Source organism: Salvelinus fontinalis, chromosome 21, assembly GCF_029448725.1.
Source record: "Salvelinus fontinalis isolate EN_2023a chromosome 21, ASM2944872v1, whole genome shotgun sequence".
Lineage (NCBI taxonomy): Eukaryota > Metazoa > Chordata > Actinopteri > Salmoniformes > Salmonidae > Salvelinus > Salvelinus fontinalis.
In genome coordinates, this window is record NC_074685.1 from 30,185,861 (window position 1) to 30,314,723 (window position 128,863).

Sequence of the window (128,863 nt, forward strand, 5' to 3'; positions counted from 1 at the left end):
GCTGCCCCTTGTTCCGGTGCTGCCCCTTGTTCCGGTGCTGCCCCTTGTTCCGGTGCTGCCCCTTGTTCCGGTGCTGCCCCTTATCCCGGTGCTGCCCCTTATCCCGGTGCTGCCCCTTATCCTGGTGCTGCCCCTTGTCCCGGTGCTGCCCCTTGTCCCGGTGCTGCCCCTTGTCCCGGTGCTGCCCCTTCTCCCGGTGCTGGCCATTCAATTAGGGGATGTTAGTTTTAGGGTGGTCATTGGGAGGGGAAGACAGAAGCGGGGAGTGACTATGGTGGTGTGGGGACAGCGTCCAGAGCCGGAGCCACCACCGTGGTCAACTGCCCACCCAGACCCTCCCCTGGACTTTGTGCTGGTGCGCCCGGCGTTCGCACCTTGAGGGGGGGGGGTTCTGTAACGGTCCTGACCTGTTTTATGTTGTTTTGTATGTGTAATTGGTCAGGGCGTTAGTTTTGGGTGGGCAGTCTATGTTATCTGTTTCTATGTTGGTTTTGGGTTGCCTGGTATGGCTCTTAATTAGAGGCAGGTGTTTTGTGTTCTCCTCTAATTAAGAGTCATATTTAGGTAGGGTGTTCTCACTGTTTGTTTGTGGGTGATTGTCTTCCGTGTCTGTATGTTATTTCGTACCACACGGGACTGTTTCGGTTTATGTAGTCTGTTTCCATTTCGTGCGTTCTTCGTGTCAATGTAAGTTCTCATGTTTAGGTCAGTCTACGTCGGTTTCTTGTTTTGTATTTTTGAAAGTGTTTTGTTTTTCGTGTTGCCATTATCGTTATAAATAAAAAGATGGCTTATTTCCCTCAAGCTGCATTTTGGTCCGTCAATCCTCCACACGATCGTTACAGCATGAATCAGGCCTTCATGATGGAATTGCTGCAAAGAATCCACTACTAAAGATCACCAATAAGAAGAAGAGACTTGATTGGGCCAAGAAACACGCGCAATGGACATTAGACAGGTGGAAATCTGTCCTTTGGTCTGATGAGTCCAAATTTGAGATTTTTGGTTCCAACCACCGTGTCTTTATGAGACGCAGAGTAGGTGAACGGATAATCTCTGCATGTGTGTTTCCCACCGTGAAGCATGGAGGAGGAGGTGTGATGGTGTGGGGGTGCTTTGTTGGTGGCACTGTCTGTGATTTATTTAAAATTCAAGGCACACTTAACCAGCATGACTACCACAGCATTCTGCAGCGATACACCATCCCATCTGGTTTGCACTTTGTAGGAATATCATTTGTTTTTCAACAGGACAGTGACCCAACACACCTCCCGGCTGTGTAAGGGCTAATTTACCAAGAAGGAGAGTGATGGAGTGCTGCATCAGATGACCTGGCCTTCACAATCACCCAACCTTAACCCAATTGAGATGGTTTGGGTTGAGTTAGACCGCCGAGTGAAGTAAAAGCAGCCAACAAGTGCTCAGCATATGTGGGAACTCCTTCAAGACTGTTGAAAAAGCATTCCAGGTGAAGCTGGATGAGAGCATGCCAAGAGTGTACAAAGCTGTAATCAAGGCAAAGGGTGGCTACTTTGAAGAATCTAAAATATAAATACATTTTGATTTGTTTAACACTTTTTTGGTTACTGCATGATCCCATATCTGTTATTTCATAGTTTTGATGTCTTCACTATCATTCTACAATCTAGAAAATTGTAAAAATAAAGAAAAACCCTTGATTGAGTAGGTGTGTCCAAACTGTTGACTGGTACTGTATGTAATTATTTATCATGAGAGGGACATAAAAATAGATATTCTGAGGACACAAGCTCAAGGACACAAATACGATAAAAATATGAAATATGTTATATGATGTATTTCCTATTCAATGTATGAATAAGGCTTGAAATGACTTATATGCTTTCTAAATATAATATAATCAAATTATAAAATTACTAAGTATAAGATTTCACCTTCCTTATGACTGGAAAATACTGCACATATTTGTATATTTAGTGTTAGAGAAAATGCGCATATTTTTTAATGGTCTCTCTTGATCAAACGTCTTCCCCCATCGCTGTTAACGTCTCACAGAGCTCTAGCTTGGCTTCTTGAACTCGTTATGAACTCGCCTTTAATCTCATTTTAATCAGTACGTGTCTTGTGTTTAGAATCTACTCATTATTTTAGATGAATGGCTAGAAATCGATCTCTGAATGTGCTACAGTGATGAAACCACTCTCTCCTGCTGCGCTACGATGTAAGGATTGCAGGCATGTGCTTTGTCAATGGCTATGACATAGGATTCAGCCAGGAGTTGATCGACAGTCTGAATATCGAATGAAATGGTAGGAGTGACCTCCCAGCTTCAAGTGATTTCAGATTTCACATCCTACGTCACACAGGCTCAGACAACATACTATTGTATCTGTGGGAACCAGGGCCATCGCTTAATGCAAGCCATTTCGATCTACTGTGTCCACAGATTGATTTATAAGTGCAAATGTTGGTCGGAAACGGTACCAGAAACACGCAATTCCTCAAAACAGGGGACTTTACATCTAAGAGTTTTAACTGTTGTATCCCATCAGAACTCCAAAATGTACACTTGTTTTACTCCAATGTTTCTAAACAATGTAAATGTGAACAAACACTGTATAGCCTCAATAACACTTTGTTATTGTTTCAACTGCTGATTGGCCCATTAAATCTTCTCAATTAAAACCACTTGGAGATTAGGATTATGTTACAACATAAATGGGTAGTTTTGCCAGTCAACAAATTACATCAAACACAGTTGTATTTGGTCATTTATGTTACTTCTATGACAGTGTTGTAAGAGTACTGTGGTCATTAGTGTTACTTCTATGACAGTGTTGTAAGAGTACTGGCAGACCAACTCAAGTACTGCCATAGATAAGCCTTGGAAGTTGAGAGTGTGTTACTTGGATAATGGGCAACGTTTCATTCTGATCACATGCATGCTGTCAGAGAAGTGTATACTCTGGAATTGAGGGTCCTCCAGTCAATTACAGAAGCAATCAAAATTGCCAACAGAATCGGCCATGGTAAGCTGTAGCAATGCAGGTCCCATTGATGAGATTTTGGGGGTCTTCTTTCTGCTCTGTTAGTTTTACAGATTGTATTTTTCATGGAGGGAAAATCTGTTCTAGTTTGTTTATTTTACAGATTATAATTGTTTTATTTTCTGTTTTCAACAACATCTCATCAAAAAAGTATTTTAGAGGAATTTCTTCAACCTCCACCGATGGGCTATTTACCAGAACAACAGAGGCTGATTTCCACATTTGTTTATTTCTCAAATAGATTTAGACCATTGTTATTCACACCAGAGCATTTGTTGGTAACAACTGACATAAATCTTGTCATCGACAATGTGCCACGATCGTCGTAACGTGGAAGAGAGGAGGACCAAGGCACAGCGTGAAATGAATACATATTTAATTAAGGAAGACGAAGAACACTTTACAAACTAAACAAAACAACAAACCGATGAACGTGAAGCTATATAAACAATAAGTGCAGACACAGGCAACTTAGACATAGACAATCACCCACGACATACCCAATGAATATGGCTGCCTAAATATGGTTCACAATCAGAGACAACGATAGACAGCTGTCTCTAATTGAGAACCAATCCAGGCAACCATAGACCTACATAAACACCTAGACTGAACACTGCCCCATAAACATACAAAAAACCCTAGACCTGACCTAACTAAAAATAATAAAGAAAACAAAGATAACTAAGGCCAGGGCGTGACACAATGTGTGTGTGCTGAACAGTAAAATAACACACTTACAACCAATACATTCTACCTAAGAATTCTTATAATTGTTATGTCCGTTGTCGGAATGAGACCAAAGCGCAGCGTGGAAAGTGTACATCTTAATTTATTTTAGAACGAACACCAAAAAACAACAAAAGATCAACGAATGTAAAGTTCTGCAGGGCTATACAGCTACTGTGCAAAAACAACATCCCACAAACTAGGGTGGAAAAACAGGCTGCCTAAGTATGATTCCCAATCAGAGATAACGATAGACAGCTGCCTCTGAATCGGGAACCATAACCGGCCAACAAAGAAATAGAAAACTAGAATGCCCACCCAAATCACACCCTGACCTAACCAAATAGGGAAATAAAAAGGCTCTCTATGTCACGCCCTGGCCTTAGTATTCTTTGTTTTCTTTATTATTTTAGTTAGGTCAGGGTGTGACATGGGGAATGTTTGTGTTTTGTTGGTTTTGGGTGTTTTTATGGTAAAGGGGTTGTTGGGTATAGTATATGGGTTTGTGTGGAGTACATGTGTCTAGTGTTGTCTATGTACGTTTAGTTGTCTAGGAGAGTCTATGGTTACCTGAATGAGTTCCCAATTAGAGACAGCTGATTTCGGTTGTCTCTGATTGGGAGCCTTATTTAGGGTAGCCATAGGCTCTCATTGGTTGTGAGTAATTGTCTATGTCAGAACGTTTGTAGCCTGTGTGTGTGTAAGTGCACAACGTTATTAGCTTCACGATCGTTTGTTGTTTTATTAGTTTGTATTAAGTGTTTCGTGTTTATTTTTCATCATCTTTTTTTTTAAATAAAAGAAGATGGCTTACTTTCCAAATGCTGCGTTTTGGTCCATCAATCCACCACACGATCGTGACAGAATTACTCACCATTATAGGACCAAGCGGCATGGAAAGCGGCAACAGGACCTACCTACACAGGATTCATGGACATGGGAGGAGATACTGGATGGTAAGGGGCCGTGGGCTCAACCGGGAGAATATCGCCTTCCTCGTGAAGAGCTGGAGGCAGCTAAAGCCGAGAGGAGGCGATATGAGGAGGCAGCACGGAGACAAGGCTGGAAACCCGTGAGTACAACCCAAAAATGTCTTGGGGGGGGCCTTAAAGGGAGTGTGGCGAAGTCAGGTAGGAAACCTGCGCCTACTCCCTGTACTTACCGTGGAGAGCAAGAGTACGGGCAGACACCGTGTTACGCAGTAGAGCGCACGATGTCTCCTGTACGCGTGCATAGCCCGGTTCGGTACATTTCAGCTCCACGTATCGGCCGGGCTAGACTGAGCGTTGAGCCGTATGTCATGAAGCCGGCCCAACGCATCTGGTCACCAGTGCGTCTCCTCGGGCCGGCGTACATGGCACCAGCCTTACGCATGGTGTCCCCGGTTCGCCTACATAGGCCGGTGCGGGTTATTCCACCTCCCCGCACTGGTCAGGCGACGGGGAGCATACAACCAGGTAAGGTTGGGCAGGCTCGGCGTTCAAGGGAGCCAGTACGCCTGCACGGTCCGGTATTTCCGGCGCCACCTACCCGCCCCAACCCAGTACCACCAGTGCCTCCTCCACGCACTAGCCATATGGTGCGTGTCTCCAGCCCTTTACCACCAGTGCCTAAACCACGCACCAAGCCTCCTGTGTGTCCCCAGAGTCCTGTGCGTCCTGTTGCTGCTCCCCGCACTAGCCCTGAGATGCGTGTCCCCAGCCCGGTGCCACCAGTCCCGGCACCACGCACCAGGCCTACAGTGCGCCTCAGCCGGCAGGAGTCTGCCGTCTGCACAGCGATGACTGAACTGCCCGTCTCCCAAGCGCCATCTGAGCCATCCGTCTCCCCAGCGCCATCTGAGCCATCCGTCTCCCCAGCGCCATCTGAGCCATCCGTCTCCCCAGCGCCATCTGAGCCATCCGTCTCCCCAGCGCCATCTGAGCCATCCGTCTGCAATGAGCCTGCAAAGCCGCCCGTCTGCCATGAGCCTACTGAGCCGCCCGTCTGCCATGAGCCTACTGAGCCGTCCGCCAGACAGGAGCCGCTAGAGCCGCCAGCCAGACAGGAGCCGCTAGAGCCGCCAGCCAGACAGGATCTGCCAGAGCCGCCAGCCAGACAGGATCTGCCAGAGCCGCCAACCAGACAGGATCTGCCAGAGCCGCCAACCAGACAGGATCTGCCAGAGCCGCCAACCAGACAGGATCTGCCAGAGCCGCCAACCAGACAGGATCTGCCAGAGCCGCCAACCAGACAGGATCTGCCAGATCAGTCAGCCAGCCATGAGCAGCCAGATCAGTCAGCCAGCCATGAGCAGCCAGATCCGTCAGCCAGCCATGAGCAGCCAGATCCGTCAGCCAGCCATGAGCAGCCAGATCCGTCAGCCAGCCATGAGCAGCCAGATCCGTCAGCCAGCCATGAGCAGCCAGATCCGTCAGCCAGCCATGAGCAGCCAGATCCGTCAGCCAGCCATGAGCAGCCAGATCCGTCAGCTAGCCATGAGCAGCCAGATCCGTCAGCCAGCCATGAGCAGCCAGATCCGTCAGCCAGCCATGAGCAGCCAGATCCGTCAGCCAGCCATGAGCAGCCAGATCCGTCAGCCAGCCATGAGCAGCCAGATCCGTCAGCCAGCCATGAGCAGCCAGATCCGTCAGCCAGCCATGAGCAGCCAGATCCGTCAGCCAGCCATGAGCAGCCAGATCCGTCAGCCAGCCATGAGCAGCCAGATCCGTCAGCTAGCCATGAGCAGCCAGATCCGTCAGCCAGCCATGAGCAGCCAGATCCGTCAGCCAGCCATGAGCAGCCAGATCCGTCAGCCAGCCATGAGCAGCCAGATCCGTCAGCCAGCCATGAGCAGCCAGATCTGTCAGCCAGCCATGGGCCGTCCCTCAGTCCGGAGCTGCAGTCCCTCAGTCCGGAGCTGCCATTCCTCAGTCCAGAGCTGCCATTCCTCAGTCCGGAGCTGCCCCTTATCCTGGTGCTGCCCCTTATCCTGGTGCTGCCCCTTACCCTGGTGCTGCCCCTGACCCTGGTACTGCCCCTGACCCTGGTACTGCCCCTGACCCTGGTACTGCCCCTGACCCTGGTACTGCCCCTTAGTCCGGAACTGCCCCTTCATGCAATGGGGTTAATGTGGAGGGGGGTCGTTTGGAGGAAGCCTAGGAGGTGGTTAGGTACTGTGATGACGTGGGGACCACAACCAGAGCCGGAGCCGCCACCGTGGATGGAAGCCCACCCAGACCCTCCCCTAGACTGTGTAATGGTGCGCCCGGAGTTCGCGCCTCAAGGGGGGGGTTATGTCACGCCCTGGCCTTAGTATTCTTTGTTTTCTTTATTATTTTAGTTAGGTCAGGGTGTGACATGGGGAATGTTTGTGTTTTGTTGGTTTTGGGTGTTTTTATGGTAAAGGGGTTGTTGGGTATAGTATATGGGTTTGTGTGGAGTACATGTGTCTAGTGTTGTCTATGTACGTTTAGTTGTCTAGGAGAGTCTATGGTTACCTGAATGAGTTTCCAATTAGAGACAGCTGATTTCGGTTGTCTCTGATTGGGAGCCTTATTTAGGGTAGCCATAGGCTCTCATTGGTTGTGAGTAATTGTCTATGTCAGAACGTTTGTAGCCTGTGTGTGTAAGTGCACAACGTTATTAGCTTCACGATCGTTTGTTGTTTTATTAGTTTGTATTAAGTGTTTCGTGTTTATTTTTCGTCATCTTTTTTTTAAATAAAAGAAGATGGCTTACTTTCCAAATGCTGCGTTTTGGTCCATCAATCCACCACACGATCGTGACACTCTAAGGTCAGGGCGTGACAATAATTTTATTGTGTGCTGTTATGATCTTATGTTATAAATGAGACATCTTAACGCATGTTCACACTTTTTTAGTCGAGAACGAGGAATCTTTTTCCCTGTGTTATCCAGCATTTCCAGGAGGAGCTACAGTGCGTCTGTAACACTGAGTGCAGACATTTGAGAGGTTGATAGCTTTAGGCAAAAGACAAACTACATTTCAAGCCATCAAATCCGATGCCTCGTCTAGTGGATCGACTAAGAACATTTCTACTTATTTTGCCCAGCCGAGGCATAAAGTCTGAAATCCCTTAATGTAGTTTTCCCCCAGTGGAGAATGATTTATATAACATATGTTCTCTCTGAAACAGCCATAAAACAAACAAGTAGCAATAGAGGTTTGTTTTAATGGGATTTTGTCTGTCTTTTTAACGTGACTACAACATTTCACTGTGACCTCCATCACACTATTGAAGAAGTTATGAGACTAATGAAATTGATACTGACAAGTTAGGGGATCTTACTTCATTGGTTTACTGTTACAAAGAGGGACAAATCGTTATTTTTCACCTGTGCAGTACAAGCAAAGAAACAAAGGGAAGAAACGTGTTAATATCGACAGACCCTGTCACCCCTGGGTCTATAAAAATGGTCTGAGACCATTAAATATTTGACAAGAACAAAAGAGGAACCCATGCTGGCTGTTGGCTGAAAGCAGTTTGGACGTCAAACGCTGTATAGGTAGATGTCTGACCTTCTAATACCGCCTGTGGACAAAGAATGTGTACACTGTTGAGGAGCACCTTTTGCCCTAAACCTGCTCTCTCACACGTGCACATTTACACGCACAGAGACAAAGAAACAAACAAACTCATGCAGTGCAGTGCCCACACAGTGAAGAAACAACAGGTTATTTTATATGTTATACTAGCAGGGCTAGTAGGACATTGAAAATCAATACATATTTAAAGGTGACGTACTCATTCACCATATATACAAGGATGCCTTTGAAAACAAGACACGTACTGTGCAGTGTGGGGGAAAACAGAGTCTCACTAACTGTGGAATGGTGATCTCAGCAAAGAAATGCTAGCTACCTGTTGTTCAGTTTATGAACTGCACACATGTTGATGTTAAGGTCAACAGGTGGGTTCCTATAGACATTTCTAGTAGCCTAATGTTTTGTTCTTCTTCTAAAAAGCTGTGCCTGTCTTTCTTGGTTTGAGAGGATGACTCAGGGTCTGAGCCATCATATATCCATTGTACTGTGGAGGGGTTTGGAATGAGAGGGGTCTGTTATTCAGCTTTCATAAAGCCTGCTGCTGTCAGAGCCCATGCAGTGCCCAGACAGAGGCTCCGGGAGAGGCGCAGGTGCAGCAGAGAGAGACAATCCCCCAGCATCCAGAAGGGAATAGACCTGTCAGCCAAACCAGCACGAAAACAGCCAAAGAAACCATAGAGAGCCCTCACCACAGGATTCTCATTCAACTATGTAAAGAATCCTGACACATAGCCAACAAACAAGCAGCGCATAAATATATATACACTCAGGCGCACACACACACACACAAACATATGCACACACGCTGCTGAATAATTTCTACACAGTTCAGAAATTGTGATTCTAGTTTGCTTCATCCACAGACTTGAGTGATGCATGCTTTATTAAATGATGCTTCATTGAAAACATATTAAAGAACTTCAAAAGGAAATGGTAGGGGCATTTGGTTTCTGCGATTTCAGACTGACATGCAGCAGAGGCAGTGCGGTAAGTGTATGAACGTTAGAATGCGCTATCCTTGGTGCTGAAATTGAATTACGGTGCGCGGCTTTGACCTTCCTACCACAGCAGGTGTCCTCCAATAAAAACCAAGCTGAAGTTCACCTCTTGCTACTCGGGATCAGCCCTTGCACATTTGTATTATCAAATGCAAATCTCTAGAAATAAAACTATATTCTTATATAAAACGACATCATGTCTCTATCTCCATGGGTAGGCTATTACACTGTCCATCTATTCATTCAACATTACGTGCCGTAATACAAGATACAATGACCATCATGTTCAAGCATCACTAGTAAAACGAATCAGTCATCAATGTCAACCTTGAGAGACACTTTTGTGTTCAATTAGATAATTGAGTCTACTTAGAAAGGGGAGGTGGAGGAGGTGTCATCACTGGAGGGAGAGAAGAGCTTGGGGAGCTTGGACTGAGAAAAACAAAATGAGACGGCAGTGTGCAGAGCAGACGGCTCGAGGAGGATCAACCTCAAGGAACCATCTGAAGACGCAGTGGGTCGCCCAGGAAATCCCCTGGCAGTTGAATACTTTGACAACTCTAGTTCTTAGTTTGATGTTATTTCGTTTTTTTTCTGGTTTTATTTTCAATGAGAACGTTACAGACGAAAATATCTTCAATAGGCTACCGGTAGAAGCTTTTGGGGGCTATTAGCTAGGCTACTTACAGTTTTATCGACTGGTCTCCAGAAGTGAAGATAAAAGAAACGGAAAAGGAAAGCGTGGGGAGACGGAAGGCAATACATACCTTGTACAAAACAACGACCTGTAGGATAAAAAAATAAATCATCTGTGCATGTTAATCCTATCAAACAGAAAATAGAAGTCTTCAGTCAAACAAATATGAAATGACATGCATTTCAAAGCCAGCGCAGACAAACTGCTCTCGAATTGCTTTTGTAGTTGACACGTTTTTTTATATATATATAGTTGTAGTTTCTATTTTTGTATCATTATTTTATTCCCATATATGCGGAATAAAATATCTTGCAATGAGCCGATTAAAATAGTTGGTTTTGATGTAACAAAGATATTTGCTATGTTTATTTGAGACAATAAAATAGATAGAATTACGACCAAAAATAAAGTTTCAGCAATATATCTAGTAGGCCTACTTATATCCTTCGGTAATTGTAATGCAAAGTTGATGTGACATATAGGCTACACAAGCACTCTTGATGTATAGGCATTACATGCATTGAAGACAAAGCAGAGACACCTGCCACTTTGTCCGGGACTTCGCGAGCTTCGATTCCGCCACTGTTTTCTCAACAGGCTACACCAAAAAACAATAACGGTCAAGTGACAGAACCTGAACAGAGATCTTTTTTCCCGGTTGCAAAATGTTGTTCTCCAAAGTGGACTATAGCAAAGTTTCGGTCAGCAAACTACAGTGAGCTATATGAAGATCGCGACACAGATTTTCCCTCGCAGAAATGCCCGTGCGAATGCCAGTGCGAACCACAAGGTTCATGTACAAGGGAAATTGCACTATTCCAGATATCCTATCATACCGGACACCCATTAACCTGCCCGAGGATGAGGTGGAAGGTGAGTCATGATTATTATATCTATTGGTTCATGTCTTGACTAAATCCATTCTGCATGTGGAGGATCGATACAGCCAGGTCAAGAAAATGACCCTTGCCTTGACGGTGCAATGAGTCACTCGATCTCACCCGTTCAGCACCCTGGAGAGCGCGCCACAGCTACGGGGCTAAATGTTAGCACATCACAATGGTCTCACACAAGAGCAGCAATTACAACTTCAAATGCACGCAGATTGCCCTAGTATGTTCTATCATACTTGTCTTGACTCATTCACTTGTTCAGAAGACAACGTACATGTTCCCAGCTGTTAAAATTGCGGCATAAACATATGCCATTTACCAGACGTTTTTATCCAAAGCGATTTACAGTCATGCGTGAATACATTTTACTTATGGTTGGGAGACATCAGTTAGCACAACGTTTTTGTAATTGTTGTTCATAATCTGTTTTGATGGTAGTTCTACCATCTGCAAAGTCATTAAAACCAAGGAGAATGTATGCACAACGGTCTAAGGCACTGCATCTCAGTGCTAGAGGCGTCACTGCAAACCCTGGTTCGTTTCCAGGCTTTATCACAATTGGCCTTGATTGTGAGTCCTATAGGGCGGAGCACAGTTGGCCCAGCGTCGTCCGGGTTAGGGTTTGGCCGTGGTAGTCAGTCATTGTAAATAAGAATTTGTTCTTAACTGGCTTGCCTAGTTAAATAAAGGTTAAATAAAAACTATAAAACAATTTCTAAAACAAAAGGTTCTACCTAGAACCTAAAAAGATTCTTTGGCTGTCCCCATAGGTCGGAGAAACCGTTTGAAAAACCCTTTTAGGTTCCAGGTAGAACCATTTTGGAGATCCCTACATGGAACTCAAAAGAGTTCTACCTGGAAGAAAAAACGGTTCTCCAATGGGGACAGCCGAAGAATCCTTAAGAATACCCCTTTCTAACATTTTTTTCCTGTAGGCATGCCAATCTGAATTAGTGCTATGAGGAACTATTATTCATTCCAAGGCTTATACGCTTGTAAAAGTATGCCTTGAATATTGCTAGACAATATTTGTTTGAATGTTGCTTCAATGGTCCTTGTATATCTTTGTAATGAGTGAATTTTAAGGCGTTAACACCAATGACATACAACTTTTAATTAGCCTTCTTTGTTTTTATTGATCTATACAATATATGACATACTTTTGTTTACTTTCTAGCATTCAAAATAATAGATATCTCTAAACCCCCCAAACATGTCACAACTGGAAGAAGCCAATTAGCTTAGCCTAAGTACCTTAAACAATGCATAAACATAATGTTTTGTAATATAAAGAACTTATGTTATGTGTTATCATTGACAAACCGTTCCATACAAAAAAAAGAATGTATGATGTGTAGGGTTGCACATTTTGGGGAATATTCAGAGGTGGAAACTTTCCGTGGGAATTAACGGGAATATATGGGAATTAACGGAAATATATGCACATTCATATTAATACCATTTAAATGTAGATGTTTTTTGCATTGGATATATTTACCATATCATACGGAGACAGAAACATAAACCTTTTACCTTATCATAAGTAGACATAATTGCAAATGATTATATCCCTCCGATAGAAATGTAAAAAATCCCAAAGTCCTTGCTTGGAAGTATACTTCACCAGACTGCCAACAACCTTGCCCTCATCCAGGCCAAGGTGGTGAGACACGGTAGTGATGGCACCATAGGCCTTGTTGATCTCTGCACCAGACAGGATGCTCTTGCCAGCATACTTGGTCCAACATGTCTGCTGTGGCGTGTATGGGCTCCAGGCAGAAGTCATCATGCTTTTTGATGTATTTCAGAACTGCAGTTTCCTCTGCTTGGAGCGAAATTGAAATGGGCAGGACAGTAGGGAGTTATTCTCTTACATCTGCAAGGAGAGTCTGAACATCAGACAGGATGGCATTGTCTCCCTAAAACAGTACAATGGCTACTGCTATAGGTTTCAGGAGTTTCAGGCTGCTTACCACTCTCTCCCAAAATACATCATCCAGGAGGATCCTCTTGATGGGGCTGTCCATATCGGCAGACTGTGATATGGCCATTTCTTGGAGAGACTCCTTCCCCTCCAGGAGACTGTCAAACATGATGGCAACACCACCCCAACGGGTGTTGCTGGGCAGCTTCAATGTGGTGCTCTTATTCTTCTCACTTTGCTTGGTGAGGTAGATTGCTGCTATAACTTGACGACCCTTCACATACCTAACCATTTCATTGGCTCTCTTGTAGAGTGTATCCATTGTTTTCAGTGCCATGATGTTCTTGAGGAGCATATTCAATGCATGAGCAGCACAGCCAATGGGTGTGATGTGAGGGTATGACTCCTCCACTTCAGATCAAGCAGCCTTCATGTTCACAGCATTGTCTGTCACCAGCGCAAATACCTTCTGTGGTCCAAGGTCATTGATGACTGCCTTCAGCTCATCTGCAATGTAGAGACCGGTGTGTCTGTTTTCCCTTGTGTCTGTGCTCTTGTAGAATACTAGTTGAGGGGTGGAGATGATGTAGTTAATTATTCCTTGCCCACGAACATTCGACCACCCATCAGAGATGACTGCAATACAGTCTGCTTTCTCTTTGATTTGCTTGACCTTCACTTGAACTCTGTTGAACTCTGCATCCAGCAAATGAGTAGATAAAGCATGTCTGGTTGGAGGGGTGTATGCTGGGAGAAGAACATTCAGAAATCTCTTCCAATACACATTGCCTGTGAGCATCAGAGGTGAACCAGTTGCATACACAGCTCAAGCAAGACTTTCATCAGCATTTCTCTGACTGCGTTCCTCCATTGAGTCAAAAAAACTTCTGATTCCAGGAGGACCATGAGCTGTTGCTATTGATAAGGTGGCTGATTCATCATTTTCACCTCGAATAGAAGTAGAGGGACTTTGTCAGAGGTTGCTTGTTGTGAGTGCTGAGGGAACTTTATGCAGTTTGTCACGTTCCTGACCTGTTTTCTGTCGTTTTGTATGTGTGTGATGGTCAGGGCGTGAGTTTTGGGTGGGCAGTCTATGTTTTCTGTTTCTATGTTGGTTTTGGGTTGCCTGGTATGCCTCTTAATTAGAGGCAGGTGTTTTGCGTTTTCCTCTAATTGAGAGTCATATTAAGGTAGGTTGTTCTCACTGTTTGTTTGTGGGTGATTGTCGCTGTGTCTGTGTTATTTGCACCACACGGTACTGTCTCGTCTCGTCTCGTTCGGTCGTTCCTGTTCATGTGTTCCTCGTTTCATGTAAGTTCGTAGTTTAGGTCTGTCTAGTTCGTTTTGTTATTTTGTAAATTAGTTAAGTGCATTTCGTGTCTGTTCTTCGTCTTGCAATAAACATTATGTATTCAGCACCCGCTGCGCCTTGGTCTACTAACTATCCGAAAGACGACCGTTACAGAATCACCCACCAAACCCAGATCAAGCAGCGGGTTAACGGACAGCAACGACAGCAGCAGTGGGTCAAGGAGGATTGGACATGGGAAGAGATCCTGGACGGTAAAGGACCCTGGGCAGAGCCAGTGGAGTGTCGCCGCCCCAAAGCGGAGCTGGAGGCAGCGAAAGCGGAGAGGCGACGTTATGAGGAGGCAGCACGGAAGCAAGGCTGGAAGCCCGCAAGTACTACCCAAAAATTTCTTGGGGGGGAGCTAAGAGGTAGTGGGCCGAGGGCAGGTAGGAGACCTGCGCCCACTTCCCAGGCTAACCGTGGAGAGCGGGAGTACGGGCAGACACCATGTTATGCTGTAGAGCGCACGGTGTCTCCTGTACGTGTTCATAGCCCGGTGCGGGTTATTCCACCTCCCCGCACTGGTAGGGCTAGGGTGAGCATTGAGCCAAGTGCCATGAAGCCGGCTCAACATATCTGGCCTCCAGTACGTCTCCTCGGGCCGGCTTACATGGCACCAGCCTTACGCATGGTGTCCCCGGTTCGCCAACACAGCCCAGTGCGGGTTATTCCACCTCCCCGCACTGGACGGGCTACGGGGAGCATGCAACCAGGTAAGGTTGGGCAGGCTCAGTGCTCAAGGGAGCCAGTACGCCTACACGGTCCGGTATTTCCGGCGCTACCTTCCCACCTCAGCCCAGTACCATCAGTGCCTACTCCACGCACCAGGCTTCCAGTGCGTTTCCAGAGCCCTGTTCCTCCTCCACGCACTCTCCCTATGGTGCGTGTCTCCAGCCCAGTGTCTCCAGTTCCGGCACCACGCACTAAGCCACCTGTGCGTCTCCAGAGCCCTGTACGCACTGTTTCTTCTCCCCTCACTCGCCCTGAGGTGCGTGCCCTCAGCCCGGTACCACCAGTGCCGGTACCACGCACCAGGCCTATAGTGCGCTTTGAGAGTTCAGTGTGCCCTGTTCCTGCTCCCCGCACTAGCTTGAAGGTGCGTGTCTCCAGTCCGGTACCACCAGTTCCGGCACCACGCACCAGGCCTACTGTGCGCCTCAGCAGGTCAGAGTCGGCCGTCTGCCCAACGCCGCCTGCACTGCTCGTCTGCCCAGCATCCGTCTGCCCAGCGCCATCTGAGCCATCCGTCTGCCCAGCGCCATCTGAGCCATCCGTCTGCCCAGCGCCATCTGAGCCATCTGTCTGCCCAGCGCCATCTGAGCCATCCGTCTGCCCAGCGCCATCTGAGCCATCCGTCTGCCCAGCGCCATCTGAGCCATCCGTCTGCCCAGCGCCGTCTGAGCCATCTGTCTGCCCAGCGCCGTCTGAGCCATCTGTCTGCCCAGCGCCGTCTGAGCCATCTGTCTGCCCAGCGCCTTCTGAGCCATCTGTCTGCCCAGCGCCTTCTGAGCCATCTGTCTGCCCAGCGCCTTCTGAGCCATCTGTCTGCCCAGCGCCTTCTGAGCCATCTGTCGACCCAGCGCCTTCTGAGCCATCCGTCTGCCACGAGCCATTAGAGCCTCCCGTCTGTCCCGAGCCATTAGAGCCGTCCGTCAGTCAGGAGCCGCTAGAGCCGTCCGTCAGTCAGGAGCTGCCAGAGCCGCCAGCCAGTCAGGAGCTGCCAGAGCCGCCAGCCAGTCAGGAGCTGCCAGAGCCGCCAGCCAGTCAGGAGCTGCCAGAGCCGCCAGCCAGTCAGGAGCTGCCAGAGCCGCCAGCCAGTCAGGAGCTGCCAGAGCCGCCAGCCAGTCAGGAGCTGCCCTACAGTCATGAGCTGCCTTACAGTCATGAGCTGCCCTACAGTCATGAGCTGCCCTACAGTCATGAGCTGCCTTACAGTCATGAGCTGCCCTACAGTCATGAGCTGCCCTACAGTCATGAGCTGCCCTACAGTCATGAGCTGCCTTACAGTCATGAGCTGCCCTACAGTCATGAGCTGCCCTACAGTCATGAGCTGCCCTACAGTCATGAGCTGCCCTACAGTCATGAGCTGCCACTCAGTCCGGAGTTGCCATTAGTACAGAGTTGTCCCTCTGTCCTAAGCTGTCCCTCTGTCCGGAGCTACCTCTCTGTCCTGAGCTGTCTCCTCTGTTGGAGGGGCCTTAGTAAAGGTTCCTGGACCATGGTTTGGGGCGAGGGTCGCCATTGAAAGGACGCTAAGGAGGGGGACAAAGACAGTGGTGGAGTGGTGTCCTCGTCCACCGCCGGAGCCGCCACCGCGGACAGATGCCCACCCAGACCCTCCCCTTGAGTTTTAGGGGTGCGCCCGGAGTTCGCACCGTGAGGGGGGGGGGGGGTTCTGTTACGTTCCTGACCTGTTTTCTGTCGTTTTGTATGTGTGTGATGGTCAGGGCGTGAGTTTTGGGTGAGCAGTCTATGTTTTCTGTTTCTATGTTGGTTTTGGGTTGCCTGGTATGGCTCTTAATTAGAGGCAGGTGTTTTGCGTTTTCCTCTAATTGAGAGTCATATTAAGGTAGGTTGTTCTCACTGTTTGTTTGTGGGTGATTGTCGCTGTGTCTGTGTTATTTGCACCACACGGTACTGTCTCGTCTCGTTCGTTCGGTCGTTCCTGTTCATGTGTTCCTCGTTTCATGTAAGTTCGTAGTTTAGGTCTGTCTAGTTCGTTTTGTTTTTTTGTAAATTAGTTAAGTGTATTTCGTGTCTGTTCTTCGTCTTGCAATAAACATTATGTATTCAGCACCCGCTGCACCTTGGTCTACTAACTATCCGAAAGACGACCGTTACACAGTTGGCCAGATGATTCTGCATCTTTGTTGCATTCTTCACATACGATTTGGCACAATATTTGCAAATGTAAACAGGTTTTCCTTCTACATTAGCTGCAGTGAAATGTCCACTGTAGTGAAATGTCCACTGCAGTGAAATGTCTCTCATGTACAGTTGAGAATCAGCTGTACATGTGATGGAAGAATGCACTGTAGATGTGATGGAAGAGTGAACTGTACATTGATGCAGCTGAGAATCAGCTGTACATGTGATGGAAGAATGCACTGTAGATGTGATGGAAGAATGCACTGTACATGTGATGGAAGAATGCACTGTAGATGTGATGGAAGAATGCACTGTGCATGTAGAGTTGCAATTCCATTGAATTAGGAATAGTTTAACCAAAATATGTCACAAGACCTAGAATTGCCTTATGTGTATCCCACAATAAAGGTTCACTGTTATAGGCTAACCTTTTTGATGAATTTAAGCAAAATTACCAAAATTACCGGGCTTAACTTCCCATGGAAAAATTCCCGAAATTTACCGGAAAGTACCCAACCCTTTGCAACCCTAATTGATGTGTGTCACGTTCCTGACCGGTTTTCTGTTATTTTGTATGTGTTTGACGGTCAGGGCGTGAGTTTGGGTGGGTAGTCTATGTTATGTTTTTCTATGTTGGTTAAAGGGTGACCTGATATGGCTCTCAATCAGAGGCAGGTGGTTTTCATTTCCTCTGATTGAGAGCCATATTAACATTTACATTTACATTTAAGTCATTTAGCAGACGCTCTTATCCAGAGCGACTTACAAATTGGTGCATTCACCTTATGACATCCAGTGGAACAGCCACTTTGCAATAGTGCATCAAAATCTTTTAAGGGGGGGGGGGGGGGGGGGTCAGAAGGATTGCTTTATCCTATCCTAGGTATTCCTTAAAGAGGTGGGGTTTCAGGTGTCTCCGGAAGGTGGTGATTGACTCCGCTGTCCTGGCGTCGTGAGGGAGTTTGTTCCACCATTGGGGTGCCAGAGCAGCGAACAGTTTTGACTGGGCTGAGCGGGTACTGTACTTCCTCAGTGGTAGGGAGGCGAGCAGGCCAGAGGTGGATGAACGCAGTGCCCTTGTTTGGGTGTAGGGCCTGATCAGAGCCTGAAGGTACTGGGGTGCCGTTCCCCTCACAGCTCCGTAGGCAAGCACCATGGTCTTGTAGCGGATGCGAGCTTCAACTGGAAGCCAGTGGAGAGAGCGGAGGAGCGGGGTGACGTGAGAGAACTTGGGAAGGTTGAACACCAGACGGGCTGCGGCGTTCTGGATGAGTTGTAGGGGTTTAATGGCAGGTGTTGGCAGGTAGGTGTTTTCACACTGTTTGTTTGTGGGTGGTTGTCTCCTGTGTCTGTGTCTATGTACGTTGCGCCACACGGGACTGTTTTCGGTTTGTTTGTTCGTTTGTTCGGTTTGTGTAGTCTGTTCCTGTTTCATGCGTTCTTCGTGTCATGTAAGTTCTTATGTTCAGGTGCGTCTACGTCGTTTGTTGTTTTGTAGTTTGTTAAAGTGTTTTCGTGTTTTTTCGTCTTTAATTAAATAAATCATGTCATATCAAGAAGCTGCATTTTGGTTCAATCCCTGCTCCTCCTCTTCGGATGAAGAGGAGGAGGAAAGCCGTTACAATGTGTAACTATTTGTCATTTTAAAGTGTTCTTCATGGTTGTAAAGGTAAAGGACCCAAATGCCACCGCAATTCAAGAACACCCACATAATGATACTTATAGTGACTCCATACACTCCTGTTTCACAGAAAACTTGCTGGACCTACATCTTCCAAATCTTTGTTATGCCTAGCAGTAAATGGAATAGCTCTCACTCAATATAGATGATTTATCAATCGTCTGTATCTTGCAAAACAATGTTGATTCAGACTGCCTGTGAGTAAGCATGTGTCTGTTACAGATATTATATATTTCAACAGCAATCACTCAATTAACTCCATTAATCAGATAAATACATTATTTATTGAAGCCCCTGTCTATTTCCCACTCCAAGTTACAGTATTTCCTTTGGAAGCCACCCAGCATCCACAGAGTGTATCTATCTGCCTACTCTAATAACCTTTCTGATGTAATTCAATTAAAGCTATGACTTATAAGTAATGCATTGGTGCTGCAGGGAAGGGACATAGAGAGTAAAAATCAGGAGACAGATGAAATCACCAAGTGTAACTGTGTAGCAGGATAAAAAAAACAAATAATTCTGCCGGTATTTCCTGAGAGAACATAAAGTAGCAAATACGAGCCGACACTCCAGAATATAACCTGGGTACGTCTGTCTTTTCCAGATCTGAATCATAGAGAACAAAGTACTTACAATTCAAATGGAAGAAAAAAATCATTTGCCAATTATTAACTTTTTCACACTTTAAGAAAAGAACAGTCATTAGAGTACAATCCAGTGTGACGTGACCCTGAAGTAGAGGACATTGTGCCTTTCAGTCCATATATGTTGCCTGGTATGGCATTGGAACTCACAATCTGTGATGACTGCTGATGACGAGTGTGACTCACAGCAGCCAATAAGAAGTGAATATATTCATGACATTGGCTGCTTTTCTGAAGGTCATTGATGATTGACAGCAGAATATGACATGGGGCAGGGAGGAGTGAATGCTACCTGGAAGCACCAGATGATAATGAAAAAAGCCACTTTATTCTGAAATAAAGTGGTTCATGGTGGAGATTTGTGAACTACAGTAAATACATAGATATTAAAACAATCAACAGTATAATACAAATCTTTAGTTAGGGATTGATTGACATTGATGCATCATTGTTCTAGTTGACGTTAGTTTGTCGATAGAGGTTGCAAACCATAGAGAACCTATGGGTTTGGGTAATAGGGAACCTAGTCTTCCACAGTAGATTTGGTCCTGGGTTACAAGATTAACCAAATATCACAACTCGAGACTATTATTCATTTACTACTCCAGGAAGAATGGGCTGTGTAGTTCAATTCATAGGGGATGTCTTCATTTAAAAAAGCCTGATTCTAAAGTTCACATCGTAACAAAATCTCCCTGGCTTTTGGTGTCCAGCTGCATCTCAGCAGAGGGATCATTAAAGAGATCCTCTGTCTGGCATTGGGTAAAAACCAAAACCCTGCCTGAGTATAGTAGCATTCTTCCTGTCTGAAAGGGCAGTTTGGTGGTTCCAGCAATGATGAGATACACATGCAACACAACCCAACTTCATTAATCCCCAAGGGGCAATTCCTTCCAGGCTGACAGGGTGCTTCAGACAGGACAAACACACACTGGCAGTGTAAAAAATAAATAGAAACACTTATTAAGGCATCAGTTCAGGGTGCATAGTGCAATTTAAGAAACTTAAAGTTAATGGTATTCACAGTTCTTAATTAATTGTAGGGTAAACTATCTCTAGAATAGTCCATCAGACTTCCTTAATGTTCCTATTAACCAGGCGGATGGCCTTGGGCACAAACGAGGCCCTGCATGAAATAGAATGTGTTTTCATACATTTCGTGAAAGTTGAGAGTGGAGATTTTGTTGTTGTAACACCCTAATCAAAATCTGTTTAAAGGCTAGTGTTTTTGGAGCAAAGTCAACAAGAAGAAAAATAGAGATGACAGTCAGATCAGATATGGCTGTGTCTTTCACACGGATAATGACATTTCTATTTCTGCTGTTAGTTGGTCGCCCTGGCCCCAGATCTGGCCAAGCTGTCTCGCCCTAAAATTCCATCATTGCTTTGAGCAACTTATTTGGCATGGAGAAAAAAACTAGCTGTTGGGGAACTGAGACTCTAATCAAAAGACCAGCCATGATGGGGCCCAACTCATAGAATTAGATCAAAACAAAAATGCCCAAGATGCCATATGTTGCAGGTGGAGTGCCAGCCAAAGGACAGTGCAGCAGGCAGAGCTCTGCAGCAAATCATTGACTTATTGAGGAAGCCATTTGACTGCTGTTTACTCATTGAGGATCATCCAATGTAACAGGCACAGTGAGCTGTCCAAATTCAGACAGGGGGGTGGAAAAAGGACAGGTTGATTATGAGGGGAAAGGCTTGATAAAATTTGCACAGGTGCCAATTGTCTATTTTTCCTGAAATAATTGGCTTGTGTTTTTGGCTGGGTGGCTGGCTGGCTGCTGTGACTGATTACACTATAATATTGCACTGTCCAAGTTCAAATATGAAAACCTGTGTGCTCCTTGAAGATAACACTTCAATGTGTTAATATGATAATTGTGACATTTACATTTTCTCACCAAAATTACAATTATTATAGTTGTTAAGTGACAAAAATCATGCATTTAAAAATTATATTCAAAATATGTTTTTAAATATGTAGTGGGGAGGTGATACTATATTCATCATCAGTGAAAACAAACGGGAATAGGGATTTAAGAGAATGTCACTTTTTATCATTCTTCCCAATCACGAGTTCCTACAAACAAGAGTCAACTCCTCAAAATAATCAGACTGCACAGTTCATTCAAGTGTACCTTGACAACTATTGCATAGTCAGGAAAGTGTTTTTAACTGCCAGTTGTGGCACTTGAATATGTCTGCCGAGCTAGATAAGACTGGTGGTTCGCCCACACAGCACTGACTTCCTTAGAGTGAGGTCCCAGATCTCGGTCTCTCCCCACCCCTCTTCCTGTTTGTCAACGCACAACTGACGGAGCCTGCAAACGTTATTTATAGATCACAGCATGTCACAGAATCCCCCAGACACCAGGCATTGGAGTAGGGCTCAGATCACTTTCCACTTTGTATGCAAAAGCTATCTTCGTGCATGGTTACAAATGGGAAGAGGTTGCAGTAAGCACCTCATATAAAGGAGAGGGAGGCTTCTGTCTCTACTATCTGTAAATCTGCAAATCAATTAATCTACTATTATATTTGATACAATGTTAACATTTGACAGAGACCCACAAACCTCTAGTCCCCCATCAGCTGATTCCCACATAGTACCAAACACACAGTTGAAACACACTGGACTCTAATCGGGATATAATAGAATGCATACATACAGGTGTAGGATCTTAATTTGACCAGTATTGTCACAGCAAAATAATCCTGCAGCAACAGGATTTGAACGTTTAGTCCATAATGTTGCTTGATCGGTGGTTAAACTATTGGCTGGTCAAAATGAGGCTACATGAAAAGTGGAAAACTGTTAATATAACCATGTGTTAGTGAATTTATGTAAATAACGAAGCTCATCTGCAGGAAAACTCTCAGCAACAAAAGAGTGATCAAATTAAGATCTTCCATCTGTAATAGAAAGAATCATCAGCATTATATTTTATTGAGCAAGATTTACAAGGTTTTCTAAGTGCTATAGAACAAAATGGCATGGCATTGTTTGAACAAACTATAACACTAGTATATAGTGCTGTTCTCATCAAACACTGTTACCCTGATCACTTACTGTATGTAGCTGGGTAAATTCCCAGAATGGGGAATCCTATGCCAAATGTTGACATATGGTAAGCAGTGGTGTCCCAATGGACTCACCAGCAGTTTAAATTAGTACCAGTGAGGCTTTTCCTCTCATTTGCAGGGTCCCAGAATACTGTGAACTATGAGGGGGTTTCCTCACCTTACCTCACCACCACTGTGAAGAGCTCAGCTCTGCTATATCTAAGCAGACAGCTTGTACTGCAATTCCCATGGCACATCAGAAGAAGCTTAGTCTCTTGTATTATCTGTAAACCTGAAGAGATAACCCGGGATTAGTCATAACAAAGATGGAATGGAGATTGTGATAATTTGTTGGCGCGCTCTAGGCTTACTGTAAGCTATTTGAAGAGGAGGGCTTCTCTCTCTCTCTCTCTCTCTCTCTCTCTCTCTCTCTCTCTCTCTCTCTCTCTCTCTCTCTCTCTCTCTCTCTCTCTCTCTCTCTCTCTCTCTCTCTCTCTCTCTCTCTCTCTCTCCTCTCTCTCTCTCTCTCTCTCTCTCTCTCTCTCTCTCTCTCTCTCTCTCTCTCTCTCTCTCTCTCTCTCTCTCTCTCTCTCTCTCTCTCTCTCTCTCTCTCTTAGATGCAGCCTCAATGAATGCAGAACCAATGTCACAGTGCGAGTTCAGCTGTATTATCATAAGAAGAAAAGCCTGTTGAAAGATAGAGAAATCTCATGAAATGGATGAGCAGCCCACTGGGCACACCACGCCATTTCAACATTGATAATTGGGTAATATTTGGTTGAGACGTTATTCAATGAGATTACAACCTATATTCACCCACTCAAAATCACAGCCAAAAGTTAGTTGAATTGCCAATGTGTTGTCACTATGTTTTCAACCATCTAAAAGCACAACCACATTCCAAAGGAAAAACAATGTCTGATTTTTAGGTTAGTTGTATCCCAAATGTCAATCACTGCACTTAAAACAAATTAAAAGCACAGTAAAGTTCAAATGGGAAAACAATGTCAGCTATTTTGTTTAATTATACAACAGATTCTGTTATCACTGTTCTTAATCTAATATCAGAACCAAATGACCTGGATTGCAGTTGAGATTACATTAAAAGTTTACATGGTCCAGGTGATCAATGGCGTTCGAGATTCTACACAGATTATTACAGCAATTGTGAAAATCTCCACAGAGCTGTGATGACCAATGCATGCTATCTTAAACATGCACACAGCTGTATTAAGCCCCTTACTCACACACTTTATACGTTTACATAAGACATTTTAAATTACAGTAACCTCAAAATGTGGCCATGGATGTGTTACTCATTTTAAGGTTGAATGTTAAATTAGTTTGCAAGATAGCCTTAACTTTAGGCTATTTACAGTATTACAAAAGTAGGATTGAATTGTGTTTGGTTGACAACTCAACCAAATATTAACATTTAAAGGAGATGTATCTACTGCTTGGATAGTTCCATCTGAGTCACTGGCTTAATCCCGTTCTTTAACTTTTATTTTAATCTGAAATAGATCAGAGCTTGAAACCCTAGGCCTATTGTATTGCCTATTTTTGTGAATTCTGGGTTGAATTTAGCTGTATAGCTGTGGATGACTGCAATTGCTATATAGGCCTAAACAGCATCATTGATGATATACTGTATGAGTGAGAAAGTATGGTCGGTCACATTTCATTTATTATGTTAAACTTACCCTTTGGAATGACGTTGATAGGAACAGGGAATCTATTTAGTTGGAGTGGAGATCTCTCAACAATCGTTCTCACAATAGCACATTAGTAATAGACAGTGACAAATAAGATATGCTGTTCTTGGATAAAACCCTGGATGGGAGACTAAATGGTAGCTGTAGATACAGTGACTTGCGAAAGTATTCACCCCCTTGCAATTTTTCAGATTTTGTTGCCTTACAACCTGGAATTAAAATAGATTTTTTTGGAGGGTTTGTATCATTTGATTTACACAACATGCCTACCACTTTGAAGAAGCCATTTTTTTTGTGAAACAAACATGAAATAAGACAAAAAAACATAAAACTTGAGTGTGCATAACTATTCAGCCCCCAAAGTCAATACTTTGTAGAGCCACCCTTTGCAGCAATTACAGCTGCAAGTCCCTTGGGGTAAGCTTGGCACATCTAGCCACTGGGATTTTTTCCCATTCTGCAAGGCAAAACTGCTCCAGCCCCTTCAAGTTGGATGGGTTCCGCTGATGTACAGCAATCTTTAAGTCACACCACATATTCTCAATTGGATTTAAGTCTGTGTAACGGTAGTCTTCGTTCTCCTCGTCTGAGGAGTAAGAATGGTCGGACCAAGGTGCAGTGTGGTAAGTGTTCATGATATTTAATAATAATCAAAACTGAACACTAAATAACAATACAACAAAGAAACAACCGAAACAGTTCTATCTGGTGCAGACACACAAAGACTGAAAATAACCACCCACAAAACACAATAGAAAACAGGCTACCTAAATATGGTTCCCAACCAGAGACAACGACTAACGCCTGCCTCTGATTGAGAACCATATCAGGCCAAACACAGAAACAGAAAAACTAGACATACAACATAGAATGCCCACTCAGATCACACCCTGGCCAAACAAAACATAAAACATACAAAGCAAACTATGGTCTGGGCTTTGACTAGGTCATTCCAAGACATTTAAATGTTTCCCCTTAAACCACTCGAGTGTTGCTTTAGCAGTATGCTTCGGGTCATTGTCCTGCTGGAAGGTGAACCTCTGTCCCAGTCTCAAATCTCTTGAAGACTGAAACAGGTTTCCCTCAAGAATTTCCCTGTATTTAGTGCCATCCATCATTCCTTCAATTCTGACCAGTTTCCCAGTCCCTGCCGATGAAAAACACCCCCACAGCATGATGCTGCCACCACCATGCTTCACCTTGGGGATGATGTACTCGGGGTGATGAGAGGTGTTGGGTTTGTGCTAGACATAGCGTTTTCCTTGATGGCCAACAAGCTCAATTTTAGTCTCATCTAACCAGAGTACCTTCTTCCATATGTTTGGGGAGACTCCCACATGCTTTTTGGTGAACACCAAACGTGTTTGCTTATTTTTTTCTTTAAGCAATGGCTTTTTCTGGCCACTCTTCTGTAAAGCCCAGCTCTGTGGAGTGTACGGCTTAAAGTGGTCCTATGGACAGATACTCCAATCTCAGCTATGGAGCTTTGCAGCTCCTTCAGTGTTATCTTTGGTCTCTTCGTTGTCTCTCTGACTAATGCACTCCTTGCCTGGTCCGTGAGTTTTGGTGGGCGGCCTCCTCTTGGCAGGTTTGTTGTGGTGCCATATTTTTGAAATTTTTTAATAATGGTGCTCCGGTGGATGCTCAAAGTTCCTGATATTTTTTTATAACCCAACCCTGATCTGTACTTCTCCACAACTTTGTCCATGACCTGTTTGGAGAGCTCCTTGGTCTTCATGGTGCTGCTTGCTTGGTGGTGCCCCTTGCTTAGTGATGTTGCAGACTCTGGGGCCTTTCAGAACAGGTGTATATATACTGAGATCATGTGACAGATCATGTCTATATTTAACTAATTCTATGACTTTTGAAGGTAGTTGGTTGCACCAGATCTTATTTAGGGGCTTCAGAGCAAATTGTGTGAATACATATGCACACACCACTTTTCAATTATTATAATTTTTTTTAAACAAGTAATTTTTTTCATGTCACTTCACCAATTTGGACTATTTTGTGTATGTCCATTACATGAAATCCAAATAAAACTACACCCAGCCAATTTTCAAAAATATTTGTTTTTATAGTGGATTTAAAGTTGAAGATCTGATGTTATTTTAAAGGTACAAATAATTCAACATTATCACGTTTCAGGTAAGCCCCAAATGCAGACTGTGTTGAAGTAACAATGTTTATTACAGCAACAGGGGCAGGCAAACGACAGGTCAAGGCAGGCAAGGGTCGGTAATCCAGAGTAGTGGGGCAAAGGTACAGGACGTCAGGCAGGCTCAGGGTCAGGGCGGGCAGAAAAGGTCAAAACCGGGAAAACCAGGAACAATCCACAGTTAGGAACAGAGGTAAAAAGCCTGGTAGTCTTGACGAAACAAAACAAACTGGCTACAGACAAACAGAGAACACAGGTATAAGTACCCAGGGGATAATGGGGAAAATGGGTGACACCTGAGGGGGTGGAGACAAGCACAAGGACAAGTGAAACAAATCAGGGTGTGACAAACGTATTCTATATAAAGTATGTCTGTGTTGAAATGTGTTTGCCATGATGAAATTTCACCCTCAAAAACAACAATTGATTACTTTTTACAAATCCTATGTATTTTTCACGTAGATTACACGTCACAATACTTGACAAATGATGTTGAAAAATTTTGATTAAACCAGCTTATGCACAGTGGGAGGTCTCTAAAAAAGATATCTGACACCAGCTTCAGCAAATACAGTGAGATGGCTGTGAATAAAGTAATTTAATCTTTGATAGATGTATGCACAACCAAAGAGGCTTTTAAATATTTGACGACCATATAAACCCCATTATCAGTCAGTTGGCTCCGCACAGTCTAGCAATTTTTTTTTCATTTTGGTTTCATTGTCGTTAGTCATCGGTTGGGAAAGCATTAGGGACAGTGCAGAATACAGCTATATCGCCCATACAAGAGCTACAAGCCGAGTGAGACAGACGAGCAGAAAAAACTGTCCTCCTCAGAGAGAGAACCAATGGTCCTGAGGCACTGGGGAAGAGTAGAGCTCAGGCTCACAGACGTTACCTTTTTTTTTCAAGGGGAACGGCGCAGACAGACCCCTGTCGAGATCCCCTTTCTGGGCTTGCTACACCAGAAATGGTTTATTTCTGCTCTATTCAATAAAGAGCAGATTGATCGAGGAGATTTTAATACACATCTAGTTTGGAATCTTTTTTTAAGTGACTTCCAGGTGGAAATGGAGGAATTGACTTAAATGAATGTAAATTAATTCTACAATAATGGAATGTGGTTTGGTGCGTATTCATAGTGCTTTCACTGCTCAAGAATGTCAGCAATTCCAAAGATCAGACTTGTACTGTGAGCATTAATAATGATAGTCGACATGAGACTTCAACTCCAGTCAATGATCTGCAGCTGTGCAATGACTTTGAAGAAAATTGACAGGCGCAGGCAGCAAGCTAGACTTTGTCATTTTACATTCTTGAAGCAACAGACAATGACTTTAACTCAATACCTCTACAGCTTAAGCTAACTTTGGAAAACATTAGGTTTTGACCAACTTTCAAAGTTCAGAGAAAAAAAAATGAAATCAGGATATGCCATGGAACCTAAAAGGCGTTCAAGTGTAACTCTTCTTGGAACAGGACCAATGCGGTGGCCATACCCTTGACATTTAATGAAGAACTAAGACAAATCAAAATTACAAACTCATTTTCCAAGAAGGTGGTTCTAGTCAAGAATCTATGACCCTCAATCTCTCTCACTCATTAAAAACTCATTCATAATCATATGTGACAATGAGCCAAGGTCACTGGCTAGCAAAATCATACCTTTATATTCAGTATTTGTCAATGAACATATCAAGATATGTGTATATCAGTGGAGCTGTGCTGAAATAGTAAAGAAGTACAAACAAAAATAAGTGATTTATTGCTGTCCACATAACAGTCTAGTGACTGGTGACTGTCTCTACAGCCACAACACTCCAAGGGGTGTTGCATTTGTCATTCTGATGGCATCATATCTCAACAGTAAAAGACAACAAGAGTTGGCACTATATGAGCTATGAGACAATTGTTCAATCACACCCATTGGTCAGATGGAAGTAGGACATTGGTTGCTATTATTGTTGTGAGGCATTGAGCAGGGCTGACTGATGTCTGATGGCCAGGGCGATGTGACCCCATCTCTCTGTTAGAGCTCATGGGATGTCAGTCTGACTGATGCAAAGACTTGAAATCACAAATAGGGTTATATGCGAGACTTGTGAGGGAGGAGGAGGAGGATCTCTCTTTCAGTGAGATGATGAAGGAAAGACAAAGGTGATAACCTGACAGCAGATCAAACAGAGCCAACAAACAGAGCCACGCAGGAGGGAGATGAAAAATAAACAAACATCAGCCTAGCTGTCTGCTTCCAAGAGAACACACTAAACAATGATTTTATTGGCAAAGGACTGTCAACGCAAGCTATTGAGCCACTCCTTTTATTGTTTTAACCGCCTATCTCTATCATTATATGTGATATGTGGTATCATTATTATCATAAACTGTTTATTACAATGAGGCCCTGGTATTTGTATCAACCTTCCTTATACAGCCAAGAGTAGAGAAATCCATAATACTACTTGGTACACTTGGCTGTCCCCATAGAATAACCCTTTTTGGTTCCAGGTAGAACCCTTTTTGGTTTCATGTAGAATTATCTGTGGAAAGGGTTTTACATGGAACCCAAAGGAGTTCTACCTGGAACCAAAAAGGGTTCAGGCTCAGGTGGAACTGTTTTTGGTTCCAGGTAGAACCCTTTTTGGTTCCAGGTAGAACTCTTTTGTATTTCATGGAGAATTCTCTGTGGAAAGGGTTTTGCATGGAATCCAAAATAGTTCTACCTGGAACCAAAAACAGTTTCACCAGAGCCTGAATCCTTTTTGGTTCCAGGTAGAACTCTTTTTGGTTTTATGAAGAATTTTCTGGGAAAGGATTTTACATGGAACCCAAAAGACTTCTACCCAGACCCAAAAGGGCTCTACCTGTGTAACAGTTTGCTTCCATCCCTCTCCTCACCACTACCTGGGCTCGAACCAGCAATCCTCTGCATACATCAACAACTGACACCATTAAAGCATTGTTACCTATCACTCCACAAAATCCACAGCCCTTGGAGAGCAAGGGAAACAACTACTTAAGGCCTCAGAGCGAGTGACGTCACCAATTGAAACACTATTAGCGCGCACCCCACTAACTAGCCAGCCATTTCACACAGGTTACACCTAGAACCAAAAAGGGTTCTTCAAAGGGTTCTCCTATGGGGACAGTCAAAGAACCGTTTTAGGTTGTAGATAGTACCTTTCTATCTAAGAGTGTACGGAAAAAGATAACCTTGGCAATGGCGTGTTAATCTCTATCGTACATAGGATGTGAAGACTGAACAATAGCTATCAAAACAACTTACTTATTGATTTGACTGTTATAGAATTCATGAATCATAGTTTTCCTTTGATGTGCTTTCTGGGAAGCATAACAGTTTGCTATAAAAGCACTCACTGTAATTGTAACGTGTGATTTGTCTTGATCCTGCTGTTGTGTCCCAGAGCAGTAAGGTCAGTCTGACCCTGGCCGCAGAATAGTTGGCACTCTGCCTATAGTTAGGGACACTCAGACACATTTATTTTCAGTCCTAAGTACACAAAAGAGGTTCCGATATGCCTTTGATCAATTGCAAACATTTAACAGAAGGTTAACACATGAATGCAAGTGCTCAAAGTATTCATCACAACTAAAGTAATGGGAGTCTCGACTACTTCGTTTGCATGCTATGACTATGACTATTACCATTCTCCTGTCAAAGGGAACTGAGTTGTGGTGTCTAATTACTTCACTATATTGTAATTCAGACCCCATGCATGTTTTATAGTGGATGCTGTAGAGGTATTTGATGCTCGATCCCACAAGCCAAATCCTTCGGACTTTGTCTCAGCTCACTAAATATAAATGGCCTATGGCCACTCAGTTGCTCATTGTTTCACAGTAAACATACAATTGTGTTACTGTCTAAGTAACCTGGATTATGCATTCAACAGGGGAATATAGCAACCAGTTCCTTGAAACACATGCTCCACTTTGCAGTTAGTCGTTTTCAAACCCGTTGAGTCTTGTTAAAATTAAGTAACTGCAATATTTAAAACCTATTTTGCACTAGAAGGCTTATTTGCCAACAAATGTGGATTTAAATTGGCACAAGTTGAGGGAAAACAACCTATGCACATTTGCATGGATTGTGTACAGGTTTAGTATAGCGTTTTGATTTAATTTGTATACCTCATTTGAGCACAGTATTGTTGAAGTTTGGTGTGCTGAAATCTGATATGAACGTATGCTTCTACACCTTCTACACCGTACTTCTACACCTGCATTGCTTGCTGTTTGGGGTTTTAGGCTGGGTTTCTGTACAGCACGTTGAGATATCAGCTGATGTAAGAAGGACTTTATAAATACATTTGATTTGATTTGATGTATGCATAATTGCCTCGCCTGGTTCACCAACTACTTCTCAGATAGAGTTCAGTGTGTCAAATCAGAGGGCATGTTGTCCGGACCTCTGGCAGTCTCTATGGGGGTGCCACAGGGTTCAATTCTCAGGACGACTCTTTTCTCTGTGTATATCGATGATGTCGCTCTTGCTGCTGGAGATTCTCTGATCCACCTCTACGCAGACGACACCATTCTGTATACTTCTGGCCCTTCATTGGACACTGTGCTAACAAACCTCCAAACGAGCTTCAACGCCATACAACACTCCTTCCGTGGCCTCCAACTGCTTTGAAATGCTAGGAAAACTAAATGCATGCTCTTCAACCGAATGCTGCCCGCACCCTCCTGTCTGACTAGCATCACTACTCTGAACGGTTCTGACCTAGAATATGTGGACAACTACAAATACCTAGGTGTCTGGTCAGACTGTAAACTCTCCTTCCAGACTCACATCAAGCATCTCCAATCCAAAATTACATCTAGAATCGGCTTCCTATTTCACAACAAAGCCTCATTCACTCATGCTGCCAAACATACCCTCGTAAAACTGACTATCCTACCCGTCCTTGACTTCATCATTTCGTCATTTACAAAATAACCTCCAACACTCCACTCAGCAAACTGGATGTACAGTCATGGCCAAAAGTTTTGAGAATGGCACAAATATAAATTTTCACAAAGTCTGCTGCCTGTTTGTATGATGGCAATTTGCATATATTCCAGAATGTTATGAAGAGTGATCAGATGAATTGCAATTAATTGCAAAGCCCCTCTTTGCCATGTAAATGAACTGAATACCAAAAAACATTTCCACTGCATTTCAGCCCTGCCACAAAAGGACCAGTTGATATCATGTCAGTGATTCTCTTATTAACACAGGTGTGAGTGTTGACGAGGACAAGGCTGGAGATCACTCTGTCATGCTGATTGAGTTTGAATAACAGACTGGAAGCTTCAAAAGGAGGGTGGTGCTTGGAATCATTGTTCTTCCTCTGTCAACCATGGTTACCTGCAAGGAAACACGTGCCGTCATCATTGCATTGCACAAAAAGGGCTTCACAGGCAAGGATATTGCTGCCAGTAAGATTGCACCTAAGTCAACCATTTATTGGACCATCAAGAACTTCAAGGAGAGTGGTTCAATTGTTGTGAAGAAGGCTTCAGGGCTTCCAAGAAAGTCCAGCAAGCGTCAGGACTGTCTCCTAAAGTTTATTCAGCTGCGGGATCGGGGCACCACCAGTACAGAGCTTGCTCAGGAATGGCAGCAGGCAGGTGTGAGTGCATCTGCATGCACAGTGAGGAAGACTTTTGGAGGATAGCCTGGTGACAAGAAGGGCAGCAAAGAAGCCACTGATATTCTGCAAAAGGTACAGGGATTGGGCTGCTGAGGACTGGGGTAAAGTCATTTTCTCTGATGAATCCCCTTTCCGATTGTTTGGGGAATCCGGAAAAAAGCTTGTCCGGAGAAAACAAGGTGAGCGCTATCATCAGTCCTGTGTCATGCCAACAGTAAAGCATCCTGAGCCCATTCATGTGTGGAGTTGCTTCTCAGCCAAGGAAGTGGGCTCACTCACAATTTTGCCTATGAACACAGCCATGAATAAAGAATGGCACCAACACATCCTCCGAGAGCAACTTCTCCCAACAATCCAGGAACAGTTTGGTGACGAACAATGCCTTTTCCAGCATGATGGAGTACCTTGCCATAAGGCAAAAGTGATAACTAAGTGGATCAGGGAACAAAACATCAACATTTTGGGTCCATGGCCAGGAAACTCCCCAGACCTTAATCCCATTGAGAACTTGTGGTCAATCCTCAAGAGGCGGGTGGACAAACAAAAACCCACAAATTCTGACAAACTCCAAGCATTGATTATGCAAGGATGGGCTGCCATCAGTCAGGATGTGGCCCAGAAGTTAATTGACAGCATGCCAGGGTGGATTGCAGAGGTCTTGAAAAAGAAGGGTCAACACTGCAAATATTGACTCTTTGCATCAACTTGATGTAATATTCAATAAAAGCCTTTGACACTTATGAAATGCTTGTAATTATACTTCAGTATTCCATAGTAACATCTGACAAAAATATCTAAAGACACTGAAGCAGCAGACTTTGTGAAAATTAATATTTGTGTCATTCTCAAAACTTTTGTCCATGACTGTAGTCTATCACAGTGCCATCCGTTTTGTCACCAAAGCCCCATATACTACCCACCACTGCGACCTGTATGCTCTCATTGGCTGGCCCTCGCTACATATACGTCGCCACACCCACTGGCTCCAGGTCATCTATAAGTCTTTGCTAGGTAAAGCTCCGCCTTATCTCAGCTCACTGGTCACCATAGCAACACCCACCCATAGCACGCGTTCCAGCAGGTATATTGCACTGGTCATCCCCAAAGCCAACACTTCCTTTGGCCGCCTTTCCTTCCAGTTCTCTGCTGCCAATGACTGGAACGAATTTCAAAATCACTGAAGCTGGAGTCTTATATCTCCCTCTCTAACTTTAAGCATCAGCTGTCAGAGCAGCTTAGCGATCACTGTACCTGTACACAGCCAATCTGTAAATAGCACACCCAACTACCTCATCCACATATTATTACTTACCCTATTGCTCTTGTGCACCCCAGTATCTCTACTTGCACATCATCATCTGCACATCTATCACTCCAGTGTTAATGCTTATGTCACAACTTCTGCTGAAGTTGGTTCCTCTCCTTGTTCGGGCGGTGTTCGGCGGTCGACGTCACCGGTCTTCTAGCCATCGCCGATCCATTTTTCATTTTCCATTTGTTTTGTCTTGTTTTCCCACACACCTGGGTTTCATTCCCTCATTAAGTGTTGTGTATTTAACCCTCTGTTCCCCCCATGTCTTTGTGTGGTATTGTTTGTTGTAAGTGCTTGTGCACATGTTGACTGGTGCGCGTCGGGTTTTGTATCCATGTTGTTATTTTCTTGATGCCGTTGGTTTTGCTATTAAACTGCCCCGGCTATTACCTAGTTCTGCTCTCCTGCGTCTGACTTCCCTGCCACCAGTTACGCACCCCTTACAGCTAAATTGTAATTGTTTTGCTTCTATGGTCTATTTATTGCCTACCTCCCTACTCTTATACGTTTGCATACACTGTACATAGATTTTTCTATTTTGTTATTGACCGTACGTTTGTTTATGTGTAACTCTGTGTTGTTGTTTTTGTCGTACTGCTTTGCTTTATCTTGGCCAAGTTGCAGTTGTAAATGAGAACTTGTTCTCAACTGGCCTACCTGGGGAAATAAAGGTGAAATAAAGTAAAAATAAAAATGATTTGCTCACTTTGTACTAGCTGATTCTGGAAGGCCCTCAACCTTATTATCTGTTGTGTTTCCCTGTCCTGCCCAGGCTCAGCCTTTATTTGTGGATCTTCTTATGCACACATTTCTCAGTAGTGATGTACTGTATCTAGGTAAACTCCAGGTCAAGGATATTTCACACCTGATCTAAACAAACTTATCAAGCCCTTTACCATTTTGTTGAGGATTTTGTTTATTCCCTCCAAGATCTGGTATGGAAACTATTCCAAACCCCCTAGCTACTGCTAATAGGCTTGTAGCCTCTCATCATGTGCTAAAGTATTCTGTTTGAAGTGAAAAGGTACAGTTGGCATCAAATATGCAAAACTTCACTCTATCTGCTGTTTGATGAAAATACACACTCAGAGATTTAAAGCTCTCCAAATTCAGCTGAGCAATAAAAATATCAGCTAACTAGCTGCAATAAGATGTGAACTTAAAGCCACCTAACTCTAAGTCTGAGCATTATTAACAGTTATCTGTGGGTAGTTTGAAAGGTCAGGACAACTATGTTGTGTGGTGGGGAAATCTGAACGTCCCATTATCAGTGCATTAGTACATCAGACTAGTCTCAATCCTCCTATCTGAGTTTTGTTCCTTCATTTCTCCACAGAGATCCGTGAGGCCTTCAAGGTGTTTGACCGAGATGGAAACGGATACATCTCAAAGCAGGAGTTGGGGGTGGCTATGCGGTCGCTGGGATACATGCCCAATGAGGTGGAGCTGGAGATTATTATCCAAAGGCTGGATATGGATGGTGAATCACAAACACACACAATTTCAAATGCTGTTCACTGAGATCATTCAAGATAAGGCCTTTGCTCCATTACATGTGTAAAACTGTCTGGCTGACCGACATATTGACTAAATATCCACACTCCTATCCCTGCAGGTGATGGCCAGGTTGACTTCGAGGAATTTGTTGCACTGCTTGGACCTAAACTTATTGCTGCTGGGATGCCTGATAAGTTCCATGGGGCGGACTTTGACTCTGTATTTTGGAAGGTAAGGCATCTGCTATCAGCCCACTCATCTATCTCTTTCTCCTCTTCCTTTATCAGAGCTAATTATGGCTTAATATTTCCTCATTGGAGTGAGATGATTTTCCTGAGGGCTTTCAAAGCTTTTGTGATTATAAACCACAGTCAGTCTAATTAAAATTACCATAAAAACATGATAGGAGCTAAATAATCATTAAAGAGAGGGCAATGCCACTGTGGTTATGACATCACGTATTATATTCCTAATTGCCGTTGCAAGCGTTCCCCAGAGATTCAAATTTCTATTCAGTTTATTCATGAGAGAGATTCTATTCCAGAGCCATGTTCAGACAATTAAAACAAACAGTTTATTAGTTGCTTTATCATTTAAATTCTTCATCACTGTGATGAATGGTTCATTACATTGGATGTCGTAATAGTCAGGAGGCTGTTCATGATTTTAAACGTTATAGCAGTACAAAGAATTCACATCTAAAACAGCTCCAGGCTAATCAAAATTGATGTTTTTCTAAATCAAATATGTGAAATTTGATATAACATAATCTATTATTTGAAATGTATTCACCACAACTGTGTCGGTGATGGGATGGGATAGAAACCTTTGCACCACCTCTAATTGTCTTACATAGAAATGCTCCTCTGTGTAACCTTGCTCAAACATTGATATGCAGACAGAGACCTGTGCTCAAGCGTTTGTGTCTGGTACTGTCCCCCAGTGTGACATGTCGAAGCTGACAGTGGATGAGCTGAAGAGGCTACTGTATGACACCTTCTGTGACCACCTCACCATGAAAGACATTGAGAACATCATCATGACCGAAGAGAGCCACCTGGACAGTCAAGAGTGCCAAGTGGACATTGACAGTAAGAGTTTTCAACCACTATCAATAAGTGTGACCGGTGTAGGTTGTCCCGTCGTTGTGTTTTGATCGGCTTACAGTTGACCAAATGATCAGTATTAGTGTTGATCTTTTAGTCTCTGATAATGACAGGACAAACTTCCATAAACAAATGCTGTGCTGCTCTTACATTTGAAGTCAGAAGTTTACATACACCTTAGCCAAATACATTTAAACTCAGTTTTTCATAATTCCTGACATTTAAATTCCCTGTCTATGGTCAGTTAGGATCACCACTTTATTTTAAGAATGTGATATATCAGAATAATAGCAGAGAGAATGATTTATTTCAGCTTTTATTTCTTTCATCACATTCCCAGTGGGTCAGAAGTTTACATACACTCAATTAGTATTTGGTAGCATTGCCTTTACATTGTTTAACTTGGGTCAAACATTTCAGGTAGCCTTCCACACCTTCCCACAATAAGTTGGGTGAATTTTTGCCCATTCCTCCTGACAGAGCTGGTGTAACTGAGTCAGGTTTGTAGGCCTCCTTGCTCGCACATGCTTTTTCAGTTCTGCCCACACATTTTCTATAGGATTGAGGTCAGGGCTTTGTGATGGCCACTCCAATACCTTGACTTTGTTGTCCTTAAGCCATTATGTCACAACTTTGGAAGTATGCTTGGGGTCATTGTCCATTTGGAAGATCCATTTGCGACCAAGCTGTAACTTCCTGTCACGTTCCTGACCATATTTCCTTTGTTTAGTCTTTGTTTAGTTGGTCAGGACGTGAGCTGGGTGGGTATTCTATGTTTTGTGTTTCTATTTTGGGTTTGTTGTTTGGCGTAATATGGTTCTCAATCAGAGGCAGGTGTTTGTCATTGTCTCTGATTGGGAACCATATTAAGGTAGCCTGTTTTCACTGTTTGTTTGTGGGTGATTGTTCCTGTTCGTGTGTTCATGTATTTTGTGTTCCCATGTTCAGGACTGTAGCTTCGTCGGTTTTCGTCTGTTTATTGTTTTTGTTCGTGTTGAAAAAGTGTTCCAATAAATATGGAAACGTACCACGCTGCGCTTTGGTCCTCCTCTCTTTTCACCGACGAGAGTCGTTACACTTCCTGACTGATGTCTTGAGATGTGGCTTCAATATATCCACATAATTTTCCCTCCTCATGATGCCATCTGTTTTGTGAAGTGCACCAGACCCTCCTGCAGCAAAGCACCCCCACAACATGATGCTGCCACGCCCGTGCTTCACGGTTGAGATGGTGTTCTTTGGCTTGCAAGCCTCCCCCGATTTCCTCCAAAAATAACGATGGTCATTATGGCCAAACATTTATATTTTTGTTTCAGCAGACCAGAGGACATTTCTCCAAAAAGTACCATCTTTGTCCCCATGTGCAGTTGAAAACCGTAGTCTGGCTCTTTTATGGCAGTTTTGGAGAAGTGGCTTCTTCAATATAGGACTTGTTTTACTGTGGATATGGATACTTTTGTACCTGTTTCCTCCAGCATCTTCACAAGGTCCTTAGCTTTGTTCTGGGATTGATTTGCACTTTTCACACCAAAGTACGTTAATCTTGAGGAGACAGAATGCGTCTCCTTCCTGAGCAGTATGACGGCTGTGTGGTCCCATGGTGTTTATACATGCGTACTATTGTTTGTACAGATGAAAGTGGTACCTTCAGGCGTTTGGAAATTGCTCCCAAGGATGAACCAGAGTTGTGGAGGTCTACAATTGTTTTTCTGAGGTCTTGGCTTATTCTTTTCATTCTTATTCATTCTTTTGATTTTCCCATAATGTCAAGAAAATAGGCACTGAGTTTGAAGGTAGGCCTTGAAATAAATTCACAGGTACAATTCCAATTGGCTCAAATGATGTTAATTAGCCCATCAGAAGCTTCCAAAGCCATGACATCATTTTCTGGAATTTTCCAAGCTGTTTAAAGGCACAGTCAACTTAGTGTATGTAAACCTCCAACCCACTGGAATTGTGATACAGTGAATTATAAGTGAAATAATCTGTCTTTAAACAATTGTTGGAAAAAATACTTGTGTCATGCACAAGGTAGATGTCCTAACTGACTTGCCAAAACTATAGTTTGTTAACAAGAAATTTGTGGAGTGGTTGAAAAAGGAGTTTTAATGACTCAAACCTAAGTGTATGTAAACTTCTGACTTCAACTGTATGTATATATATACAGTGGGGAGAACAAGTATTTGATACACTGCCGATTTTGCAGGTTTTCCTACTTACAAAGCATGTAGAGGTCTGTAATTTTTTGTTATCATAGGTACACTTCAACTGTGAGAGACGGAATCTAAAACAAAAATCCAGAAATCACATTGTATGATTTTTAAGTAATTAATTAGCATTTTATTATATGACACCTGTCAGGAAGTTAAAGCTTGGTCGCAAATGGGTCTTCCGAAAGGACAATGACCCCAAGCATACTTCCAAAGTTGTGACATAATGGCTTAAGGACAACAAAGTCAAGGTATTGGAGTGGCCATCACAAAGTTCTGACCTCAATCCTATATAAAATGTGTCGGCAGAACTGAAAAAGCGTGTGCGAGAAAGGAGGCCTACAAACCTGACTCAGTTACACCAGCTCTGTCAGGAGGAATGGGCAAAAATTCACCCAATTTATTGTGGGAAGCTTGTGGAAGGCTACCCGAAACATTTGACCCAAGTTAAACAATGTAAAGGCAATGCTACCAAATACTAATTGAGTGTATGTAAACTTCTGATCCACTGAGAATGTGATGAAAGAAATAAAAGCTGAAATGAATCATTCTCTCTACTATTATTCTGAGATTTCACATTCTTTAAATGTATTTGGCTAAGGTGTATGTAAACTTCTGACTTCAACTGTACATATCTGTCTCTGTCGTTTTCTTGCTGTGACGTTCTCTCTATCTATATATACAGTATATTAACTCTCTCTGACTTTCTCTCTATCTTCACAGCCAGCCCAACACAACAGAAGCACACATGTGTGCGGAAGAGCCTAATTTGTGCCTTCGCCTTTGCATTTATCATCAGCGTAATGCTTATTGCAGCTAACCAGATGCTTCGTAGAGGTATGAAGTAGAAAGCCCCGTCCTCCACTACCAGAAGGGTTGTTTCCTTTGTTATCCTTTCACACTCAACCCAGTGACTAAGCATAGACAAATTGAACTGATAGAAAGGAACCAAAATAACATGATTTTTTTTTCAGAGACATATATTTAATGACCATTCTGTTCTGAGATCCATTTAGAGCCAAAACACAGACTGATACCAAAACTGTCAACTGGACAAATGGATATAGGCCAGGAACCTGAGGAACAAAATGTCTTGTTTACCCTTCACCATTAGTTTCAGATGTTCTGAAGGTTACCACCAAACACACTGTATCACACACACAAAGAAAGAACACATACTAAGCAATTATACAATCTCTTTGATTCAACTCACCATAATGTTGCCCTATACCATTTACAAGGTCATTTATTAGCCTTTTATTTCCTATGAGATAAATGAGTAAAGGTGTAGTGTCTGTGCTCTATTGGTAACCATGTTGTCTGAAACATATCGACATTACTAATGTATAACATTTTTTTTTATTTTATTTTTTATTTATTTAACCTTTATTTAACCAGGTAGGCAAATTGAGAACACGTTCTCATTTACAATTGCGACCTGGCCAAGATAAAGCAAAGCAGTTCGACACATACAACAACACATAGTTACACATGGAGTAAAAACAAACATATAGTCAATAATACAGTGAAAAAAATAAGTCTACAGTATATACAACATGTGGCAACACATGTACAACATGTGGCACTACAGCCTGCCCTTGCAAAGCACGTAGCCAACGGCATTTATTCTACATACATTTTTATTCAACAGCACATAAAGAACATGCACAGTACATACACAACATAACTCTACAGTACCAACGGCAGTTTCTAAAGAAAGTACTCTACCTATTGTAGAGAATGCATTTAGAGATGTGGAGATATCATTTGTGGAATTTCGTAGACACCGATAATAATAGTTGTCATCAGCAAACCTGAGATGCATCTGCCAATCTCTATCTCTAGAGTCACTGTTCCGATTGCTGGCTCACCCCAATTCTACTTCTAAACACACAGCACATGTACATGTAAATAATACCAAGTAATATGATTTGTGTACTTCCTCTGTGGTGTTTACCTTCAAAGTCAGATGTATTTATTAAAATGATTATGCAAATGATAGTTATTATTGCAAAAAAGTACATCGTACATGAACGTTTTCTGTAAATATTTCTATTCTGTGAATGTGGAGACAGTTTGAAAGGACATTTAAATGTATGTTTTGTTTGGCTTTTGACATGGTCCACCAAAACAACATTAAGCTATTATTTAGATTTTTACATGGTTCTATTTTCTTAATGTAAGAAGAGATGCTTTTTATCAAAGATCAAGATATCAAGAATGCAAACATATACTCTTTTTTTTAAATCAGGGTTCCAATGTATGATTCCCAGGTTTACAGAAACTGGAATATCATTCTAACACAATTAGTAATCTGTTAATGGCCATGTACTTAACATTTTGCTCTTTTGTCATATTGCTTTTTTAGAAATCTATGTTTTCTCTTTATCATATATGAAGAATTTAACTATCATTTTAATGAAATGCTATATATATTCTCTTGCTCTTTTTATCACAAGCTGAATCAAGTCTGTATCATACCAGAAAATAGTATATCAAATAGTGAAAAAGAACAGGGCTTGCAATAGTCTACCTTGATGAGGGTGACTAAATGTTGCTCGGTTATCTGTTCATATATGAGAAATAACTGTTTGACATTATATGCATTTGCGCAAATGTGAAATAGCCAATGTAATAGACAATACATACAAAAATAGTAAAGCAATGATATTGTATATGACCAATGTTACATTGCATTAATGAGGAGAATATGTTAATGTACAGTTTGTTGAGAGTGATCTGATGTTTTTTCATATCCGTCAATGTGTTGTCATATGAAGCAGTTTTGTTCTTTACATGTGACTGTGATCAAAGTCAAACATAGTGCAGCTCTGATACTTTGTGCCAAACGCGGGGGGAAATGCACATATCAATAATTTCAGAATAACATGTTTTAGGGATGAAATATTCTTGATTGAAACATAACTTGCAAACAAATGTATTTCTTATCAGAAATAAATGTCTTACAAATAAAAACTAACGCAATATACTGTATACTGTATGGACATGGTGTATAGAAATGACCTCTCATGTGAACCTTCAAGTGTCCTCGCACTGTCTGTTGTTGCCTTTGGTTAAACATTCTATGGCATTCTTTCAGCATCAGTAATCTCATCCTATGCACTGTAATTGCACATATGTACCCGTCACCATATCAAATATACATTTATTAACATGATGTCTGGATGCATGTTGTCCAATAAACAAACACAAACGTAATAGCCTTGTCAAATGTTGTTTTTATACCTATCGTACGGATACAGTAACTTTTAAGGGAACAGACATGAGTATTGTAATGTTTTAAGCTCTAGTGTGTACAAGTCTCCCTCGCCGCGCAAGTGTTCACACGCCACATCTATTTCTATGGGCACAAGCACTGTTTATGACACAAACTGTTCACACCCCTCTTGTTGGTGGAGAGAATTTTGCAGGTTCAAAGCTTATTTCCTGAAATTCTACACATTTTGTCATGGGGTGCAAAGAAAACTTTGCAGTTTTAAAGCAGATTTGCTTGCAATTCTATACATTTTGCCATGTCTAATATGTTTTCATGTGTTATTTGAGTGACAAAAAATTACAACTATATGTATGGGCTAAAAAACAAAATAAAAAAACGTTAGCTGACATGGGCTAGTTGATCTGGACATTTCTGACAAGTTATAAATAGCTCTCTAAGGTATGCAATGACTAACATGACAAGAGGAACTGATGATGCACTACCCAATTTTGAAATTGCACCTTATACATTCTGCTATTACAACTTTCAAGAGTACGTTTAAAGCCGGACTGAGTTCCTGAACAATATATATATATATAATAATAATATAATATAATAATATATATATATATATATATATATATATATATATATATATATATATATATATATATATATATATATATATATATGTATATATATATATATGTATATATATATATGTATATATATATATATATATATATATATATATATATATATATATATATATATATATATATATATATATATATATTATTGTAATTTCGACCCCTTGCACCACCCCTAGCGGGCGCGCCCCACAGTTTGGGTGCCATGTGTTATGTTGTGAGCCAATAGGTGATATACACATTCATATAAGATGGTCTCAAAATCTACTCAGGGAAGTTACTAGAATGTGACAGAAATTAGGAAATTATACAGAATTGTGTAGCTGCTTTCTAATGAGGTTTGAATATGAATCTTCCAGCTGCTTTCTTTGACAACACCATTGGTGTTGTGGCTGTATCTATACGGTTTAATCCCAACAGGACAGATGGTGGCCCTCCCTTCAGACAGACGTAAGGAGCTCTGGGTCCCTGGGACTCAAATCCCAGCATGTGTAGACAGGACAACTTCTTATACTGAACAGTGGCAGACATCATTAAGAGATAGCCCTGGGTGATATGGACAAAATCCATATCACAATAAATTGCCTGAATTGATGCAATAACGATAAATAGTACGATACGTTTATAACAATGTGCACCACCATTTAAAAAAAGATCCTTTAAACTACTACTACTAGTTTGATGGTTATATGGGTCCCATTAACAATCACCCATAGTAGCAAACTTATTTAATTTCAAACTTCACATTTCTCTAGTATAGGCTACTTGTTGTAATAAACTACATCAGCAAAATGCCTGCGATAAGTGATCGGTATGGTCGGTGTCGATAGTTTTCAGTTTATCACCCCCCTTCTGTTACGAAACATCCCAATGTTCAGTAAACCATACAGTGATGGAAAAGGAGACAGACTGGGTAGGAGACAGACTGGAAATTGGAACGTCAATGTTCTTGGTCCATTTCACTTTCTTTTCAGCCTACTATATTAAATCACATGGGAAGTCATACCAGAGAGGAAAGTGAATTGAAAGTTCTGTTTTAGGTGACTATAATTATGAATAAATTATTCATATGGCAAAGTTCCAGGAAACCTGTATGAAATTCCCACCCACAGCCTCTAGGGTCTGAACTACAGAATGGAACTTCTTTCTGCCCTGTTTCCTAACATGATGCAAATGATAAAGACAGTGAATACTCAAGTGTGATTGATAAAGTGACATTATCTGAGGCTAAATCAGCAGTAAAACATATGGCTATGCAGTTGTATGAAAATATATTTTCAAGGGATGGATGGGTGGTATATTAACCTGACAGCCAACCTAGCATTAGTATTATATCACCATGAATGTAAAATCAATATTAATAGTGTCAAATCAATACGCCACAGTAAAGGCAAGGTTCTTTTGGAAACAGATGAAGCATAGTTGACAATAATAAGTTACTGTCCCACTGCAAATGAAATCTGTCATTTGATCACGCGGCTTAATTTTCTATGAAACCAAGCAACTAAGCTAAACATATTCAAATTCCTACACAGTATTCTTCACAGATACTTTGTTTATTGTTATTTCACCAGTTACTGCCCAAAGGGTTCCTAAATCTCTGGTTGTTTACGTGTCAGAATCCTACTTGATGATATCGTGTCTTGACAAGCTGATGACCCGAGAGGCTCTAACATGGAGGCTCTCACTGAATTCTGAGTTTAGTTCCAAACAAGGCATGCCTTCTCTTTACCCCTCTGACAGTGACAGGGCTATGACTCACACACAGGGAAGCACTCCCTTTCTCCCTCGAGGTCCTCCATCTCACAACACGAGTCTGGCAGACTGTCTATAACATTCCCCTAAGGGGACTTTGGCAGACACTAGTTGCTGGCTTTAGCTGGCTTAAGATCTCTCAAAGGACTCTAATGGCGCTGAGGGAGAGCTCCAGAAGTGATGAGACAGAAGGGGATGGATGTGACTGGCAGTACAATTCAGACTTTTAGACATACTTTGGATCATATTGATGACTGTATATTTGGTCCCCTGGGAGAAGAACAGAAATGAATTGTTTACTTGATCATAAGAACTTATTTTTTTGAATGCTGGTAAATAGCCAAAGAATACAATAAACTGAAATGATGATGTAATGGATCTAAAAGAGGATATGGTGCCCATACACCACAGTGCTGTTTATAACGGCTTTCTTTCAGCAGTGCAGATATGCAGAAACTAATTAAAATTGAATGATGGTAATCTATGCCTTTATTCCTTTTCCATCTTTTTTCTTTTGCATATCCGGTTTCCTAACTCCTTATCGCCCTTCATAGACTGTAACACATACCATCTTAGCAAAGAGAAGAGTCAAAATAAATTATATTCTAGGGGACTACAAAATCGAATAATATCGACATCCCTTTGAAAACATCTAGACAACTTTCCAGACAATGAAAAAAAGAAATCCCTGAGACACATTTTAAGTTTAGCATATTTTTGTGGATAGAGTAAGACTCAACACTTCTGTTTTAAAGATTCATAGAACATGTTATTCTCCTGAGATTTGCCAAGCCGTTTAAAGTATTTATATTTGTTCGAAGAGAAACAGAGGTCGTGCCGTTTAAGATGAGGGAGGATGATTTGTTTTTTTATGAGCACGGGCTTATTTCTATTACAGCATATTGGATGACTGTCATTCATATTCCATTCACCCAGCTCAATGTAACATCAATAGGTGTAGGCTACTATAAAATACTCAAAAATGTCCTGAGTTTGCTACAACCTAGCCTATTATTTAAAGTTTACAATGTAGGTGCACAGGTAAAGAGAATGTTGAGTAATCACGGTGACAGTGACACATTCAATACCGCCTTGCACACTCTTGCCTGCATCTATCTGATCTAGGGTGTAATCATTAGTCCAACAGTTGCAAATTTGAGTTTCTATTGGACACGTATGTTTATCTCCGTTTCATTCCGTTTGCTTCCGTTTAAGAAACGTTTTCAACAGAATCGACGGAATGAATACACCCCTGATCACACACAAACAGCTCACTTTCATAGCTGCCACATAGAAACAGCATGATCACTTTGCTCATTGTATATATAATTCCTTCTTGCAACTATATATGTGCTTTCCTCCTCTCTCCTTTTTCCTTCGCTTGTGGACTTCAGTGCACAACGTGTCAGCTGTCTGTGACCAGGCGGAAAAACCTTTCCAGGTCAAACCTTCATATTATGACCGGTAACCGCTACACACAGCCTACATCATTGTCACTTCATAGTCAACTAGAACGATTAGAACTTAGTAAACCCGCTACAATCATGCAGTACAGTGTAGAGTCAGAAAACAGTTAAGCAGTTACACCAATATATTAATAAAACCAAAAGCTTACCTTGACTTGGAAGAGTTCCAGTGTTGGATAGCTATAGCCAGCTAGCTAACATAGCATGCCTTTCTGTTTGAGCTGGGTGTTTGAGTAGGCTAAACTAGCTAGCTGCATAAGCAGTTTAGCCGTTACACCGGTGGCAATAAATTAATAAAACCAAAAGCTTGCCTTGACTTGGAAGTTCCAGTATTGAATAGCCTTAGCCAGCTAGCTAACAAATCATCCCTCTCTGTTTGAGGTGGGTGTTTGAGTAGGCTAAACTATTTAGCTGTATTTGCTAGCTAAGTAAATGTGAAAGTAAAAAAACACAACCAAATCTCTCTCTCTCTCTCGCTCTCTCTGTTGCGTTTCCTTAACTTAGGAAGAAATTAATGTTCAAAACTGTTCAACTATTGTCTTTCTCTCTCTTTGAGTCAACTACTCACCACATATTATGCAGTGCAGTGCCAGCTAGCTGTAACTTATGCTTTCAGTACTAGATTAATTATCTAATCCTTTGATTGGGTGGAGAACATGTCAGTTCATGCTGCAAGAGCTCTGATAGGTTAGAGGACATACTCAGGAAGTTGTCATAACTACTGTGTAAGTCTATGGGGGGTGAGAACTATGAGCCTCCTAGGTTTTGTATTGAAGTCAATGTACCCAGAGGAGGACAGAAGCTTGCTGTCCTCCGGCTAAACATGGTGCTACCCTACAGAGTGCTACTGAGGCTACTGTAGTCCTTCATTGCAAAACATTGTGTTTTAATCAATTATTTGGTTAAGTGAATCTGTATTTAGTATAGTTCTATCTAAAAAGGATATATTTTTTTTCTGTTTCACTATTTCAATTTTTATGAAATTCATTGAGGAGGATGGTCCTCCCATTCCTCCTCTGAGGAGCATCCACTGAAGAGAAAGATGAAATGGTTGGACGGTTTTTAAACAGGATCTACGTTTGGAATAGTGCCTGCAGGTACTGAATTACTGAGAGGCAAGAGAGCAACTGGGGGTAAGCCTGGGACTCGTTCCCCAAAAGGCGATGCAGAAGGTTGCTCGTCTCTTAATTAAACGTTTAGACTTTTGGTGCTTGTCTCGGGAAGGGGAGAATGTGCCCAGCCTCAATAATGATTAATTCATGCATCTCGGACTGCCTACCAATGATGGGTCCAATCAAGCAGCCACCTACACTATGAATATATGATAAATTATCCCACTACGTCTTCACCAACTATTATTGCGGCATAATACATTAATCAACCTTTATTTTCCATTAATTTTCAATCAACCTTTGGATTCCAAACTAAGCAGTGAAATGTTTATTAGATACTTATCACCCAAATATTAATTTCCAATAATTTTATGTTGTCGTTTTCTAGAACTGCATAATGATCTACATTCTTACCATGATAATTCCATGTGTTGACCCTAATTCCAAGCTATCTACTAGGGGGATATAAAAGATAAAAAAGATTACATTAATGATTAATGACCAATCTGTGAAATGAGGTTTGACCTGGCTGGCATGTGCTGCTCCTCAAACAACTGAATCAACATCAACATCTGTTCCTGGTGCATATGCTTTCAGCAGACAAGCTGAAGACTTGCTGCTAGGGAGCCCTTTCTCTTACAACTGTGTGTTACAAATCAAAAGTAAAACATGGTAGTGTTGATTTGGTGTTTACTCTGCATTTAACCGTAAGCCCATAACATTCAGATTCCATGCTTGAATGACTGGATTGTGAAAAACAAACCGACTCACAGTCACATCGAATGGACCTCTGCTACTGCCTGGTGCCTAGAGCACAAGTCAATAACGAAACATCTGTTGGGACTTCTGAAGATTAACAAAACAACACAAGCCGCTTTTAGTAACACCTAGGTCAAACGCAATCACTCTCGCAAGAACGTTCAACATCAAGCTGTTATAAAATAGCCTACTGCGATATTTCCAAGACACAGGCAACTTGTTTAATCATGGATTCAAGGAAGACAGCCTCTATGTACAACAGAGCTCCATTGGGACTCGGCTTGTAAGTCTCTCTTGCTGAGTTGAGAGAGAGCTTGTTGATGTGTCACATTTCAGCAGGGAATTGACTCATTATTCAGTACTGTAACTTCTCATTTGTGGAGGTTAAGGTCTTAAAGAACAGTTATGAGGGTAAAGGAGAGCAGTGCAGCTAAAGGGTACAGAGTGTACAGACAATTAAGCAATCAATGCAAGCTGCATATTAATGACATTGAAGTTACTAGTGATAGCTAAAAACTTTTGTACTTGGAATTGTGTTTGGGTACAATGACTGTACATGTTGGTGAATAGTTTGAGTACATGCAAAACTACAAGTGTGGATGCAAGTCATCCACAGTAAAATGTAATAACTTTTTGGTAATTACCAACTTAATTATGTTAAGTTATTGTATGCCTGGGAATCTCAGGGCCAGTGAAACATATCAAAGCTCTCGGTGGCAGTTACGCAGACACTAAGGCTTTGAGACAAGTCTTTAACTGTAGTCCTGTTCCAATATTGGCCTTGAAAGTTTTCATCACAGAGCCCAGAGATGCGAGACAGCCAGCACGGTCATAATATTCATCAGAATATTATTCACACTGCCGGCCAACCAACCAGGGCAGGATCCAACTGTCCTGTCATCTCCCTCAGGGAGCCTATCTGAAACAAATTGAAAATGTTCTTTTAGGGTGTAGCGGTTTCGGTTTCAATCTGTGTCACTGTCACAGGAAAGGCAGATGCTGCCAGCAAAGGGTCCCTGTCACAGGGTGATGGGACATCCTACCAAGATCTGGTCTGGACCGCAGCTGTGTGGCACATACGGACAGGCCTCCATTAACACACTGAAGTAATGTCCTGAATACCACTTGTCTAGTTGTTCTTGCAAGTGAAACAGGGGAAATAACAATACGTTCAGTTAAAACACCATTTTATTACCAGAAGATAGGAAATATAAAACCATTTTGTTACACAAGTGGCCAGCCATCCTTGGTACGTGGACAACATCATTGGCGAGGTAATCCCTCGTGGACAGACTACGTAAACATAAATGGTATCGTAGATCTGTCATGATACGAAAAGGTTTGATAACGAGCAGCATTGGTTCCGATGCTTTGGACGAATCACGATTTTCTCTTCTTTCGAAAAACATAAGGGGAGGGGACATTTGGCCAATAGACTTGCCTGTAACTCAGAGAGAGGGTGGAGCTCTTTGTTCCGGTTCCGATCCTCGTTCTCTTAATACGGACCCAGAACTTAATTGGAGGTAAAACAGTATGCCATCCATTATAAATAAATCATCCCAACATGGACAAACCACTTTCCCATCACATAGAAAATGTGGAGGGAAGCAAATCACAAAATACAAAAGTATTTTTTAAAATAAACTCAGCAAAAAAAGAAACGTCCCTTCTTCAGAACCCTGTCTTTCAAAAACAATTTGTAAAAATGCAAATAACTTCACAGATCTTCATTGTAAAGGGTTTAAACACTGTTACCCATGCTTGTTCAATGAACCATAAACAATTAATGAACATGCACTGGTGGAACGGTCTTTAAGACACAGTTATGAAAACATCGGACACTAAAGAGGCCTTTCTACTGACTCTGAAAAACACCAAAAGAAAGATGCCCAGGGTCTCTGCTCATCTGCGTGAACGTGCCTTAGGCATGCTGCGAGGCATAAGGACTGCAGATGTGGCCAGGGCAATAAATTGCAATGTCCGTACTGTGAGACGCCTAAGACAGAGCTACAGGGAGACAGGACAGACAGCTGATCGTCCTCACAGCGGCAAACCACGTGTAACAACGTCTGCACAGGATCGGTACATCCGAACATCACACCTGCGGGACAGGTACAGGATTGCAACAACTGCCCGAGTTACAACAGGAACGTACAATCCCTCCATCAGTGCTCAGACTGTCCGCAATAGGCTGAGAGAGGCTGGACTGAGGGCTTGTAGGCCTGTTGTAAGGCAGGTTCTCACCAGACATCACCGGCAACGACGTTGCCTATGGGCACAACCTCACCGTCGCTGGACCAGACAGGACTGGCAAAAAGTGCTCTTCACTGACAAGTCGTGGTTTTGTCTCACCAGTGGTGATGGTCGGATTCGCGTTTATCGTCAAAGGAATGAGCGTTACACCGAGGCCTGTACACTGGAGCGGGATCGATTTGGAGGTGGAGGGTCCGTCACGGTCTGGGGCGGTGTGTCACAGCATCATCGGACTGAGCTTGTTGTCATTGCAGGCAATCTCAACGCTGTGCGTTACAGGGAAGACATCCCCCTCCCTCATGTGCTACCCTTCGTGACGGCTCATTCTGACATGACCCTCCAGCATGACAATGCCACCAGCCATACTGCTCGTTCTGTGTGCGATTTCCTGCAAGACAGGAATGTCAGTGTTCTGCCATGGCCAGCTAAGAGCTCAGATATCAATCCCATTGCTCATGTCTGGGACCTGCTGGATTGGAGGGTGAGGGCTAGGGCCATTCCCCTCAGAAATGTCCGGGAACTTGCAGGTGCCTTGGTGGAAGAGTGGGGTAACATATCACGGCAAGAACTGGCAAATCTGGTGCAGTCAATGAGGAGATGCACTGCAGTAGTTAAGGCAGCTGGTGGCCACACCAGATACTGACTGTTACTTTTGATCCCCCCTTTGCTCAGGGACACAATATTCCCTTTCTGTTAGTCACATGTCTGTGGAACTTGTTCTGTTTATGTCTCAGTTGTTGAATCTTATGTTCATACAAATATTTACACGTTAAGTTTGCTGAAAATAAACGCAGTTGACAGTGAGAGGAAGTTTCTTTTTTTTACTGAGTTTATATCACGGTAGCCACTCCACTTCTGCTGCTTTCCTGAGGCAATCATTTAAAAAGCACTAAAACCTGACATTCTGTACATTTCCAACTCAGAATACATTTTCTTGAATACAAGGACCAACTCAACAAAATCTCTACATGCACACAACTCAATTTGAATGTAGTCTGATGGAAAAAAATCAATTAAAATGTGAAGATTACAAATTCACTCACTTCTATCAAGTAAAAGTTTGAGCCCTAATAGCAATTAATGATCCGTTCTTGCATCACCACTTTAAACTTTGAGCAAGAAATGATGAACCAGCTTTAAAGCTCCCATGCAGTCTTAATAATTTTTTATTCACTGTATGTCTAATAAATCACTGTGTGTTTATTTCATGAAAATATTTATTTCCCTGAGGCTCCTTTTGCCATTGAAATGCTCAGTCTGATCGTGTGGGCGTGTTGATACAAATTTAAATATATTAACATACACAACCCTGATTGGTGGATAGGATCGTCTAGACTCTGAGCCTACCTGCTTACCCCTTCAAAGCAGGATACATATACAAATAAAAGATGACTGGTCATTGGTCAGAATAATCAAATCAGTTACCAAAAAAATCCACCCCACCTGAACAGGTTGAAAATCCAGTTCTTTTTTTTCAAACAGCTCTTACACAAAAAGGGCATTATCATAATTTTAACAAATTTCAGTGTGAAACTGCCATTAACTGCACTGCCCCTTCAACCCCATTCAGTTCTGACTTTGACTTTCCATCCTCCAGGGGGAGGGGGCCGAAGGGAGGGAGGAAGGTCAGGAATGGTGAGGAAATGTTGCGGTATGTCATTCTCTGGTTGATTATCTTCATCCTCCTCATCTTCCTCTTTCAGAACACTGTAGAGAGTAAAATACTTTAAGAAAGTATATTTTCACACTAACTGTATCAAATCTGACTCCATGCAAGCGTGAATAACATATTTTAGCACTAACATGCACTGTATGTAAGTACTGACAGCCTTTGACCATTGATTCATACTGTACCTTCCACTGCTGAGGGCGGCTCTCTTCTTCTCTCTCCTGGTGAGCCACTCCTCTATGCTCCGCTCAGGGGACGCTCTGTGCTCCGGGTCCTCTCTGCTCCGTCTTTCATCTAGACATTAGACTACACCTCTTAATATGGATTTCATTAACACAATCACCATGGGAACTTTGAATTCTGAGTGAAATTAGTGAAGATGATTACTATTATAGATTTCATTGAACCACCTAAATTAACAGAGTGGCATTGTGTGTTCATAATTGAAATACCAGAGTAACTTGCCACCATAATGACGGAAAATTGTACTCCTTAAAAATGTTAGCATCATGCAAGGTTGCGACAACAACGACAGCATTGCTCATAAATTACCACTCAATATGAGGACCAAGTCCATGGCAGACAGTGCCATCTTGTGGAAACAACTCACCTTCAATCTGCATTCTTAAGTTCTCCATGTCCCTCTCTGACATGTGAGAGAACCTACAGTTGTTGCCAAACACACACTGGCCTGATGCAAAGGACAAAAAAAGAAGCATTACACACCGATTGTTGTAAGGGTCTTTCATTAAAATGTTCATTATATCTTTGTTATCTTTACCTGTCTGAAGAAATTTCCTGCAGGGTTTCTTCGTTTGTTCATCATACAGGATGGCTGCAGCATCTGTGATGAGAGAAGAGGTGTCATACTGTCTACAGCCTGTTACGACAAGTATCTGTCAGATGTTGCCAGAAGATACCAACCCTAACGGAAAACATACAGTAGCCACAACAGCCACTTTGGAATGGCAGTGTCAGCCAATTATCTCCTTTGTTGTTCAACGTGATGTGCCATTCAGTAATGGCTGCTGTGGCTACTGCTAGCTAGCATGAAGACGATAAGGGCAGTTTTCCAGGAAAACTGGCTGTAAGTATTTCAATCTTCTCGATGGAACAGTGTGGATAAAGGTAAACATTGAGTACAGTGGCATATCCCCAACTATGCATTGAGGTATGTTTTCGGACCACAGTGCAGCTCAGTGTAAACAAGCGTAAGGGTAGGATTGGTATCTTCTGGCAATGGTCATAACAACAATGGACTGCAATTTCATTCAGAAAAGGACTCGAACTGAAATGTATTTGATCACATCATTCTGAATTGAATCACAACCATCTCTTTATGCTGTTATTTTGTTTAATTACGTTCCATGTCTTCTAATTGGTTACTGTGTCAAACCTTTAAGCCCTGATCTGATGTCAAAACATGCTATTTTTAAATATGTCTACTGAAATGCCAAGTAAATAAAGCCTTTTTAAATCAAGAAGTGCCTACATTTGTTCTTTAAGAGTGCAAGAGTGAATTTGTTTTTCTACATTTAACATTTACAAAGTGGTGGCCACCATCCTCTTTCTTTTCTTCTGCTAGTCTATAGAGTGCCCTTTTTCAAAGAGCACCTTATACCAAGACTCCGTTATTTTCATTTTTTTTTAAAGGTCAATCAGCAGTTGCTAAATCCATGTTTAGAGTTACAAATTAATGATATGTACCCACTGATTCTTAAAAAATACAACTTATGCCTCATGAGCTTAGTTTAACTGTCATCAGAATGCAAAATATATGCTAGTTTTACTCCAAAGTTTGTAAACAAAGTAAATGTAAACAAACACTGTATAGCCTAAAAAACATGGTTAAAACAATAATTCTGATATTATCGATGGTCAGTCGATGTCCTTGCATCCAAAGCTCTGTCTACGAATTTGGGAGTGATTACATTTCTCCAGCCCCATCCCTCAGCTTTCTACCAAAACAGTGGCTTTGTTATTGTTTTAACTACTGATTGGCCCTTTAAGAGCACCATGCAGTTTTTTTCTGACACCAAACCATGTTGGACAAATGGTGCATTCAAGACAACTGGGAACTCGCACCCCAGAAAAATGTGTTTTCCCAGCCAGACAGTCATCCAAATGTAAGTCAGAAACTCAAGCATAAAAAAATATATATAATAATAATATTTAACCTTTATTTAACCAGGTAGGCAGTTGAGAACAAGTTCTCATTTACAACTGCGACCTGGCCAAGATAAAGTAAAGCAGTGCGACAAAAACAACAGTTACACAAACAAACGTACAGTCACTAACACAATAGAAAAATCTATGTACAGTGTGTGCAAATATAGAAGAGTAGGGAAGTAGGTAATAAATAGGCCATAGAGGCGAAATAATTACAATTTAGCATTAATACTGGAGTGATAGATGTGCAAGTAGAGATACTGGGGTGCAAAAGAGCAAGAGGGTAAGTAATAATATGTGGATGAGGTAGTTGGGTGTGCTATTTACAGATTGGTTGTGTACAGGTACAGTGATCGGTAAGCTGCTCTGACAGCTGATGCTTAAAGTTAGAGGGGGAGATATAAGACTCCAGCTTTAGAGATTTTTGCAATTCGTTCCAGTCATTGGCAGCAGAGAACTGTAAGGAAAGGCCGCCATCATCCTAGATTTCTGACTTCCCTGACCTGAAAATCACTAACGTAAAGATTTCTCCTAGTCTTTTGTCTGAAAGGCACCATGAAACTCTTGGGAAATGAAATGACTTACCCCTGAAATTGTCAAACCAAGCCTTTTTAGATCTGTGGTGTTGAACACCATACAGGTGTTTTTTCCTGTTGTGCATGTTGTCCTGAAAGGACCGGTCACAGTAGTCACAGTAATACCGCTTCCCCATGGTTGAGATGCTGGCCTTCACTTCAGTCAGCTGTAGGTACCCTCACATCTCTGAAACAAAACACACAATGATTTGCAACAATGACCACCACAATATAGGCCAAATCAAAGTGCTCAGACCTTGAGGTGCTTACCATAAATTCCACTTCAACTTACTGAGCCGGTGGGTAGGACAGTTGGTTCTTTAAACAGAGGGAATGAGTCAAAATATCTAAAGCTACTTATTATTAAACAACTTTCCAAACGTGGGTCTGTTGTAGACCCAAGTCCTCTGCTTATCTCATGTCAAAATACAAGTCCCCCACAAGTCATTCCCTTTTTGTCAACATATGGCGCACCTGCAGGACTTTTATTTTGACATGAGGTAAGTGGAGAAGAAATGGGTCTACAACAGAACCACGTTTGGAAACTCTTTAATAAATGTTATTTCTTCAGATATTTTGACTCAAATTCCCCCGTGTTAATGACCAACCGTCATGACCACCGGCACAGTACATTTGTGTAAGTAACGCTATATTTAACTTCTGAGGCGCATTCATTACGCCGAACCTGTTGCAAAACGTTTCTTAAACGGAAGCAAACGGAACGAAACGGGGAGGGACATACCTTACTTTTTTCAATACAAACTCTCGTGTTGCTCTGTTTGCTTCCGTTTGGTTCTTAAACAATAAACGGCTTCCGAAATGAACACGTCCCAGGCTTCCTACACTACGGACTGTTTTTGTGCAACTCAATGCCAATACAAAAAGGGACCAACGCTGTAGTGTAAACACACCAGCGTTGCTAATAGCAGCTACTACTGGGTATGCAGGCTTTTGCTCCAACCTTACTCTACACACCTGATTATATAGGCTACTAATCCCGCAACCCCCTGCTCATCAGGGATTTGATTAGTTGAAGCAGGGCTGGAGAGAGCCGACTCCAACCTTACTCTACACACCTGATTATATAGGCTACTAATCCCGCAACCCCCTGCTCATCAGGGATTTGATTAGTTGAAGCAGGGCTGGAGAGAGCCGACTGCAGACCCTCTCACTCCAGCTAGGAGGGGAGGGGAGGGGAGGGGAAAGAACAGAAGCTAACGCAACTTTTGTCTTTTAGTGTAAAGAAATAAGCAATACGAACCCTTTTATGTGAGAATTTAAAGACAATCCAAGGGACACTCAGTAAAAGTTTTCAGCCAACGTTACATTTTAGGAAATTGTTTAGCTCTAAACTGTTAAATTGTTATGATTTCGACAAAAGATTATTCGGAGCGAATTAATTTGTCAGCATTTTATGAGCAACACTAAAAATAAGTACATCCGGGTCACGGAATGGCGGACTATTTTCAAAATAAAAGTCCCCCGCGTAATAGTAGAAAAGTGTCATTAACCTGTAGTTATTCATGATGTATGTTTAAACATCAATAAGGATTCATATTTGTTCATATTTAAGTGACATTTGCATTGCATTTGTGTTTTAGAACATGCTCCAAGGTCAAATAAATGCCCCCAATGCGAATGCATGACATATTCGTTTATAGAGAAAAAAATATGATTTGTGCTGACATAAAAGTGAGGTGGGAGTACTCAGTAGGCAGGGTCTACAGAATCTTGATATGGTGTCATTTCATGGGGCTCTGAATAATATGGAGTGTTGCTGGACTAGCCTATTTTTTTGACTGTGCCTTTAAACAGCTTGGAAAATTCCAGAAAATGATGTCATGGCTCAAGGAGCTTCTGATAGGCTAATTGACATAATTTGAGTCAATTGGAGGTGTACCTGTGGATGTATTTCAAGGCCTATCTTCAAACTCAGTGCTTCTTTGCTTGACATGATGGGAAAATCAAAAGAAATCAGCCAAGACCTCAGAAAAACAATTGTAGACCTCCACAAGTCTGGTTCATCCTTGGGAGCAATTTCCAAACGCCTGAAGGTATCACGTTCATCTGTGCAAACAATAGTACGCAAGTATAAACACCATGGGACCACGCAGCCATCATACCGCTCAGGAAGGAGACGCATTCTGTCTCTTAGAGATGAAGGTACTTTGGTGCGAAAAGTGCAACTCAATCCCAGAACAACAGCAAAGGACCTTATGAAGATGCTGGAGGAAACAGGTACAAAAGTATCTATATCCATAGTAAAACGAGTCCTATATCGACATAACCTGAAAGGCCGCTCAGCAAGGAAGAAGCCACTACTCCAAAACCGCCATAAAAAAGCCAGACTACGGTTTGCAGCTGCACATGGGGACAAAGATCATACTTTTTGGAGAAATGTCCTAAGGTTTGATGAAACAAAAATAGAACTGTTTGGCCATAATGACCATTGTTATGTTTGGAGGAAAAAAGGGGAGGCTTGCAAGCCGAAGAACAGCATCCCAACCGTGAAGCACGGGGGTGGCAGCATCATGTTGTGGGGGTGCTTTGCTGCAGGCGGAACTGGTGCACTGCACAAAATAGATGGCATCATGAGGAGGGGAAATTATGTGGATATATTGAAGTAACATCTCAAGACATCAGTCAGGACGATAAAACTTGGTTGCAAATGGTCTTCCAAATGGACAATGACCCCAAGCATACTTCCAAAAAGGTGTAAATTCAGGAGGGGAGGGGGCTGTCTTCTGTTTGCCTACTAACGAATTGACAAACTCCTCGACCACTTATTAATTTCCGGGTCACTTTCCGGGTCCACTATATGGCCTTTTCCCAAACAGGAAAACCTACCTATAGAGAATGATGGAGGCCTCCATCATTCTCTAAAGGCAATATTAGCTTAGGCAGTGCCATTGAGAGCCTCCACCATGCTTCTGCCATTTTAAAATAGTGGGTATTCCTTATGGGTTGTAGCCTCAATGGCGCTGCCCATGCTGTCACAGGCGCTATAGAGTACCACAGCATGAGTCTTAATGGCCATAAAAACTAGCAGTCAAACAGGGAAATGGTTCCAATAATTTTTCAAACATTCATTTTATAATGGATTTTAGAGAAACTTAAAATAAGGGCTGTGTTTTGTGTAGGCTTACCCTGGTGTGACATTTTGATAACTGTGTGAAACTCTCAAAGGTTACTTGTATCAATATATTCACCTGTATTTACCCTCAAAAAATGAAATGCTAATGTGGCTATCATAAAGAACTACAAATACCATGGTGATCTAGACAGACTGCCGAATCGAGTCAAAGGTAAGAATCTCTGAATTAACTCATGTTAGCAACTAATAAATTGGCAACAATTCTTGAAATGTACAATTCTGTGAACTGTCTTGTGCAAGTTTTAAATTGACACAATACCTGTTAGCAAAAGTGTCTGCTTGAGAGATTTTCATGGTTATCAAAACGTCACGCCAGGCAGTTGTGGGAAAAGTACCCAAATCACTCAAGTAAAAGTCACCCAGTAAAATATTATTTGAGTAAAAGTATTTGGTTTTAGATATACTTAAGTATCAAATGTAATTGTTAAAATATACTTAAGTATCAAAAGTAAATGTAATTGTTAAAATATACTTGAGTATCAAAAGTAAAAGTATAGATAATTTCACATTCCTTATATTAAGCAAACCAGACGGCACAATTTTCTTTATTTTTTGGTCTAGAATTCCCTATGGTGGATAAACGTTTGGAACTATTTCCCTGTTTGACCGCTAGGTTTTATGGGTATCGTGGCACCCCCACCTTGGGGCTCTATAAAGGCACAGATATAAAGATTAGTCCTCTTTCTTTGTCTCTTGACCTAGACTAGATGCAGAGATGCCCAACTCAGTGGAAAATTTGCTTCCCTCCAGCAGGCAGAGGTTTTTTTTTTCGCCCACCAAGCAAGTTTTTGTATGGAGGTCAATGAGTGTCGAATTTGGCCAACAACAAATGGATCACTTATTTGCTGCATGAGGTTTATTTGATGTAATCGAAGTTCAGTAATGCTTGAGCGTACTGGTATAAGTAGCCCACGTAACATCCTGGCAACTTGAGAAAAAACACTTCATATCGGAGATGAATCTGCATATTCATAGTATGAGGCTAGGAGCATAGCATCTCTCTCGATTGACGTCACCCTTATTGAATATTTAAAAATAGATTACAATAATGAGATGTATCCACCAATCCAAAGAAATGATAAGCAACCCGCCGTGCTGCTATGTGGACAACGACTCCCATTGTTAGGCCGGAGATATCTTGTATCTTGTCACTATATCCATAATCTTTGCTACAGGTTGGAGTCCTCTCTATAGCATGTTTGATATCTTTCCATCTTGAGGTACACCGCAGTTTGTTGTACTTATATTTGTTAGACAAGTATGTTTTTTAAAGACCATGTATTATATCGTCAGTATTTTTTTTTTTTTTTTTTCCTTTGGTGCACAAGAATATGACCTACATGTTTACAACCTCATTTCCCATCATACACTTCAGTTTCCGTTATTCTGACGTAATTTCCTCTCTCTAATCACCGCCAGCCAACATGTCGCTAGCGAAAGGAGTCTATAATTTGCTCTTCAGGAGAACATCTACTTTTGCCATTACCATCATGTTCGGAGCAGTGTTTGTTGAACGAATATTTGACCAAGGAGGAGATGCCACATTCGAGCAATTGAATCGGGGGGTAAGTCTATTGACAGATTTTCTCGTAACTTCATTTAGCCCGACCTTGCTTAGGACAACTGCCAGTGGTTAGCGTAAAGCCCAACTCAAACGAAAAGTGTATAACGCGCTGTAATGATGCCGCTTTCAAAACAACTGGGAACACAGAACTCGAAAATCACCGAATTTAGTGCTTTAAAATAAACAACTGGGTACTCAAACTGTTTAAATGGTCATCATCCAAGTCGGAGGTTTATAAAGCTGCCCTAGTTCCCGAGCTGGAATTTCAGTCAGAGCTCCCTTTTGTTCGAGTACCCAGTTGTTTTGGACTCACAGATGTCGGAGCTTTCCGAGTTTCCAGTTCCCAGTAGTTTTGAACTGGCACTCAAACTCACTTGTAGTGAAAGAGCGCAGACGGGCCGGGGCGTCAAATTCGAAAGTACGTTTCTCGTGTGTGAAAAGATACATTGGGCGAAAATACGTTTTGTACATAGTTCTGGAATTGTGACATGTATATTTAGTGTTGATAATACTGCCAGTGCCAATATTATTATAGATTCTCATGACTAAAGTTGGTATATGCGAAGCATGTATGTGAATTGAAGCACTCTAGTATCGTGCGCAAATTGACGTCGTTGACGGCATCTCGGAGTGATTTCGGCTTTAGCTGGCTTGTCAGTAGTTATTGCTTAGCTAGCTATGCTTATGTCCTTTAACTTGTTTTTTCAGCAAAATTCTCTCCTTAGTTAGGATACAGCATGAGTCGTTATACGTGTGATCCAACTTTCAATGTTGTGTTTGGTTTGTAGAAACTCTGGAAACACATTAAATACCAAAACGAGGAGGAATAGAGAAGTTGCGGCAGAAAGGAAGCAAACGCCACACTTCAATTTCCATTCCTGAGTCGGTCTACGTGAACCATCACCTGCATTGACCTGTCACTGCGAGGCTGATTGTTAGCTATCAGAAACTCCATGGCATGGGAGTTTAAAAAAGACTGGTCAAAACATGGAAGTGTTTCAACCTGACTTTGCATTCTCCTCTCCCTCACCATTTGTAAATGTACTGATACTTTAAAACTGTTAAATTCAACGTAAACATGTTTTGATTTGTAGAATCAGATAAGTAGCTAGCTAGCCATCAACTGTACCTGACATTTGTCTCTTGTTAGATATTGAACACTGTTACCCCACCACATCTACAATTGTAATATTAGCATTACATTGTAGAAGATAACAAGATGTCTAGTTAATAACCACTTTAGTACAGTGCTGTAGAGTTCTGTCGTGGAGATTGTTTTGCATTTCACATCAACTTGGGACTGGGGCAGTAATATTTGGCCCATTATTTATTAGGATCCCATAACTGGTAATGAGACCTGATTGTGTTGCCATTAAGTATGTGTATGACTATGGACTTATTGGATAGTGTTATTTATGGATGCTGTGAGAAGCACGCAAACTTCATAAACAGCACCTATCCACAAGTCAAAGAAAGCTCAAGTCCAATACAGGTCAAAGGTCAACAGCACTGGGTTTATCTTTCAGTTAGTCATAGAAGAAACACAGGCCTATTCTTAATTAGATTTGCTCAACTCCTGTGTCCTCTCTAGCCTCCTTTTGAACAGGTCAAAGGTAGTCAAGGCGAGGCTGTGAGAAGACAAAGTGGACACATCCGCTTTTATGAAATGACTCCAATTGCGCGTCATTAGGAAAATGACTGTTACAGGGTGGAATCCCAAAATAAATGTATGAAGTGATCAAAACTAATTGCACAACTAATCTAGTTGTGCAATACATTGAATAAAGGGTTAAGTAGCATATTTTTATTAAATGTTTGCATGCTTGTTAATGGGATTTATCTGTTAATTGAATGATTAGAATATTCCACCCTGAAACATATAATTGTATGGAATTGATTAGAATGTATGAAATCATAATCAATAAATGTGTAGTCCTAGTCAGAATTAGGGTAAAACAATATAGCTAATGTTTATGTCTTTGGTATTTTAATCACAGACTGAGCAAAATTCGACGCCGACCTGACTAGAGATTTGGGAGAGAATGGGGAGTACGTCTCAAGGTCTCCCTAATCTCTGTCGGCTGGGTAGTGAGACAGTGTGTGCGTAGGATATCTTCTGTTTGTGTGAATGTGTGTGCGTAGCAGGACATTGTGTGCTAATGTTAGTGTGAATGTGTGTGCGTGAGAAGCCAGTATAAGATGAATTGTTTTGTATTCTTGACTTTAGAATGTTCCCGTGAATAAACCTTATTGACTATTTTAGCTGGGCCTCTGTCTGCTTCATTTCAATCAGTATCTTACAAATCCTGATCTAGCAGACTGAGTAGTTTGATTGAATTGGTTTATGAACATTGAGAACATAATTCTCTTATCAATGCTCTTCTCCTTTGGGAAAATAATAGTTGATTCAAAGGGGGGTAGGATACATTTGTGTGTTCAGGTAGAATATACCTGTGCTTCCTTGCCAGAAGGAGGCTATTGATTAAGGGAGGACCATGGGAGATTCTCGTATGGGGAAAAAGACCATCCTCTTGCCTCAGTCCTCTCCTCTGTGACCCGGAAATCGATTAAGTGGTCGAGGAATGTGTCAATTCGTTAGTAGGCAATCGAAGAGTGTCCTAACTTTTTATTTGTTTGGATCACTTTACACATTTTATTTGTGATTCACCCCTGTAAACATAATTTGCCTTATGTGGAGGTTCTCCTGTAAATGTAATTTGCCTGATCTCCTCTCCCTCACCATTTGTAAATGCTGATACTTTAAAACTGTTAAATTCAACATAAACATGTTTTGATTTGTAGAATCAGATAAGTAGATAGATAATCATCAACTGTACTTGACAGTCTCATTTGGAGGAGCCATTTCATACAAGCTGATGTGTCCACTTTCTGTCTTCTCGCCATCTTGCCTTGATTACCTGTGACCTGTTCAAACGGAGGCTAGAGAGGACACAGGAGTTGAGCAAATCTGTGGAGAAGGACAGTCTCATTTCAAGCAAGTGCATTTCCATCCGCGATCACTCTCCTCAATTTAACTTTGACCTTTTCAAAAGGAGTTGAGAGAGGAGGCAGGAGGTGAGCTAATTTAATAAAAGGCCCATCTGAATTGAAATATTCAGCCACTTCCTGGTGAGAGAGGACCCCAAAGGTTATTTACCAGATTATCAAAAGATGTGAGCGAATGGTTACCGACAACCAAGGCACTGCTGTCCTTTGTTTCCCTCACTGGGAGAATTGATCTATGGTCACAGGTGTGACAACCAGGTCCTGCTCTGTTGGTTAACACACAGCCTCAGTCCCCAAAAACCGGATGTTTAGTTTTTCAGGGGAAATGGAAAGAGCCTGTGAAGCAACTTTTTGGTTAACAAGGTGACACTCAATCTTCTCCACATTTATGGGATTGGTTGAACAGTGCAGAAGAGATCCCCAAACAGTTTTATTTTCTTCTCGTCAAGACCAGTATGTAATGGGATCTATACTGAAAAAAATACAAACTAAATAGTTTCAATGATTTTAATAAGTTACAGTTCATATAAGGAAATCAGTCAATATAAATAAATTCATTTGGGCCTAATCTATGGATTTCACATGATTGGACAGGGGTGCAGCCATGAAAAGCCTGGGAGGGCATAGGCCCACCCACTTGGGAGCCAGGCCCAGCCAATCAGAATGAGTTTTCCCCCACAAAATGGCTTTATTACAGACAGAAATACTCCTCAGTTTCAGCAGCTGTCCGTGTGGCTGGTCTCAGACGATTCCGCAGGTGAAGAAGCCGGATGTGAAGGTCCTTGGCTGTCGTGGTTACACATGGTCTGCGGTTGTGAGGCCGGTTGGACGTACTGCCAAATTCTCTAAAATGACGGAGACGGCTTATGATAGAGAAATTAACATTCAATTCTCTGGCAACAGCACTGGTGAACATTCCTGCCGTCAGCATGCAAATTGCAGCTCCCACAAAACGTGGCACATCTGTGGCATTGTGTTGTATGACACAACTGCGTATTTTAGTGACCTTTTATAGTCCCCAGCACAAGGTGCACCTGTGTAATGATCATGCTGTTTAATCATCTTCTTGATATGTCACACCTGTCATGTGGATGGATTATCGGGGCTATTAGGTAGCCTAGTGGTTAGAGCGTTGGGCCTGTAACCGAAGGTTTGCTGGATCAAATCCCTGAGCTGACATGGCACAATTCTGTCGTTCTGCCCCCGAACAAGGATGTTACCACACTGTTCCCCAGTAAGCTGTCATTGTAAATAAGAATTTGTTCTTAACTGACTTGCCTAGTTAAATTGAAAAATTCCAAAATCTTTGCAATGGATGTAAATATATTTGTGCTCAAAATTTGAGAAGCCTTTGGTGTATGCAAGTTTTTTGTTATATTTTATTTCAGCTCGTGAAACATGGGACCAACATTTTACATGTTGCGTTTTATATTTTTGTTCAGTATAGTTTCAGGCATTTCTTTTACCCAGATATAGTAGGTAACTCAAGGAAAACAGTGTCCAGCAGATGGAGCAATTCTCTCTTTTTGTAGAGTCCGTTCAGCATCCATCTATTTTATCCATGTGCTGTTTATGTAATGCTTTATATCCCACATCTAAGGTCGGTACAACCCAATGATTTATATATGCACTAGTGCCTCCATCTTGGCACTCCCCCTCCATTGTAAAAAATATTTTGGAAGCTATAGAAATGCATTTATTAATTTCTACATAATTTTTTTATTTTTATGATTTAACCAGGCAAGTCAGTTAAGAACAAATTCTTATTTTACAATGACAGCCATGGAACAGTGGGTTAACTGCCTCGTTCAGGGGCAGAACGACAGATTTTTACCTTGTCAGCTCAGGGATTTGATCCAGCAACCTTTTGGTTACTGGATGTGATAACCACTTGGCTACCTGCCGCCCCAGTTACAGACACCTTAGTCCATACTTTTACATTATATTTAGTCAGCTAAACATAAAAATGAAAGTATTATTTATTTTGAGATTACTCATGTTGATGTCCCCACTACAATAAAGAAATACTTGTACATGTCATTTTGTCCTTGAAACATTGCATTGAAATACTGTAGAATTCCATTCATTCCTATGGAGGACTGCTTCTACTGGGGAGTGCCAATATGGCCGACCGGTGACTTCAAAGCCTCTCAATGGCCAATGCATAGCATCAGCAATCCATGGTTTATATAAATCATTGGTACAGCCCAGATGTTTTGACACAATTTTCTATAGTATGAACATGTAGTCAGAGCACCTGCATGGACACTAAAATGAATGCTATACAGCCAGATTGCAGATTCTGGTCAAGTATAATCTACGGGGGTAGAGAGAGATCATGAGCAGTTTTATTGTGGATGTTGTGATTGTGTCCAGAGAATAACAGATGAGTTCAAGAAGACTAGAATGTGGTCCTGACAGACAATGAACTTGAATGTTAGCAGAACAAGTATGTTAGCATGGAAAGATGGAGCCAGTTTTGGTATTGCTTGCAGAGATGAGATAGCGTGTGCTTTGGCCTACTTGTTGACGATGATAGCAGCTTTTTCCAGTTTATTGTGGCACACATTGATTGACACCCTTATTTGAGTAGCTCCAATATGACCATGTGACTGATAAAAAGTTCTTACACAACATACAAAGGAAATTCCCTCTTTAATGAGTCACATCATAACACTGGTCCTGGCTATGATCCTGTCTGTTCATTCTGGGTCGCCTGTGCTGGTTTCCAATTATGATATTTCATGATGTCTGTACTTTCCATTCCTGTTTCGGAGAACAGAGAAAATGAAAAGATCATGGTGTAGCGTTGCCTACACAGAAGGTTCCCACCATCCCGTTCATACCACAGTGACTAAGACACTCGCAATCATGTAGTCATTCCCATAGAAAAGTCCTGCCATTTGCTTGTGGTGTTATATACAGTACTTTTGGAGCCATGTATTTGACTTGAGCCGGTTTTTAGTTGCATAATGAGTCCGTTAGTAATTGGATAATCTGCTTATTAGTAGTAATACTTTGTTGTTGGTTAGGATGTTGGAGCCGGAGAGTGTTATTGCTGGGACAAAGGGAAGTACAGAAATTGTCTATGTCCACATATGTTATTGTTGTATATTCGTATTTCTAAGAAATTAGGTAAAGAGCCACAGCTGACTCTCAGTTCTGGGTAAGGTCAGGTGAGATTCTGTGGAACTAAAGCAGTGAGAGAAGTGGAGTTTAACATTGAGGTGAGGAGAAAGTTGAAGAGAGAAGAAACCTCTGGGGGGGGGGGGGGGCTAGAGGGGCCCATCCCAACAATACTCCAACTGTAGTCTTATCACACACACACATACACATCCCTGCCCATGAAGGTTCTGGAACACCAATAGCAGGAACATACTTAGTTATTGCCCAGCAACACTGATTGTTTATCCTCGACAGACAAGGAGGTGACTCCTAATCGGAAGGCATAAATATATGCTTGTGTAAATTGTGTGCTATGTAGCTGCAGCATTCAGTTTGGATGGAATAAATCTAGCTTCCTTTGGTGTCCGACTGGATTTGTACCAGAACTTAGAATCTAACATATGTATGGCCTATATCCAAAGTAATTTTTTTATACAAAATTTCAGAAAATGCAATTCTCAATGAATGATCCTGTACCATCTTGGCATAACAAAAATATATTGACAACAAATTCAAACCATATTTAGGTAACAACTTGTGTTTTTCTGAGACCAACGTTTCCAATTAGGTCATACTGATGTTTAGGTGTTATCACTCTAGGTTTTCTGCTTTGCTTAGCGCATAATATTCGCTTTTTTTCCTCAAGTCGCAAATGTTTTTCCATCGATGTAATGGCTACAAGATGTTAATGCTTTCATAGGGTGTCTCTATGCTAACCACCGTCTCCCAAGAGGATTCTGGGACAGGATTTACTTGGCAGTTGCTTCTCAAGGCCTGGCATTCAGTTACAGACGAAGCTCCAGGGAGATGTTTAAACAGGCAGTCAAAACGTAATTCTAGTCCCCTTCCCACCACTAGTCCCGATCCCTTTTCCACAGTAAAACTTCTAGAATTAAATAATGATGTATAGACGCCTATGCATGCAGCAATGCACACAGTCATGCCTTGAAAGCATGTTTCTTCACTAAACCATTGGAGCCTCTATAAATGCGTTCATTATGATCTAACGTGCACAACAATGCAGCTGGTCTGTGAGGACATGTTCCAGTATTATTTCAAGTGATCTGCCAATCATACTATGTTACTTACTTACAATGTTACTTATTTACGTTTAATAACTTATTTTCAGGACCTTGCTGCTCCTAAATGTGTATTTGCTTTGTCTGTGCCTCCTGATAGCAAAGGGAGAGATGTTCCTGTCTAAGCAGGTCACATCATGGATTCAGGACGACCGGTGCCAACAGTCTGGATTCAATTAAACACCGTATGAACTTCTGTAGTCTTTACAGCTGCCTCAAAGTCTATCATTCCCCCCCAACAAACTGCACACACACAACTGTAGCACATGTGTCAGACAGCCACAGGGCCCTCTACACAGACCCCAGACTGTTCCACCATCAATACACCACACCTCTTGTTTGTCTGAGGTCCTGTCGTGGCTCCAAAGTTCTGGGCAGTGGGATCGACTTTCCAACTTAAAACATTGATTAGATATGGGAGATGCAAAATCCAGATTTTGGGGTGTTTGGTCTATTTGATATGAACAAATTAGAAAATGAATAAAATAACAAAGGTAAATAATTATTCTGATGTCTTAGCACTTTTACTAATATATTGATTTTACAATAACTAAAGTGAAGGAATATAAAAGGTTAACATATAAAGAATACTGCATTGTATCATAACATTTCTCAAGATCAAAAACATCCACCCAAGGGAAAAGATTCCATCGCTTTTTCGATTTGGTGCTAAAAACAATAAAACATGTGTCCAATAAATTCTTTCAAGCATCACAACATGTGCGTCATTGTTTTTCCAGAATTGAGAAACATCCAGACTGGCTGTGCTAATTTGCAGCCTTTGGTGGCATCACTGCAACCTTTGGAGCAGTAGTCTGTATTTTTGAGTCTACATTACCTTCCTTGCTCTTTTTCCGAGGAGGCTTTTTCATTGGGGTCTTATTTTTGGTCTCTCCCTTATCTGAGCTGCTTTCAGAGTTGTTAGAGTCTTGTTTCTCTTGGTATTTGGCTTCTTTAGATGGAGTATCTGGCAGAGGCTTCTGTGAGCTGTCGGATGTGGGAAGCAAATCCTTTCCAGCTCCAGGCTGGGTGCCCGAGGTCTTTTGGGGCGGGGTTGGCTTCTTTCTCTGGGCCTGGAGGTGAGACAGGCTCTCCTCACAGCTGCCGGCCTCGCTCCTGTTCAGGCTCTTAGTCTTCTCCTTCAGCTGAGCAGTTAAGAGGGAGGCTACCTCAGGGTGTATGTTCGGTTGGTTAACCTCCCTGTTTAGGGATAAGCTGGGCCTCTTCTCTGGGGACTCTTTGGGGATTGCAGCTTTCCGGTCAACACGGAAATTGCCCATTTTCCTCAGGACACTCTGCACTGCCCCATTGATGTGCTCTATCTGCAACAGACCTGGTCTGCTTTTATTAGGCTTCTTCTCACCTAGGGAGCTGGCCCCATCTGTACCTGCAGACTCTGGGGCGTTGGGAGCTCGCTGCTTGCTGGCTTTCTTTCTGGAACAAATGTTATCCTCAGCCACAGTCTCTTCCTGACTTATCTGATTCTGATTTGGCCCAGGAGATGCATGGATCCAGGAGAGCTTGGGCTTGGTGGAGGGGTCTGGTGGCTGTGGTTTAATCCTCTCAGCAGCTATAGGCGTTCCATTATATTTGACATTGTTTGACTTGCCATTGTTCTCTGGCTCCTTGCTGGACTGCTGTGGTGGCTGAGGGAAAGAGGCCCTGAGGCAGAGGGTGCTGGTGGCTGACTCTGTGCCACTGCAGGAGCCCTCACTCTCTGACTTCTGGAGTGGCAGCTCACTGGTGTTAACTGAAGCCTGCTCAGTCATATACCTGTCCTCCGGCAATGTGTCTACCTCAGAGACATCATCAGCTAGTACTGTAGTCTCCGTTGTGTTGATTCTGTCCCCTTTATTTTTGTTCTCTTCTCAGAGGGTGAGAGAAAGGGCGAGAGAGAGAGAGAGGTTCAAACGTCAATTTTTATAAAATAAAATAAAAGATCATTAGAATCCGACTCCCCTTCAGCTCTAAAGATGTTAAGGAAATAAATACAAATGCTTTGGGAATGTTTTAAGTACTGGATTACATACTAGTAACATTTTCCTGTTCATGTTTACTTTAGAAGCAAGGGCTTTAATTAGATAATATGGCAGCAGATTAGGCAGTGTATTTAGGGCAGATGAGTAAAATGAGGATCTATCAAGAACTGTAGTTTACACATCACCCTCTGGATCTTACACCGGATGTGACTATGCAGCAGTTGTTTTGACAAAAATCTAGTCATTGCAGAAAATCAGTGAATCATACGAAAACAAAACATTGTGTGCAGCCAAGGACTCAACATCACCTCATAATGTTCTGTCATTCCAAAATGATCTCTTGTTTTTGGAATGACATTCCCATCATTATCGGAGCTCAATGTGAAAAATGTAACCTTCCTTCACATATTTTGTACAATAATTTGCCTTAACAAATTCCCATCCCCTGCAGAAATGAAGGTTCTAGGATAGACAGGTGTGACTGTCACAGACAGAACAGACAGAGGGTTTTTTAATGCAGCACTCACTATCATGCAGGAGTGACAGGGAAGACTTAGTCTGGAACACTCACCGTCAGGCACAGCATAGACATGTCCATCCTCTGTGGTCTCTACGGAAGAGAAGGACGCTCTGGATGACCCGGAGGCGGTGGGTTGCTCCACTGCAGAGGGGGGCTCAATGAAACTACAGTTGAAGGTATTCTCAGGATCATGGTGGGACACTGTGGAGAACAGAAACAGAGCAAAAACTTAGCCTCTTAACTGTTAGAACCTACATTCACTAAAGCTTTGAACTTATTTGTTAACAACAATAATCCTTCACTACATTTTGTCCCTTCAAAGAAACTGTGTTACACATGGGACCTTATATTTCCCCCTGACTTCCTGTGTCATACATCAGTCCACCCAGCCCAAAAGTTCCCCCTTCTAGCCCCGCTGCCCCTGTTCCAGTAGAGAGAAGTTGCAGGTTAGGATAATTTTTGCCACTTCCTGTTGGTGGTCCAGAGGGGCCCTCGATGGAATGTAGAGAAATGGGGAGGGTGAAGAGGGGGGGAAGCAGGACGCTGTTTAAGTATGGTTTTAAATAGACGCTGAGTTCACTGTCACAGCCATTCAGAGAGCAGGCAATGCAAAAAACCAAGGAGAAGGGATGCTACTTTGATTTTGGAGAGAACTATCTTTGGGTATTGGACAGGTTTACCATCAATCATGAGAACCCAGTGAAAACATACATTAACATTCATAGAGCTTGTGCAGGTAGGACCTACCAACAACTTTGGGTAGCTTCTGCCGTCTCAGTGGGATACGAGGAAGTTTAGAGCTGATTCGTGTCAACCCTCCACATAGTCTTCTTTTGGACCTTTTCTCAGGACTAAATGCAATCCACAGAGAAACCAAAGAAGATGTGAAGTATAAGTTTAACTCCAGCTAATGTGACAATATATTTATGATGAACTGTGCCTCAATACAAACAACAATCATTCTTACTCGTTCTGTCTGCAGACAGAGCAGCAACACAGCAAGGAGAGGAGCAGGAGACAGGTGACCAGCACCCCTGCTGCCATCACACCCATCCTTTGGTTAGGCTCTGTTCAAAGAGCAGAGGTCATACATCTGTCCCACTTGCCACAGAATAGACTCCTTTTAAAAATAAATATCTGCCATGTGTGTTTTTATGGTGGATACATATGTTACCAATAAGCTCTCTGGAAAAATAATACATTACACTTTTTTCCCTCATCACATTAGATAAGTCTGTTTTAGGAAAGGTTCTCACGTAGGTTGCATGCTCCAGTCACTATGTTGCAGTTGTTGTCATGGCAGGAACAGGTCTGGGTACAGTTAAGCCCATACTGACCCGCTGAACAGCTCACATTACAGCTGCATAGGAAAGAGTGTGAAATTTCATTGATTAAATTTTCAAAATTGGTCTTGACACCATCCATATTACTTTCTCTATTTGTTATATTCAATTAGCTTTTTTCAATATTTGCATGTAAAATGCTTTGCACTCACTAGGCACCAGAGAAGCCAGGATCGCAGAGACAATTTCCTGTGGCGAAGTGACACATCCCATTGAAGCAGCTGTTGCAGTCATTGACACAGTTCTCTCCATAGGTTCCATTTCGGCACTTGACCTCACATCTGTGAAGAGAAATGGTTGAAGAGCACAAACTCAGAGGTGATGTAATTCCCTTATCTCCATTTGATTAGAGTATTCCTACCGATCACCCATCCATCCAGGGTTGCAGTGGGGGCATTTGCCATCGATGCGGTTGCAGAAGTGTCCGTCTTTACAGGATGAGCAAACGTCCTTGCAGTTTTCACCAAAGAACCCAGGAGTACACATCTGGTCACACCTGGTGCCATTCCAACCGCTTTCACATGCGATGCAATGTCCCTCTGCCACCATGCAGGGCTGCTGGCCTTTGCAGTGACCACACCTGGAAGAGCAGTAAGACCAAGTCCTGAGTAATATTGTAACAAAACATGAATAGCATGGACTAACTAAATTCTTTACAGTAATATTCATGCTGGAATAGTGTTTCCAAATGGTTGGTTCCCTCTTCCAGAGCCTTTCAGCCGAGGCTGGTTCCCTTGTGGTTAGAAACTGGCTTGTGACTAGAGGTCTTATTGCCAACAGCTTCAGGTGGCCAAACTCTTTAGGTGTTTCACAGCTCAAAACAGTTTGTAAACCACATTAGATTTGCCAGCTTCACCACATGGTTACCACAATGGCCACCATACAGCAGACTGAAAGAGCAAAGACATGCATGTCTTATCCAATTAAATAACCTCTGGCTACCAGAGTGGTTCCAAGTAAGTCAGCTTTGTCAAACACAGCTGTCACACACCTGTTTCTGCAATTTTGTCCGTAGAATCCAGCTGGACACGTCTCCCTGCAGAACTTCCCTCTGAATCCTGGCTTGCAGGTGCACGATCCATCCGCCGGGTTACAGCGTCCATAGAGACACTGGCACTTGTGCTCGCAGTGAGTACCCCACAGACGCTCTCGACACTTGCAGCGGCCGGTGAGCTGGTCACACGGAGAGGTGTTGCAGGCACACTTGGCACCGCAGTTCCTCCCATACCAGCCAGGATTGCAGTGGCACTGGCCAGTTCCCACATCACACATAGAGTTTACTCTGCAGTAACAATTGTTAGAGCACTGAGGGCCCCAATAGCCTGTGTAGCACGTACAAGCACCTGTTTCCTGGATGCATTGGCCCTTCTGGCAGCCGCAGGCTCGCTCACAGTTTGGCCCCCAGCGATTAGGGTTACAGGTGCAGGCCCCAGTGACATCATCGCACCTCCCGTTGGGATGGCAATCACACTTACCCTTGCAGTCAGGCCCCCAGAACTTGAACGGACATTCTACAGAGAGGATGTAAGGCAAATATGTATAGACAAAGAGATCATTTGTACACTAAGTTCTCTGGATGTAGGCTACTTAGTTCTGAGAAGTAGGCTACCTGGACTGGCTGTATGTGAAAATGACTGCAGTGTTAACAGACTTACACTACCTTTCAAAGGAATTTATGCTTGTTACAATCTGCAATTGCTACTTCCATTTTTCCTTATGTATAAATTAATTAGATGTAGCCATTGATTCTTGAAGAATATAACTTACTAATGCCTCAAGAGCTTAGTTTATTAACTGTCGTACCCCATCAGAACCCCAAATATATGCTTGTTTTACTCCAATGTTTGTAAACAAAGTAAATGTTAACAAACATTTTATAGCCTCAAAACATGGTTAAACTATACTTTTGATATCATGGATGGTCAGTACTTGCATCCATAGCTATGTCTATACATTTGAGCTTTTATTGAAACAGAGACAGGGAGAACACTTTGTTATTGTTTCAACTGCTGATTGCTGCTTTAAGGATTGCTGTGAGGACGGAACAGAGAACTAACTTACTCATATCACAAGTGGCTCCAAAATAACCATGACGACAGCGGCATTCGTGGGGTCGCACACAAACTTCATTCTCTTGGCAGGTGAAGTTACCCTCACAAATTGCTGAAGAAAAACCATTGGGCAAATTAGTTCACAATAAATAATTATGCTTTTAGCAATGAAGAGGAAAAATGGTTGGGGAGTCTACTCCCAATGATCTGGTTCAGGTTTGTTGAATGGGATAATACAGGCTTTTGAGTACTCACGTATTAAGCACTCATCTCCTTGCTGTGCCCAGCCACTACAGCATTGGAGCCTGTCAGATCTGGGAGGGAGAAAAATAACATTAGTTAATCTGGAAATCAAATCTGTATTTGATTTATAGAAACTAACGTAATTGAACTCCTTCCATCCAAACTAATGTTATGATCACATTTCAGTCATGACAAATAAACTAAGACATTTAAATACTGAACATTATCCTGATCACGTTGAGATGCAAATCTGTCACAGCATTCATAATGCAGGGAATTACTGGCACAAAGACACAATGTAGCAGTAGACTAAATGAGCAGAGATCTGAGGAAGATTATCTGTGTATAGAAGGGCTTGGGTATTCAGAAAATCCCAAACTTCAACATATCTAAAACAATTTAATGCATGTTTATCTACCTTCACTGACATGAATGAGGCTACTGTAATAGTTTTGTCCATCAATTTCAAGCATAAAACTTATTTAAAACAGGTACACAATGACTTACCCAGTTTTGCATACATTTCTGCCGCTGGGATTTAGTTCTTGGCTGTAAGTCCAACAACAGAAGATACTTAGAAGCGCAATGACTAAGACATATCTTGTTTCCATGTTGTTAGGAACAGCATCCCTCCAAAGACTTTCCCGTGGAAATATGTCTGACTTTTTTCCAAAAAGGAAATCAACTCTTTTCTTGCATTGTCCAAAAAGTTACCCATCCAGAGGGTGGCGGTATACAGTAGTAAATGATGTAGCCTACCGGTAGGCTGTTACCCTAAAGTCGGTACTTGAATGACAATTTGCAAATTCGGTATGAAGAGGTAATGGCAACAAGTTGTAATTCTCCCTGGGACCTCCCCACAGAACCAACGTCACCACAGACTGCATAAAACCTCCCCACCCCCAGTAAAAACAGACTACCCTAAGAAAACATTAGCAGTTACAGAGCAGACTTAGCACTTAGCCAATGGCTCCCTCTGTTGTTGACAATAGGAAGCCTCACATCCTCACAGTACATACACACACTCTCTCTCTCTACAGATGGACTATCCAAATCAAGGGTTACCGAACAATTTGAGAGAGAGAGAGAACTTGACACAAAGGACATGATTCTGTTCTGTTGCATATGCTTTATGTATTTTCTGTGTCTAGCAGCATCCTCAGAGCATGCGCAGACCAGCTGGCTGGTGTGTTTACGGACATATTCAATCAATCCCTATCCCAGTCTGCTGTTCCCACATGCTTCAAGAGGGCCACCATTGTCCCTGTTGCCAAGAAAGCTAAGGTAACTGAGCTAAATGACTATCGCCCCGTAGCACTCACTTCCGTCATCATGAAGTGCTTTGAGAGACTAGTCAATAGGTCCACAGACGTTGCAATAGCAACCACACTGCACACTGCCCTAACCCATCTGGACAAGAGGAATACCTATGTAAGAATGCTGTTCATCGACTACAGCTCAGCATTTAAGACCATAGTGCCCTCCAAACTCATCATTAAGCTCGAGACCCTGAGTCTCGACCCCGCCCTGTGCAACTGGGTCCTGGACGTTCTGACGGGCCGCCCCCAGGTGGTGAGTGTAGGAAACAACATCTCCACCCCGCTGATCCTCAACACTGGGGCCCCACAAGGGTGCGTTCTCAGCCCTCTCCTGTACTCCCTGTTCACCCATGACTGCGTGGCCACGCATGCCTCCAACTCAATCATCAAGTTTGCAGACGACACTATAGTGGTAGGCTTGATTACCAACAACAACGAGACGGCCTACAGGGAGGAGGTGAGGGCCCTCAGAGTGTGGTGTCAGGAAAACAACCTCACACTCAATGTCAACAAAACAAAGGAGATGATCGTGGACTTCAGGAAACATCAGAGGGAGCACCCCCCTATCCATATCGACGGGACAGTAGTGGAGAAGGTGGAAAGTTTTAAGTTCCTCGGCGTACACGTCACGGACAAACTGAAATGGTCCACCCACACAGACAGCGTGGGGAAGAAGGCGCAACAGCGCCTCTTCAACCTCAGGAGGCTGGAGAAATTTGGCTTGTCACCAAAAACACTCTCAAACTTTTACAGATGCACAATCAAGAGCATCCTGTCGGGCTGTATCACCGCCTGGTACGGCAACTGCTCCTCCCACAACCGCAAGGCTCTCTAGAGGGTAGTGAGGTCTGCACAATGCATCACCGGGGGAAAACTACCTGCCCTCCAAGACACCTACACCACCCGATGTCACAGGAAGGCCAAAAATATCATCAAGGACAACAACCACCCGAGCCACTGTCTGTTCACCCCGCTATCATCCAGAAGGCGAGGTCAGTACAGGTGCATCAAAGCTGGGACAGAGAGACTGAAAAACAGCTTCTATCTCAAGGCTATCAGACTGTTAAACAGCCATCACTAACATTGAGTGGCTGCTGCCAACATACTGACTCAAATCTCTAGCCACTTTAATAATAAAAAATTGGATGTAATAAATGTATCACTTGTCACTTTAAACAATACCACTTTATATAATGTTTACATACCCTACATTACTCATCTCATATGTATATACTGTACTCTATATGTATATACTGTATTCTATACCATCTACTGCATCCTGCCTATGCCGTTCGGCCATCGCTCATCCATATATTTATATGTACATATTCTTATTCATTCCTTTACCCTTTTGTGTGTATAGGGTAGTTGTTGTGAAATTGTTCGATAACTTGTTAGATATTACTGCACGGTCGGAACTAGAAGCACAAGCATTTCGCTACACTCGCATTAACGTCTGCTAAACATGTGTATGTAACCAATAACATTTTATTTGATTTGACGTATGACAACTGGTTCGACATTTATTCAGACCATGTATGCGTATGTATTGACTTGGGTGAAGTGTTATCTTCTCAAACAGAAGCTGAACATAAAACCTTTATGACTGCATGGTTATAAAATTCTGGCTCCCAGACAGTAGTAAGGTGTAGGATAAGCTCATTGATTGCTGTATTTCCAGACAGAAGATGCCGTCAGGCAAACACGCCAGCACACCTTACCAATAGGCTTAAATTTTCCGCATTGACTGACCTCCATGTCTTAAAGTAATGATGGACTGTCGTTTCACTTTGCTTATTTGAGCTGTTCTTGCCATAATATGGACTTGGTCTTTCACCAAATAGGACTATCTTCTGTAAACCAACCCTACCTTGTCACAATACAACTGACTGGTTCAAATGCATTAAGAAGGAAAGCAATTCCACAAATTCACTTTTAACAGGCACACCTGTTAATTTAAATGCATTCCAGGTGACTACCTCATGAAGCTGGCTGAGAGAATTTTTTAATTTTTTAATTTTCACCTTTATTTAACCAGGTAAGCAAGTTGAGAGCAAGTTCTCATTTACAATTGCGACCTGGCCAAGATAAAGCAAAGCAGTTCGACACATACAACAACACAGAGTTACACATGGAGTAAAACAAACATACAGTCAATAATACAGTAGAAAAATAAGTCTATATACAATGTGAGCAAATGAGGTGAGATAAGGGAGGTAAAGGCAAAAAAAGGCCATGGTGGCGAGGTAAATACAATATAGCAAGTAAAACACTAGAATGGTAGATTTGCAGTGGAAGAATGTGCAAGGTAGAAATAGAAATAATGGGGTTCAAAGGATCAAAATAAATAAATAAATAAAAACAGTAGGGGAAGAGGTAGTTGTTTTGGGCTAAATTATAGATGGGCTATGTACAGGTGCAGTAATATGTGAGCTGCTCTGACAGCTGGTGCTTAAAGCTATTGAGGGAGATAAGTGTTTCCAGTTTCAGAGATTTTTGTAGTTTGTTCCAGTCATTGGCAGCAGAGAACTGGAAGGAGAGGCGGCCAAAGAAGGAATTGGCTTTGGGGGTGACCAGAGAGATATACCTGCTGGAGCGCGTGCTACAGGTGGGTGCTGCTATGGTGATCAGCGAGCTGAGATAAGGGGGGACTTTACCTAGCAGGGTCTTGTAGATGACCTGGAGCCAGTGGGTTTGGCGATGAGTATGAAGAATGCCAAGAGTGTGCAAAGCTGTCATCAAGGCAAAGGGTGGCTACTTTGAAGAATCTCAAATATAAAACATGTTTTAATATATTTAACACTTTTTTGGTTACTACATGATTCCATATGTGTTATTTCATAGTTTTGATGTCTTCAATATTATTCTACAATGTAGAAAATAGTCTAAATAAAGAAAAAACATTGAATGAGTAGGTGTGTCCAAACTTTTGACTGGTAGTATATATATCCAGACTGGCATATACTATCGCCTCAGTGGCTTAAAACTTCTTCAGGATCAATGGGTCCCCCATGGGACAGTTGAGCTAACGTAGGCTAATGTGATTAGTATGAGGTTGTAAGTAACAAGAACATTTCCCAGGACATAGACATATCTGATTTTGGCAGAAAGCTTCAATTCTTGTTAATCTAACTGCATTGTCCAATTTACAGTAGCTATTACAGTGAAAGAATACCATGCTATTGTTTGAGGAGAGTGCACAGTTATGAACTTCAAAAGTTATTAATAAATCAATTAGGAACATTTGGGCAGTCTTGATACATTTTGAACAGAAATGTAATGGTTCATTGGATCAGTCTAAAACTTTGCACATACACTGCTGCCATCTAGTGGCCAAAATCTAAATTGCGCCTGGGATGGATTAATACATTATGGCCTTTCTCTTGCATTTCAAAGATGATGGTACACATTTTTTTTAAACGTTTTTTTCTTGTTTTTTTTGTTTTTTTCACCAGATCTAATTTGTTATATTATCCTACATTAATTTCACATTTCCACAAACTTCAAAGTGCTTCCTTTCAAATGGTATCAAGAGTATGCATATCCTTGCTTCACTGCCTGAGCTACAGGCAGTTAGATTTGGGTATGTCATTGTAGGCAAAACATTTTTTTAAAGGGTCGGATCCTTAAGAGGATTTTATTAAAGAACGTTTCTTCAAGTGCAGTCACAAAAACCATAAAGCGCTATGATGCAACTGGCTCTCATGAGGACCCCCACAGAAAAGGAAACCCAGAGTTACCTTTGCTGCAGAGGATAAATTCAATAGAGTTAACTGCACGTCAGATTGCAGCCCAAATAAGAACAGACTTGCTTTGGCAAAGAAACACGAGCAATGGAGATTAGACCAGTGGAAATCTGTCCTTTGGTCTGAAGAGTCCAAATTTGAGATTTTTGGTTCCATCCGCCGTGTCTTTGTGACGCAGAGTAGGTGAATGGAAGATCTCGGCATGTGTGGTTCCCACCGTGAAGCATGGAGGAGGAGGTGGGATGGTGTGGGGGTGCTTTGCTGGTGACACTGTGATTTATTTAGAATTGAAGGCACACTTAACCAACATGGCTACCACAGCATTCTGCAGCTATACGCCATCTCAAGATTTATAATTCAACAACCCAAATATCACCTTTGATTTTATTGTATTTCTTATGAAGGACATGCTGTCGCCTTATTATTTGCAGAACAGTGGGAAGGGGGAGTTCCTTATAACACCGAGTTCATGCTAAACGCGTCAGAGTAGGCAGTCCTTGGCTTATAAACAATGCGCATGCGCGCCAACTGTCAGTCGAACCACGAACTAGAACTGCTATAACCACGCGCCCTCTAACGCAAGATTTTAATTTTTTTACGACTTTAAATACAGCTAACTAATGTCGTACACTAAAGTAATACCAGGTCTAGTCAGGGCAAATTCTGACAACATCAAGAGAATATGCTTGTCTCAGGGGAGATTTCGGTCCACGATCGCATCCAAGCAACGTAAGGAGGTTGAAGGAGGGAAAGAAGAGCAGCAACTTGTTGAGTGCACCGTGGTGAAACCTGTTAAAGCAGACCTCATCAGCCAAACCAAAAATAACACCGCTGCTCAAACACGGAAGATCGCAATCGACTTTGATAATACACATGAAGCGTATAAAAGTAAAGATAACATTGAGCTGCTTAGAAGTCTGTTGGTCTTCAAGCTTTGCACATTCGACTTCCTCGTTGACAAGAACAAGGAGGTAGGGACATTCTTTTGATGAGATTGTTTTTGCTACATTGTGGTTAGTAGTAATTGGGTGTGTTTAGTAGAACTATGATAAGTGATAACATTTCTGACTGTCAAATAGCCATTATTCATAAACACGAAACGGCATGTTAACAAGGGTCCAGGGATTCTCACAGTAAAAAAGCTCAAATTCACTACTTTTATTCACTTGCTTGCGCTGACCTCATATTTTAGCCTGCCTTACGCGCGACCCACGTGACTACATAGCGAGCAATACAAGGATGTAGCGAGGCCAAGTACACCTGACTGCAGTGTGCAGTTCTGCGTGGGGCTCAATGTGGGCGGAGGCCCACGTTTGACCCCACCCACCGGTGTTTTGTTTTGCCCATTTGAGGTTTGACAGACACTGAATACAAACACACATGTTTGTGCAAGGCATCGTAAGAAATATTATATAAAGTGGTACCAGCACATGTAACACATTTTGGTTCATGCTATATTTGAGACAAGCTACTGATATTGTTGCATTGAACAACAGACTTGTTATGTATGTCATGTACTGGTAAAATTGTGTTGATAAATGCTAACTTTGTAATTATATTATTTCATTGAGCATATAGTTACTACCTATCCTGATTTATAGTGCCTTTTATTTTCCTCATGAGAATGGAGACCATATAGACATACTGACAAGCTGAATGTGCTCTGTACATGAAGTTATACCAGCTCCAGTGAAGAGATCAGAGACTCGGGTGACTTCTACGTCATCTTTACTAAACCACATAGCACAGTCCCCCTGTTGAAGGGCCTCTGGGTGCTGATGGTATGTCAGGTGCTTCAGAAACTGTGGTCTGTTGATTATTGTTGCCGTGCAATAGCAACAATGAAAGTGTGTCGTATTTCTACAACTGAAGCCACACTTTATGATTGTGAACTCTGAAAGAGAGGAATAACAGTAAAGTAACAAGTTATACTATTAAATTAAATACACTGATGTAACTGAAAAAATAGGGCAAATCAAAAAACGTGAAAGTCAAATATATTCAATAAAGAAAGAAATAGTACCTCTGTGCCTCACTGAAGCAGGACCTTTGATGTGGTTGTTAACCTTATATTGTTCAGCCGTATATGTGCAGAAGGGGCAGTGATGAAGTTGACTGCTGCTGCATTTTTTTTTTTTTGGGACTCTGGCCCTCCAATAACACACTAATGTGCCTCTATACATCAAAGAAAATAAGCATAGACATAAAAGGAATGATAATTAGAAAGGCATAAAATAAGCAATAGGCATTTCTTTACAGTATTGTATATACTATGTGTAGGCTGTGTAGACTCGCTATGTGTAACTTAGGCAATGGCCGTCGGCAACAAACACAACAAGGCATACATTGAAGAAACACAGAAGATCAAATTCGATTACATAACTGTACATGTAAACCTAGGCTTACTGCTCAAGTAGGCAAATTTGTCCAAATAAGATTCCCTCGTAAGCAATTAGCTAGGTCATGTGCCAAAGGGTGCTATTGCTAATTAGATAGCTCATGTGCAAATGGATACTAATTAATGCTATGCTAACATCGGTGCGGTAGTTGGTTATATAAGAATATACCACTGCACTGGTATAACATGAATATTACAAAGTGCATAATGACAGTCTCACTTACTTCCATGGTTTATATTTTTATCCATGTAGGTTAGGTTCGATTTAAGATTCGCTTTCGTTGACGTTGACACCTCTGACGTGAACCTCAACTTGGGTGACCTTGAAGGAGACGGGAAGGGTTCGGGTTAAACGCGTTTGACTCCGCCCACATTGAGCCCGGACCCGAATTTCACACTGCAGTCAGGGGCTTCTCAGAGAGGCTGGTGTTCGCAAGACTCAGGGGCGCAACTTTGGTTTTAGAAGTGGGGAGGACACTTTTAAAAAATATATATTTTTTAAAGACCCCAAACAGCCTACCCGACCACTCTGAGGCGTCAGAATGGTCCTAAAGCACACTGACACCTCGTTTTGTATCACATTCCAATGATAAAACTGGGGGGACTAAAATTATATTTCAGAATAGGGGGGGGGGGCGTCCCCAGTTAAAGTTGCGGCCCTGGAGACTACTCATATTTAGCCTCACACTGAAGTCATTTACCATTTTCTTTAAAGGACAACCAGGGCTACAAGTATAACACAAATAAACATTCACGAGTTGACAAATGTCAATATCTAAATAAGGTCCACCAATCAAAAACCTGATTTAAAAAAATAAAAAAAACATGAATAAGAATGCTGTCAGTACAGAAATGGTTTGGTCAGTGGGAAATGAAGATCCAACTAGTCAGTGACAACTGTGTGGAGTTTGACAGCAACTATGTGAGCTTATTATAGACACTATGTCCTGGGATTTCCTATGGTCTTCTATGTAGAAGAACCCCTTGTCTTATAACAATTATTGTGTGGCTTGTGATGTCATAATAGTTTTCAGCTCAAACCGTTTGGTTTGTTTTGTGAGGAGAACCGTCTTCAGGATTCGCCATTGTCTCAAACACCACTCTAGCTCAGCACCCAAGTCTGTAGCTCAAGAGGCACAATGTTCAAAGGGGTTAAAAGCACTAAATGACGCGTTTCTGGGACCAAGCATTTCCAGGTGTACAAGTAGCTTTGGCTTATTATCATACCATTTGCATTGAATCTTATATTTTTTATTTTACCTTTATTTAACTAGGCAAGTCAGTTAAGAACAAATTCTTATTTACAATGACACCCTAGGAACAGTGGGTTAACTGCCTTGTTCAGAATGACAGATTCTTACCTTGTCAGCTCAGGGATTCGATCTAGCAATCTTTCGGTTACTGGCCCAACGCTCTAACCACTAGGCTACCTGCCGCCCTAAGTGAAAGTTAAATGTGCATTGCACATGAACCTAAGTGCTTTTCTCAGATCAGGTCCTGGGTGGATAAAATTAATAATAATCCCCAGTTTACAATTGGCTCATTCATCCCCCTCCTCTCCCCTGTAACTATTCCCCAGGTCGTTGCTGCAAATGAGAACGTGTTCTCAGTCAACTTACCTGGTAAAATAACGGTAAAATAAAATAAAAATAGGCCGGGACGATACCAGTATCGTGATACTTGTAAGTATCGTGGCAAGGAAACAAATCGCGAAGCAGATTTAACTTCTGGGAAACAGCCCTAATGTTGGAAAAAAACAATTACAGTTGAAGTCAGAAGTTTACATACACATAGGTTGGAGTCATTAAAACTTGTTTTTCAACCACTCCACAAATTTTTTGTTAACAAACTATAGTTTTGGCAAGTCGGTTAGGACATCTACTTTGTGCATGACACAAGTCATTTTTCCAACAATTGTTTACAGGCAGATTATTTCACTTATAATTCACTGTATCACAATTCCAGTGGGTCGGAAGTTTACATACACTAAGTTGACTGCGCCTTTAAACGGCTTGGAAAATTCCAGAAAATGATGTCATGGCTTTAGAAGCTTCTGATAGTCTAATTGACATGTGACGAAAGAAAAAATGCTGAAATAAATCATTCTCTCTATTATTATTATTCTGACATTTCACATTGTTAAAATAAAGTGGTGATCCTAACTGACCTAAGACAGGGTATTTTTACTAGGATTAAATGTTAGTAATTGTGAAAAACTTGTCATCCAGAGTTACATTTATGTATTTTCCAAGCTCTAGCTCACAATATTTTAACATACAGCAGGTTTTTAAAGGACCAAAGACTTTGATCTGCTTTGTGTTTTAATTTTCTACATGGAAAAAATATTGCGATACTGGTATCGTCACAGCCCTACAATTTTTAAGGAACACTACTCGAGCTGGGGAGTTGTGGGTCTAACTCAGTTGATTGTTTCCTCTGTCTCAGTTGATGGACCTCACCAAGAAGGTGTTTGGCAAGCGGCTGTTTGAGACGCTGATGAAGATGACGTTCTACGGGCAGTTTGTGGCTGGGGAGGACCACAACTCCATCAAGCCTCTGATCCATAAGAACCAGGCCTTTGGCGTGGGGTCAGTCCTCGATTACAGTGTGGAGGAGGACCTGACGCAAGAGGAGGCAGAGAAGAAGGAGATGGAGTAAGTAGTCTCTGTTATCCCTAGTCTGTATCTCACAAACCCGGCCTCTATAACTCTAATAAAGGATATAGGGCTCCACACTTCAAACACAAGCGTCAACATTTTCTAGTTTCATAAGTTATTGATTAGGAATCATTGATTTATTTATAGCTATGTGCTATGGAGTGAGATGCCTATATTGCTACTTCAGTGGCAACTATGTAAACATGTTATTCAATTGACCGACGGCAAAATGCCACTGTCAAAATCACCCTGTCTGATCCTATACTACTTGGCAAGGTTACGGCATGCAGTTCCATATGTTGTACTTTTCTCTGATTTTACTGTAGGTTCTCCCTGCTATGTCTGTCTTTCTCCCTTTCAAACCCACAGCCCTACTCATGTTTCATATTCATTAAAACCGGTGTTTACAACTTCCCACCATAAAACATTTTTCTTGCGTCACTTTCAGTATCTGACGTTGCCCAGCAATACTCAGACACAGTTGGTCAGTTCAGACATACCCCTCTCGCCAGATTTGTTGAGTTGAAGGAGCACATTTATTCCAGTCCCTTTGAGAATGCCGTCACATGAGGTGGATTGAGACAAGCCAGCCGTGTTGGGTAACTTGACGCAGCCTTTCAAAGGAAGCCCAGGGAGTGTTATGTAATGTGTTTTGGAAAGCAGCCCTCTCATGTTTGGTCAGGGATTTTCTTACAGACGGGCTATGAACACATTCAAGCTGAACTAACAATCGGAATACTGAAGCGGGGCCACTGAATGGTTCCAATTAAAGTGTACATTTGAGGACGGGGCTTGAGTCCAACAGAAATACGTAAAATGTTAACAAATGGTATATTTTGTGTTACATTGATGCATACCGTTTATGCATACAAAGCGTGCATTTCGTTATTAAAAAGATGTTGCAGTAAACATGTGAATAAAATCCTGCTGTCTCCATCAACTCAACCATAAGGAAATGTCCATATATGACAGTATTGGGGTCTACAAATCATTGCAAGTTATGGAACAGCCTAGAGAAGGCTGTGTACTAGGTGGCTCAGTATTTTGGGTTACCCATCAGCCAGCTGCCTCCCTCTCCATTTCCCCTGGGTTGTTCTGATGTAAAATAATGATTAGGGAAGAGTTGCTGCATAGCACCTTTAGAGCCAAGCTACACGGATGGAATGACGCGAAACATCCTCTCCTCTCGTGTTAATAATTGGATGTACCAGGGTGAAGGATGACTCATATTCGCTGGAATTGTTCAGACAAGTAAGGCTTTAACACCCCCTTAACGTGATGAATGTCCGTCCGTACAGGATCAACCTTTTGTGAATTCATCATTGTGGGAGTGCACCAGAGTTCCGGTCAACCTTTTTTTTTGTTTAATTAACGTTGGCAAAGGGCATGCTTTGAGTTTCAGAAGTCTATGGCTTCCAAACCTCCAGACTCAACTAAAGGATGTTCAAATTTCCATTGAGATTGTAGAGTTCAGCCTGTGCAATTATTTATCCCCAGATAACATTTAGTGATGGTGCAAAAAATAGATAGCTACATATCGCAATATTTTTGGGGGACAATATTATTTACACTGAGTATACAAAACATTTTTCCATGATATAGACTAACCAGGTGAATCCAGGTGAAAGCTATGATCCTTTATTGATGTCACTTGTTAAATCCACTTCAATCAGTGTAGATGAAGTGGAGGAGACAGGTTAAAGAAGGAGTTTTAAGCCTTGAGACAATTGAGACATGGATTGTGTATATGTGCCTTTCAGAGGGAGAATGGGCAAGAGAAAAGATTTAAGTGCCTTTGAACAGGGTTTGGTGGTAGGTGCCCTGACAAATTGAGGCTGTTCTGGGACCAAAGGGTGTGTAACTCAATATTAGGAAGGTGTTCCTAAAGTTTGGTATACTCAGTATAGATATTTGACTCCAAGTATCGATTGTGGAAAAATAAATATTACAAATAACATGTGTTACTGTAGGACCTACAGTAACACATACACCTACAGTGTAGGTAGAGCTTGTCGGATCTACTTGCGCCAAAACGCTGATAGTTTTTTATCCTATAGCTTGTTCTCCCTCTTTTTAAATAGTGAGCCAACATGTTTTTTCAGCACTTTTATTTCCCTTACTGATCAAAACCTGTTTTCTTATGCTCTCTCTTGTTCCTCTGCAGCAGACATATAGTGAGCAATATGCTTGGGACAGCAAATCAAAGTATCGAATGGCAATACATATAGAATCGCAATACATATTGTATCGGCGCCTAAATATTGTATCGCGAGGTCCCTGGCAATTCTCAGCCCTAATAACATTGAGCGATGTAGCCACTGAGACAACAAATAGCTCAAAGAGATCAATTCAGTAATGTGCTGATGAGAGATCAATATCCTTCATTTTATTCAAACTTGGGTTTTAGAGTGGTGGATCTAGACTGGATTAATTTAGGCCATGTGTGATGCACTGAGGTTTTGAAACAGCCCCCCTTGTGACTCACAGTCAGCACTCTGTTATCAGAAGTCCACAACAGCACAAGAGATCAAATAGCAGGACATTTGTACTTCTACCTAACGTTAGGCCCCCTGTGCTGCCATGCGTCCTGTTTATAGCACAGTCAACATATTGGCACACACACTGGATAGGTTGTAAAACGCTGTGCTCAAACTGATATTAACAGCTCCTGCATGGGGAGCCTGTCACAAGACTTGATAATCTTTAACGCATGACCTTGAGTTATGAAATTCTAACTCCATTTTAAGACCTCATCTTACACCCTATCTACGTACTTCAACATGATGTCCAACATCTTATATGGTACTAAACACCTGAACACTTTTACAATTATTATTTGCTGTTATAGTAGCGGTGGCAGACCGGCATTGATATTAGACGTAATAGTGTTATTTCATGTTAATTTGATGTTTCATCGGTTTCAGCTCCTGTGTGTCTGAAGCTGAGAAAGAAAGTCCAGGTGTGTATTTGCTGGTGGAATGTCAAAAGTTTTCATTTACAGTACTTTAGGATTGACTTGTTTTTAATGTGTACTTAATTTGTTGCAGTGCCAGCTGGAGAACACTTTGTAATGCAGGAACATGACTACAGTAAATGTTACTACTTGACAGAATTGTATTTATTTCTGGTGCATCAAGCAATCTGGTTGGTGGATGTGGGGGGTGTGAAAGCAGCGGGGGTCATATTGCCAAATGTCTGTTACTTCAGCTGTGTGTTCTGAATGCTAACCTCCTGGGTCTATGCCAGCGGTCATTTATGGGTTGATATAGGACTCTAATAGCAGGTGACATGAGAGTTTGCATGGTTGAGGCAAGTGGTTTCATCTGGATTTACTCTTGAGGCTAGGAGAGGGGTTAAAGAGGGCAGATATGCATGTTAAGTTAGAGTGAAGCTGAAACCCTGGTTCATGTCATGTGTTGCATGTTTTGGGGCCCTGAACTTAAATGTATGTAACTCTCCCCCCATGTATTTTTTTCTGAGTGGCACTAGATATCTAAACATCTATTTTCTTTGACTTCTTTTGACGAATTGTCCACATTTCCAAAAATGGGATGGTATGCATATGAGTCAGTCTTTATATTAAAGAAGCACAGTCCTGCTCATGCATGTGTTTATGCTGATATATGCTAACACTGATGTCACTGTTGCCACACGTTCTAAAGAAAAAGATGTTCAGGTATCTGTGCCAAATTAGACCCGCTGTAGATGATTTAGACGACGGTGGTGAGGGTCATTCCTATTGACACTAGGCTACTCCTGTCCTTTCCTCCCAGTGGTCGGTGTGGCTACTCTAGTCTAGAGGAAAGTCTGGTCGCCTAGATAGACGTCTCATGTTGTCTTCTGACTGTAGGCGTTGACCACCGTGAGAAGAAGTACAAGGCCCACCGTCAGTTTGGGGACCGTCGTGGGGGCGTGGTCAGTGCCAGGACCTACTTCTATGCTGACGAGGCCAAGTGTGACGCCCAGATGGAGACCTTCCTGAACTGCATCAAAGCGTCAGGCGAGCACACAATACAAATGCAGTGAATGCATCAATTCAGGCCATTTTTCTAAACGTCTTTGAAAGGTCAAACTAACAATCCTTGAAAGGTCAAACTCATTGCAGACTCTTTGCAGATGTTCTTCTATCATGTGTAATATGATTCTTATGATCTGTTATCAATGATGTTGTTGCTGCACTAAATATTATGTTTTATCTTCATTATTCCTCTCAGGGGGGGCATCTGTAGATGGATTTTCTGCCGTTAAGATGACTGCCTTGGGCCGCCCACAGTTTCTGGTGTGTAAGACACTGCCTGTTAGACACCCCTTTTTAGCCCTTGATTTAACATTGGCAGTGATCGTGACAGAGTCCAGATTTATTTGTAAAAAATGATGACCTTTCTGCTTCTCCCCTCTCCAGCTCCAGTTCTCAGAGGTGCTGGTGAAATGGAGGAGGTTCTTCAACCTCCTAGCAGCACAGCAGGGAAAGTCTGGCATGGATGCACTGGAGCAGAAACTGGAACTGGAACAGCTGAAGGTGCGTATCGCCTGGAGCAACACTCAAAGTGGAGATGTGACTGAGTTCAAGCAGTTTCCCAGCTTAAAAAGCAGATTCCCAGCTACTGAAAAGACTCCCTAGCGCTAACAGACTTGATTTCTGTGACAGCCCGTATGGTTTCTTTGAGACAAAAACACCCGTGGGGGAAAAAAATGCTAGTGATTCCTTCTATCCTTAATGTTTCATCAGTAATAGGCTAGTTATTGAAATTATTCAAAAATGTTGTTTCCCGTAGGAGAGTTTGACTAAGCTGGGTGTTGGAAATAAAGACGAGATTGAGAACTGGTTTACTGGAGAGAAACTGGGCTCATCAGGGTAAGAGGTTAAACTCACCTGGAATGCATCATGAGCACAAAGTCTATCTACTATACAATGGAAAGGATGTGTGTACAGGACTGGATTTGACTTTGAATCTGCCATTTTCATCATGTTCCCCAGAACAATAGACCTCCTGGACTGGAATAGCTTGATCAACGACAGAACAAAGATCTCAAACCTGCTCGTCATTCCCAACGTTGAGGTGAGCTAGCCACATATTACACATTTACATACATATCCTTACAATATTTAACATGCGGCCATGCTATCCACCTGAATTTGTTTGTACACAGAGACTCGAAGTACAAGCACAAGTCCATTCATCCATGCAGATTGTACATACATTATATGCATGCATACATGAATGCATTTTGTAGTTCAAGTCAAAGTTTACTCTTAATGAAATGTGCGTTTCCGCTGGTCTTCTAGAATGGTCAGCTGGAGCCTCTGTTGAGGAAGTTCACTGTTGAAGAGGAGAAACAGATGAAGAGGATGCTGCAGAGAGTGGATGTTCTGGCCAAGGTAAGGCGATTCTAAAGTTCAATATAGGGCACTGTTGCCAAACACGGTTTTACAATTCAACAGTTGGTTAACGACAGTATATTGACCCAGCTGTTCACATATGAATTGGGTCATGGGATGCAGTACATCTCACATGTTACGAGAAACCTCAGTGAGCAGGCCGTACGTTAGTTTATTGGAAATAAACCTTTTGGCAATAGTTTTGTTTGTCAGATTTACTAACTTCAAAAAAGAGTAACGCAACTTCAGCAATGTCGTCATTGTTGGGTAAGGTTTCAGCCCACTCTGTTTGAATTATAATTGCCCTCCTCCAATAGGAGCAAGAGTCTACTTCTATGACGTGTTGTATCCAGAGTCTGTTTGCTCTGAAGTGAGTCTCTATAGATACAAGTAATAGCTTGGTCCCTAGATATTACGTTATCATGGCTGTACTAAAGGCAACAGTAGATTGCAGTGGCCAAGTGCCTCCAAATGCTCAGCAACAGAAAAGAAGGCATAGCATGACCACTGAAATGTTTCAAGTGATCCAGACAAATGACCTCACTTTTGTGTTGAAGTAAAGCACCATTTGTATCCCAGGAGATACCTAGGGTTAAAGCTGACTATCAGCGGAGGTTAAGACAAGGCTGCTGTTGCTTCTCATATCCCAGCATGCGGTGGACAACGGGGTGAGGCTGATGGTGGACGCTGAGCAGACATACTTCCAGCCGGCCATCAGCAGACTGACCCTGGAGATGCAGAGACTCTTCAACAGAGAGAAGCCCATCATCTTCAACACCTACCAGTGCTACCTCAAGGTGAGTCCTCGACACCCCCCCCCCATCTCTGGTTGTTGTTCATCTTCATGGAAAAATGTTCCTTGCATTTTTGTCAAGCTCGGGACTGTTGGGACTACATGTACAATCTCATAGATTATGTAGCGTAGGGAGGCCATCTGTCTGTGTATGGACTTGTCATGCCCCTAGGAATAGAGGAAAACAGATTTCATAACCCCTTTCATAGTTAACCCATTAAAGCCTTCCGTATTTAACCTATAAAAGACCAACCTACTATATAAACCTTTTAAACCTGCTATATCCATGTTTATGCTGCATCTTTGTAGTTGTATAAGATGTGTACACATAAACCTGATATGAACATATTAAATGACAATAACATGACTGTGTTACTCATTTACCCTTTATAAGAGATGTAATGGACACTCAGGTGATTTGAATGGCAAGATTAGTGTTGTTAACCACAGCGGTATATAATTGTGTGACCTATTATGACTTATACAGGAAGCGTATGACAATGTGTCTGTGGACGTGGAGCTGTCGCGGCGTGAGGGCTGGTACTTTGGGGCCAAGCTGGTTCGCGGAGCCTACATGTACCAGGAGAGGAGCAGAGCGGAGGAAATCGGTTATGAGGACCCCATCAACCCAGATTACGAGGCCACCAATAGAATGTACCACAAGTAAGGCCCCCTAATGTGCTCCGGTGTGAAGTTGCCCCTAAGTACAGATCTAGGATCAGCTTCCCACCCCCAATCTTAACCATTAGTGTGGAAAATGCCAAACTGACCTAAGTTTAACTTCACCCTACTCCCAGTGGCGTTCTGTGTGACTTTAGTAACTTGGTATGTACTTGTTTGAATAGGGATATGCATTATGTGATGAAGTCATATCAGATCACTGGATTAGCTGAAGTTCATTGTCTCTTCCCTGATCCTCTGAAGGTGTTTAGAGTTTGTGTTGGAGGAGATCGACAACAACAGAAAGGCTAATGTCATGGTGGCGTCACACAACGAGGACACTGTCAAATTCACCCTGGGAAAGTAAGGCCAGCCTCTGGGCTTTATTCAATCAAGAGGCAGTTAGACTCGTTTAGGGTAGGACGTGCATCAGCTAGTTAATTCGTACATACATTTTGTTACACAAAACACCAAACCAATAGTGACACAACTTCATAGAAAGCACATGTATTATATAAATGCTTACGTCAGTGAGGTGATGTTTATTATTGAGTAGTGTTGTGTTTTTTAATATTTGCAACCCATCTGTGTTGTTTTGGCAGGATGAACGAGATGGGTCTGTCCCCCACTGAGAAAAAGGTCTATTTTGGACAGCTGCTCGGCATGTGTGACCAGATAAGCTTCCCTCTAGGTACAATAATATCAACACGGTACTGTAGATTGTTGCTGCATAGTCAATGGGTTTATTGGAGATGAAGATTTATTGATTGGCATTTTGGTTAGGAATCTTCTGAGAGAAATCGTCAGAGAGCTCTTGAAGGCAAGCCTCCTTTAGGCCTCCATACCACAGACTCAACTATAGATGACTGTGAAACTAACAACAACTTCAGGATCTCACTCAGTCACCTGATACCATACCATAGTTCTCCTTACACATTTGGTTGTTATATATATAATATTGCTTTCTATTGTTTTGCAAAATTAGTTTAGAAACTAAAACGTTTAGACAAAAATAACGCGTGTTTTTTGTGCTCGTGTGAAACAGATTGCCTGTTGTTGTAGCTTCTCCAGTCATGTAACATGTTTCACTCTCCGTCTATGAGAATAGGCCAGGCTGGATTCCCAGTGTACAAGTACGTCCCCTACGGCCCAGTCAACGAGGTCATCCCCTACCTGTCTCGCCGTGCCCTGGAGAACAGGGGCTTCATGAAGGGATCCCAGAGGGAGCGCAGCCTGCTGTGGAAGGAGCTCAAACGCAGGCTGCTCAACGGACAGATCCTCTACAGGCCTGTGTACTGACTGAGCTGACTGACTGAGCTGCCTGACTGTCTGGCGCACCAGCACTCTGCCCCTTTAAAACATTCCAGTGTCTTAACTGAACCTGCCCTGGTTACAATGGAGGAACCCTAACTGCCACTTAAATGGAATTTTCACATAGTCATGCACTGATGTCAATGGGAGACTAAAGTGAAAATTTGACTTACAGTAAGTGGAAGTTAGTGTTTACCCCTGTGGCTTTAGAATGTACTGTAGATAGGTGTGTCTAGTACTGAGATATGATCCTAATGCCAAGTGACCCTCTACCTACCTTTTGCTCTATTTATTGCTGTTGAAAGTGTCCTTATTATATACGATGATGCATATCCACTGCTTTTGTCATGGTTCAGTGGCTTGCGAAAGTATTCATCCTATTTTGTTGCCTTATAACCTGGAATTAAAATTGATTTTTTTGGGGGGGGGTTGTATCATTTGATTTACACAACATGCCTACCACTTTGAAGATGCAACATTTATTTTCTTGTGAAACAAACAAAAAAAACAGAACTTGAGTGTGCATAACTATTCACCCCCTCAAAGTCAATACTTTGTAGAGCCACCCTTTGCAGCAATTACAGCTGCAAGTCTCATAGGGTATGTCTATAAGCTTGGCACATCTAGCCACTGGGATTTTTGCCCATTTTTCAAGGCAAAACTGCTCCAGCTTCTTCAAGTTGAATGGGTTCCACTGGTGTACAGCAATCTTTAAGTTATACCACAGATTCTCAATTGGATCGAGGTCTGGGCTTTGACTAGGCCATTCCAAGACATTTAAATGTTCCCTTTAAACCACTCAAGTGTTGCTTTATCAGTATGCTTAGGGTCATTGTCCTGCTGGAAGGTGAACCTCTGTCCCAGTCTCAAATCTCTTGAAGACTGAAACAGATTTCCCTCAAGAATTTCCCTGTATTTAGCGCCATCCATCATTCCTTCAATTCTGACCAGTTTCCCAGTCCCTGCCGATGAAAAACACCCCCACAGCATGATGCTGCCGCCACCATGGTTCACTGTGAGGATGGTGTTCTCGGGGCAATGAGAGGTGTTGGGTTTGATCCAGACATAGCGTTTTCCTTGATGGCCAAAACGCTCAATTTTAGTCTCATCTAACCAGAGTACCTTCTATTTGTTTGGGGAGTCTCCCACATGCCTTTTGGCAAACACCAAAGGTATTTTTTTATTCAAGCAATTTTTCTGGACACTCTTCTGTAAAGCTCAGCTCTGTGGAGTGTACGGCTTAAAATGGTCCTATGGACAGATACTCCAATCTCAGATGTGGAGCTTTGTAGCTCCTTCAGTGTTATCTTTGGTCTCTTTGTTGCCTCTCTGATTAATGCCCTCTTGCCTGGTTTTGGTGGATGGCCCTCTTGGCAGGTTTATAATGGATTTAATGGTGCTCCGTGAGATGTTCAAAGTTTCGGATATCTATTTATAACCCAACCCTGATCTGTACTCCACAACTTTGTCCCTGACCTGTTTGGAGAGCTCCTTGGTGTTCATGGTGCCGCTTGCTTGGTGGTGTTGCAGACTGGAGCCTTTCAAAACAGGTGTATATATACTGAGATCATGTGACACTTAGATTGCACACAGGTGGACTTTATTTAACTAATGTTACTTCTGAAGGTAATTGGTTGCACCAGATCTTATTTAGGGGCTTTATAGCAAAGGGGGTGAATACATATGCACAGACCACTTTTCCGTTGTTTTTTTTTAACAAGTAAAAAAAATATATATATATATTTTGTAAATGTCCATTACATGATATCCAAATAAAAATCAATTTAGAACACAGGTTGTAATGCAACAAAATATAAAAAATGCCAAGTGGGGTGAATACTTTTGCAAGGCGCTGTATTCGGTGGTATTTTTTTATGTAAATAACTTATCGAGTGGTCGTATTAGTTTAACTGTAAATTGATTAAACTATTTGACAGATTTTTTCTGGATTTATGGCTCTTTAATGTGTCCATTGTCTTTGTGTGTTTCATTTCATGTTCAGAAACAGTTTGTTTTGTCAAAATGGAGTTGCCTGTTTAGAGATTCTCCGGTACTTACACTATGCACATGGTCCTATGTGGCTCAGTTGGTAGAGCATGGCGCTTGCATCGCCAGGGTTGTGGGTTTGATTCCCACGGAGGACAAGTATGATAAATGTATCCACTCACAACTGTAAGTTCTGGATAAGAGTGTCTGCAAAATTATGTAAATGTATCATTTTTAGCCAGTAGTTCTGAAAGTAGCGCACACAAGTTAATAGTAGTCCCTGAAAATGGTATACTACGTCAGATGCAGTGCATTCGGAAAGTACTCAGACCCCTTCCCTTTTTCCACATTTTGTTACTTTACAGCCTTTTTCTAATTCCAAAACGTTTTGGGACACTAAAGTCCATGGAGAATAAGAGCACCTCCTCCCAGCTGCCCACTGCACTGAGGCTAAGAAACACCAATGATTAAATCCACGATAATTGAGAATTTCAATAAGCATTTCTCTACGGCTGGCCATGCATTCCACCTGGCTACCCCAACCCCAGCCAACAGTTCTGCACCCCCTGCAGCAACTGGCCCAAATCAGCTGGGCTAGACAATCTGGACCCTCTTCCTAAAATTATCCACCACCATTGTTGCAACCCTATTACTAGTTTGTTCAGCCTCTTTCATATTGTCTGAGATTCCTGATGATTGGAAAGCGGCCGCGGTCATCCCCCTCTTCAAAGGGGGAGACACTCTAGACCCAATCTTTCACAGAACTACACTGCTCAAAAAAATAAAGGGAACACTTAAACAACATAATGTAACTCCAAGTCAATCACACTTCTGTGAAATCAAACTGTCCACTTAGGAAGCAACACTGATTGACAATACATTTCACATGCTGTTGTGCAAATGGAATAGACAAAAGGTGGAAATTATAGGCAATTAGTAAGACACCCCCAAAAAAGGAATGGTTCTGAAGGTGGTAACTACAGACCACTTCTCAGTTCCTATGCTTCCTGGCTGATGTTTTGGTCACTTTTGAATGCTGGCGGTGCTCTCACTCTAGTGGTAGCATGAGACATACAACCCACACAAGTGGCTCAGGTAGTGCAGTTCATCCAGGATGGGACATCAATGCGAGCTGTGGCAAAAAGGTTTGCTGTGTCTGTCAGCGTAGTGTCCAGAGCATGGAGGCGCTACCAGGAGACAGGCCAGTACATCAGGAGACGTGGAGGAGGCCGTAGGAGGGCAACAACCCAGCAGCAGGACCGCTACCTCCGCCTTTGTGCAAGGAGGTGTACTGCCAGCACCCTGCAAAATGACCTCCAGCAGGCCACAAATGTGCATGTGTCTGCTCAAACGGTCAGAAACAGACTCCATGAGGGTGGTATGAGGGCCCAACGTCCACAGGTGGGGGTTGTGCTTACAGCCCAACACCGTGCAGGACGTTTGGCATTTGCCAGAGAACACCAAGATTGGCAAATTCGCCACTGGCGCCCTGTGCTCTTCACAGATGAAAGCAGGTTCACACTGAGCACATGTGACAGACGTGACAGAGTCTGGAGACGCCGTGGAGAACGTTCTGCTGCCTGCAACATCCTCCAGCATGACCGGTTTGGCGGTGGGTCAGTCATGGTGTGGGGTGGCATTTCTTTGTGGGGCCGCACAGCCCTCCATGTGCTCGCCAGAGGTAGCCTGACTGCCATTAGGTACCGAGATGAGATCCTCAGACCCCTTGTGAGACCATATGCTGACACATGCACATTTCTGGCCTGCTGGAGGTCATTTTGCAGGGCTCTGGCAGTGCACCTCCTTGCACAAAGGCGGAGGTAGCGGTCCCGCTGCTGGGTTGTTGCCCTCCTACGGCCTCCTCCACGTCTCCTGATGTACTGGCCTGTCTCCTGGTAGCGCATCCATGCTCTGGACACTACGCTGACAGACAGAGCAAACCTTTTTGCCACAGCTCGCATTGATGTGCCATCCTGGATGAACTGCACTACCTGAGCCACTTGTGTCGGTTGTAGACTCCGTCTCATGCTACCACTAGAGTGAAAGCACCGCCAGCATTCAAAAGTGACCAAAACATCAGCCAGGAAGCATAGGAACTGAGAAGTGGTCTGTGGTCACCACCTGCAGAACCATTCCTTTTTTGGGGGTGTCTTACTAATTGCCTATAATTTCCACCTTTTGTCTATTCCATTTGCACAACAGCATGTGAAATGTATTGTCAATCAGTGTTGCTTCCTAAGTGGACAGTTTGATTTCACAGAAGTGTGATTGACTTGGAGTTACATTGTGTTGTTTAAGTGTTCCCTTTATTTTTTTGAGCAGTGTATATCAATCCTACCCTACTTCTTAAGTCTTCGAAAGCCAAGTGAACAAACAGATAACCGACAATTTCGAATCCCACCGTACCTTTTCCGCTGTGCGATCCAGTTTCCGAGCTGGTCATGGGTGCACCTCAGCCACACTCAAGGTCCTAAACGATATCATAACCGCCATCAATAAAAGACAATACTGTGCCCCCGTCTTCATCGACCTGGCAAGGCTTTCGACTCTGTCAATCACCACATCCTCATCGGCAGACTCAACAGCCTTGGTTTCTCTAATAACTGCCTCGCCTGGTTCACTAACTACTTCTCAGATAGAGTTCAGTGTGTCAAATCGAAGGGCCTATTGTCCGGATCTCTGGCAGTCTCTATGGGGGTGCCACAGGGTTCAATTCTCGGGCTGACTCTTTTCTATGTATATATCAATGATGTCGCTCTTGCTGCGGATGATTCTTTGATCCACCTCTACGCAGACGACACCATTCTGTATACATCTGGCCATTCCTTGGACACTGTGTTAACAAACCTCCAAACGAGCTTCAATGCCATTTAACGCTCCTTTCGTGGCCTCCAACTGCTCTTAAATGCTAGTAAAATGAAATGCATGCTCTTCAACCGATCGCTTCCCGCACCCGCCCGCCCGACTGGCATCACTACTCTGAACGGTTCTGACTTAGAATATGTGGACAACTATAAATACCTCGGTATCTGGCTAGACTGTAAACTCTCCTTCCAGAGTCACATCAAGCATCTCCAATCCAAAATTAAATCTAGAATCGGCTTCCTATTTCGCAAAACAAAGCCTCCTTCACTCATGCTGCCAAACATACCCTCGTAAAACGGACTATCCTACCGATCCTTGACTTCGGCGATGTTATTTACAAAATAGCCTCCAACACTCTACTCAGACTGCAGCCAATTTGCTATCACAGTACCATCCGTTTTGTCACCAAAGCCCCATATACTACCCACCACTGCGACCTGTATGATCTCGTTGGCTGGTCCTCGCTACATATTCGTCGCCAAACCCACTGACTCCAGGTCATCTATAAGTCTTTGCTAGGTAAAGCTCCGCCTTATCTCAGCTCACTGGTCACCATAGCAACACCCACCCGTAGTACACGCTCCAGCAGCTATATTTCACTGGTCATCCCCAAAGCCAACAAATCCTTTGGCCGCCTTTCCTTCCAGTTCTCTGCTGCCAATGACTGGAACAAATTGAAAAAATCACTGAAGTTGGAGACATATCTCTCTCTCTAACTTTAGCATCAGCTGTCAGAGCAGCTTAGCGATCGCTGCAGCTGTACACATCCCATCTGTAAATAGCCTATCCAACCAACTACCTCATCCCATTTTTGTTTTTCTGTTATTTTGCACACCATTATTTCTCCTTGCACATCCTCATCTGCACATCTATCACTCCAGTGTTAATTGCTAAATTTTAATTACTTCGCCACTATGGCTTATTTATTGCTTTACCTCCTTACTTCATTTGCACACACTGTATACAGATTTTTCTATTGTGTTATTGACTGTATGATTGTTTATCCCATGTGTAACTCTGTGTCGTTGTTTTTGTTGCACTGCTTTTCTTTATCTTGGCCAGGTCGCAGTAGTAAATGAGAACCTGTTCTCAACTGGCCTACCTGGTTAAATAAAGTTAAACATTTTTTTATAATAATTCTAAAACTGATTACATGTTTCACATCAATCTACACATGGTACTCCATAATGGCAAAGCAAAAAACAGTTTTTTAGACATTTTTGCCAATTTATACAAAATACACAAATACCTTATTTACATAACTATTCCGACCCTTTGCTATGAGACTCGAAATTGAGCTCAGGTACATCCTGTTTCCATTGATCATCCTTGAGATGTTTCTACAACTTGATTGGATTCCATGTGTGGTAAATTCAATTGATTGGACATGATTTGGAAAGACACACACCTGTCTATATAAGGTCCCACAGTTGACAGTGCAGACACCAAGCCATGAGGTTGAATGGATTGTCCATAAAGCTCAGAGACAGGATTGTGTCGAGGCACAGTGGCCTCCATCATAATTAAAGTGAATAGGTTTGGAACCACCAACCACCAGATGGCTGCCCAGCCAAACTGAACAATCGGGGGAGAAGGGCATTGGTCAGGGAGGTGACCAAGAACTCCATGGTCACTCTGACAGAGCTCCAGAGTTGCTCTGTGGAGATGGGAGAACCTTCCAGAAGGACAACCATCTCTGCAGCACTCCACCAATCCCGCTTTTATGGTAGAGTGGCCAGACGGAAGCCACTCCTCAGTAAAAGGCACATGACAGCCCGATTGGACTTTGCCAAAAGGCACCTAAAGGACTTTCAGACCATGAGAAACAAGATTCTCTGGTCATGTGATTTGTTCACATGTGTTCATATATGTCTGAAAACCATGTGGTTTTTTTCATCCGTCTTTCTTTTGTAGGGGCATTGAAGATAGTGACAGTCTTATTTAGATGTTCTTCAATTTGTTTAAGGAATAAGTAATGCCAATGAGAAAAGTCCTGTGCATGTTATTCTTGAGTTTTGCAATGTTTGTCGCTGATATTAGTTTGAGAGGTCTATCAACATGTTATCTTAATGCAAATAGCCTTTTTAGAAAGGGAAATTGCCACGATCGTCGTATTGTGGAAGAGAGGAGGACCAAGGCGCAGCGTGATAACAATACATCTTCTTTTATTGAAAACGAAACGAAGAACACTTTACAAACTAAACAAAAAACAACAAACCGACGAACGTGAAGCTATATAAACAAATAGTGCTGACACTAAACACTACACATAGACAATCACCCACGAACTACCTAATGAATATGGCTGCCTAAATATGGTTCCCAATCAGAGACAACGATAGACAGCTTTCTCTAATTGAGAACCAATCTAGGCAACCATAGACATACATACACCTAGACTGAACACTGCCCCATAAACATACGAAACCCCCTAGACAATATAAAACACATACATCCCCCATGTCACACCCTGACCTAACTAAAAAAATAAAGAAAACAAAGATAACTAAGGCCAGGGTGTAACAGTACCCCCCCCCCCCCCCAACGGTGCGGACTCCGGCCGCAAAACCTGATACAGAAGGGGAGGGTCCGGGTGGGCCTTCTCACGGCGGCGGCTCGGGTGCAGGACGTGGACCCCACTCCACCATAGTCAATACCCGCTTTGGTGGTGCCTCTGGAGCGGGGACCCTTACCGCGAGTCCCGGACTGAAGACCATCCTAGAGGGCGCCACTGGATGGAGGGGCAGCTCCGGACTGAAGGGCGGCTCCGGCAGCTCCTGACTGGCGGGCGGCTCTGGCAGCTCCTGACTGGCGGGCGGCTCTGGCAGCTCCTGACTGGGGGGCGGCTCTGGCAGCTCCTGACTGGGGGGCGGCTCTGGCAGCTCCTGACTGGGGGGCGGCTCTGGCAACTCCTGACTGGCTGGCGGCTCCTGACTGACGGACGGCTCTGGCGGCTCCTGACTGACAGACGGCTCTAGCGGCTCAGGACAGACGGGCGGCTCTGACGGCTCTGGACAGACGGGCGGCTCAGACGGCGCTGGGCAGACGGGTAGCGCAGGCGGCGCTGGGCAGACGGACAACTCAGATGGCGCTGGGCAGACGGGCAGCGCAGGCGGCGCTGGGCAGACGGGCAGCGCAGGTGGCGCTGGGCAGACAGCATATTCTGGCCTGCTGAGGCGCACAGTAGGCCTGGTGCGTGGTGCCGGAACTGGTGGTAACGGGCTAAGGACACGCACCTCAAGGCTAGTGCGGGGAGCAGCAACAGGACGTGCAGGACTCTGGAGACGCACAGGAGGCTTGGTGCATGGTGCCGGAACTGGTGGTACCGGGCTGGAGACACGCACCACAGGGTGAGTGCGTGGAGGAGGAACAGGGCTCTGGAGACGCACTGGAAGCCTGGTGCGTGGTGTTGGCACTGGTGGTACTGGGCTGGGGCGAGGAGGTGGCACCGGATAGACCGGACCGTGAAGGCGTACTGGATCTGTTGAGCACCGAGCCTGCCCAACCTTACCTGGTTGAATGCTCCCCGTAGCCAGGCCAGTGCGGGGAGGTGGAATAACCCGCACTGGGCTGTGCTGGCGAACCGGGGACACCATGCGTAAGGCTGGTGCCATGTACACCGGCCCGAGGAGACGCACTGGAGACCAGATGCGTTGAGCCGGCTTCATGGCACCTGGCTCGATGCCCACTCTAGCCCGGCCGATATGAGGAGTTGGGATGTACCGCACCGGGCTATGTACACGTACAGGAGACACCGTGCGCTCTTCCGCATAACACGGTGTCTGCCCGTACTCTCGCTCTCCACGGTAAGCACGGGGAGTTGGCGCAGGTTTCCTACCTGACTTTGCCACACTCCCCGAGAGCCCCCACCCCAATACATTTTTGGGGCTGCCTTTCTGGCTTCCAGCCGCGCTTCCGTGCTGCCTCCTCATACCACCGCCTCTCGGCTTTAGCTGCCTCCAGCTCTTCACGAGGGCGGCGATATTCTCCAGGTTGTGCCCAGGGTCCTCCACCGTCCACAATTTCCTCCCAAGTCCATGAGTCCTGCGATCGCTGCTGCTGCCTTTTATCACACTGCTTGGTCCTTTGTTGGTGGGTGATTCTGTCACGATCGTCGTATTGTGGAAGAGAGGAGGACCAAGGCGCAGCTTGATAACAATACATCTTCTTTTATTGAAGACGAAAACGAAACGAAGAACACTTTACAAACTAAACAAAAAACAACAAACCGACGAACGTGAAGCCATATAAACAAATAGTGCTGACACTAAACACTACACATAGACAATCACCCACGAACTACCTAATGAATATGGCTGCCTAAATATGGTTCCCAATCAGAGACAACGATAGACAGCTGTCTCTAATTGAGAACCAATCTAGGCAACCATAGACATACATACACCTAGACTGAACACTGCCCCATAAACATACAAAACCCCTAGACAATAAAAAACACATACATCCCCCATGTCACACCCTGACCTAACTAAAATAATAAAGAAAACAAAGATAACTAAGGCCAGGGTGTGACAGAAATATCTAATCTTTTATGGTATTGATGAGAAGATGGAGCTCATGTATTGTCAAATGATAAGCAGTGCTTAGTTGAGTTATAAGTTCAGTTGTTGTTGCCTCAACTGTCATATCAATTCAATTCAATTCAATTCAATTCGCTTTATTGGCATGACATAACAATGTACATATTGCCAAAGCTTATTTACAATATAAAAATGAGAATCAAAATGGTCAACGGGACAACAGTAACAACAATAACTAAGTGTCAAAATAACCATACATTCAACAATAACAATAAACATACAGTAGAGTACATGTGCAGGTTGATTGGTCTGTCAGACACTGTCCCTCAACTTATGGCAGGCAGCAATGTAGTGCGCTGCCAACCCACAGCTCTCTGCGTCCTCCCCCAACAGGACGGGTAGCCTATCCTCATCAGAGAGGTCTTTGAAACCTTGAATAAGAGTTTCAAATTTGGGGAAATGACACTCTCTAATTGTTTTATATTTTTTACATTTTGTCAGGAAATGCAGCTCCGTCTCAGGTTCTGCTGTTGTGCAGTGGTTGCACAGCCTTTCCTCTACAGGGAGCCAGGTTTTCCTGTGTCTACCCTTCTCAATGGCAAGGCTGTGCTCACTGAGCCTGTACTTTGTCAAGGTTTTTCTAAGGTTTTGATCAGTAACCGTAGTCAAATAGTTAGCCACGGTGTACTGTCGATTTAGGGCCAGATAGCACTGCATTTTGCTCTGTGCTTGTGCTTGTGTTTCCCAATAAGCAATGTAGTTTTGTTTTGACTGTGTTGTAATTTGGTTTATTCTGATTGATTGGATGTTCTGGTCCTGAGGCTTCAGTGTGTTAGTAGAACAGGTTTGTGAACTCAGCCCCAGGACCAGCTGGATGAGGGGACTCTTTTCTTTGCTCAGCTCTTGGTATTGCAGGGCTTGGTAGTGATATGAGAGGGGGTCACTGTATTTTAGATGTTTCCAAAACTTAATTGCTCTTTTTTGAGTTTTTATTATTAGTGGATATTTGCCTAATTCTGCCCTGCATGCATTGTTTGTAGTTTTCCTCTGGACATGTAGGAGCATCTTACAGAACTCTGCATGCAGGGTTTCAATGGGATGTTTGTCCCATTTGATGAAATCTTGTTTTACAAGTGGACCCCACACCTCGCTGCCATAAAGTGCAATTGGTTCAATGACATATTCAATTAGTTTTAGCCAAATTTTAATAGGTATTTCAATTTGAATTTGCTTTTTAATTGCGTAGAATGCCCTGCGTGCTTTCTCTCTCAGTTCATTCACTGCCTCATTAAGGTGTCCAGTTGAGCTTATTTTTAAACCTAAGTAATTGTAGTGTGTGCAGTACTCTATATATTTTGTACCAATTGAGAACTTTGGTCTAATTCCCTGAGATCTGGATCTTCTCTGGAAAATCATTATTTTAGTCTTTTTAGTCTTTTACTCATATCTGTGAGTATCGGAAATCAGATGTTAATGTAGATTGTTTATCAAATAATATGCCGTTCAGATACTGTATCACCAAACTATTTAATGAAAAGTTGAACAATAAATGAACAATGAACAAATGAAGGTCTGTATGTAGTTGTTTTCACATTGATGTGTAAAGCATGCAATGTTTTTTTTTGCAGGATTCATGTTACCTGTCCCGTGAATGAAAAAAACCTTCTGTAATACATTAACATTAATGTAACAGTTTAGCTTCTGTCCCTCGCCTCGAACCAGGGACCCTCTGCACATATCAACAACTGACACCTAGGAAGCATCGTTACCGATCGCACCACAAAATCCATGGCCCTTGCAGAGCAAGGAGAACAACTACTTCAAGGTCTCAGAGCGAGTGACGTCACCGATTGAAACGCTATTAGCGCACCACCACTAATTAGCTAGCCATTTCACAACGGTTACATTAACAGCACTGAAGCATTACAGAGAGGGGTCCAACCTCAGTGTCCAACTTGAGGTGTCCAACCTGATCATCTGGAGTTGGCATAAGAATGAGTTACACATACACAGATGTTTCTAGTCTTTCCCTCCTGTTGTCTTTTGTTGATACACGTGTGTGCCAGGTGCCTAGCCACTTAATAGAGATTGTTATGTAAGTTTGGAAGTTAAAATAAGCCTGCTTTTGCAACTGGTTAATGGAACCAATTAGTTGGTGAATAGAGTAAATCTCCCATAACACATGATTTTCTGATCCTACATTTTAGCTCATTCCACAAACATGTCCAGTCTGTTAGGAACATCGAACTTTCTTTTGCATGTATTTAGGATGCTCCGGCTAGCCAATAACTATGACAATTAAAAGCAGTCTATAGACTGTGCAAACCATGTGACTGCAAATTATAATTCGCCCAACCATTCATGCAAAAGTGACAATGGTAGGATGCACGTGACGTTGTCATCTGTGGACTTATGATGTCCGCTTGAGGTCATAATTAACATAGGATGTCTCACACGGAAACTTACATAACCTAAGACATTCATGCAATTTGGAAAGGACATGAAATGATGCCTCCACTTCTAAAAAGGAATATAAGCAGTCGTTGCCAATGTTTTGGGAAGTTGTGTTAAAGGAGAAAAAGATCAAGTTCAGATATTTTCCTATGATTTGAATAGTATCTGATGTTTTGTTTTTGTTTGTGTGGCTCTCGAGAGTCTAGAGACCTTGGTATCTCTCCATTCCAGAAGTGATTCTAGCCTTCAGACATTGCTGTGATAACAAACAGGGCAGACACAATCTGTCTCTGGCAAGCAAGCACAGACTGCAGCAGATGGTAGAGACAGTATACAGAGCTATTGTTCCACTGCTGTGCAAGATTACTCAATGTTCCATGGCATTCAAGCATTGTATACTAAACATTATACTCCAACCAGCGCACCACACATGCGCCTACAAAGCTTTATTATAATAGCTTCAGTGGGGTGCATGGGGACATAAAAATGTAAATCAGGTTCAGTTCAATATTATCATATATTGAAAAAAAAAAAATTATAATAATTTTTCTATACTGAATCTATATTCGGTGAAGATTGGGAGTTGGTGGGTTTCAGGGGATGGACATTAAGACAGAATGAGGATGACACACAGGGCCGACAGAGTGATGTATGAGGGCTGAAATGGGTTTCCCTCCATGATTTGCAGATGTGCTAGTATTTCCTACACAACATTGTAGTGTACAGTGCATCATGTATCACAGCTGGGCCAGCGTTGAACATGTTCTATGGTAGATTACAAAGAACAACACAGATGACAGTGAGTAAAAAAGTGTTATACAGATAGCGGAGTGTTGGAACACTTTTATTCTTTATTATACACCTTGTGAATAGTAATACAAAACAAAAATACTGAACGACTGGGTCGCGTCTCCAACAACCCTAGATTTGTGTCGGGACTATATTTTGCGGAAGGATGAAAAAGTATGAATAAATGAATCAAAATAACGTTTTTAATGAAAATATGTCAATATTGTTTGAATATGTTGGTAACCTTTTGTATAGAAGTGATAATGCCCTCGAAGCCGGTGTTTGGAAGATATATTGGCACGGTTTGCCGCGCCTCAACGTCGCCTCGGGCCTAACAGCACCTGTCCCACTATATCCTCCAAACACTCGCTTCGAGGGCATTATCACTTAATTATCCCTGGTAACCTTTCTCTGGCTACAGTAGATTACTGTCAGACAGGAAGGAGGAACTGATGTATTTATCTGACAGCTTATTGAGCAGAATGAAGGTGAAGATGAAGGACTTGCATTCCCTCTGTGTCTCCTACACAATATTCACATGAGCATATTCTTCATTGAGGTCCAAATAGACGTGAATTGTGATGATATAAATCATTATGCCAAGTCGTGACTTTTTGAGAGCAATGCCACTAGTACGTTAAATAAAGGTAAAAAAATAAATAATAATAACATGTGCACCATGCCACCACAGAGTTTATAATCTATGAGGTGGAATATCGGGAGACTTCCGGGAACACTTGCGAAACAGACGAGGCCGGGGTTTGGGGTTTGAGAAGTCAATGAGAGAAGTGACAAAATGTTTTTTTTTCTAAATCTAAAGGCACAACCTGTTATATATTCAAGTCAATGTCTTAAGTAGTTGAAGATGTTATTACTCCAATCTCGTGAAAGTGACAAATTGACACATTTTCGTAAAGAAAACGTTATATCGGCGCAGACGACTGTTAGACCCGATGACGTGTTTCTACGCAGGAGCTTTGCCAGCCAACATCGCCATGACATTGGGAGAAGAAAACTGTACTATCTTTAATGGTACAGTCGCGGACAGAACAACGAGACAGATATTTCACCGGATGTCAAATGTGAAGCATCCGCTTGGTGTTTCCAATCACTACCAAATATGGTAGTGAGAGGAAGCCCAGTGCCCGGCAGTGGGAGAAGATGGAACGAGATGGATTTTGGCCGACATTCTGCAAATTTTCTAATCCATGAAACACTTGATCTCAATACAATTTTCTGTTCCCAAAACTATAATCTGTTAAAAAACAGAGTGGAGTAAAGTTTGTAGACTTTACCCTTTGCCAAAGTCAAAGGAGTGCAAAGGCTAATTGAGTTATTGCACACACACGCACACATCACAGAGTAAGCGTTCCCTAACGGAAATATGCAAATATATGCTTGAACGCACAAATAGGATCTCGCTAGCTCGTGCTTGGCTCTGCCCACCTCCTTGCTTGTTCTGCCCACTATGACTCATTTGTTCCCATTTGAAAGGAAGGGACAATCTTGGTTTAGATACAAGAACCTGTGGTACAGTGTTATACATTACAACCACACGATGGCAGTCAAGTCAAACCCAGCAGCTACTGGATTCAGTAGTAAACAAAATGACAAAACAAAACAGGATTTACCATGTTGTGTCTTGAGAGCTGAAGGGAGCGAGAGAGCATTGTAATGTGATCCAATCCGATCTCTGATACCTGAGAAGATGTGACTGACAGCAACAGTCAATCAGTCAAAACAGGGCATAATAGAGGGATTCCTCTCTACTTCTGCCCTTACTTACTCAAACCAAGTGACTATGGGTGTGGCTAGCGAGTGACTGGGGCGAAGCCCACAGCCTACACATCTCAAGCAAAGATTATATATTATATTGACAAGATAGATCAGTCATTGCACTATCAATGGAAATTAATTTCCTTACATATGTAAGGCAGGCAGGAGGAGGCAAGAACAGGTTGGACCATTCTAGCCAATGAGAGGGCAAATATTAAGTAGTTTTTTTCAAAGTTGCCAAAATGCCACATGTTTCCACTTCAGTGCATTCGTAACAGCCTAACCATTAAACAACTATTAGATCTTTACATCAAATAAGCCAAACGTAGCAAATTATCAATGACATTTTTTGTTGACCAAATTTGAAACTCTCCTTGACCTCCATACAAAAATTCCTCATTTGGTGGTCTTATTTTCTTGAACAGATTTGGGGTGGAGTAAATGTAACTGGTGTGAAATGGCTAGCTAGTTAGCGGGGTGCGCACTAATAACGTTTCAATCGGTGACGTCACTCGCTCTTAGACCTTGAAGTAGTTGTTGCAAGGGGTTTTGTGGCGCGATGGGTAACAATGCTTTGAGGGTGGCTGTTGTTGATGTGTGTAGAGGGTTCTTGGTTTGAGACAAGGTAGGGGCGAGGAGAGGGAACGGAAGCGTAAGTGTTACATTCGTGCCGTGACTCGGATCCCTGGTTGCTGTGGAAAAGGAGGAGGTCAAAAGGGGGGTGAGTGTAACCGGTGTGAAATGGTTAGCGGGGTGCATGCTAATAGTGTTTCAATTGGTGATGTCACTCGCTCTGAGACCTTGAAGAAGTTGTTCCCCTTGCATTGCAAGGGCTGCGGCTTTTGTGGAGTGATGGGTAACGATGCTTCGAGTGTGGCTGTTGTTGATGTGTGCAGTGTAACGGGTGACGCTCTCCTCATCCTCGGATGAGGTGAGGAGAGAAGGATCTTCAGACCAAAACGCAGGCTCAGGGAAATAAGCCATCTTTATTATAAATTATGATGGCAACACGAAACGAAACAAAAACACTTTAACAAGCTTACAAAATAACAAAACGACGTTGACCGAAACCTGAACATAAACTTACATAACTAAACATAAACTTACGTACAGGAAACAGACGACATCGAAACGAAAACGAAACAAACAAACGCTACAGTCCAGTGTGGTACGAACAAACATACTGACACAGGAGACAATCACCCACAAACAAACAGTGAGAATGCCCTACTTAAATATGACTCTTAATTAGAGGCAAACGCAAACCACCTGCCTCTAATCAAGAGCCATACCAGGCAAACCGAAACCAACATAGAAACAGATAACATAGAATGCCCACCCAACCTCACGTCCTGACCAACTAACACACAAAACTAACATAAATAGGTCAGGAACGTGACAGTACCCCCCCCACAAGGTGCGAACTCCGGACGCACCAGCACAAAGTCTAGGGGAGGGTCTGGGTGGGCATCTAACCACGGTGGTGGCTCAGGCTCCGGGCGCGGTTCCCACCCCACCATAATCCATCCTAACTTCCTCCCTCCAAGAATGTCCACCCTCTTTTGACCCCCACAAAATCCCCTTAACAACATATCTAATAAGGACAACACCGGGACAGAGAGATAAATCAAGAAAGAGGGATAGATAAGAATATAGAGATAGATGAAGATAGAGAGGGAGATTAGGATAGAGGGGCAACTCCGGACTGAAAGGCAGCTCCGGACAGAGAGACAGCTCTGGACTGATGGGCAGTTCTGGGTATCCAGCCTTTTCAGGCTGAAGGACAGCTCATGGCTGACTGACGAATCTCGATGCTCATGGCTGGCTGACGGCTCTCGACGCTCATGGCAGGCTGACGGCTCTCGACGCTCATGGCAGGCTGACGGCTCTCGACGCTCATGGCAGGCTGACGGCTCTCGACGCTCATGGCGCTCTGACGGCTCTGGCTGCTCATGGCGCTCTGACGGCTCTGGCTGCTCATAGCGCTCTGACGGCTCTGGCTGCTCATGGCGCTCTGACGGCTCTGGCTGCTCATGGCGCTCTGACGGCTCTGGCTGCTCATGGCGCTCTGACGGCTCTGGCTGCTCATGGCTCGCTGGCGGCTCTGGCTGCTCATGGCTCGCTGGCGGCTCTGGCAGATCCTGTCTGGTTGGCGGCTCTGGCAGATCCTGTCTGGTTGGCGGCTCTGGCAGATCCTGTCTGGTTGGCGGCTCTGGCAGATCCTGTCTGGTTGGCGGCTCTGGCAGATCCTGTCTGGTTGGCGGCTCTGGCAGATCCTGTCTGGTTGGCGGCTCTGGCAGATCCTGTCTGGCTGACGGCTCTAGCGGCTCCTGTCTGGCTGATGGCTCTAGCGGCTCCTGTCTGGCTGACGGCTCTGTAGGCTCATGGCAGACGGGCGGCTTTGCAGGCTCATGGCAGACGGGCGGCTTTGCAGGCTCCTGGCAGACGGATGGCTCAGACGGCGCTGGGGAGACGGATGGCTCAGACGGCGCTGGGGAGACGGATGGCTCAGATGGCGCTGGGGAGACGGATGGCTCAGATGGCGCTGGGGAGACGGATGGCTCAGATGGCGCTGGGGAGACGGATGGCTCAGATGGCGCTGGGGAGACGGATGGCTCTGGCCGGATATGGCGCACTGTAGACCTGGTGCGTGGTGCCAGAACTGGAGGCACCGTGCTAATGACAAGCACCTTCCTACTAGTGCGGGGAGCAGGGACAGGGCACACTGTATTCTCAAAGCCTACTCTATCCCTGATGCGTGGTACCGGCACTGGTGACACCGGGCTGAGGACAAGCACATCAGGATTAGTAGGGGGAGAAGATACAGTGGGTTCAGGGCTCTGGAGACGCACTGGTAGCTTAGTGCGTGGGGCCGGAACTGGAGGCACCGGGCTAGATACACGCACTACAGGGAGAGTGCGTGGAGGAGGAACAGGGCTCAGGATACGCACTGGTAGCCTAGTGCGTAGTGTATACACTGTAGGTACTAGGCTGGGGCGGGGAGGTGGTGCCGGAAATACCGGACCGTGGAGGCGTACTGGCTCTCTTGAGCATTGAGCCTGCCCGACCTTACCTGGTTGAATGCTCCCGGTTGCCCGACCAGTGCAGGGAGGTGGAATAACCCGCACCGGCCTATGTAGGCGAACCGGAGAAACCATGCGTAAGGCCGGTGCCATGTATGCCGGCCCGAGGAGACGCACTGGAGACCAGACGCGTTGAGCCGGCCTCATGACACCTGGCTCAATACCCAATCTAGCCCTCCCAGTGCGGGGAGGTGGAATAACCCGCACTGGGCTATGCACTCGTACAGGAGACACCGTGCGCTCTACTGCGTAACACGGCGCCTGCCCGTACTCCCGCTCTCCACGGTAAGCCTGGGAAGTGGGCGCAGGTCTCCTACCTGCCCTTGGCCCACTATCTCCTAGCCCCCCCCCAAGAAATTTTTGGGAATTACTTACGGGCTTTTTCGGCTTCCGTGCCAGACGCGTTCCCTCATAGCTCCGGTTCCTCTCCCAGGTAGCCTCTGCTCTCCTCAATGCCTCCACCTGTTCCCATGGGAGGCGATCCCTCCCAGCCAGGATCTCCTCCCAAGTGTAGCAACCCTTTCCATCCAAAACATCGTCCCATGTCCATTGCTCCTTTCTCTCCTGTCCCTTACTCCGTTTCGTTTTCCCTTGCCGCTTGGTCTTAGCGTGTTGGTGGGTGATTCTGTAACGGGTGACGCTCTCCTCATCCTCGGATGAGGTGAGGAGAGAAGGATCTTCAGACCAAAACGCAGGCTCAGGGAAATAAGCCATCTTTATTATAAATTATGATGGCAACACGAAACGAAACAAAAACACTTTAACAAGCTTACAAAATAACAAAACGACGTTGACCGAAACCTGAACATAAACTTACATAACTAAACATAAACTTACGTACAGGAAACAGACGACATCGAAACGAAAACAAAACAAACAAACGCTACAGTCCAGTGTGGTACGAACAAACATACTGACACAGGAGACAATCACCCACAAACAAACAGTGAGAATGCCCTACCTAAATATGACTCTTAATTAGAGGCAAACGCAAACCACCTGCCTCTAATCAAGAGCCATACCAGGCAAACCGAAACCAACATAGAAACAGATAACATAGAATGCCCACCCAACCTCACGTCCTGACCAACTAACACACAAAACTAACATAAATAGGTCAGGAACGTGACATGCAGTGGGTCCCTGGTTTGGGGCGAGGAGAGAGACGGAAGCAAAACTGTTACATAAACCCTCTTGCTTTGCCTCTTCCTCTTTCATTTTGTGTTTTTATTTAATTAACCTTTATTTCACTAGGCAAGTCAGTTAAGAAAAAAATCTTATTTACGATGACGGCCTAACAAAAGGCAAAAGGCCTTCTGCAGGGATGGGGGCTGGGATTAAAAATAAAAATAAAATATAGGACAAAACACACATCACAACAAGAGCGAAACCACAACACTACATAAAACGAGACCTAAGACAACAACATAGTATGGCAGCAACAAAAGACAACACAGCATGGTAGCAACACAACATGACAACAACATGGTAGCAACACATGGCAGCAGCACAATATAGTAGCAACACAAAACATGGTACAAACATTATTGGGCACAGACAACAGCACAAAGGGCAAGAAGGTCAAAACAACAATGCGTTACTTGAAACAGCCACAACTGTCAGTAAGAGTGTCCATGATTGAGTCTTTAAACGTAGAGATGGAGATAAAACTGTACAGTTTTAATGTTTTTTTGCAGCTCGTTCCAGTCGCTAGCTGCAGCGAACTGAAAAGAGGAGCGACCCAGGGATGTGTGTGCTTTGGGGACCTTTAACAGAATGTGAATGGCAGAACAGGTGTTGTATGTGGAGGATGAGGGCTGCAGTAGGTATCTCAGATAGGGGGAGTGAGGCCTAAGAGAGTTTTATAAATAAGCATCAACCAGTGGGTCTTGCGACCGGTATACACAGATAACCAGTTTATAGAGGAGAATAGAGTGCAGTGATATGTCCTATAAGGAGCATTGGTGGAAAATCTGATGACCGAATGGTAAAGAACATCTAGTCGCTCGAGAGCACCCTTACCTGCCGATATATAAATTACTTCTCTGTATTCTAGCATGGGTAGGATGGTCATCTGAATCAGGGTTAGTTTGGCAGCTGGGGTGAAAAAGGAGCGATTACGATAGAGGAAACCAGGTCTTGATTTAACCTTAGCCTGCAGCTGGGATATGTGCTGAGAGAAGGACAGTGTACCGTTTAGCCATACTCCCAAGTACTTGTATGAAGTCACTACCTCAAGCTCTAAACCCTCAGAGGTAGTAATCACACCTGTAGGGAGAGGGGCATTCTTCTTACCAAACCACATTACCTTTGTACCTTTTTTCAGAACAAGGTTAAGGGCAGAGAAAGCTTATTGGACACTAGGAAAACTTTGTTGTAGAGCGTTTAACACAAAATCTAGGGAGGGGCCAGCTAAGTATAAGACTGTATCGTCTGCATATAAATGGATGAGAGGGATTCCTGCTGCCTGAGCTATGTTGTTGAGAAGAGCGTGGGGCCTAGGATCGAGCCTTGGGGTACTCCCTTAGTGACAGGCAGTGACAAAGACAGCAGATGTTCTGATTTTATACACTGCACTCTTTGAGCGAGTAAGTTAGCAAACCAGGCCAAAGAACCCTCAGACGCACCAATACTCCTTAGCTGGTCCACAAGAATTAAATGGTCTACTGTATCAAAAGCTTTGGCCAGGTCAATAAAAATAGCACCACAACATTGCTTAGAATCAATGGCAATGATGACATCATTTAGGACCTTTAAGATTGCAGTGACACATCCATAACCTGAGCAGAAACCAGATTGCATACCAGAGAGAATACTATAGACATCAAGAAAGCCAGTCAGATGATTATTGAACATTTTTTCCAAGACCTTTGATAAACAGGGCAAAATAGAAATTGGCCTATAACAGTTAGGATCAGCTTGATCACCCCCTTTAAATAAAGGATGCACCGTGGCTGCCTTCCAAGCAATGTGAACCCCGCCAGAAAGGAGAGACAGGTTAAAAGGGTCAGAGATAGGCTTGGCGATGATAAGGGCTGCAACCTTAAAGAAGAAAGTGTCTAAACCATCTGACCCAGATGTTCTTTGGGCGTCAAGTTTAAGGAGCTCCTTTAGCACCTCAGACTCAGTGACCGCCTGCAGGGAGAAACTTTATAGCGGGGCAGGGGGAAAAGGAGGGAGTAGAATTGCAGCTAGTCGCATTAGAAGCGGTGGGAGATGAGGAAATGTTGGACGGGCTAGGAGGCATGGCTGAGTCAAAATAGGAATCCTGATTTAATGAAGTGGTGATTAAAGAGCTCAGCCATGTGCTCCTTACCAGAAAACAACCATATCATCAACATTAAGTGACATGTGCAGCTGTGAGGAGGAGGGGTTATTCTCCTGGTCTTTAACTGTTTCCAGAACTTCTTGGGGTTAGAACCACATAGAGAGAACTGCTCCTTAAAGTAACTAACTCTGGACTTCCGGGTAGCCTGAGTGCACTTATTTCTCATTTGCCTGAACGAGAGCCAAATGGAATTTTTGAGGTGGAGTAACTCTGCCAGATAACAGTCGAACCAGGGTCTGAACCTGTTTTTAATTCTAATTCTCTTTATGGGGGCGTTTGTTAAAAATACCACTGAAAATATCAAAAAAGAAGGTCCAAGCGTCTTCGACAGAGGGGATCAAGCTGATTCTATACCAATTTACAGAGACCAGGTCATGAAGGAAGAATTGCTAATTAAAGTTTTTTAGCAAGTGTCTATGACAAGTCAGGACAGGTCGTTTAACTGAGCAGCCATTATGAACACAGGTGGTAAAACAGTGATCACTAAGGTTATTACAGAAAACACTAGACTGATACCCATCAGGATTATTTGTGAGGATAACATCAATGAGAGTAGCCTTTTCTGGATGTTTGGAGTCATACCTTGTGGGATTGGTAATAATCTGAAAAAGATTTAGGGAGTCCCATTGCTTTAGGACTTGGTCAGATGGTTTAAGCATGTCCCAGTTTAGGTCACCTAACAAATTCAGACTTAGTGTAAGTGGCCAGGAGAGAGCAGGTAGGGCAGGTAGAGTACAGGCCTGTGCTGATGTTGGACGATTGCACCCAGCAGCAGTCAACAAAGAGCTATTTGAAAGTTTAATGCTTAAAACCAGCAAATCAAATTGTTTGGGGACAGACTTGGAGACAACCGAGCTTTGAAGGTGTTCCTTGGTAAAGATTGCCACTCCACCACCTTCGGAAGATCTGTCTTGCCGAAAAAGGTTATAACCAGAAAGGTTAACATCGGTGTTCAAAACACTTTTTCTTAACCACGTATCAGTAATGACCAACACATCTGGATTAGAGCTGTGAACCCATAGTTGATAAAATTGAGGTAATATGCTTCTAGTGTTAACGTGCAGAAAACCCAGGCTTTTATGAGAGCAGAAATTAGTGAAGGCGACATCAGATCACAAGTCAGAATTGGGGCTAGCAACAGTAGATGGGCCAGGGTGTACATGGACATTTCCAGGTATCATCAGAAGTAATACAATCAGGGCACGGCAGAGGACAGGGAGAGCTCTGCAGTGTTGATTTATGACATTTAAGGTGCATTAGATGACAAAAATATCATATTGTACAGCAATTTCATCAGGTAACATGAATACAAAGCCGGTGAGAGGTGGTTAGAATAGGATGGGAGGCCAAGAGTCCATGTCCATGTAACCAATAGAGAGTCAGAGACCCGAGTGTGGGAACGAACATAGTCTGTCCCGCGGTTGGGTAAACAAGCAAGTTTATAATCAACAAAGCACGAAGGAGAGTCATGAGGCACATAGCATAAAGCACAATAAAAAAATATAACAACTTGGGGCTAGCCATTGTAAGTTTAGAGTCACTCGCCCCAACAGTGTGTGTGTGCTGGAGGCGAGTGAAAGCTCGGGAGAGCAGGGGGAGTGTGGCGGGGGTACCTGTACCAGACAGGGAGTGACTGGCCAGGGCAGACGGTGAACATATCGCCAGTTGGAATCCAAGCAGCAGTGTAGCAGAGGAGCAGGCAACGGGAGCAGGTGTCACACCCACTTGGGAGAAGCTTTTTTCGGGAGACAGATTTCTTGTAGAAAATCCCAGCTAACTAGCGAACGTAGCTAGAAAGTCTCTGTCCAGCTTTTCTTTCACGTGGAAAAGGAGGTTGTTAGCTTGCAATATCTCTTCAGTTTTGCCGAATGGTCCTTTACGACGTCCAAACAAAGTTTTTCTGTGGCTGTTGTATTTTGGAGATTGTGAAGAGGATATCTTCTGATGTGATCAAAGCAACAATATTGTTTCTTAATGAGGTAATTTACAACTGAAGTGTCCTGGCTGCATATCAGTTCAAAACAGAGATGAAACCAGGCGGTACTGTATTGTAATGACCTCTGCACAGATGGAGGGTGCTTCCATGGCCTCTGCATTTGGATGGGGGAGGCTGTGAAACTCTCCTGCCATTGTTGGGCTGAAGGGCTTTGACACCTCTCACTTCACACCTCAGTGCTAATTGATCTGATCTGGAGTTTTGATTTGGAGCGAAGGCTATGTTGTGGAGTGTGGAATCCTGTATATGTCCTTGTGGAAAAATCCAAGTTTATCTAACTTTAAATCAATCTTTTTGTAAAAACATGCTGAAAAATGTGGGAACACCATCTGCTCATGATCTCTCTCTCTCTCTCTCTCTCTCTCTCTCTCTCTCTCTCTCTCTCTCTCTCTCTCGCTCTCTCTCTCTCTCTCTCTCTGTCTCTCTGCTTCTCTCTCTGTCTCTGTCTCTCTCTGTCTCTCTCTCTGTCTCTCTCTCTCTCTGTCTCTCTGTCTCTGTCTCTCTGTCTCTGTCTCTGTCTCTGTCTCTGTCTCTGTCTCTGTCTCTGTCTCTGTCTCTGTCTGTGTGTGTGTGTGTCTCAAGGAACAATGAAACTGTGTGGGATACAGAGGAACCTAGTTTATCTGTACTTTCTGATCTTGTGTTGTTCTCTGGAGACTGCAGAGAGGTAACCTGATAAATTCAATTCTAGATTCGGACATGACAGAGCTCAGAGATAACTTTCAGCTCTCCTGCTAAAAACAAATTAGCCCAGTCTGAGTTAAGACACAGCTACAGAGCCGAGTTCAACAGCACTGCACACACAAATCTGACATGAGACAGACAGGCTAATTAAAGCCTCTGAAGATTAATTGGGGAAGTGATGTGGAATTAAACTCCACTCTTCATCCTGTACAGAATCAGAATCAGCCAGGAGGTGCAAAACAGAACAGGCTTCACAGAGAGAAATGGTGCAGTTAGCTGTGCATCTTGGACTCAGGGGTAGACATAATATAGTAAAGACAACGTAGGACATTCCAATTAGTATGAATGTTACATTTCCTATGGTATGTATTCATTTGTGGATGTTCATCATCCATTTCGTATGATATGTTGCAAATTACAATTCGTATGATATGCTACGAATTACAATTCCTACAATATGTTATGTATTTGCGGAACTTAGCATATGTTACGAATTCCAATTTGTTGAAGCTAACGTTCGCTTGGGGGCTAGGTGGCTAACATTAGCTAGGCTAGGGGTTGGGATTAAGGTTAGGGTTAAGTTTAAAGGGTTGGGGTTAAGGTTAGCTAACATGCTAAGTAGTTGCAAAGTTGTCCATGATGAGATTCAAACACGCAACCTTTGGGTTGCTAGACGCTCACATTATACACTCACCCATCCACTTCAACCAATCACCTTACTTTCGTTCTTGCCTTAAGTAATCTTCTGTCTTATGTAACCATACCAAACGTAACATATCATACTCATTTAAGTGTCCTGGATTTTCATGTAATATGTTACGTCTAGTCTATGAGACTAAGCTGACCTGTGGCCAAACTATCAACAAGCAAAAGGAATGTGTTGGAATAAATCTTGACTATAAATCAATGACCCACTGGCCAGTGCTGAATATACTTTATTACAAACAAACCAGAAGGCAAACAGTTTAAAAGGATGTTTAAAATGGCTATTAATGCGTTTAAAAATACAAACACCATGGGAGTAAACAAAAACTCCATATAATTTTGTGTCATACAAACATTTCCTAATTGTCTTTATGGAAATGGCCCAAACCAGATTAGTAAGAACACCATACATCTGATAAACAATTAAACTAATACTAATGATGACATAAAAGCAATCATGAGGAGATAAATTACTAATTGGTCAGGCAGCTATTACACTGTCAAGACAATCGGCGATGAGAGTAAAGATGTTCAATGCATTGGTACAATTTCACATTCTCTTCACGCCTTTCTTTAACTTAATGACTTAAACTGCGTGAAGAATTATCACTTGTAAATGATTTTGTTTGGAGCCAAACAAGGCAATACTAAAGCAATTCTCCACTCCATAGCAAATAGGCTGAGCCATAGCAACAAATGGGTCATAAAGTATAGCTGAATAGGAGTAACTTTGTCTCTTTAATGGCCCCCCTGGCTGTTGAAGGTTTGGATATGTAGCTGGGCCCTATCAAAGCCTCGTGGTGCCTAAATAAATAATTGAACAGGTAATTATCTGAGGTGTCAATTTTTCCCCTGCAGACATAGTAAAACTGCATCATCAGACATATTTCAGACACAATGTACTAGGACTGTTACAGGGTAAGGTAACAAAGCCTTCGTTCCCCGTGTTTTAGAGTGTGACTATTCTATGAATCTGGGTTAATTGTACATCATCTCACCCTGCATCCCATGGTAGAGCATTGCAATCAACCCTGGATGAGGCAGAGGCCAGTCCAGTAATATTATCCTTCGACAGCTGTTTCCATGAGCTGCTCAGAATCAGAATCCATTTCATACAATTTGGATGAATTAAAGTATCACATTTTTCCACTGTGCACCGGCAAGTTGGAGATGCTGTTCGTCATCATGATGGGACTGAAATGAGACATGCACACCGAAAGCTCTGCTCTGCTCTGCCACACACACACACACACACATACACACACACACTCACACACTCTGTGTCAGAAAACTGTTTGCTGTTTTTAAAACGTATTTTCAAACTTGTGAGTGAGATCTTTCACTGGATTAATTGGATCTTTGATTATTTTAGGATTTTGGGACGGAATTTAATTGAACATTTACTTTCTTTGGAGGACATAGTCTGCATTTACACAGTCTGGCCTATTCTTTTTTTTGTGACAAACTTTTTATTTAGTTTTGTAATTTGTTTCAGTGGGGGGGGGGGGTTACCGGTACAAAAGCAATCAAAGAAATGCACACAAAGATAACCCCCCCCAGTCCCAATCTACCCAGCCGCATCCTCTCTCTCCGACCCGGAAACCATGTTTCCCACCCCGCCTTTATAAGGGCACAAGGCGAGAGCCAAATGCAGACACAGGGGGCAGATGGTTGACCTCCGATATTTATTGAAACAAAAGGGCTAGGCAAAAGGCAGGTCTGGTACTGGCGAGAGTTCATTAACCAGATCAGAGTCCAGACGGTAAAGGACGATAGGCAGGCTCGGGGTCAGGGGCAGGCAGAGTGGTCAGGCAGGCGTGCTCAGAGTCAGGACGGGCAAGGGTCAAAACCAGGAGGGCGAGAAAAGAGAGACTGGGAAAAGCAGGAGCTAAGACCCAAAAACGCTGGTTGACTTGACAAACAAGACGAACTGGCACAGAGAGATAGGAAACACAGGGATAAATACACCAGGGATAATAAGTGACACCTGGAGGGGGTGGAGACAAGCACAAGGACATGTGAAACAGATCAGGGCATGACAGCCTTAGTGTTACATACAGTCTGTGAACAAACTTAAAATGTATAAATTGATGGTTCGGATTCTGGTTTGCCAAGGTCATATTCTGTTCCAGTTAAAGGGTTGTTCAGATTCAATTCAATACTTTTTTAATGACTAGCTCAGAATATGAGCATTCCAAAAGTTGTTTGTATAATATAGAGATCAGTCTTTTCAGGAGCCCAGATTATTTATTTATAAATCCCATAATTTGATGGTTCGGTAGTTGGGTTTCCCAAGGGTTTTTCAAGGGCTGCATAGCTGACCTATGCTGTAAATATAGAAAAAAGGAGTCCTCATAATGTGTATTTATCTTCTCAAGCTAATGCTGTCCATTATATTGGTAAGGGTACGGATTCCACAATTTGGACCAATGGGGGATTTAAAAGGCCGCCCTCCAGATTGCTAGACATTATTGTGACATATTGGAGTATGGGCGTGCCATTCTTTTAAATGTTGCGCCAAATATAAATTGTGTGAGCAATAATAGAACCAAAGTGTAGTTTACATTGTTTAAGGGGTATATCAGTGAAGACCACCTCTTCCAGGGAAATAGGACATACCATATTTATTTCTATACTATACCAAATTGGGATGGGGCGAAATGCTAGTACCTGGAAATACAATTTAAAATTTGGTACGGATAGTCCTCCTATGTCTTTCCCTCTTTGTAAATGTGATAATTTGTCCGGGATACTTTGTCATATATATTTTTTAAACGTCACAATTCATTTTATCCCAATAGCCAGAAAGGGGAGCCATAGGAAGCATTGAACTACAAAAATACAGCTGTTTCTGGCAATGGTTTAATCTAAGGAAGGAAATATATCTATTCCCAAATATTTAAAATGGGAAACGATTGGGATTCCATAAACAGAGATGAAGTCCTCCATCAAGGCTAGATACATTTTATAACTTGAGATTAAGCTGAATTTATCGATGATCTTCAATGCGTTTGGGAGCGATTGAGATATAGTAAAATATCATCTGCATATAATGAAAAAAATTATCAGTAGATTTTAGTGAAATTGGTGATATTTCCGATTGGCGAATTGCCTGGGCCAGGGGGTTCCATGGATAATAAGAATAGTAAAGGCGAAAATGGATCACCTTGTCTACTGCTTCTAATCAAATCAAATGTTATTTGTCACATGCGCTGAAAACAACAGGTGTAGACCTTAGCGGGAAATGCTTACTTACAAGCCCTTAACCAAAAATGCAGTTCAAGAAATAGAGTTAAGAAAATATTTACTAAATAAAATAAAGTAAAAAATCAAATAAAAAGTAACGAGGATATATACAGGGGGTACAGGTTAGTCGAGGTAATTTGTACATGTAGGTTTGGGTAAAGTGACTATGCATAGATAATAAACCGTGAGTAGCAGCAGTGTAAATTAAAAGGTGGGGGGTGTCAATGTAAATAGTCCGGATGGCCATTTGATTAATTGTTCAGCAGTCTTATGGCTTTGGGGTAGAAGCTGTTAAGGAGCCTTTTGAACCTAGACTTGGCGCTCCAGTACCGCTTGCCATGTGGTAGCAGAGAGAACAGTCTATGACTTGAGTGACTGGAGTCTTTGACAATTTTTGGGATGGTTCGGTAGTTGGGTTTCCCAAGGAGTTGCATAGGCCAGCATAGTGTCAGGATTTGGCCAGGATTGTTCCGGTTTTGGCCACTAGATGCCCCCATTGTGCTTTTTTGACCCTTTTGTTTTCCCTTGTTTCCAGTTATTATTTGCACCTGTGCCTCGTTTCCCTTGAATGTATTTAAACCCTTAGTTTTCCTCAGTTCTTTGCTCTGTGTTTGAATGTTAGCACCCAGCCCTAGCGATGCTGTGAACATTTGTTGCTCCAGTTGGACTCTCTTGTGGTACTCTGTTTTTGTTCTCATTTATTTATTTTTGATGATCTTTTGAGGCTTTTTCCTGCTGTACCTACCACCTTGTGGATTTACCTTTTGACTTGGAGGATTACCTTTTTTTTCTTGGAATTACTTTTGATGTTGTGGATTTATATTTTTGCCTGAAGAACTTTCCTTTTTACTTTATTAAAACACCGTCTCAAGTACTGCTGTGTCTGCCTCATCTTCTGGGTTCTGCCGACTATTAGTGGCTCAGTTTGCTAAGTGACTGTTTCTCACACCAGAGACCCAAGTTCGTAACCGGGTCCTGACACATAGCTGACCTAAGCTGTAAATATAGAAAGAGGACTTGTCTAAATGTTTATCATATTTGTACCCTCTCTTCTATTTCTATTAGCGACGTTGAGTTTAGTGCTTACTGACCATTGTACCAGAAAAGAAAGTGGGAGGCCCCGGTGCACAACTGAGCAAGAGGACAAGTACATTAGAGTGTCTAGTTTGAGAAACAGACGCCTTACAAGTCCTCAACTGGCAGCTTTACTAAAAAGTACCCGTAAAACACCAGTCTCAACGTCTACAGTGAAGAGGCGACTCCAGGATGCTGGGCTTCTAGGCAGAGTTGCAAAGAAAAAGCCATATCTCAGACTGGCCAATAAAAATAAAAGATTAAGATGGGCAAAAGAACACAGACACTGGACCGAGGAACTCTGCCAAGGAGGCCAGAATCCCGGAGTTGCCGCTTCACTGTTGACGTTGAGACTAGTGTTGTGAGGCGTCTGTTTCGCAATCTGGACACTCTAATGTACTTGTCCTCTAGCTCAGTTGTGCACCAGGGCCTTCCACTCCTCTTTCTATTTGGGTTAGAGCCAGTTTGCACTGTTCTGTGAAGGGAGTAGTACACAGCTGTCAATGGGTGGGTGTAGCTAGTGCATGGAAGTCAGGCGCAGGAGAGCAGAGATGAGTGGACAAAGCACTTTACTCAGGCAATATTGAAACAGGACGCAACCGCCTCACAAAAACAAATGCCCTAAGAACAAGTGAGGCAGCACATAGTACACACAACCAAGTACAAAGTACTGGCTGCCACAAAGCACGGGTACAAAACAAAACCCGGCGTACACCAGCCGGAAGCGTACCAACCTGACAAATAAACAATTTCACACACAGACATGGGGGGGAACAGAGGGTTAAATACACGACAAGTAATGAGGGAATGTAAACCAGGTGTGTGGGAAAACAAGACAAAACAAATGGAAAATGAAAGGTGGATCGGCGATAGCAAGAAGACCGGTGACGTCAACCGCCGAACGCCGCCCAAACAAGGAGAGGAACCGACTTCGGCAGAAGTCGTGACAACAGCGTTGTACGAGATCTTCAGTTTCTTGGCAATTTCTCGCATGGAATAGCCTTCATTTCTCAGAACAAGAATAGACTGGCGAGTTTCAGAAGACAGTTCTTTGTTTCTGGCCATTTTGAGCCTGTAATCGAACCCAAAAATGCTGATGATCCAGATACTCAACTAGTCGAAAGAAGGCCAGTTTGACTGCTTCTTTAATCAGGACAACAGTTTTCAGCTTTGCTAACATAATTGTAAAGGGGTTTTCTAATGATCAATTAGCCTTTTAAAATGATAAACTTGAATTAGCTAACACAAAGTGCCATTGGAACACAGGAGTGTTGGTTGCTGATAATGGGCCTCTGTACGCCTATGTAGATATTGCATAAAAAATCTGCCGTTTCCAGCTACAATAGTCATTTACAACATTAACAATGTCTACACTGTATTTCTGATAAATTTTGTTATTTTAATGGACAAAAAATCTATTTCTAAGTACAAACCTTTGAACGGTATTGTACATACATAAATATAGATATCTTTGAAAAAATATATATTTCCTTTATTACCCTCCAACCCTACCACCCCTCCCCCAATTGGAGCAAACTAGTGAACAACAATGCTTAGGCCTGTTTTTCCAGCTTATACATATAATATATATTTTATAGACACAGTCTATTTTACAGTAGTTCTCTTTTGTTTGTTTTTACTCCTGTCCTTCCTCTACCCTCAACCTCTCACATCTATTTCTGATGTCCTTCCTCTACCCTCAACCTCTCACATCTATTTCTGATGTCCTTCCGGGTTGATTTCTATTTTCCATATCATTCAAGCTGTGCTCTTTCACAAATGTTCTTAACCTATATAGGTTTTACGGTCACAGTATGTTTTACATTAGTTATCTCGTTGTTATTAGTTGTTATTCGTCCCAACCTTCAGTTCCATTCAACCCCTCCCATCTATCTCTTAACACCATCCATATTAGATTTCTATTTGCCATATATTTTTCAACTGTGCTGTGATGTTTCACAAAAGTTCTGAACCTTTCTATTCTCATTCTTTCTACAGATTGCAAATTGCAAATAAATATTTTGACTAAAAGTATTATTATATTATTGATCGATTGACCAATTAAAGTATTAGATTCTACACACACCACAGTAAGATACACTATATTTAAAAACATGTGGACTGCCCTTCAAATTAGTGGATTTGGCTATTTTAGCCACACCCGTTGCTGACAGATGTATAAAATCAAGCACACAGCCATACAATCTCCATACACAAACAATGGCAGAAGAATGGCCTTACTGAAGAGCTCCGTGACTTTCAACATGGCACCGTAATAGGATGCCACCTTTCCAACAAGTAAGTTTGTCAAATTTCTGCCCTGCTAGAGCTGCCCCAGTCAACTGTAAGTACTGTTATTGTGAAGTGGAAATGTCAAGGGGCAACAACAGTTCAGCTGTTGAAGTGATAGACCACAGAAGCACACAGGAACAGCGCACGTAAAAATCGGTTGCAACATCCTTGGTTGCAACACTCACTACCAAGTTCTAAACTGCCTCTGGAAGCACCGTCAGCACAATAACTGTTCATCAGGAGCTTCATGAAATGGGTTTCCATGGCCGAGCAGCCGCACACAAGCCTAAGATCACCATGCACAATGCTGGAGTGGTGTAAAGCTCACCACCATTGGACTCTGGAGCAGTGGAAACGTATTCTTTGGAGTGATGTTTCACACATCACCACCTGGCGGATTTTGCAAATGCCAGTAGAACGCTACCTGCCCAAATGCAAAGTGCCAACTGTAAAGTTTGGTGGAGGTGGAATAATTGTCTAGGGCTGTTTTTCATGGTTCGGGCTAGGCCCCTTAGTTACAGAGAAGCAAAATGTTAATGTTACATTATACAATGACATTCTAGATTATTCTGTGCTTCTAACTTTGTGGCAACAGTTTGGGGAAGGCCCTTTCCTGTTTCATCTTGACAATGCCCCAGTGCACAAAGCAAGGTCCATACAGAAATGGTTTGCGAGATCAGTGTGTAAGAACTTGACTAGCCTGCACAGAGCCCTGACCTCAACCCCTTTGAACATCTTTAGGATGATTTGGAACGCCGATTGCAAGCCAGGCCTAATTGCCCAACATCAGTGCCGACCTCACTAATTGTCTTGTGGCTGAATGGAAACACGTCCCCGCAGCAATGTTCCAACATCTAGTGGAAAGCCTTATCAGAAGAGTGGAGGCTATTATGGCAGCAAAAGGGGGACCAACTCCATATGAATGTCCATGATTTTGGAATGAGATGTTCGACGAGCAGGTGTCCACCTACTTTTGTCATGAAGTGTATTATCCCCTTTCACTACCTTTTCAAGCTTTCTTAAATTAAATAAAAGCGAGCTTTGCTTTTATACTTAAAAGACCATCATGCTTGATTTAGCTGTTTTGTCTTGTAATAATGTGGTGCATGCATGTATTTCCTTAAACCTTTATTTTAGCAGTACATGTCATTGAAAAACATATATCATAAAAACACTTTTTGGGTCAGTAGGTGCCCAACATTACAAAAGGTGGTGGTGTGTTGGACACGTTCCTGATTTCTGTAACTGTTAGCTTACCTGTGTAATATTGACATAAGCTCAAAAAGATGGTCCTGTTTTATCAATTGCGGTGCTGATCAATGAACAGTTCATTACCTCTGTCAAAATCAAATGTTAAAGTTACGTTTGCACCTGATTTTATTTTTTGCAATAATGATGGTGACGCAACAATAATACACTTTTGCTATAGGCCTATATCTAAAAATACATACAGCCAAATGATATATATACTTTCTACCGGTATGCATCATTTTAATAGCAGACACTGTTAAGTCAATTATCCCTCTGAAGAGTATGAATTATGCTGTTTGAGAAGGTTTATGGCACTGAACAAAACACCTACATAACCTCGTGGATCGTCAAGAGCAACTTTTACTTCCTGATACAAACACTGTAACAAATGACCAACTGCTGAGAAACACCTGCAAAATACAACGTTATTAGAGTACAAAATGCTTAAGAGAAATAACAGACATGTTTACAACTCTGAAATTGGATAGGTGCTCTAAACCCTTGAAAACAAATCTTTAGCTACAAATGTCCTAAGTAATGCTGGCTACCACCCGGTTACTCCACCATGCACCTTAGAGGCTGCTTCCATATGTACTGTAGACATAGAACACTGGTCACTTTAATAATGGAACACTGGTCACTTTAATAATGGAACACTGGTCACTTTAATAATGGAACACTGGTCACTTTAATAATGTTTGCATACTGTTTTATCCATTTCATATGTACCGTATATACTCTATTCTAGTCAAGGCCATCCTATTCAACTATTGCTGTACATTTACTATTCTATCCTACGCATTCTTCAGATAGACTACATTTTCAATTCACACACTGCCCATAATGTCTATACATCCCATTATATATATATATATATATATATATATATATATATATATATATATGTATACTCCAGACTCCATTATTGCTCGTCCTAATATTTATATATTTCTTAATTCCGTTATTTTACTTTTAGATTTGGGTGTATTGTGGTGTATTGTTAGATATTACTGCACCGTTGGAGCTAGGAACACAAGCACTTCGCTACACCCGCAATAGCATCTGCTAAATATGTGTATGAGACCAATACAGTTTGATTTTGATTTGAATTATACACAGCTTTCCAACTCCAATAAAAGAGCACACGTGTCCTCATTTATAAATCAAGTATAAATATGAAAACAGGAGGGAGAACGCACAGATTTGGAAAAGACCATGCATTTTAAGTATTGATAGTGTGACACAGTACCAAGTTTACTGCGTGCATTTGAATTGGCATAAGTCGTTTATCAGTTCCACATGGGCCAGCTTGCATTTCTCCATCACAGATGCATTCCCACAATCTGCCATTCTGCCATAATGCACTGTGTCCCTAGACAGTACTGTAGGGACCGCGTGCATCTCACGGATGAGGCCACTGACTTCTTCCTTGAGAGTATGGGAGCTGGTGTCTCCTCCGTTCTAACAAGACGCACTCAGTAGTACACACCACCACACTCACTGCCGCTTGCCTGCCACTCCCAAAGGCTCTTAAGAGCCACCTAATACATGAAACTAAGTGTTAGTGTGTGTGGGTTGGTAGGGGGCTGTCAAAACTATAAACAAAATAATTGTCCAAATGTATCCTCCAGGAGGCTAACCCACAATCTTATATACAGGCGGTATCTCTAGCCATTACAGTACAAACCCTGCAGTTAAAACTGATTTCGACAGAACATTTAAATGAACAGTATTGAAGCATTGGTTCCAAAACTATTTGGTTCGTTTATTTCTCTTGCTTGGTTAAAATACAATAGTCTAAAACAGTTGATTTGTTAAAAACGGACTAATTTAATCATGTAGCTAACCAAGAATGTAATTTTCTATTGACTGCGCACAGCATGCACACAATTTAAGCAAGCAGAGAGGCTGTTAGATTAATCTGGCCCAGGGTACACAGTTCTATGGCCCGTCACATTGTTGGGCGAAAGCGGGGATGGAAGGCAGATAAAATGTTTTATCAAAAGCTTTTGCATGTGAAAACACAGAATCCTACTCATTTCTACACATGCTTAATTAAGTCACTTTTGTTCTGAGATGACTTCGCTGTCGGACAGAGTGTGCACCTGGATCACATCTGGGAGGCAGCCCGGTTCCAAATCGAATATGATCTTTCAACCGATGTTAAACACACCTACATGGGCGCCCGGATGAGATTAATCAAACTCCCTCAATGATTCTGATGTTGTTTTACCTAGGTGCACCTAGCTGCAGCACCCGCAACCTTTGACTACTTTTTGCTTGTTGATGGCAACTTCAGATTTTCTAGGAACACCCTGAAATGTAACTTGACACTGTGTTACTCAGTTAGCACAAATGTGGTTTATGATCATGTCAAGGCAAGAGAAGGAGCGTATGACGGTAGGAGCTAGAATGTATTCTGCATGTTTGAAACAGCGATGCTGTCCGTCGAACGTGGTAAGTCTAATGGGAGCATGCATTTGCACACTTGCAGTGCACAACTGAACTGAGGGTCTGTTTACATGTGTTTCTGGGGATCAAACATTGACTATAGCTATATGCGGTTCATAACTAGCTAACTAGTTTCTTAACAAAGCAATTTGTTTTCTTGGCCATGGTTTGTGTTGTAGTCTTGGTTGTTTTTATTTGAGGAAATGTAACGTGGTGAATGTGTATAAATCTACTGGTTGGTTAGTTGGTTCTCAGCCAGTCTCAGCTGTCTAGCAATCTTGCTGCTAATTTAGTGACGCCAGTTAACTAACAGCAAACTGACAATATTGAAATGTCCATGTTAAATATGCTTAGCTAGCCAGTCTAATAACGGTAACTAACTCACTTTTGTACATCGCGCTGGTCCGTACAATTGATCTTATTTTAGTGCCCAAAAAACGTAATACTTCCAGATCAACTGTAATATCAATACCATTGTAAAGCACAATTTCTCCCCTTTCCAGAAAACTCCACGACGAGAACTTCATGATGCCCGTCTCTGCATGATTGAAAAAGGCAATGAGCTCTGTCGGGTCTTTTTAAAAATGGAGGTTGGGCAAGCGAAACCTACTGCGTGAAAGTGAAGGGGGAGATATGTCGTGTGGGGAAACAAATTTTTTTCACCCAATCTGTCCAACGTATCACCTCTAAAAGGTAAATAAAACACTATAAAGAGTTAATATAATGTGTCATTACATACCTATTTGAAGGTTTGTGTCGAATTTGAATCTGTTTTTTAAGGTGGCGCTAAAGTTATCTTCAGAAGTAAACAGCGGCTTTTGAGAGTCACGATGGTTTGCAGTGATGACGCAAAAAATGTATGCATTCAGTTGCACAATTGACTAGGTATCCCCCTTACCCTGCCCCCTTTCTTGTTTTCAATATGCGAGAGAAGGGCTACCCCTGGTGAGTTGCTCAATGCATGCCGAACGTTACGTAGTGACATGTGCCGTGCGTTACGTAGTGACACGTTACGATGTAACGAACCACGTCAGAGGTGTCCTTTTTTTCATCTTTTCTCGAATACTATTAGTCCATTATCATGTCAATCAACGCTGAATCGAAACTTAGTTCACATCCCGGATTTTGATGCAACACCGTCGCTACAGCCCCATTTAGGTTTCATTGCAGCCTCGTTTGAATGCTGCGGTTGTGCAAATTTGTACGGAATGGGGTTAGTCACCGTTACAGATCAATAACATTTGTGGGGTTGTTAAATTGTGTATTGTTGTGTTTTGTTGTAGATGGTACAGAATCTGATTCCACCAACATGTGCTTCCAACCCCTAGCTCTGCACAAGGTGAAGGTAAGTTGGCCAATATATTTACAAGCTGATGGCTAAGATAGCTCAATATACAGTAAGCATGGTATTGGGTAGTGTTTGTATGGTTTGTGTTTGTTATGAGGTTACAGGTGCTTAGAGGTGGCCTGAGGACGAAAGAGTACCTTACAGACCATGTAATCAATTTAGTCTACCCTGCTTCTCGTATTACCTTTTCCTTTTGTAAAACTCAGGTTATTTGGAGATCATTCCACAGTGCCCTGATGAAAAATACCCCAAAGCGGGAGAATTTTGGGTAGCGTGAGGGAGCGGACAAACCTTGCAGTTATGGAGCACAACAAGATTGTGGGACAGAAATCAGCAAGGGACACTGAAAGTTATAAATCAAGACTTCAACAGTAATGACAGAACCAGCTCATTCTTCTCTCTGCAGATTCTCAAGACACAAAACAAAGACTACAAAATTGCCCTGCAAAGGGCTACTATTGACAAGAATGACCTGTCAAAGTCAATGGGCTGGGAGAGATTTACAGACGGTTCTTTGAGATGAGGAAGGGGTTTTTGGTTGTGCAGGGTTGTGCTTAGACAGTAAATGCATTGTTGTGTATGAGAGCGATTAAGGTGCCATTTCTCCTCAATCTCCCATATACAACAATTCATACTATGTAAGAACTGCCTTCCTAAGACTTGTTATACCTTCTTTAGCCCCCCAGCCCATTCACTTTGTTGACTGATCGTTCCTCTCAAAAGCATCTCACGATATCCCCTCATTGTCCCGAAACAATACACTAGCCGGTCCCATTCGGTTGATACCTTTACTAACAAAGGTGTTTTGCCCTATGCCAGGGCGGATTGCAGAGGTCTTGAAAAAGAAGGGTCAACACTGCAAATATTGACTCTGCATCAACTTCATGTAATTGTCAATAAAAGCCTTTGACAATTATGAAATGCTTGTAATTATATTTCAGTATTCCATAGTAACATCTGACAAAAATATCTAAAGACACTGAAGCAGCAAACTTGGTGAAAATTAATATTTGTGTCATTCTCAAAACTTTTGGCCACGCCTGTAGTCTATCTCTGTAGCATCAAACAGATGCTAGACATTCAGATATCCAAAGAATGTTTGTTTATTTCTCAAAATCTATAATACACTATTTAATGCTTACTCCAGAGAACTGGGTATTAAACAATAATGATATATGGTAAAAGTAACATGCAAAAAAAAGTCTATGAATGGTGTAGTACAGTTCAGTGTGTCTGAGTGTGTCTCAGATGTAGAGACACACAAGTGCAGAGAACTGTAGCTTCAGATTGTTACACCAGATAATGTGATTTACCCAAAGATTTGCCGACATCTTGTCTATTTCAAGTCTTCTTTCATTGATCGAGACAGGTGGGTGTCCACCTCAAAGTGCTGCATGTCATGATGACATAGACCTGTCTCGATCAACGAGTGAGAAGACTTGAAATAGACACGATGGCGGTGCAAATATTGTTGGATTACTTTATGGAGCTAAAAAAGTGTTTATATTTTTTATAACGGAACATTTTCTAAATTCAAACTGACCCACTGCAACTGGACAGAGACATTTTATGAGACTCTTGTTCCCCAGAATTGAGGATGAAGATGGCATTCCCCAGAATTGAGGATGAAGATGGCATTGCTAAGGTTGGTCAAATTCGCTATGCTAAACAGTACCCATCTTGTAACTCCCAGTAATGTATACCCAAAATCTTTGGTTAGATCACATTATCTGGTGTAACAATCTGTAGCTAAGAGAACCGGCGATAGGCAGATGATGGGAGAGGTGGTCATGATGAAATTGCAATTCCAGTGAAACATACAGTAAGTTCAGGGAATACTTGTAAAGCTGACGGAGGAGTGTTGTCATGATCAAACTGACATTCAGCTCCTCATGAGTCATCTGCTTGAAATCGGGCATAATGTCTAATCGCTCGATAGGGATACAGTTCACGCGATAAGGTTTTGCTACACAGGCAAAAGAATTCTATTTCTGTATCTAGAATCTATTCCAGGGAGAATCCCAAGTAACACACGGGATTGTCGCAAAGACAAAAAACGAAGCAAATGCAACTATATTGTACAGTTTGAACATGTGCCAGCATGTTCATATTGTACAGTTTGAACCGTGCTAGCATAACACCAACATTAGGGTAGACCAGTTGAACATGCATACAGTACATGGGCACAGGCACATAGATTACATTTACAAAAATATCTAGCCTAATAGAAAGATATATGGCATAACCCTCGGCCTTTGCACAGTGACCAGACTGTACAAATTAGCCTAGGTAGGTAGGCAGAAAGTATCTACCGACAGCCATGTCTATCAGGCATGCTTTGGAAAAATAATTTTGATAGTAAAACCAGCTGCAGTTTTAGAGATTTACAAGAGTAAATGGTTGTATTATTGTTTCTCCTCACTGTTTGCTAGTAAACTTAGCTAGCTAGCTTGCTGGATATGCAATACTTGTTATTTACATCTGTTTAGAATCCTATCTTGCGTCATGCCTATAATTTTGTGAGATTGAAATGCATCCACGGTCATAATCATAACCAATGTCAACCTTCATCAATTATGTTACATAGCTAGCTAGTAAAATGATTTATAGTTGCTGATGTTACACATTTGCTAACAAGTTACAAATGTAAGGCGTGGCGCATAACAAGTTAGCGCCAAGTCTAGGTCCAAGAGGCTTCTAAACAGCTTCTACCCGGAAGCCATAAGACTCCTGAACATCTAAACAAATGGCTACCCAGAGTATTTGCATTGACCCCCCTCCCCCTTCTACGCTGCTGCTACTCTCTGTTATTATCTATGCATAGTCACTTTAATAACTCTACCTACATGTACATGTTACCTCAATTACCTCGACTAACCGGTGCCCCCGCACATTGACTCTGTACCAGTATC

At 42.6% G+C, this 128,863-nt stretch overlaps 5 protein-coding genes across 8 annotated transcripts; 3 read left to right on the forward strand and 2 right to left on the reverse strand.

The window, feature by feature from the left end:
- The first annotated feature begins 9,719 nt into the window (after positions 1-9,719).
- Positions 9,720-41,308, forward strand: LOC129818629 (calcium-binding protein 7-like). The gene is made up of 5 exons (XM_055874711.1): positions 9,720-10,871; positions 34,613-34,756; positions 34,892-35,004; positions 35,717-35,864; positions 38,813-41,308. Exons 1-5 carry the CDS (start codon positions 10,757-10,759, stop codon positions 38,935-38,937), a joined length of 645 nt encoding a protein of 214 aa, XP_055730686.1. The 5' UTR covers positions 9,720-10,756; the 3' UTR covers positions 38,938-41,308.
- Positions 41,309-48,218: 6,910 nt separating this feature from the next.
- zmat5 (zinc finger, matrin-type 5) lies at positions 48,219-55,154 on the reverse strand. Of its 3 annotated transcripts, none has more exons than XM_055874712.1 (6): positions 54,976-55,154; positions 53,725-53,901; positions 51,752-51,814; positions 51,581-51,661; positions 51,156-51,264; positions 48,219-51,008 (listed from the first exon to the last, which is right to left on the reverse strand). In XM_055874712.1, exons 2-6 carry the CDS (start codon positions 53,849-53,851, stop codon positions 50,858-50,860), a joined length of 531 nt encoding a protein of 176 aa, XP_055730687.1. In that variant the 5' UTR covers positions 53,852-53,901; positions 54,976-55,154; the 3' UTR covers positions 48,219-50,857. The 3 variants fall into 3 exon arrangements, with proteins under 3 accessions (XP_055730687.1, XP_055730689.1, XP_055730688.1); XM_055874714.1 differs by lacking the exon at positions 54,976-55,154 and adding an exon at positions 54,690-54,898; XM_055874713.1 differs by lacking the exon at positions 54,976-55,154 and adding an exon at positions 54,457-54,660.
- Positions 55,155-58,247: 3,093 nt separating this feature from the next.
- Positions 58,248-60,694, forward strand: LOC129818633 (cytochrome b-c1 complex subunit 9-like). The gene is made up of 2 exons (XM_055874719.1): positions 58,248-58,433; positions 59,221-60,694. Exons 1-2 carry the CDS (start codon positions 58,293-58,295, stop codon positions 59,260-59,262), a joined length of 183 nt encoding a protein of 60 aa, XP_055730694.1. The 5' UTR covers positions 58,248-58,292; the 3' UTR covers positions 59,263-60,694.
- A 3,380-nt stretch (positions 60,695-64,074) lies between these two features.
- LOC129818631 (scavenger receptor class F member 2-like) lies at positions 64,075-77,397 on the reverse strand. The gene is made up of 11 exons (XM_055874716.1): positions 72,326-77,397; positions 71,831-71,889; positions 71,586-71,687; positions 70,516-71,035; positions 69,886-70,104; positions 69,677-69,805; positions 69,438-69,541; positions 69,149-69,248; positions 68,929-69,032; positions 68,233-68,382; positions 64,075-67,546 (listed from the first exon to the last, which is right to left on the reverse strand). The coding sequence occupies exons 1-11, from the start codon at positions 72,427-72,429 to the stop codon at positions 66,450-66,452; spliced, it is 2,688 nt and encodes an 895-aa protein (XP_055730691.1). The 5' UTR covers positions 72,430-77,397; the 3' UTR covers positions 64,075-66,449.
- A 9-nt stretch (positions 77,398-77,406) lies between these two features.
- LOC129818632 (proline dehydrogenase 1, mitochondrial-like) lies at positions 77,407-92,021 on the forward strand. Of its 2 annotated transcripts, none has more exons than XM_055874717.1 (14): positions 77,407-77,854; positions 81,727-81,935; positions 84,863-84,897; positions 85,789-85,938; positions 86,153-86,217; positions 86,341-86,457; positions 86,714-86,793; positions 86,917-86,998; positions 87,226-87,318; positions 87,969-88,115; positions 88,599-88,774; positions 89,036-89,134; positions 89,374-89,462; positions 89,880-92,021. In XM_055874717.1, exons 1-14 carry the CDS (start codon positions 77,504-77,506, stop codon positions 90,068-90,070), a joined length of 1,884 nt encoding a protein of 627 aa, XP_055730692.1. In that variant the 5' UTR covers positions 77,407-77,503; the 3' UTR covers positions 90,071-92,021. The 2 variants fall into 2 exon arrangements, with proteins under 2 accessions (XP_055730692.1, XP_055730693.1); XM_055874718.1 differs by lacking the exon at positions 77,407-77,854 and adding an exon at positions 80,896-80,914.
- Positions 92,022-128,863: the final 36,842 nt, after the last annotated feature.

What these genes read in the sequence shown, in the direction of transcription:
- zmat5 (XM_055874712.1), bottom strand. Translation starts at nt 53,851, where the DNA reads ATGGGGAAGCGGTATTACTGTGACTACTGTGACCGGTCCTTTCAGGAC. An exon ending in CAGGAAATTTCTTCAGACAG is followed by an intron (nt 51,662 to 51,751) that starts GTAAAGATAACA and finishes CCTTTGCATCAG; the next exon opens with GCCAGTGTGTGTTTGGCAAC. An exon ending in CTTAAGAATGCAGATTGAAG is followed by an intron (nt 51,265 to 51,580) that starts GTGAGTTGTTTC and finishes TCTAATGTCTAG; the next exon opens with ATGAAAGACGGAGCAGAGAG.
- LOC129818632 (XM_055874717.1), top strand. Translation starts at nt 77,504, where the DNA reads ATGTCGTACACTAAAGTAATACCAGGTCTAGTCAGGGCAAATTCTGAC. An exon ending in TCGTTGACAAGAACAAGGAG is followed by an intron (nt 77,855 to 81,726) that starts GTAGGGACATTC and finishes CCTCTGTCTCAG; the next exon opens with TTGATGGACCTCACCAAGAA. An exon ending in AGCTGAGAAAGAAAGTCCAG is followed by an intron (nt 84,898 to 85,788) that starts GTGTGTATTTGC and finishes TTCTGACTGTAG; the next exon opens with GCGTTGACCACCGTGAGAAG.
- LOC129818629 (XM_055874711.1), top strand. Translation starts at nt 10,757, where the DNA reads ATGCCCGTGCGAATGCCAGTGCGAACCACAAGGTTCATGTACAAGGGA. An exon ending in CCAAAGGCTGGATATGGATG is followed by an intron (nt 34,757 to 34,891) that starts GTGAATCACAAA and finishes CTATCCCTGCAG; the next exon opens with GTGATGGCCAGGTTGACTTC. An exon ending in GTGCCAAGTGGACATTGACA is followed by an intron (nt 35,865 to 38,812) that starts GTAAGAGTTTTC and finishes CTATCTTCACAG; the next exon opens with CCAGCCCAACACAACAGAAG.
- LOC129818631 (XM_055874716.1), bottom strand. Translation starts at nt 72,429, where the DNA reads ATGGAAACAAGATATGTCTTAGTCATTGCGCTTCTAAGTATCTTCTGT. An exon ending in GGACAAAATTGCAGAAACAG is followed by an intron (nt 70,105 to 70,515) that starts GTGTGTGACAGC and finishes CTGCTCTTCCAG; the next exon opens with GTGTGGTCACTGCAAAGGCC. An exon ending in TCTGTCTGCAGACAGAACGA is followed by an intron (nt 69,033 to 69,148) that starts GTAAGAATGATT and finishes GATTGCATTTAG; the next exon opens with TCCTGAGAAAAGGTCCAAAA.
- LOC129818633 (XM_055874719.1), top strand. Translation starts at nt 58,293, where the DNA reads ATGTCGCTAGCGAAAGGAGTCTATAATTTGCTCTTCAGGAGAACATCT. An exon ending in TCGAGCAATTGAATCGGGGG is followed by an intron (nt 58,434 to 59,220) that starts GTAAGTCTATTG and finishes TTTGGTTTGTAG; the next exon opens with AAACTCTGGAAACACATTAA.